Source organism: Hippocampus bargibanti, linkage group LG01, assembly GCF_051943395.1.
Source record: "Hippocampus bargibanti isolate YZ-2025 linkage group LG01, ASM5194339v1, whole genome shotgun sequence".
Lineage (NCBI taxonomy): Eukaryota > Metazoa > Chordata > Actinopteri > Syngnathiformes > Syngnathidae > Hippocampus > Hippocampus bargibanti.
In genome coordinates, this window is record NC_142734.1 from 7,430,393 (window position 1) to 7,552,772 (window position 122,380).

The window sequence follows — 122,380 nt, forward strand, 5'->3', positions numbered from 1 at the left end:
AAAAACTGTTGACGCATTCTGTTGTCATTGGAAAAATCTAACGCTTAGATTTCCGAGCTTTCCGATAATTAGTCATAGTTTCAATTTTTGTTGCACAAAAGCAAAGTGAAAGGAAAAAAAAGAAAGAAATACAGGTAAGTAACAAACTCTCATGCATAGACAGAACATGTTGTACAGTCTCAGTCATTATGATGCGTTTAAAAAGAAAGTCAAGTAAAACATTTCTTTATAATCCAGTATGTCATGTCCAAACAGGGCATTGTAATTAATATTATGTTTGTGGAATATGAATACCCATTTTGCCTTGTGTTCCCACTTGGAAAATGATAGGCATGCACTGATCTGGGACCAGATATGGGTTGGACATCACATCATTTCTCCACTGCGAGACAAATTAAGGTACATCCAATCCAATTTTATGTGGTCTAAAAAAGTAAATCTTGCCCATTAAACATCACAATTCTTGCTCAAATCAACTAGCATTTCATACAGTACAGGTCAATTTGGATTGTGTTTACAACAGACTTCTTAGATTAAGGGTCAGGAACCTATGGCGCATGAGCCATATATGGCTCTTTTGATGATTGGATTGGATTGGATTTGCCTTTATTAGTCTCACAGTGGAGAAATTTACATTTCACAGGAGCAAAGTTATGAAAGGAATGAAAGTAGAAAAACAAAATACAGGAGCTGCTGGAAAGGCAGCCACTCTACAGTTCAGGTTGAATGGACGGAAGGATTCGCCTTTGTCGAGAGAAAACTTTCTGCCGTGATTCTAATTTGCAATGAAACGATGTCATCGATGAAACAGTCGAATGTTAGTGGAACTTTCACAAGCCCCGTGCTAACGTTAGCATAAGTATACTCTGCGAGAGACAGCAGAAAGCAAGTGTGCAAGCTAATGAGCAGTGTGCAGGCTTGGGAGCAGTAACTTCGCGTATGGAGCCGGCAAGTTGACTTTCATTCCAATTGTTTGGCTGGATTTTTACCAATCATGAGGAACGAAAAACCATTCATGTTAATGGTGAGTATTATCATAAAGTTATTTTAAATAATAAATTATGACATGTTATTGAAATCACACATACACATACACATATATATGTGCGTGTGTGTGTGTGTGTGTGTGTGTGTGTGTGTGTATGTGTGTGTGTTTGTGTGTGTGTGTATGTGTGCATGTGTGTGTGAGTGTTCGCGTGCGTATGTGCCTCTCACTGAAAAACATTTCTAAATATTTTGCTTGTATGGCTCTCTTAGTCAAACAGGTTCCCGACCCCTGTCTTTCGATCGTTATCACATAGGTTTAGTCATGCTGATGAGGTGATACCAGGGCGAATGGGGCAATCAGGGCCAGTCATAGAACACAATCAGTCAGGACAAAAAGGGTAATCAGATTAATTTCAGGGAATAGTCCTCTAATCCCCCTCAATTTTAGGGCAGGGACCTATCAATGCAGAGGTCTGGCCCCGCTACTTCTGGACATTCAGGATATGTACAGAGGACTAGAGCTACCATCAAAATTTTAGTTCAATCAACTCGCTCAGTAAAAAGCTCCCAAACACAAGAACATTAAAAAAAAAGCAAAAACTATACTCACCATTTGATGACAATCCTCTGATACATTACATCACAAACAGAACTTTAAAGTCAAAGCAAAAGAAATACAAACGTCCAATATGATCATCACGCATCACAATTGACGATCTGAATTTAACAAGTAAAAATTTAATTTTTACCAGAATATGTGTGTAATGTTACATGGAAAAAAACTCACAATTCCATTCCGCAAGCGCAAACCTGCAAAACTATGGGAAAGGAGAGGATTTGTAAATTTGTAATGGTGCAATAATTAACAAAAACATTCAGATATTTTAACAAGAAAAATAATTTTTAATACTACAAGATATTTAGCTGATATTTAGAAATAGATTTTTAGCTGGCAGGCGCTAGGACAGACAGTGTGGAAACATGATCTCATTGCATTGCTTTGGCTGAGAAAAATAGACCACCTCATCACATTGGAAACAAGCAATGGGGTATTTACTAATGTATGTTTTAACTAATAAATAAAAAATACGACAATTTAATTGAATGGAAGGATGTGCATGTTTTGTGACCCAAATAAATACTATTTCAGTGGCGGGATTTCATCGCTAGGCCTTCAGTAGTGCTACGTCTGAATCAATCCAGACAGAAAAAAGTGTGGTGTGATTTACTACAAGTCCACTAGAGGCTAGCCAGGAAATAACTGACCGACCTTTCTTAATGATGTTCATTTTTTTCTTGAAAAGTCCGTCTTGAAAATAGCGTTAACGGTAAATCTCAAACAAATCCATTTCTTCTCCTTCAGCCATTGTGGGTTGACAAAACCACTTTTAAATCACCATAAAAATGTGTTTGCTTATGCAGATCGCTACCGATACAGTGTGCTAGCTCTGGCCAGTATGCACTGATCACTATTGGCTCGTGATGCTATGATTGGATTAGTAACTAGCCAATCATAATTTGTGAAAACTCTGAGGTTGTCAGCGCCTTCGAGCAGGCCTTCGGTAGCCAACTCGAACTCTGATTGATTAAAGCAACTGTTTCGTTGCCATTGATTTTTATACTCCAGAGTCTGCAAAATTGATTGTGAAGGTGGCAAGGTAGATTTCTGACCCTGATACCAAATGATGGCTAAAATGTGATTGGTTACATGCTTAAATCCGAAAACATTTGCCTGGAAGCAGTGAAATAAGATGCAGGACAATTTGGAATTATTTAAAAATAATTTATGGAGAAAATATAATTAAATAGTCTGTGATAGAGATATTTTTAGGCCAACAGAGAAGGTCATACAAAGGAATAACAATCATCTGTGGAAAATTCCAATATGAGTCATGTTTTGTTTATGTTTTTGGACACTTTGGATACTCTCTCTTGCTCCCTTTGCATTTCCTTGGCCTTCTCCCTCTTTTTCTCCTCCTTCGCCTCCTTGTACCGCCACACAGGAGGCTCCAGGTAACCCTTTTGCCTTTTCTTCTTCTTCTCTTTTGTCGGGGTGGTTTCGGCGGATTTGGTCACTTCAATTTTGGGGACGCAGCCTGTGGGGAAGATGCTGTTCCTGTATGCCATTCTGCGGGGAATGAAGCCTGTCATACTCCCGGCTGGTGTGCTGTCCATGCGCTCCGCCTCCTGGCAGCAGGAAGTCAGGGATACCAAGTGGACGGATGCAGCGCTGGGAAAAGAGGCCGTGAGGGAGCTGTTGCTGTGAGAAACCGTGCATTCCTCCAGCTCCTTGCTGCTGTGCTTTTCAAGCAGCTCGGGAACGGCAAAGCGCCGCTTCCCGATTTCTGGGGGGCTGCTGGGACACAGCGGACGGCAAGCGGTGGCTATGAGGGGGCTGTGGATGCTTGTGGTCATGCGCACCATGTGGTCCATGACCCCGTTGGCTTGGGGGTCCTGAGAGAAGCTGAAGGTGAAGCTGTCCTTTAGGCGCTGCCGCAATTTCTGGCTTGTGGTCTTGGTGGCAGTGTCCTTTTCCACCAGCTGTTTGAGATGCGGCCACTCAGGTGCGTAGCGCTCACAAAACTGGTCAGCCACAGGATGAGCCTGCAGATAGCGGATTCTGTTCATGGTCTCAAATCTTCCCGTCTTCAAGACCCAATCCTTCAAACCATGAGCTTGAACATGGTCCATTGCATTCATTTCGGCACCTGCCCAAGACAATATATATAAATAAATACACACATACATACATGCATGCATACATACACATACATACATACATACATACATACATACATACATACATACATACATACATACATACACACACACACTCACGTGCATACAGACAGACAGACACACAGACAGACAGACATAAATAATGCAGATCAACAAATAAACAAGCAAATAAATAAACAAACTAACAAATAAATAAACAGATAAACAAATAAACGAATAAATCAGAAAATACATAAATAAATACTTAAAGAAAGAACAAGCAAATAAATAAGCAAATGAGTAAATAAATACATAAAAACATAATATATAACATATAAAATACATACATGAATAAACAAGAAAATACATAAATATATATATTTTAAATACATCAAATGTAAGTGCTCACATGTTTACAAATGTCAACACGTGATCAATTCATACATGTTAAGTTTCAGAAATCTAAAAGGACAACCGACACCACTTCTTTGTTTCCTAACTGACATCAGAAAAACGTTTTATGGCATCTAAAATACTCAAAACACGCAGGCTGATATTTTTAGTCAAATGCAAACCATCAATAAAAATGACTTAAAGTGTGCTAAAACTGCAACAAACTGAGCTGTGAATTGTGGATTTTCAGAAAGTCCTGCCCCCAGTTCGTGACGTCACGCCAAGACGTCTTGCCTTGTTCAAGAACCATACAATGGCTTCAGATTCGGAGAAGATGCTTTCTTGTTACTCATCCAGTTATGAATATGATTCAAATTCTTCTGAAAGGAACGCATAAATGTTTGCAATCGATTAAAGCAATTCGATCTGTCAATGACAGCAATGTAGCACCCACAAAATGCAGAAGATGGCGACCAAGCTCCGTAGGAAATGGGCTGATTTGTCTGCTGGGAATTTGTGTCAGCGAATATCAAATAGTTGTCTTGGTGCAACACACAACGATTCACCATTGCGTTATTTATGTGTTTTCCTTCTAATTTTGCCATCAACACGAAGTTTTCAGACCAAACAAAGTACCGCAAAATGCATTGTGTGTCTCTTTCTCGGTCAGGGGCGTTCCCTCTGTGACGTGACGTCAGGAATTGTCACCAACTCAAAAACAAGACTTCCTGAATATTCAGCGCGAGTCTTAAAACGTAAAATAGCTATATGCGGTGGAATCTTTGTAAAATACGCTCAGTAGAAGTCATTTGAAGCCATTTTACAAATTATGGACACAACTTGTCCGGAGATGTCGGTTGTCCTTTAACATGGATGTCAATTGCTGCTTCCCGCCCCAAATCAGCTGGGATAGACTTTAGCACAACAGCGACAGTTAAAAAAACAACAGTGGCGAAAAATAGATGAATCGCTTCACATGCAGTCCAATATCGCGACCGTGTGGTCACTTTTGGCACTCGCCCATTTAATAGATTCAATAAGAGCATTTCGAGCAGGGGCGCTCACATTTTTCAGCATGGGAGCTAGTTTTGAAATAAACAAGTACAAATGATCTACCCATTATATTTATTGAGAAATATATTGAAGATTCTTGCAACTTGCATGTTGATATATAATTGCATACGTTGCACAACACAACTATTTGTGGAACATTTTTTGCCATTACCCGAGTTCACTCTGATAACTGGCAGACGACTCAAACGCACCTTGTAAATGTCACTGTGAAAAAATAGTCCTACTCCCATTCCGTATGAAAGTGATACCTTTTTCTTCTTACTTGGTCCAGCTCCCCAACTCATTTTGATACCCTATATTACGTTTCAGAGGAAAAAACGAGCCAAAAAATTAGGATGTAACTAAATTAGATGCAGCTCGTTTGTTAATTTTTAATTCTCAGGGGCGTTGTTTGAGCACGCAGTGTATCTAAGAATGAGAAGTCATTATATTTGTTATCTGGTGTATCAATCAAGTGAACCGATGACTGATAGGCTGACGTCTCGGTTTCAGCCAAACAACTCAACTTTATTTGGATTGGATTGGATATGCCTTTATTAGTCTCACAGTGGAGAAATTTATATTTCACAGCAGCAAAGTGATGAAAGGAATGAAAGTAGGAAAACGAAATACATGAGCTGCTGGAAAGGCAGCCACTCTCGCGGCGCCGTCTTGAAGTCAAAAGAACAAAAAAAACCTAAACTTTGTAGAGCGTTACCTTGGAGAGAGACCGGTCGATCGCAATCGACGTATTGAGCGGACTGATACGAGCAAATCGTATTTGCGTGTTCGACTAGCGATGCCTGGCTATGGCGCAAACGAGCATGCACTGCAGCGAGTCAGTGGAACAAGAGACTATGAGAGGCACGCATGTCAATTGTCTTCTCCCTCAGACCAAGACGGCAGTCCGAATATAGAACCTCAACTCTACCCAGAAGTTTTTATCATTTACCAAACCCGCTTGCACAAAGCAACACATTGAGCACCCCTGATTTAGACGAATCAGGAAGACATTTTTCCATTGAACACAATCCTGGGCAAAGTAAGTACAAAATGCACCCAATGTCTGACCGGCACTCACAGTGATAGAAACAGTAATAATGCTGTGCTTTTGGATTGGATTTACCTTTATTAGTCTCGCAGTGGAGACATTTACATTTCACAGCAGCAAAGTTATGAAATGAAAAGGAAAGAAAGAAGTAGAAAAACAAAATACAGGACCTGCTGTAAAGGCAGCTACTCTCGCGGCGCCATCTTGAAGTCAAAAGAACAAAATGTAAATGTATGTGCATGTTTATGGATGTAAGGAAGTACTTGTGTCTGCCGAGTAATATTGTGTAATATTTAGCAACTTTTCACATCCCACAAGTGACTGTTTTGCCTCGTAAGCGACAAAAAAGTGGTCCGGACGTGAGCAACATTAAAATATCTTGCACAGTCGATGGAAGAGGACCACAATAATTGGGCCAGATGATATCATGCGCAAATCTACAGTTTTATATACCATACACATTAGCTGTATTATAAGTCATCACTGTATCGTTATACATCACTCTCAATAAATTGCATACCATCTGTATTTGGCAGTTGCATATGTGAATTTGCGGTTGGTGGACACATTGATTCATAAACTGTCAAGATGTCATTTTAATGGCTGCTTGTAACATTGTTTCACCACACCTATTCTAATTACACACAAAATAAGACAGATAAGGTTGAGGTTACCATGTTGGCAAGCGTTTCAGGTTGTTATGTCGTTGCTTTGCAGAATTAATAACCCGTGCCTGGACTAACAGATTAACTGTGTTGTAGACATTTGTACTTGATGTATTCACGTAAGGCCACGTTTGAACTTACCGTGCATGAGCAGAGCCGACACACAGTCCTCTCTGCCCTGCATGCCCGCCTTGATGAGGGCGGTAAAGCCACGAGGATCCCTGACCTCAGTGTCTACACCAGAGTAGTAGTTGAGGATATAGTTGAGAATAGTGGTGAAGCCTACCGGAGCAAGACAACATGGAAATGAATGAAGGCATTATCCGTGCGTGTGCGCGCTGTCTCAATTGTGGTGCAACATACCAGCCTGGGCTGCAATCATGAGAGCAGAGTTGCCATCATTGTCTTGGTGGTTTATGTCTATTAGAGGGCATACATGCAGCGTGGTGACGATGTCCACAAGCCCTTTGCTCACCGCCACCATGAGTCCACTCTGATGGGCAAATATGGAGACAAGCTAAGTATAAACATGATGATTTATGTTGTGTACAGTATGCTTTTTAATTAATTAATTATTTACATTGAAACATATGAAAGACTAACAATTAAGATGATTTCATGACTTGAAGAAATGATAATCGTAATGGCCAATAGACCAAAAATGTGCCATTTAACTCATTCACTGCCATTCACAAATTTATTCGTGCTTGGGTGACGATAAAGCACTGTCCGTGGCCTCCGGCAATGTAATTGGGGGGTATATTGTCATTGGTTACCAAGACAACAAAAATATAATTTATTTGGTCTTGTCTGTAAAAGTGTTTAACATCTGTTTCTATGCGAACTTTTATATGTGTGTTTTTCTTAAAATCGTCTTCAATGCTTTATAATGTTTTGTCATTATCACTTCCGCTTCCGTGTCATGTGTTTCGATGTACCAGTGTAATCACTAGAGACAGAACGAGAGTAAATGCTAGAGAGAGACAGAATGAGAGTAATGCTAGAGAGAGACAGAACGAGAGTAACTGCTGCAGAGAGAAAACGAGTCTAAAGTCTACATCAAAGTTTATCTACTTTCGGTTAATAAGTTGCACACGGTACGTTATTAATTTGCTTATTTACTGTATGTCTTGTCGAACTTGTCATTTTTAAATGTCATTTATAGTTTTCACGGTGTTCCAAGTGTTCCACAATAAACGTTTGTGACATCAGTACGAAGTGTTATCCTTGAACGGGGTAGATACAGGCAATGTTTCCACAATGGGGCAGCATTTCCCTTGTTTCCATCTTAAGCGTTATGTTATGTGCTTTGTTCCAGCTTCAGCTGTTATTGAAGCGGTGTATAAACCATGATGTATGTATTGGATTGTATTTTTGACAGCTGCCCTCATTTCAAGCTCATACAACACTAGACCCATATAATTTAGGAATTAATTCATTTTTTTTCTGATGAAAGAAGAGATTCTAAAGAGTGAGTACATTACCACATACATTTTCTTTGGGACACAATGAGGTCCAATATAAATGCTGTTTGAAATACAGTGGGGCCTCGGTTTACGAACACCTTGCCTAACAAAGTTTTTGGTTTACGAACGTTAAATTCATGAAAATTAAACCTTGGCATAAGCACTACTTTTCGAGATACACAAGGAGCTCCGCCCCACCACGGCTGGCGGATTAATCTTTGGCGGAAGAACACCAAAGCACACGACCGAACAGCGCCCCAGCCGGCCTACCTTTCCCACCCCCTTTCTCTGAATGCACACGTCGATCTTCATAACGGATACTTTTGCTTTTACGGGACCGAAAAAGACCCCATCACAGGCTCGTGTTCAGCCAAAGACACAAAACAAAATTACAGTCGAGGAGAAGAAGGAGATCATTGAGAAACACGTACGAGGTGTGCGTTTGTCTGATTTAGCGGCTTAGCGGATATGCTAAGTCCACCATTGCTACCATCCTTCGCAACAAAGCTTTACACAAAGGCTTTATTTGCTCGATGCTTTCACATGACTAATGACACCGAATGTTACCCTTCGATCCTTGAAAGAATTTGTGTCCCCCATGCATCCTTGAGAGGGACTTTGAAGGATTTGACCCTGATGACTCTGTTGTTTTGGATGACATTGTTTCCATTGGACAGAACATGGGACTCGAAGTGGATGCAGATGACATCGAGGAGCTTGTTGCTGACCATAATGAGGTCCTCAACACAGAGGATTTGATTTGCCTTCAAGAGGACAAGCAGAAGCAAGCCATTCAGGAGTTGTCATCTGAGGGCGAGGAGGAGGAGATGGCTGCAGCATCAGGGAGAGCATCAAGGCAATGTTGGCTAAGTGGAATGATGTGTAGGCTTTTATTAAACAGTTCCATCCAGAAAAGACTGTGGCTATGATAATCATCAACATCATGAATGATAATGTGATGCCTCAGTTTCGTAAGACCTTACAAGTCAGAAAGCAACAGGTGTCAATTAAGAGCCATTAACGACCTTCACAAATGTAAATAAAGTGACTTTATGGTACAGTGCAGTGTATTTCGTTCATTACAATACAATAGCACATTTATTATACATAGAATAAGATATTGTGTCAAGTTTTAAGGATTATTTAGTTGAAAATTATATTTTATGGAGACCTGGGAACGGATTATTCTCATTTTAATGGTTTCCTACGGGAAATTAATTTTTGGGATACACACTTCGCCTTACACACTCTGTCTGGGAACCAATTAAGTTCGTAAGCCAAGGCCCCACTGTACTAAGGTAATTACACGGTATTGATTATGTTGAATGTTATTTTGTTTGTCATCACAGATATCGCTTTTGAGTGCCTGACAATGTTTCTCACCCTGCCATTAATGTCCAACTCCATGGCCTCTTCCTTGGTCACGCCTCTCTCCAGAATCCTTCTCAGGGAGATGGGATCGTTGCGAAGACATGCCTCATAGAGTGTTTTAGAAGACTCTGCATATGTGTCGTCTCTTTCAATGTTCGGAAGCACTGAGTCGTCAGAGAGGGTACTTGCGGAGTCTGAATTATCCAAATTCGTCTCAGACTCCTCACATGGGCCAGTGCCCAAGTGGGGGTCGTCACATGTCGAGGCCATTGAGCCCCGCCACTGCCCAGACCCCTCTGCCGGGATCACAGCTCAGCGTTTTGGCGGGCCATTCTCATCTGGAAGGAAAATATGTTGAGAAGGACACAAATATTAGTTCCGTGTCTGAGTTTTTGAAGATCCGCCGTAAAAATCAGCCAGAGAGCACATCTCCTTTCACAAAGGTGTGTATGTTTCAAAGGAACATTATTGGATGGGATTAGCCTTTACTAGTCTCACATTGGAGAAATGTACATTTCATAGCAGCAAAATTATGTAGGATTAAGTACAAAAACAAAATACAGGAACTGCTGGAAAGTCTGCCACGCTCTCACAGCGTCATCTTGAAGTCAAAAGCACAAAATAACAAAATAATATGACAACACAAAGACATAGTCATTCAATCTTAAGGACTTTCTCTCCGCTCTTTGTTGTATGTAGCAGTTGTAGATGAAAAAGGAGAGGATCGAAGCCTCCTTTTCACCAGTGGATCAGTGGGCTAGTGACTAGCCAATCATGTAACTGGGCAATCATCGTTTGCGAAAACTCTGACGTTTCCAGCGCCTGCAACCAGGCCTTGGGTTGCCAACTCCAGGACCTGCAAAACTGATTGTGAAGGCATCCAGGTAGATTTCTGACCTTGGTAACAAATGACGGCAGAAATGTGATTGGTTAAATGCTTAAACACAAAAAAACACATCTGGAAGCAGCACAACAGGAGAAAAGCAATCAAAGGAAGCTGAAAGACAATTGTTAATTATTTAATAAGAATTTATGGCCAAAATATGATTCACATTAGTCTGTGATTTGGATATTTTTAGGCCAGCAGAGAAGGTCTTACATGCCCTGATGGCCCACCACTGTTCAAAATTGAATCTGATAATGTATTGTGTATGTATTGTAATGTCACGAGAGGCTTGCTCTCAGCGGGACAGGACAAGGAGCGCAATGGGCGACAGGTTTGAATACAAACAAAGGTTTCAGGGGGAATTCACAAGTAACAAAGGCAAGAATAGTGTCTCTTCCAATATTTAAATCATAATAAAGTCTCTTCTGAGGTGAAACTGAAGACAGAGTTCTTTTCCATGAGTTTCTAGGCCTCACCCCTCTTGACGTCCTCCTCATGTAGCCTAGCCACCTTTAGCAAGGTCCGAATCCAGTGTCCTGTGGTATGGTCCCAACTGGCAATGAGTTCCACGCAGCAATCAGTTTCTCCACAGAGCACAGCAACAGAGCTTGTCTCCCCCGAGCTCACACTCAGAGGCTCTCCACCTTAAAAGCCTTGCCTGCCTATCAAGCCGTGATCAGCCACAGGTGTGGTGTTTGAATTGCTGCCTTCCACCTAATGGGGCCAAAACTCTCTCTGGGTGAAGCCATCTTAGGGGGATGTATTTGCCCTCCAGAACCCAGCCTCTCGTGACATCACAGTATTTACATGTATTACATGTATTTCTCGAAATAAGAATCAGCCCATCTCGGGCAAATCATTTTTGAATACAGATTTCTCCACTGCCAGACTAATAAAGGCAAATCCAATCCAATCCAATCCAATTTAATTTTTTTAGTTTATTATAGTGAGCATTTATTCTTAGAGCCGATTAAGTCAAATGGCCCATATAACAAACAACTTTTTTGAACTTGAGGCTGTTTTTCAACATTTGAGTCTCCTCTCAATTCAACGTGGGTAATCGTGAGTCAGATTGTCCATGCTGCTCAGTGACATGTGGCAGGTCTGCTGGTGACGCCTCCTGTCAGGGGTGAGTCAGGGCGATAGATCACGCGCTGATGGTCTCTGATATTTGGGATTTTCATGGGGCCTTAAACCGCTACCTGCCGCCCTCTGACAAGTTTCAGTCATTCATAGTTCTACAAGGACATGTGTCTGTGTAAGCTCTCAGTCGTACAGGAGTGGTCCATCGATGAGAAGGTTTCTTCAGCCGTCATCTGTACAAAAGTGAAGGTTTCGGACGTTTCGCCTCTTGGATAGGAGGCGAAACGTCCGAAACCTTCACTTTTGTACAGATGACGGCTGAAGAAACCTTCTCAACAAGGACATGTGGTTAGGGTGGAGGAGCTGATAATGGAGATGGCTTTGAGTCAAGCATACGTGTACTTAACATTTTGAATATGAAGCGACTGAAAATGTAATTTATCCCCCAAAAATACATCTTACTTCCTCTGTATGTGGATTTGAAAATAATATTTTTGTACGAAAGGAAGCAAAAACCTTTTTACGTGCCCATCAAATGGGCTTCTTGCTGTTTTGATGTAACATTGTTCACTCATATAATTGATCAAGCCTTCATAAGAATAGCAGATGGGCTATGCCGAATCAGTTAGTCTAGTGCAGTAATGACAACTTTTCTGTCATTCAAGCAAAAGTTCTTTATATTTACTTTTTTTAACTTGAAATTGAACTTCCTGCCTAACGGTACATTCTTGCTCACCTCTTCATTGCACAAGCTTTCTTCAACTTACAAGGGTGAGCCTTGCCTTCTTGATTGCAATGCACCAAATCATCTTCCCGAACATCAAATAAAGCATATTTAATTGTGATCAAAAATTCTCACCTTGAAGGAATCCATCCATCGAGAATTCCCTTCTTTTCCCTCTGCGTCGATCGCTGAAAGCATCTTTTTGGTTCCCACCCTTTGAAGAAAAAAACAGCTTAGTTTGAAGTTCCCTAAAGTGTCTGTTACTCTCGTCTGCCCCCTCCTTCGGTGTCTTGTAATGGCCACCGAGGTTCCAGTCCTAAATCAGGCAGCATGCCCTCTGCCTCTCATCCCGATTAGAGAAGATTTAGAGATTAAGCAAACCAAATGGACAGCGGCAACCCTTGTTCCCCTCGCCGCCTGCTGAGGTGGTCTGGTGACCCCGCCCTCAAAGATCTCATCTTTCTCGCCCTTGCTCATTTTTGTCACTTGTCTCCACAACATCTATCAGTCCCTCCGCAGCCACCTCAGCCCATCTGTTGTGTCATCGGAGCAAACCTCTCACAAGTCAGTTCAACTCTGTGACTGAATCGCCCGCGCTTCCTGGCTCGGCAATTTGTGTGGGGAAGCACTCGTTTCTTTTTTTGCTGTTTTCCAATATGCAAATTTAGTTGCTGGGACAAACCAATCCAACCCTGGAATTTCGCTAAGGCAGGGACCTTGGGTGGTAATTGTTCCCTTGACACAGATGACATGCATGGGAACCCACGGACATGCTGTGGGACACGCACACCCACAAACAAGCCGGATCGAGTCAGGAAATGCATCTGCCTTTCCTTTAAATACTTTCCAAGACTTCTTTAAAAAAGGAATTTATTCTCTTTTGGAAGTGAGGCTGTAATATTGTGGAAAAAAAAAATAATACGTAACATTTTAAGCGACGTTCAAAGCTCTCAAGTACACTTTACAGTCACAGACAAGCATAGGTACTATAATAAATAAAATATAATCACAAATAGAATGCAATAAATAAAACACAATTATAAATAGAAACAAGAGAGAGAGCTACAAGGAAAATTCAATTTTAAATAGATGGGGTTTGAGATGGGACTTGAAGGTGGGAAGAGAATCGATGTTTCTCTTTAATTTCAACTAGGAAGGATGATTTGAGAATGTCATGTATCAACTTGCGACCAACAGGTGGCACTGTAGAGTCCCGCCTGCAGCAGCGCCGGTGTTGGTCGTTGTAATCAGTGGCAGTTAAAAGGAGTCCCGGCACGACCATTCCGTGTCAGGTCATTGTTTGTTCCACCCTGTCAGGTTTGTTTTGTCTTATGTTTAACTCATGGTTTTGTTTGCTACTTTGGACCTTTTTGTTCTGATGACTGTTGTTTGAGATTTTGTTCCTGGTGACTTTATTTAATACAATGTGTCAAATACAATCTGATCCTCTCTCCTGCCTGCATTTTTACCACCCATCACCTTGAAAATTGTGACAGAAAAACGCATTTTCTAAGTTATAAGTATGGTTCAGGGAGGAGTGAAATCCTTATCTCAAGGCATCAAAGTTCCTCTTTTTATTTGGCCGTCAACATAGCTGAAGTTGGTTTTGCAAGTTTATAAATAGACAATTGTTGTCACACCCTCAACGGTCTGGTATCTTATGTTGAAAACTGTTGTTTTCTGTGTGGTCCAAGGCTGATGACACCATGCAGCTTAGAGCACTTGTTGAATATGGTGACTTGTAATTCTGTCAGAAAACCACCTTGACATTTTTTTTTCAACTTGTGGTTCCATCATCTGTATATCCCGTGTTTGCTTTGGAGCTGCTGTCTGAATTTGGGCAGCAACGTCCCATGAACAAGTTGATTGAAAGCATCAGGGCCTTGCTCACATGCAGTCAAAGAGTGCTTGTCAAGAAAGTAACCACCACTGTTTCATCTGGCAACCTTGCGACTGCACTACTGAGGTTGTGCAATACTTCCGCTTTGAATGGAGATCAAGTCTGCCTCCCTGAGATCAAACTGAAATGCTGCACTTGTCAGTGATATCATAATTATTTGGTGTGCTTGAATAAAAGTTGAGACTTACAGTACATGGCGTAATATGGTGGAAAGGGGACTCATACCTTGTACTTCTATACAAAGACACAGATGGAAAAACACTGGTAAAATAGAATTATAATTTGGTTTTCTGTATGTAAAAGATGAAAGAGTATCACCTCTGGAATGTAAGGAGAGCTGTTTGAAGTCACACGTTTTACTTTTTAGAATCAATAATAATAATACATTACATTTAAGAGCGCCTTTCAAAACTCTCAAGGACACTTGACTCTCTACAGTCACGGGATATTTTTTCTGCAGGTCGTCACATATAAGCTAAATGTAGAGCAAATTAATGATGAATGTCTCGGGTACATATTTTGTATTCATGTCATTGCAGAGTTACAACCAGTGCGTATGAACAGGTGACATGTTGCATCACCATCCACCACCATTGTCTTTTCAGACCGGACATGACACCTGACCATACAAAGGAAGAACATTACCGGTAGTGTTTTGCTTTTCAGTTGCGCCCTCTGGTGGGGATGAAAATCACAACGTGACAACTAAACACTGTCCCCATTTAAGCAGTTAAGTACAAAAAAACAAACAATGATTGGGTTTTTATTGTTTACCCTATAAAATACCTGCATTCATAAGTTGGAACAATAACTTTAAAACGTATTCAAAAATTATATGATCTCCTTGAAAAAAAAACTTTAGCATCACATTAGAGGAGAACAATAAATACATAATTAAATAAACGAACAAATAAATAAACAATTAAATACATACATAAATAAGTTAAAAAAACACCAAAACAAGTATAACTCAACTCGAGAAATGGGGATTGCACTGGTAGCAAGTAATGTAAGAAGACATTTATACATTTTAGCAGGTTTGGATCTGCTAAAATAAGTATTTTATTTTTATTTTATTTGGTCATGTAAGCCACCTCAAGATATTCACGATTTGCGATTCATGGTAGGAGATGCAGTATCGCTTTTAAACATAGGGGGAAGCCTGACCCACAAACACGCGTACATGTACACTCACGCACATGCGTGCACGCGCACGCGCACACGCACTTCTGCATGCACTGGCACCCTTTATTAATGAACTTTTAAGTAACTCCCACTCGACACGAATCTACCCAGTAGAGGTCAGTGTGAGAGAAGACGTCGATGACGAGAGGCTTGGGAAACAGCACTAAGTTTAGCCTGCTGGATGAGTGATTCTGTATACGGCCATGTGCTCAGCTAATATTAGTTGTTGGCACTTTGTCCAGAGCAGTTACCAGCACTTATAACTCAAACTTTTCCATGTAAAAGATCTGTACATGGAAGAGATGGAGAAACAGGCCCTCACATCCTTCCCGAATTTCCCGAATATTATTATTATTATTATTATTATTATTATTATTATTATTATTATTAGTACAGACGCTCCCCTACCTACAAACATTTGAGTTACGAAGCAACGGTACATATGAACATTTTTGTAGTAACATATGTAGTATTCTCTCCAGTTGTATATGTACATACTGTATCTTTATAGAGTATATATGTTATTAAATGTTTATTTTTCAGTACAAGCCTTAAACATACTTATATAAACCTTAAACATACTTATATAAACCTTATACATACAGTACATACATACATTCCATACAAAATTTAGCACTGAAGCAACTTATGAACAAATTCACCTTACGAACGACCGCTCGAAACGTATCTCGTTCGCAGGTTGGGGAGTGTCTGTATTATTATTATTATTATTATTATTATTATTATTATTATTATTATTATTATTATTATTATTATTATTATTATTATTATTATTATTATTATCAACTCTGTTTTAAAAATAATAGTGGTAGTAATTGGATTGGAATGGATTTGCCTTTATTAGTCTCTCAGTGGAGAAATTTACATTTCACAGCAGCAAAGTGCTAAAAGTAAAATAATAATAATAATAATAATAATTTTATAATAATAATATATACTAATAATAAAATATAATAATAATATAAACAATATATACTAATAATAAAATATAATAATATAATATATTGTACACATAATACAACAATATATAATACATTTTTAATATTATTAATAATAATAATGGTATTATTATTATTATTATTATTGTTAATAATAATAATAATAATAATAATAATAAAATAATAATAATAATAATAATAATAATAATAATAATAATTATTATTATTATTATTATTATTATTATTATCATCAGTATCATCACTGTTATTCTTATTAATTGAGTTGCATCAATAAACAATGAATTGATCACCAACGCTTAGCTTGTGAGCATTTCAAGTTGAGTTGAGTAGCAGATCTTTGTATAATTGATGCTAGCATCATAAATAGATGGGCTTCAGGGGCTGTACGTGGCTGCCTTATTTGGGGCTGCTGCTGCTTCAGGCTTTACACACTTAGTGTCACTAGCTGAAACTTTTTTGCATAGGGACAGAAGAAGTGGAGGTACCTGTACTCTCCGAAGAAAGTCAAGAAGACATGCCACACAAATAGCGAGGAATCCAGCTCATTCACACAAGGAGGGGAATAAATAATGCAAGATGAAGGGAGGATAGTTAGGAGTGGTGATCTTGTGCAGCCAATGAAGAATCAGCCAGGAAGATTTCTGGGAGGGTGATGAGTCTCGGCTTGCCAGTTGGACTATAAGAGAAGGACAGGACAGGATAGTTGATCTGCAAACTTGACAAGAGGCTGTGGTTGGAAAGCACACCAGAATGAAGCCGCTTCAGAAGAATCAGGGACGCACTGACCAGATGTTGGGAGCCATGGCTGACATGCTCACTTTGGTGGCACTGCCCAACCAGCAGTTGGTGAGTTGCAAACTTATTCTGGAGCGTGTGCTTGTCATCTTGACATTTCTGCTGGTACAAACTCTTGTTCCTGCCCGGTTTGTGTTGTTTGGCACATTATTTGTTATTTAGTTTTTTTTGTTCTTTTGACTGCAAGATGGCACTATTATAGAGTGGCTGCCTTTCTAGCAGCTCCTGTATTTAGTTTTTCGACTTCTTCCTTTCCTTTCCTCTTACTATCATCACTTTGCTGCTGTGAAATATAAATTTCTCCACTGTGAGACTAATAAAGGCTAATCCAATCCAATTTTCTATGCTGTTTGCTCCCATCTGGGCCACAAGGAAACCAGAGTCAGCATTGTCCGACTTTGGGTGAAAGGCAAGGTACTGTATACGCACCCTTAACCGGTAGCCAGCCAGTCAAAGGGCATATATTGACAAATAAGCATCCACAATTGCACTCACACCGATATCGACTGTCTAGAACATAGGTGTCAAAGTCTGGCTCTCAAATGGTTGCTGCAACACACCAGATCCAAATGATCAGCTGATAAGTAACCTTTATAGGAGCTTGACAATGATTCTGATCATCTGAATCAGATGTGTTGCATCGGGGAATCATGGAAAACGTGCAGGACACCAGCCCTGGTGGACCGGACTTTGACACGTGTGATCCAGAGGAGAGGTGCCCATGCAGCTCTTGTCCTGTCAGTTTTAAAGTATCCCTCCTTCAACACACCTGATTCAACGCATTGGGCATTATGTTACTACTGACTGTCTGCTGTTGAATTTCCATAAAACCATATGCAGAACCATTACTACACGACACTGAGTTCTGTGCCTGCTAACTTCTCTAGACTGAAACCTTGGCTGGATGACTGTGGCCCCTAACAATTTCCACTGAATTGTCGCTCACGCATAAATGAAGGAAAGAGGGAAAGCCATCCAGGACATTATGGAAAAATACAAGCGCTACTGTTATATGTGTGGTTATGTGACCATAATCACTCTGCACTTTTGGCAAGGTGAACAGGACCCGGTCTGACAAAGGCATCTGTGTGTGCAGCTCGTGGAGGACATTGAGGCGGACCTCCCATCAACCCAAGAGGAAAGGGGGGCAGACCAAGGACGGTGGGAGTCCGAGGGCCAGGACTGGGAGCAGCACAGAGAAGGAACAGGTAGGACCTGAAAGCTCCCCTGACCATGACGGAACCCTCGCAAGTCACAATACATGTTCAAACATTGGCCCTCACTGAACCAGTCACAACTAACAAAACCTTTGTGCTTAGCTGTCAGTCTTTATGTGCCATGTCAAAGCTGTGAAATGCGCGCCTTACTCAATCATGCGAGTGGCACTTTTGAGCTGTAGTCTGCCGAAATCTTGGTCAGGTTTCGGCTGGACAATTGCCCTGTCAAGGGAGATTGAGTTTGGCATTTTGGAATTTTTGATTTGAATTACTAAGTTTATTGTTCAGTGTTTTTCATTATAGCCTAGTTATTTTTTATTTTGTTGTGACTGAAAAAAAATAATTCACTTGGATTTAATTAGTTTTGCGATGTTTACTCTCTCTCCCGGAAAATTGGCGTTGTCGTGTTTATTATGTTTGTTAAAGTCATTATATGTGCCTCGCACGCTGGGTCCGTAATTTCATCTGTGCTGTATGTCATGCATATTAGCATATTTGACAATAAAGCTGACTTTGACTTTGATATTTTCCGATGTATAAGGCACATCCAAAAGCCTTGATTGTCTTCATAAGATGACCCTGTGGCTTTACACAGGTGCACATCTTATATGTGAAGTAATATTGAGCCACAACAGGTCTGCAATACTGTCAGTAGCCATTGACACCATTTCCCCCTTAGAAGAAGTTGTGCATAACCCCAGCCTCTACTGTAGCACCTTATAATGTGGTCTGCCTTATATCTGGACATTTTTTATCTATATTTATATTATATTTGGAATTTTTTTTTTCATTCATAGAAGGTGCGCCTTATAGTCCGGTGCACCTTTTATATGGAAAAACTTTGAAAATACACCATTCATTGAGAGTGCACCTTATACTCTGGTGGGCCTTTTCCACGGCAAAATATGGTAATTGTGATTGTGTGTCAAATATTTTTCACCGCATTTCATGCCCTTGTTTCCATTCCAAATGCTGCCTGATTGAATAAACCCAAATGAGCACAGTCAGGTCAGAAGTTAGACACACACTTGCGTGTCCATACCATCATTCTCGTCTCTCCTCCTAACCCCCCCCCCACCGCTGACGTTAGTTTTGCCTCAGTCCATCAACCAGTTGAAATCCTGCCAAAATATGCGCACTTTGATTTTTTTCCCGTCTCTTACTCCATTGCCTATTTCTACTTCAGCTCATTTTTTTCTCTTCCTTCATCACTAAGCTGAGAGCCAATTAAGGAGAACCGCCATCTTGGACATGCGAACATGAGGGGGAGGTTTTCGGCTTTTGGCTGACATTCTACCTGAAAGCAGGCGCCACTGTCATGTTTCAATCTCTGTTGTCTGTGCGACTTGCACTTTCTGCCCAATTACAACAGCTGCAGATGGAGGCATGCAGCTAAAAGTGAGTTGGGTGTGTTGTACTGTACTTCACTACTTTTGGGTGCGCCTTATATAAAAGAAGGCACTCCATTCTTATATGGTGGGAAAGGTAGGCGATCGAGGGGGCTGGGAGGTGTTGGACTCACATAAGACGCCCGTCACAGTTGGGCCCAATTTTTGCCACCCACCCCAACGAAGAAAATGAACGGAAAAAATTAAGGCGATTGCACCGCAATTGTGTGGCGCGTAGTTCTCTATGCATTTTCAGCAGTTTTCTCCTATGTGTGTAATGTACTTCGAAACTCATTTGTGGACTGACCATAGAGGGTCTTGAAATCACATTCCTGAGTCTGCCGCTTGTATGCGAGTTACTGTCCCCTCAGCCAAGAAACGTTACGTAACCTGGTGGAAACGACAACAGTTAAAGGCACTTTCAATGTGGATGTGGAGGTTGTGGAGGAGACAGCCGACACACGAATAAGCTTGGACCATAGCCTGATTTGTGTGTCATGTACTGGGATTGGGTGTTGTGCAAGTGCGTCTATGCTGTGGTGTGGGACGTGCACAAAGACAAGGTGTGGGTGAGTCAGGGAGAAAGATAAAAGCAGAGAGACGAAATGGTGGCGATAACCACCTCTGGTGGGAGATCATGAATTTTCTTTTTAATATTTCTGCTTTTACTTTTTGTTCTTTTTATGCGTATCTCCATTGCCATCGTTGATGACTGATCATGCTACATGACTGATAAGCCCGTTTAATTCATGGCAAGCGAGTGTTTTCAATCTGTTCCATGACTTCTAAATGGGCAATCAAATAACTTTTTCTTGCGGCAATAATGATCAAGTAACCCTACACCAAGGGTGTCAAAATAATTTTTTTTGCCACGGCCCACATTGTAGTTACGGTTTCCTCTCGGGGGCCCTTATTTGGGGAAGCCAAGAATCTTTCACCCCCTCCACATATTACATACAGAGCGCACAACAAATTGATTGGATTGGAATGGATAGGATGTCCCTTTATTAGTCTCGCAGAGGAGAAATGTACACTTCACAGCAGCGACGTTATGAAAGGAAGAGGAAAGGAAAGAAAGAAGTAGAAAAACAATACAGGAGCTGCTGGAAAGGCAGCCACTCTCGCGGTGCCATCTTGAAGTAAAAAAACAACAACAAAATAAACTAAATAACAAATATGACAACACAAAGACACAAAGAGTCATTCATTCTTCAGCAATTGCTGTACCCTCTTTGTGACATGATGCAGGTCTAGATGAAAGAGGAGAATTTGCAAATCTGAAGTAAAAAATATTCAGTGTTGTTGTGGATTACATGGAAAAATGTGAAATTTTGGTTCAAACTTTAGCAAGCATTATGGACTTTCACAAGTTTGATTTGCTTTCGTGGGCCGAATAAAATGATGTGGCGGGCCAGATTTCACCCCGGGCCTTGACTTTGACACCAGTGCCCTACACCATTCAGTCCGCATAGATATCTGTTATGCAACAGGTACTACTGAGTATCTTGTACTATGTTGTCAGTTTGTGATTTCAATTGACCATTCAATAATATTGAATGTGTCTCATAAAAGGAACTGTGCAATCTCCTGTAATGCAGTGTTTGCGTTGACAAACGTTTAGGATAGACGTTTAGGACAGACTTTTACCTCCAGTGGTTGTCTGGTTGTCTGTGCTTCATCTTGCCTCTTTTGGAAAACGTTTTGTCTGTCTGGTTGAATCATTTTTCTGGTCATTTGATTCACGAGTTTTGGACTTTGGACTCAATGTGTTTCACGCCATCAAAGACGCTACACAGAGAAAATGAGGCAAACACATGAGTTGTGTCATGGAAAACTGTTCAGTTTCACCTTATTGTTCAGAAAATGTATTTGCTACAAACAATGCATTGCTGTTTATCTCTAAGAACAATTAAACTTTCTTCCTGTGGATGGCAGAAGATTTGAAATTCACCTAACCAGGACCTGTTTTTGTGACCGTGTTGGCGTTGTGTCGTGAATTCTTTTTGTTGTGTTTTCGGTTAGTAAAGATTGGAGAATGCTGCACTTGTGTACCATATTGATGTTTTTGTTGTAGTTTGCAGAACACTAGGTGTGTTTCCTCCATTGGCCGATACTGGATTCAGTTGAGTTTTTTCCTCATCTCAATTGGGAAGAAGCCTAACCCCAATTTTTCAGTATCACATTCTTGAGTCATGATTATTTCTCAATTGTGTAGTCTATTCAGCTTTTGGCTTTCTTATGAGTGATCGTAAAGTTATCTCATGGGTGTCAAACTAAGGAATATTGTTCTATTTATTTCTAGGTTTAATTGTTTGTTGCATTGCAAATTGTACAATGCCCTACAACATATTCACTAAAGTGTATCAACTGCTGTGTTTTGTTACATCCATTTTTTTGTGTGGATCTATATTCAATCCCTCCATTGTTAGTTTACTGTACGACAGTGTTTGTTACCTCGCTTAATGGTGCCTAAAAGTGATGATCAGTCATTTTGCCTCAAGGATGTGCTTTGCCTTTTTTGGAAAAATAAGCTTGTCAGCCAGTTGATGCTCAAACACAAATAGAAGTCGAGCGACTTTGCTGCCAAAGCGATCCAGCAAATTACCCTGATTGCAGTCTGTCATCCTGATGCGAAGATGAGGTCACACTCAGTCAGATAATTCAACCATATGAAATGTTTTGTTGTTTCCTTTCGCATAAAGCAATACATTGATTGCATCTTTGAGCACATGCTTTGTAATAGCGTCACGCTCAACCTTGCAGTTATTTTGTGGATGATGTAGCTAGGCCCACTGTATCGCTATTGGCAATTCAACGAGCTGACTTCATTTGCAAAGGTTGATGAGGCACAATCAAGTGCACATCTCTAAAAATGGAAACCGTCAGCTTCATGTTGCTCAATTATTGACAAAATGACATAAACTGTCTGCAGACGGCCAGTCACTGCTCCCCCAATTCTTGGTCGATGGCGTCGAATGCAGCCTTGCATGGTCAGACCTTAACCCGTAGCGGCTGGATAATGCATGGATTGAGGAGTCCGCGATGAGAAGAAAGGAGTGTCAGCGTAAAGCGCTGTCGCGGCCTGGAATTGAAGCGGATTTACGTGTGACAGGAGATGTGAGATAGTCTGTTTTCGTCAATGGATGCTACAGCTTTGTGTTCGTTTTTCAACATTTAGCTTGTACCATATGGGCACATTTCACCACTGATCCACTGGTGAAAAGGACACCTTGATCCTATCCTCTTTCACCGAAAATTACTTCATACCACAAAGAGGGTGCAGAAAGTGCTTAAGATTGAATGACTGTGTCTTTTGTGTTGTGTTGCATTCTTTATTTCGTTTTTTTGTTGCTTTGACTTAAAGAGTAGGTCCTGTATTTTGTTTTTCTACTTCTTCCTTTCCTTTCCTCTTACTTTCATTACCTTGGTCCTGTGAAATGTAAATTTCTCCACAGCGAGACTGATAAAGACTAATACAATACAATCCAAGCTTGTTCGTTGACTGTCATCACACATATTGCACCTTGAAAGCAGATCCGAAGCGGCTTGCTTGTTTCTTTTTTCTGCATGGCTTATCATCTGGGTTTGTTTGTCTGTCATAATGACTTACAGATTCACTAAATTTTAAGATGAATAGTCAAGTCAAATGTGACTCACAGGCGCAGAATGGCAAGATTGTGAAATTTGAGACCCCACTGCTTGTCCCACAAATTTACAAAGAGAACACAAAAGCTGGTTGTGTTGAACTCTTGGCCTTGAACGAACGCAAACGTTGCCCAGAAAAACAGGCACACCTCCAGTAGAGCCAAAGCATTCTTGCATGTCACTTCAAAGGCAACTGCAGTATATTATACCTACAACTGAACATGGCTCAGAACACCGCCTCTGTTCACAATATTGCGTGTCAGTAGGGCTGTTGCTGTTCTGCAAGATCGACTCGTGACGAGGCACTTTTCACTAGGTCTTGCATTTGGAAAGAGAAGAAGCACTGTCGGTGAGAGCAGACGGAGGGGGCAGAAAAGTGAGGCGCAGAGGAAAAAAAACAAAACAGCTGAGTGGGAAAGACGAGATGGAGGCGGTTTGTTGGTGGGGGTCGCTCAGGAAGAGTGAAAATTAGGGGAGTGGGAACCTTATCCTGGAATAGCCAGTGAGGAGGGCTTGCTGACTCCACCCTCCATCCTCATCCCTCCCCTTACTTTGTCTCTCTCTCTCTCTCTCTCTCTCTCTCTCTCTCTCTCTCTCTCTCTCTCTCTCTCTCTCTCTCTCTCTCTCTCTCTCTCTCCCCCTCTTTCTCTCTGGCTTTCTCCTCTGTCTTTCTCCACTGAAGCACTCTGTCATTTGACCAGGCAGTTCACAGAGGATAGTGCACTACATGAAAAAAAGATCAAGCGAGACGACAAGACAATTTGCTCAGTGGAATCTTTGCATGGCTGTTAATATCCGACTTGCCTGCTTTTTTTGCGGCTTCTTTTGTGGACGGTGGACGTGAACTGTCTGTGATGAACTAAGGAGGAGGCTCTAAAGACCTGCCTTTTGTTCCTGGTGGGATTTGAACTTGCCGTGGGTACGAGAGGAGCGTGAAAGGGGGTGGTCAATCACTGAGGAGCGTGAGCGGCGGACCATGCCTACCTCTGCTCATGGTTGAACAGCATGAAACGGGGCCACCAACGCCATCGCCACCACCGAGGCTGCTGTGGCTGCCAACAATTCTTTCGCAAAGTCCTGACTAAGTGTGGTTGCTGTTATGTCCGTGTCAGAGGTCAGTTTCTCTCTCTCTCTCTCTCTCTCTCTCTCTCTCTCTCTCTCTCTCTCTCTCTCTCTCTCTCTCTCTCTCTCTCTCTCTCTCTCTCTCTCTCTCTCTCTCTCTCTCTCTCTCTCTCTCTCTCTCTCTCTCTCTCTCGCGCACACACACCCTTTTCTTGAACTTGGTCTTCTCTCCTCCATCTTTTTATCACTCCTTCCCATCCATCTTCTGATTTAATAAGTGAAGGCTTCACTGCCCCCGATCCTCCCACTAAAGCAACAGGTGTGACACGCACATTCCCCAGAGTGAGTGAAAAATGAGGTCTCCCTCACATAAACCAGGCAGAGAAGCAACAGGAAAGGAGGATGTGCATCACACATTCTTCCATTAAAAACCAAGCGGGACGTGTGTGTTTATGTGAGGCCAAGTTGCAAAGCGTCTTCCTGCTGTTGAGCGCGTCAGGCGGGAATGTGCGGCACGTGGCTGGATCAAACACACAAGGGGGGGAAAACATTCCACTGTACCCAACACACTGACCCATAACTGGGCCGTGTGTCGTAATGAAACTTAGCGGGAATGACAACAGCCAGTCCATGAGGCCACAGGGCGGCTCAAGTCAAAGCAGCGGGTGGCGCAGAGTCAGCGCTCCCATTGGACACCAGAAGTCCGCTTCTTACTTTGCCACCCAACGGAGGACTCGCTTTGTCTCTTTTCAGTGATCGTGTCACAAAGTTAATAAAACAACAATGTCTGGTGGCAACATGTGCGACCGGTGTCTTAGTTGTGTGTTGTTCCATTTTACAAGGCTATAGGAAAGGCATAAACGACCAAGCGCTGAGACCATACACAAATAGGGGTCTCGGTAGGGTGCCTCATAAAATAAGTCATTAATATTGCTGGCTGGCGTTCTTGGACGAATACCATGGATTCCTTGAGTTAAATCTCTTATGTAATAGATACTTTTCCATAGCCTGCAGCTTCCCACTGCACCTTTTGCATGTTAGCAGAGAAAATGCTTTCATGATCCATCATTATATGGACACACATGGGGGAGTAGAACAATGGGTGATGTCAAACTGAAGAGAAGTTGCATGCATTAAAAAAAGTACTATTTGCATGCCTAACCCTCTTAACTCATTCACTGCCATTCACAAATTTATTGCTAATGAAATATGATGTAGAGCGCCATTCCTGAATTTGGGTTTTGTTTTATCTTATTTGGGTGCTGATAAAGCGCTGGCCATGGCCCCTGGCAATGTTTTTCCTTTCCGCAGCATTTCCCGTTTTTCCATGTTAGCGATTTGTTCCAACTTCAGCCTTTGTTAAAGCGCCATATAAACCAATATGTATGTATTGATTGTATTTTGGACAGCCACCCCCCTTTCAAGCTCAGATAACTCCAGACCCATATAATTTAGGAAATTACGATATTTTTTTCTGATGAAAGAAGAGAGCCTAAGGTTTCTTACGCTGCATTGAATGTTTATGTATTCCTAAAACTCAATATTCTGTGGTTCCTGGTATTCGAGTTACAGTACATTGACACAAACCCTGGGACTGGAGTGGACACGTTTTTGGACATCGAGTAGTGAACAAGTTTACAGTTTTACAGTCTGAATTTGAACTTGGGCACTGCCTCCATTAGAAATGTGCAGAAGCCTCTTCACTTTTATTACTATTACTATTTATGCAAGGCTGATGGAGTTCGCCTGCTCATCTAGCGTGTAAAGTACATTTTGATGTACAGTCGCTACCAGTGGTTTCGTCATAGGCAGGCTGTGGAGGTCATATCCAGTTTCTACAGTAAAGTAACAGCTATAATTAGAACAGAACATTACTGTTTTGTCCGAGGACTATTAAAAGCCGTTTAGAAGCTTTCAGTTCAGCAACTTAAGGTAGAGACATGGGTGCAGGATTTCAGTGGCACCATCTCAAATACATTGGCAGGTCGTACATGTCAACCCTTGGCCTTCAGTAGTGCTGCGTCTGAATCAATTCACAGCTGGCGCTGTAAAAACTTGTGTGATTCACTACACGTACTGTACTGTACAAGAGGGTACCGTTAGCCCTGAAATAACTTGTGAAGAAAGAAATGCTGTCTTTACACTGTTCGAGTTTTACCATCAACGTGTGGATTCATGATATGGGGTCAGAAGTCGCTCTTAACAGCACGGAGATGATTGGCGAAGGATGGCGAAGCATCAATAATAAACTATTTGAATTTTTACCACGAACGTGTGGGTTCATGATAACCCCATAAAATTACAATATCATTTGCTATTTTTGCTAGCTTCTGAGCTGTCCAACCTTAATGATGTCCATCTATTTTTGAAAGATCTGTCTTGAAAATGGTTTCAACAGTAAATCTGCAACCAAATCCATTTCTTCTCCTCCTTCAGCCATTGTGGGTTGACCAAACCACTATTAAATCAACACAACATATTTGCTTATGCAGCGCGCTACCGATAAATTGTGCCAGCTCTGGCCAGTATGCACTTATCACCAGCGGATAGTGATACTATGATTGACTAGTGACTTTCAAATCATGTGATTAGCCAATCATAGTCTGTGAAAGCTCTGATGTTTACACCGCTTGCAAACAGGCCTTGAGTTGCCAATTCGAAATTTGATTGGTTAAAACAAGTCTCATCGACAATGATTTTTATGCTCCAGAGCCTGCATACTGATTGTGAAGGCATCCAGGTAGATTTCTGACCTTGGTAACAAATGATGGCTGAAATCAAATCACACATCTGGAAGCAGTACAACAGGGGAAATGTAATGAAAGGAAGCTGAAAGACAATTTGGAAATATTTAATAAGAATTCATGGACAAAATATAATTCACATCAGTCAGTGATTCAAATATTTTTAGGCCAGCAAAGAAGGCTTTGCAGGCCTTGACGGTCCGCCACTGCTGAAATATGTTGTGCGGAGCAGAAACGATTGTACTTGCAATCTAAACGGCAAAGACTAAATAACGGGGCAGTGCGTCACTCAGTGGTATATATGGAGGTAGGATATGATTATCATGTGGGAAACTATGTGGCTGGCTGTCTTTATGCAGCATGTCATGATTCAAGTGAGCCACTGGGAACTGGTGTGAGCCAACTCAACTTTTATCATTTCACAGGACATGGATTTCGTGTTTTACGGCTGCAATTAAAATCTGGAGGAGTTCCAGTAAATTATGCCGATTTTTTTTCGCAGTGATCAATTTTTCGGGCCACTTAAAGATAATTTCCTCGGATTTTATTAGAAATGTGCTTCATATTTATGAGTACTTCATAAAAAATTACATTCACTTTCGTATGCAGCTGCTTTAGCGCCCAAGCTAAAGCACCAACTTAGTATTGGAGTCTTCTTGTGTGAACGTCATGTGCTAGGATATTTTTTGTGGACAGTGAAGCTTGGTCAATTGGGCGCTGCCATGTTGCAAAGGCCAGATGACCCAGTTGCTCTACTTACAAATTACAAATAAGTGCTGGCTCTGTTGAATTGAAAAACCTTTTGACATTATTCAGTTGTTTGAACACGAACAGCTGACTACGGAGGTTCACCTGGCATCTCATGGAAATGCTTTTAATTGTTGTCCGTCAGTCCGTCCGTGTTTATTTATACTTATTTATGTGTGTTTGTTTATTTTTGGACCAATATTGTAAAATTGTAAAAGAAAACCTGCAGTGTTTTTGATGTGCTTGCATAGGAAACAGTTATTCAGCTGTAATTTGTAAGCCTCATTTGATAGTCGGCTCATGTCTTATTTGTTTTTATTATTAACTTTCTTTGCTTGTGGCTTGTTGGTTTTTATTATTGTTAACGTTCTCATTGTTTTACAGATTTTCTTTCTTCCCATCTTCTGATTTATGTTAAATTTGTATACCAGTATAGGCGCAGGATTTTGTTTCAGTTCCCAAGTGAGTTTGGTTAAGTAATGTGCCACAACTTAGTAATAGGGAATCATTGTTGAAGTAGTTGGGGGGCCATTTCTCCTTTTACTGTTTGAAGGCCACCACAGCAAAAACAAATGCTTTTCTTCGCGGCGGTTGCGTTTGTGTTGAAGTCGCTCATCTGCTTTGAGTTTGACCGCGTTGCGCCGGGCAGCATATCCGCTCTCCTACTAACGATTGGGCCTTTGTGTTATATCTGCTGTCAGCCTGCACCATTCTGCCCTTTCTTCTTACAACCCGGCCATAAAACTTTCTCTCCCCTGGGCAGTCATGGAATCTTTTTGTATTGCATTTTTAAACGCTTGCAAATCTACCAAGTTGGTGATGTGCATGCAAATCCATGGATCAGTTGTTACTCCAAGCATCACGGCAGGTCACTGTCACAACTAAGCAGGTAGAGGGTGGGGGTGCAAAATGTGTATATATATATATATATATATTTTTTTAAAATTAATCACTCCCCCTCGGCCATGTTGCTTTCACACGATTGGTTGTTCAATAATCTGTATGCAATCTGTATTTGTATCACAACAAGGTCAGCATTATTTATGTTGTCTTGAACAACAGTAAATCAAACATGTCATCTTATTTTTTCATTCGTCTCGTTTTAGAGGTGGCATAAAGCCCATCAATCCCATTTGTTTCTTTGAACAAAAGAAAAAAAATCAATTGCGAGAAATCCATGTGGACAAAATTACAGAGTCCAGCATGTGTCATTCCCTTCTTAAGTATAATAACATGCACTTGAATGCTGGATGACACACATGCCCCACTATGTGTCACAATATGGAGCCTATCATTCACACAATTGTGTTTTCATCTTTTCACCACTCCGTTGTACGTCCACTTGAATTGCCTCAAATCTCATAACCTCGCATGACACTCTTGGTGAGTGATCTGATTTATGTGCACAATTTCCACTCTTAGTTCAAGTAAGATCACGTTGAAACAGACAGAGAGTGCAAAAAAAAACAAGGAAAGAAAAAAATACTCTGAAAAGTACAATGTAACATGCTCTGCATGCATTGCCTTGGTGAGGAACTGGTGGAAGGATGAATATATTGCATGAAAAAAATCAAAAGCACCATTCTGCATAGCGCAGTCAGAAAGTCAAACAGCTCAGTGTCCTTATTTACATTCCCGACTATTATTTATTTTTGTTGTCTTTCTGGCTTCCGTAATATGTTTGGCGTGCAAAGCATTCTCAATAACAGTCGCCAGCGTGTGATTGGATTGGATTGGATTGGATTTGCCTTTATTAGTCTCACAGTGGAGACATTTACATTTCACAGCAGCAAAGTGATGAAAGGAATGAAAGTAGAAAAACAAAATACATGAGCTGATTGAGTGAGGACATGTGTTGTCACTTGACTTTGTACTTTGAGGACAGGGAAAAGGGTTGCACCATACCAGTCTGTGGATTGGGCAAATCGAATCACATTCAAATGGCAGGGGAGATGCTTTCCAAATTGAATTCATATACAAATCAGTACAAAGTTTCGCTCTTAACATCAGCTCTTCTTTTCTTACTCATCCGTGGTGATGTTATGAGCCTAATACAAATCTCTGCATCCACGATTCTGCTCCCCCCCCTCTAGGCAAATCTCTAGGATGAATCATGGATGAAACCATGAGACGAATGCAAGATGAGATGCTTCACGATTGTTACACCAGCTAAAGTCGGTGACATGAAATAAAAAAGAGGCTATATCCAAATTTAACGCTACAGGTACTGTTTTGAGCCATGGAATCAAACATAACTCTTGCTCGGAATCTCCTTGAATTATCTGCCCTCCCTGTATCCACTAGTGAAGCACTCTTCCATTATTGGTGTGGAGGTCAGCATCTGCCGACATTTAGCATTGTTTTCCCAGCTAGCATCATTGCTACTCATTTGCCTCTGTTCATAATTTTCTTTTTACTTTGCCATCCCCCCGAATGCAAGCGCACACATAGCTTGTGTGTGTTGACTGAAACATGAAATACAATAGCACGAGGATATCACCCCCCGCCCCTCATACACACACACACATACATCAGGGGTGCTCACACTTTTTCAGCATGGGAGCTACTTTTGAAATGACCAAGTCAAAATGATATATATATCATATATATATTGAGGATTCCTGCAACTTATGTTGATATATAACCGCCTATGTTGCACAACTCAGCATAATTATGTTTTTTTTTTTTGCGATGAGTTCACTCTGATGACTGGCTGACTGGCAGACGAGACAAACGCACACTGAAAATGTCATCGTGAAGAAAAAAAAGTGAAAATGATACTTTTTTTTTCTTCTGACTTGGTCCAGTTACTCCACTCATTTTTATATAGTATCTTACATTTAAAAGGGGAAAAACGAGCAAAAAATTAGGACGTATCTAACGTCAAGCTTGTTAACTTTGCAACACTCAAGTGTGTTGTTTGAGCACGCAGTGCACCTATTAATGAGACGTCATATGATTGGTTTTCCGGTGTATCAATCCAGTAAAGGGATGGCTGATAGGCTGATGTTGAGTTTTTATTCAAATACAGTAAAGTCTCGTTATATCGATATTCAAGGGAGTCCGAAAAAATATCGAAATAACCGGGACTATCGATATATCCGACCCTGTTTGCATGTAATTTTCTCCGTGCGTGCATAGAAATAATATCGATATAACCGGGACTATCGATATATTCGATATCGATATAACGAGACTTTACTGTAACTCAACTTTTTCCTGACTATACGAAGTACAGTGTTACATCAGCTCACAAACTTAATTGGTTCCTAGAAAGTGCGTAAGGCCAAACATTTATTTCCCGTAAGAAATCATTAAAAATGAGAATAATCCTTTCCCAGGTCCTCATAAAACATACTTTTCTACTAAATAAGCCTTAAAACTACACAAAATATACCTTATTTTATGTATAATAAATGTGCTCTTTTATTGTAATTAAAGAAATTAACTGGACTGTATAATAACGTAGTTTTATTTACCTTTGTGATGGTAGTTGTCAATGGATGGTAGCAATGGGCTACTACTTAGCGTACTGGTACTGGGACAGCTAAGTCGCACCAACGCACACCTCGTTCGTGTTTTTCGATGATCTCCTTTTTCTGCTCGACCGTAATTTTCTTTTGTGTCCTCTCTAGCTTAACACTAGCCTGTATGTAGTGTTGTCATTTTCGGTCCCATAATAGCAAAAGTACTCCACTCGATAACAAACCACGTCTGCACTCAAAGAAAGGTGGTGATGAAAACTAGTCCGCCAGCCACCGTGGCGCTGTGTGGTTTGGTTCGTCCGCCGAAAACTAGTTTATCTGCCAAGATTATACTCTCGCAAATTTAATGTTCGTAAGGTAAAAGGTTTGTGAGCTAAAGCGTTCATACACTGAGGTATCACTACCTTGGAGATAGACTGGTCTATCGCGATCGACATATTGAGCACCACTAACATACATCAAGGCCAATTCATTATGGAATTCATCCAGAAACGTTTGCTGACTTTATCTACGTGTTCACAGAAGCATTTGCCTTTTTTTTTGAAAATATTTTTTGTTCAAGGCCTTTGCTCCTTTGTTTTCTCAGCATCATTTTTTTTCATTTCTTGGCACTTTAAAATCAAATAAAGCCACTTTGTCAACATCCTCGTGCAGTTTCTCAGCGTCAAAGCCTCAAGACACCATTTTTTAATGATTAATCGATTGCACTTTGACAGAAACCAGTTTTGTTGGCAAAAGCGGGGGAAAATTGTTCAGACAAAACAGCGTGTCTTTTTATGTCTCCGCTGGAGAACCTGTTTTTCCCATCAGCTTATAAGGCAGACTTGAGACATTCTGGAAAAAGCAACCAAAATAGCCGAATTGAAGGTATGCTCCACAGACTGCCGTGGCCCAAACTCATGTGCAGAGATATTTTTAATCTTTGCCTCTGAGCACACCCTGTACCTCGCTATGCAACCATTTTTTTTGGTCGCCTCATGCGTTTAGACAGAGGACAGTTGGAAAGGACGAACGAGGTCACGACCTGGCCATCCAGTCATGAATTTCAGGCTGGATGTTGCATCATTTGTCCGTTTTGAGATTTGACCAGCAAGTGGAGCATCAGGATCTTTGCATTAACTTTTCCGTTTAGCCTCCTCCACCTTTTCTTTTAGACTGTACGGCATACTGCCAGTCAGCCGGTTATTAATGATGTCCTTCCCCCGTTTCACAATGTATTTTTTTTCTTTTCTGCGCAGTTATTTCCACATGTCCCATGCAGCTCTCCTGCAAGCTCCTTTCCTCTTCCTCAAGTCTTTATTTGTAAATGGGAAAAGGAGGCGAATGAGGGAACAAATTATGAAACACAGGAGTGCATTCCATACCTTGTTTAGAAAGAATTCTCCCATGCACAGCCCAAGCCAGCAGAGCAGCCACTTCTTTCAATTCCGACCCCACTTTGGTCCACAGGATCTGTCTGACTTTTATTTTATTTTACTTTGCATCATCCTTTTCAAGTAAACATTTTCACCTTTTTAAACTTTTAATGCATTTTTGCTACAATGTTATAATACGATTTCCAATACATTAAAAGCTGCAGCATCAAATTGAGTGCTGATTTCTCTGCTCCTCTCATGAAACAGCAGACACTGCTTTTGAATGGATTTTTTTCTTGAAGATGTTTTTCTTTTTTCTTCAGGAACTACGTATGTTTGCTCACTATTGTGTAAAGAAGTTTGAGACACAGGAGCAGAATATTTGGGATTATGTGCCATGTCGCAAAGGAACATGAGAGCCACGTAAATGAACATAAATACAAGAAAATAGTATTGAGTTTTGAGAATTAATGTAATATTACAGAAAAAAAATGCAACTGAGTCGATGTCAACCCTGACAGTCTGAAAACAAATTACTTGGACGAATCAGGTCATATCAATGAGGATTTGAAGTCATCGTATGACATCCTCTTCACAAACAAAAGCAAACACGCTTTTCTGTTTCATGTGGAGTGGAGCAGTCAAAGGCTGTGACAGGTGCAGAGGATTTTGAATGTGAAAGAAATCCACCGTGTGTGCTCTCACTATTGTTGTACAAATAACAACAAGCACAGCTGTTTCTGAACAAACGTTGGTGAGAAATTGCTGCTAATTACGACACACAAAAGCGCCATATCCTGCGTTTGTGTGATGTTGGACAGTCTGCGGCTGGATGGATGCATGGTTTGAGGAGCCCGCGATGAGAGGAAAAGAGCGTGAGCGTAGAGCGCTTATGCGTATGTTGAACTGTCGCGGTTTGGAATTGAAGCCGATTTACGTGGGACTGCAGATGTGAAACAGTCTCTTTTCGTCAATGGATGCGGCAGCTTCGTGTTTGCTTTCAACATTTAGCTTGTAGCAGACGTGCTAAACCACGACGTCCCTGATCCACTAGTGAAAAGGATGCTGTGATCTCTCCTCTTTCATCTAGAACTTCTTCATGCAACAAAGAGGGTGTAGAAAGTGCTTAATTCATTCACTGCCAGACGTGCCAGAAATGTGTCCACTCCAGTGCCAGGGTTTTTGTCATTGTATCTTGAATTCCAGGACCCACACAATATTGAGTTTTAGGACTACATAAACATTCAATACAGTGTAAGAAAACTTTCTATCGTCAGAAAAAAAAATAGTTAATTCCTAAATTATATGGGTCGGGAGTTATATGAGCTTGAAATGAGGGTGGCTGTCCAAAATACAATGCAATTCATACATATTGATTTATGTAGTGCTTTAACAGCTGAAGCTGGAACAAACCGCTAACATAGAAAAAATGGAAATACTGCCCCCTTGTGGAAAAGAAAAAAAAAACATTGCAAGAGGCCATGGCCAGCGCTTTATCAGCACCCAAGCATGGAAAAACAAAACCCAATGTCATATTTTAAATTCCCGTATAAATTCGTGAATGAGTTAAGATTGAATGACTGTCTGTGTCTTTTGTGTTGTGTCACATTATTTTTTATTTAGTTTTTTTATTGTTGTAATGACCTCAAGATGACGCTGAAAGAGTGCCTGCCTTTACAGCAGATCCTGTATTTTGTTTTTCTACTTCTTCCTTTCCCTTCCTCTTACTTTCATCACTTTACTGCTGTGACACGTACATTTCTCCACTGCGAGACCAATGAAGGCTAATCAAATCCAATCCAATCCAATGATGTATGGAGGATGATGGAAATCATGTAGAAAATATTGTCTGTCAATGTTAGAATGGAATACAAATAATGTACAACTATCTTTTCTTTTGCCATATACCCTTGTCAAAAAAGATTTTCCGGCGGCTTTCCCTCACTTTCTCCTTTTGGGTTTTGTTGCTATGGCAATGAGCTGGAAGGGAAATGGAGAGCCAAGGGAAGGAATGACAATATTTGTCTGGATAGCCCATCATGTCTGACTAAGAAGCGCACTTGTGGCGCAGTAGGGTCCCATCTGCGGGTTGATGTTCCAAGTGCATATCTCCTCTGATGGCCTTCTCTTCTCTTGCCTATCTCACTTCTACATAATGCGGCATCAAAAATGTGCTCGGAATGCTGACACACCAGAGTGTGTCCTTCCACTTTTTTTGCGGCCACATGTGCAACTCCAAACACACATATCTCAGCATGATTCCGATCTTAGTTTCACTCCACGGTGCTTTCTACTATCTTTGTGACTGCTTTATTTCCTATATATGATAGCTGTCCATGTTAAGCATTTTGTTACAACTTCAGCTGTTCTTAAAAAGCGTTATATAAATCAATATGTATTGTATTCTATCTAAAATTGTCTTGGTGTAACATAATGGTTCTAGCATTATAGTCCATTCGCGGTTCATATTACGTTATAAACAACCATCACCAAATTATTTACTCTTTGCGACATGTTTTTTCAGACTTGATGTTTTTTCCTGCTACCTTCTGCCCACATGCACTTTGATTAACTCATTCACTGCCATTCTCGAATTTATTCGGGAATTGAAAAGCATGACGTGGAGCGCCATTCCCGAATTTGTTTGGATTTAGTTTTTCGTGTCGATGGGGGGTGGGGGGAGAGGGATTTGAAGCTTCGGTCAGACCCCTGGCAATGTTTTTCCCTCCCACGATGGGGCAGCATTTACCTTTTGTACAGCCACCCTCATTTCAAGCTCATATAACTACAGACCCATATAATTTAGGAATTAACTCTTTTTTTCTGATGAAAGAAGAGAGTCTAAAGTTTCTTATGCTGCATTGCAATGTATATGTAGTCCTAAAACTCAATATTCTGTGAGTCTTGCAATTTGAGTGAAAATGACAAAAACTCTAGTACTGGAGTGGACACATTTTTGCACATCATCTGGCAGTGAATGAGTTAAAAGCAAGAGACCGTATTTTTTTCCTCCTCTGCAATGTTGCAGAAATGTCCCCATATGTTCCCTTTTTCGCGTCCTCATGCAAAGCATGACCATTTCCGCTCTCCTTTCCTGCAGTGATGATTTTGCCGTGACTGACAAAACACCACCCAGCATTTTCTTTTGACCGTGGATGAACTTAGTCGAGAGAGCGCTATTCGACAACAAGAAATCACATGCAATCAAAACTTTTCTTTTTTACGTTTTTTTCCGCATCCGGCAGAACTACTCTCGCCAAGCGCACTCAGACGACCGTGTGCGCTGCAGCCACTTTGGCGTGTCCTCTGTCCTCTGTTACTTAAGAGTGACCGTGCGCTCTTGGAAGCATAGAAATGTGTGGACACCAAAAGTGGGTCAGTCGGAGGACAGGAAATCTCTGCTCCCCCGCCTGACTCTGTGCATACACAGACAGACACACTTTCGTATCTACAAAGGATAAGTCTATCCAAAGTTTATTATGACATAAACAGCCATGATTGAGATAAGTAGATTTGAAAAGCACAGACTCTTCTTTTTTGTAGACTGAACCATGAACCCTATAAATGGTATTCACTTTGCCCATGCCAATACGGAACTGTAGTGTCTCTTAAACATGAGCTCTTTAAAAACAATGCGTGTTCAGACCAAAACACTGTCATTGGACTGATAAAAAAATAAAAAAATAAGAATCCACAGTCAGTTTAACTCATCAACTGCCATTCCTGGATTTATTGCCGAATGGTCAGTGGCAGCTCATTCCATTGAATGGAACCAGCAACGGAACAGGCTCGATACACAAGGGCCTCCTTTTCAGATTGAGTCACTTCAAGACCCAATTTTAAAAATCAGCCTATATGTGTTCACCAAAAGCCCCACGAGGATCGGACAATGACAAAAAATGCACATAAACTGGTTTTATAAGAACCATTTCTGTTTTTGACATTCTTCATCTTCAACTTCATCGCAGATTTTATTGACACGGTGACACTCGCGCCTGAAGACGAGTCATTCCGACGATTCATTTCCAAAGAAAACTCGTCTGAAAGTCTAAAGGAAGCGTCCGCTTAATGTGCCAAATTGTGGCTTTGCCTTCATGTGCTGCTCTCAGGGGAGCGATCCAGCCAATACTGCAGTGCAGACACATTTGATGGCGGGGTTAAACGGATTTATAGGTGGGTGGAATATACGGCGCAAGGGAGGAGTGGCCGGGCCAGATGAAGCTGGAGGAATGAGGAAGTGTAGGAGACGGTCCAGTGAAGTCAACTGCCGGGATGCATGAATCACTTGTCTACAGAAATCAAATGTAACACACACGTACACTATATGGACAAAAGTACTTGGTCCTGATGGATACAGGAAACTTTTGGGGAATAGCAGTGGAAAGGACATTTTTTCAACAAAGATCACCAATACTGACCATGAAAGAAGGCCTGCTGTCTCATTTTGTCTTTTCTTCTTTATCCCAAATGCATTTGATATGTCCAAACACACAGGTCATTCCACACTAAATTGAAACTCTTCATACTTGTTTTCAGATTTATGGAAACAGTTTGGGTAGGATCCATCATACACCAGTGGAACTCCATTTAAAAGTACAACAAGTTTGAGAAAGTTGGAATGAGACTAAAGCCCAGATAAGAGAGCATTGAAGATATCTATACTGAAGTAGTGTAATGTGGCACAATCTTCAATATTCTATCCATTATTGCCTCTATTATTTGAAGAATGAGGTTTTAATATTAACCAATCATTGTTGTTTACATTGAACAATAATGAAGCGACATCACTTAAGAAGGTTTGACGTTGAGGAAAATGTTTCTTCAGCCGTCATCTGTCCTTCTTAGTGGGTGTCGGACGTTTCGCTCCTCATCCGACACCTACTAAGAAGTACAGATGACGGCTGAAGAAACATTTTCCTCGATTGACCACTCCTGTACGACTGAGAGCATACACAGACAACGGTTTAACGTTGTAATCATTTATAATTGTATGTCATTTATTGCATTGTTTTTGTGATTATATTGTATTTATTATAGTACCTATGCTTGTCTGTGGCTGTAAAGTGTCCTTCAGAGCTTTGAAAGGCGCTTAAAATGTAATTATTATTATTATTATTATTATTATTATTATTATTATTATTAGTCCACTTTGCAGCTGGATGAATGCATCACTTGAAGAGCCCGCGATAAGAAGGAGCGTCAGCGCAGAGCGCAGATGTGTGTCGCGGCTCGGAATTGAAGCTGATTTATGTGGAACCGGAGATGTGAGACAATCTCTTCGTCAATGGAAGCTACAGCTGTGTGTTTGCTTTCAACATTTAGCTTGTAGTCGACGTGCACATTCCACCATGATGTCCCTGATCCACTGGTGAAGAGACGCTTTGATCCTCTCCTCTTTCATGTGGAACTGCTTTGTCTAACAAAGAGGGTACAGAAAGTGCTTGAGAATGAATGACTCTCTGTGTCTTTGTGTTGTCATGTTATTTGTTATTTAGTTTGTTTTTTGTTCTTTTGACTTCAAGACGGCGCCGCGAGAGTGGCTGCCTTTCCAGCAGCTCATGTATTTTTTTTATAATTTCATTCCTTTCATAACTTTGCTGCTGTGAAATGTAAATTTCTCCACTGCGAGACTAATAAAGGCAAATCCAATCCAATCCAATTATTATTATTATTATTATAGAGTTGTGCAAAATTGCAAAGAGGCACTATACAGTAATATTAACGTTACTGTTTAAAGAGTTAATGGCGAGCGGGAAGAAGCTGTTTAAATGTCTGCTGGATTTGGTGCACATGGATCCGTAGCGCCTGCCTGAGGGGTCAAAAGGTGGTGGGCAGGGTGCAGAGGGTCCAGTAGGATTTTCCACGCTCTAACTCCAGAGTGGGTAGGCCGGTGCCAATGATTTTTTTATGCCGTCCTAACTGTCTGTTGAAAATGGATTATCAATTTGCCCCTCCCAAAATTTTGACAGTTTTCCGACAAACGCATACTTTTATCATCTTAAAGGACAACCAATGCCTCCGGACAAGTTGTGTCCATAATTTGTAAAATCACTTCAAATAACTTCTACTGAGCATATTTTACAAAGATTCCACGGCATATAGCTATATTTTACGTTTTACGACTCACGCTGAATATTCAGGAAGTCTTGTTTTCGAGTTAATGACAATGCCTGACGGGACGTCACATCTGGAACGCCCCTGACCGAGAAAGCGACACACAATGCATTTTGGGTACTCTGTTTGGCCTGAAAACTTTGTGTTTATCTGTGTTGATGGCAAAATTAGAAGGAAAACATAAATAACATAAATAATAAGGAAAACATAAATAACGCTGCCATCGGAATAATACACCAATCGCGTCATTACGCCTCCATGTGCCAGTGTGACTGAAGGTAGTGAAAAATGGTGGAGCGCTCAAACAATTACAAAGCTTGTTTTCCTTAGCGTCCATCACACCAGCGTCTGGGCTTTCCCATCGACATGACGGTGATACTAAGTGCCTCGTTGTCTCCTTTACAGTCTGCGCATTCTCCTTTGCTGAGTGTCCATTTCCTCTAAGTGGTTGAAATGCATTTTCGCAGCGGAGAAGGAAGTTGGCACGGTCAGGCAGGTGAGCCTGCTGTACTGCGGCACCTTCACAGTTGGAATGTGCAGGACCAGTCATTGGGATTGGAATTGTCTCAGCCAGATGCTTATACCTCAAGGAGCATCTGCGACACTGCCTTTGAGACAACAGAGACCTTCAAAGCGGAGTTGCTGTCAACAAGTTATGTTCCATTATCGCCGACGCTTTTAGCCCCATTTGCCCGCTCAGCAAATTACTCAGACCAAGCGATCGATAATCAAGGAAAGTTGGATCAAACAAAGCAGCGTTGATTCCTGCGGTCCGTCCAGTTGCATCCACTCTGTCGAAGCTACTTTGCTCGTGTGATTTGATGTTTGCTTGCCCTCCACTTTTATTTCTGGATTGCGGCAGAGCTTTGTGGGCCTCCGGAGAATATTACGCTGGATATTTTGTCCGTTTTACATGACTGGGCAAGTCATTTGTTGTTGACATTGAGCACAAAAAAGGTTCCCTCACACCAAAATCATCTTATGAATGTTTTGTTTCGGGTTTCTGAAAACGAAGCACATCACAATGCCACGTTTTTGTGGATCCTTACACGGATCCACAAAAACACTTGAGAATGCACAACATCCTTTGTACATGCAATAACATAATCATGTTTAACTTTTTAAAAATCAATCCTCCTGTTTCCTTCAGTTTTCTGTATTTTTATACTTTGCATTATGTACAGTTCTTTTCATGATACATTTTTGCGCATTTGTCCATTTCAGTCTTCTGACATTTTCTTTTGTACATACAATACTTTGTTTTTTTTTAAATCTTTTTGACCACCCCCATCCCTTTCAATTTTGTTACTGCAGATTGCTAATTTCCTAATTCTATGACTATTTAAGGTTTTCTGATTCTGATTCTGTTTTGTCACAATTCCACAATGCAAAATGCTCGTCTATGAAACATCTCAGTTACAAGTAAAAACAATCCACTGGTCGAGCGTTCTTGTTTTGCTTGTGGTGTTCATTCTTGCAGTGACCACAATGAGATGAAGGGTTTCAATTTTTTACACAAAAACCTTGAAGAACGTCTCAAAAACTCCACTCTTGTGTAATAGGAATCATCAAAATATGTTGTGTGAGGAAAATGAGGAACACATTAGGCATCGGCACATAAATAATGACTCAATTCGTTGTTGATTAATTATTTTGCACGATGCAAGTAGCATCTGAAGCAGATTTGAGTGTTTGGAGACACTGGTTCATAAGGCTCACCTTTTAATGCATAAGAAGGACATTATGTCACCCTCAAGTTGATGAGCTACAATAACTCAGTGAAAAAACTCTTCCGGGGGGCATAATTATACGCATTATGATGCTGCCATGCGAACAGATAACAAAGCAAATTCATTTTTCTCTTTGTCGATCAACGACATTTGCTCAAATAGTCATGCCAAGACCCAATATTTTATTGGATTAGCCTTTATTAGTCTCGCTGTGGAGAAATTTACATTTCACAGCAGCAAACTCATGAAAATAATAGGAAAGGAAAGAAAGAAGTAGAAAAACAAAATACAGGACCTTCTGTAAAGGCAGCCACTCTCACAGCACCATCTTGAAGTCAAAACAATAACCAAAAACAAAATAACAAATAATGTGACACAACAGAAAAGACTTCAATTTGAAGCACTTTCTGCACATTCATTGTTGCATGAAGCAGTTCGAGATGAAGGAGCAGAGAATCACAGTGTCTTTTTCACCAGTCGATCAGTAACATCATGGTGAAATGTGCACATCTGCTACAACAAAATGTTGACAGCAAACAAAGCTGTAGCACCCAATGACAAAAAAAGACTGTCTCATATCTCCTGTTTCACAAAAATCTTCTTCAATTCCAAGCCGCGGCAGTTCCACATACGCAACGGCGCTTTGCGCTGACCCTCCTTTCTTCTCTTTGCAGGCTCCTCAAGCCACGCATCATCCAGCCACCGACTGTCCAACAGCATTGACATTTCCGCAAAACAAAGCGGGGCTGTAAAATGTTAAAAAACAAACCATATACGTTCCACATGACACATTTTTTTGCCTCTTGACGGTTACCATCTCACAGTGACAATCTTGCTCTCAAAATGAGACAAATGAGCCCAGTTTAATGTTGCCCCTCTGCTTGATCACTGTCCCAGGCGCTACACTTCTGCTGCATTAACGAAATCACTGTTGGCAAACTTTGTCACAATGAATAGCACTCGGCATTGTGGGCAGTATCAGCAACACACAGCAGGGTGGAGGGAGAATGGGAAGCGCCCACCCCCAACCCCCTAGCCCCCGCCGCCAATGTGGGTGTACAATATAAAATAACCAATGTCGCTATGTTGTTGGTGGAACATGTTGCTTCGAGGGGGAGCTTGTCATTTCCTTTTGTGTTTTCCTTTCCCTGTGACTAAAAAAATATATCCCACGGACCTCATCAGGATGCCTAAATGAAGGTTTCATAACCATGCCGAGATTGTGCTTTGTCAGGTCAACTGGGAAACTACTGTTGCCATGGTGGCAGATGTCGCTGTGTTATTTTGCGTTTTCTTCCTTCGAATGTTTTCTCCGCTCCGTGTCAATGGCTTGTTGAAGAAGAGTCGTCCTCTCGTCGCCTCGTCTACTTTGGGGAAAAGCTCTGTGCGCTGATAGCCGCAACTATTTAGGAACACTATCACTGGTTGTGTCTGTGTACCGTGACCCTTTCACCTCTGGCTGGATGAAGCCATGCAGAGAACTCCGGGAAATGCACACCTTAAGGCCTGGCTCTTGTTGGAGATGGGAGAAAACGGTCCCCTGCGGTGTGGCGAGGTTCGACATAACGTTTCATTTATATAATTTAATTTTAAGCAGATTCTTTACTTACAGACAGTGTAAGTGTTCAAATAGCTGACATGTTTCGGCGACTACTTCCGCCTTCGTCCACATGAAACATGTCAGTTATTTGAACACCTACACTGTCTGTAAGTAAAGAATCTGCTTAAAAGTAGATATCAAGTAGACAGGATGAACTTAGTACAACGGTTTCATTTATATATATTTTTTGGAACCCCCACATATGCCGCATGTTTTGCCACGGTCTTTCCATAACATGAATGCTGTGCCGTTTGTCGTATTTAATTAGAACCATTGACAACATGCAGAGCTTCGAGCCAAACTTCCATTTGCGATCATTCCAAGTTGGTGTCCAAGCTCTGCAGGACACACATTGCTCAGAGTGTAGAAACAATGTGTTTATCTTAAGTTGTGTACGCATTTGGATCATTACATTTGTTTATTTCAGCAAATGTTTAGCAGATACATCTAGTGACTAATCAAAGAGTGGGAAGGTTATTTTAACTTGCAGGGATTAATCCATGTACATTTCTGCTTAGAAGTTATGATTAGCCAGTAGTATGCCGTGCATGTCACTGGTAGGCCTTCAATAGCGCTATGTCTGAATCAATGCACAGCTGCGAGTGTGGTGTGACTTACTACATGTCCACTAGAAGGAATAACTTGTGACTTGAAAAAAATTAAGAAAGACTGTCATTAATGATAACCTCATAAAATTGCAATATTATTAGCTATTTTTGCTAGCTTTGGAGCTGTCCAACCTTTCCAATCTATTCTTGAAAAGTCCGTCTTGAAAAAAGCTTTAACAGTATATCTACAACCAAATCCATTTCTTCTCCTTCTAAGCCATTGTGGGTTGACAAAACCGCTATTAAATCGACACGACAATATATTTGCTCATGCAGCTTACTACAGATGCAGTGTGCTAGCTCTGGCTAGTATGCTCTTATCACTAGCTGCTTGTGATACCATGATTGACTACCCAATCATGGTATCACAAGCAGCTAGTGATAAGAGCATACTAGCAATGTAACTGGCCAATTTTAGTTTGCAAAAAAATTGACGTTTCCAGCGCCTGCAAGCAGGCCTTGGGTTGCCAACTCCAGGAACTGATTGTGAAGGCATCCAGGTAGATTTATGACCTTGGTAACAAATGATGTCTGAAATGTGATTGGTTAAATGCTTAAATACGAAAACACACACCTGTAAGCAGCACCACAGGGGAAAAGTAATGAAAGGAAGCTGAAACACAATTGGAAATATTTTATAAGAATTCATGGATTAAATATATGTAATTCACAATAGTCTGTGATTCAGATATTTTTAGGCCAGCAGAGATGGCCTTACAGGCCTTGACGGCCCACCAATGTTTAACGTGTATATTTTGTGTTTCAACATGGGAGCCTGTGGTTGACATGAACGATGGTTAACATTTTTAGGCCAGCACAGAAGGCCTTGCAGGCCCTGACAGCCCACCATTGGAGAATTCTATCCATCCATTTTTGTGTACCACTTCTCCTGTTCAGGATTGCGGGTGACCTATAGAATGACAATTTTTGGATTAGATTGGATTGGAAATGCCTTTATTAGTCTCACAGTGGAGAAATTTACATTTCACAGCAGCAAAGTGATGAAAGTGATTTCATGCTCATGTTGCCTCTGTGCCTGAGTAAGAAGTGAAGCCCTGGCCGGCGCCTACACTAAAGTTCACAAATCTGCACAAGGGGATATCCTTGCTACTTTCTTTCATTTACATCAACAACTTGGTCCAAAAGTGTACTTGAATTACTGTACTGGGATTTGACTCATGGCCTTTGGAGCAAGGTGTTTTCACTGGTCAACATAGGTTGATGCTTAGAGATCTTTTTTTGCGTTTAGACTGAGACTGATAGTCGCCAAAGGTTTTATCTGCTTTCAAAATCCTTCTAAAAATCTCCTTCAGAAACAGCTGGAGATTGTTTTCAGGGTCAAAATTGAGGTCAGGGCCAATATGATGGATGCATGGCATGGCTGAACACACAGACACGGACGGAGGAGGTGCTTGTATTGAGGAAAATGAGTTTGGAGGAGGATTGGGCAGGATGGACATGGGGGACAAGACAAACAAAAAAGACTTCCTTTCTCCCCCACTGTGTGTCTCCTGGTTTGAACTCTGCAGAACATTTTTCTACCTTTCATCCCATCACGTGATTGGATTTGAGCTGAAAATGGTCTGCTTCCTGTAAACATATGGTCAGCTCGCAGGAGAACAGCTGCGTATTGAGGGGGGGCTATTTTTATATATCCACCCTTTGTTTTTATTTTTCCCTCACTTCCAGTGGTCCAGCCACCTCAGAGCACTCACAAAAAGCTCATACCCAATGCTGTTTTTGCGCCACCATTTATTGATTTACTGTTTCACGCGGAGTGAACATGAAGAGTAAGATTGCATGCCCGCTGGTGTACCGTCGTTTGACTCCCGGAGGCCCGGTGTGATTAACTTGTGCTCTCTTTGCTCTTTTTGCAGACTCATACTCGGCAGCTGGCAGTGAGGGTAGTATCTCTACCTCTGTGGCATCTCTGCCTCCGCTGACTTCAAGCGGCTCGGCTCCCAGTTCCCCCGGTTCCAAGCGTTCTGTGAGCACCCTGAAGAAATGGCTGACAAACCCCGTTCGCAAGCTCAGTGCAGGGGCCACGGCCAAAGGGGAGCATCAGATTCACAAATTGGAGGGAAAGCCTCCTCCTCTTCCGTCCCACAGTCAGAGTCAAGATCTAGGAAGCTCCCTGAGGTCTGATGAGTCGCTTACCATCCTGCCTGTCACACATACGCAGCTGGTGAGCAGTGAAATTAATTTTTTTTTCCTGGTCATGTGTGCAAACATGCAGTGTGCGCCTGCTTTCGCTCAACATAAACACACGCATGCTGTCTTAAAAGCTGTGTGAGGGGGTGCTGGAAGATGTAGTCTTTGGAACTAAATCACAGAAATGCAAATTGAATTGTATTTGATTGCCTTTTAGATTAACAGCAATGGATACATGGCTGTTTTAGATATTGCAGAGCTTATGAATGCAGAATTCTAATATTCAGTGAATGAACATAATGCATCACATACATTCTTCAATGAGGAAATAAAAGATATACAGTGATACCTCAGCTTACGAACGCTTTAGCTCATGAACTTTTCGCCTTACGAACATTAAATTCGTGAGCATATAGTCTTGGCTGATGAATTAGTTTTTGGTGGACAAACCAAACCACACAATGCCACGGTGGCTGGCGGACTAGTTTTTTACACCCACTTTCTTTGAGTGCAGACGTGGTTTGTTATCGAGTGGTTTACTTTTGCTATTATGGGACCGAAAAATACCCCACCACAGGCTAGTGTTAAGCCGACCCGACACTGAATGGTCGTGCCGGGAGTCCTTTTAACTGCCACTGATTAAAACGACCAACACTGGAGGCATAGTCCTACAGTGCCACTCGTTTGCAAACTAAAACGTGAGAATAGACTGTCTTTCTATTCCCAAAAAAACAAAACATTCTTGTAAGTACAAACGCACTTCTGTATTTCTTAATTCTAAAAGTACAGTTCACACTCACGTTTGTTTGTTTTTTCTGTATGTTGACTGGAGTTAAATGAATTTGTTAAAGCAAAGTGGCTATCGAGAAGCTGAACTTTGCTCCCAAACTCTATGGTGAATATAATGTGATTAATTATTCAGTACTTTATTCAGACAGACACAAATCCCTGTCTCACTGTGAAATATGTAGACGCTGACTGCTGCGCTTAGCAAAAGGTCAATTGATGTGATATTTACTGTGCAAACTAGCAAAGGAGCTCAACGGTGTACAAATACATTTCCAACATTGTAGGTGATACATACTGTGTACATCATGGTGATTACAAAAATGTTCTGAAAATGAGCTGGTCTCGGCGCCTGCTAAGAAGTCGTGACACCATTTTTCTGATGTGATTGTTTGTGTGCGGCAGGAGTGGAAAGATGGCCTGGCGAGCCCTGAGGATCTGTCGCCAGCGACACTCCAGTCTCCCGGTTACATTACCGATTCGCTGATTGGCTGCACGTCTTTGCCTAACACGCAGGTCTGTCCCCACGTTGTAACATCTTGTTGTCAAATCAAAGCAGAACTTAAGCAAGTGTCTTGATTGGATTGGATTGGATATGCCTTTATTAGTCTCACAGTGGAGAAATTTACATTTCACAGCAGCAAAGTGATGAAAGGAATGAAAGTAGAAAAACAAAATACATGAGCTGCTGGAAAGGCAGCCACTCTCGCGGTGCCGTCTTGAAGTCAAAAGAACAAAAAAAAACTAAATAACAAATAATATGACAGCATAGAGACAATATGACAAAACAAAGACACAGAGAGACATTCATTCTTCAGGACTTGCTGTACCCTCTTTGTGATGACATGAAGCAGTTCTAGATGAAAGAGGAGAGGATCAAAGCGTCTTTCCACCAGTGGATCAGGGACATCATGGTGGAATATGCGCGTCGACTACAAGCTAAATGTTGAAAGCAAACACACAGACGTCACGATGACATCAGCAACGTGTATTCCAGCAAACAGCTGTAAACATCGTTTGAAAAGTGGACTATTCTGAGCGAGGCCCCTCTTTTCCACACTCTCCATTGCTTTGGACAGTTGACCCCAAGTACAGTGATACCTTGTGTTACGAACCCCTTGGCTTACAAACTTTTTGGTTTTCGAACGTTAAATTTATGAAAATTTTACCTTGGCATACAAACTTTTGCTTGGAATACGAACTTTTTTCGTATACGGAGCTGCCTCAATGAGTGATGTGTCGTTCGCGAACGAGCCCGTTCTTCTCAACAAAATTCAGCCGACTATTTTTGTCCTCTATTCCCCACCCCCAGTCTTCGGTTAAAGCCACATGATTGGTCAAGAAGGCAGCAGTGAGGGGCCGTGGTTTGAACATTAAAGAGACAGGCCGACGACAGTGAGAGTTTCAACTTTGATAGTTCAAAGGCAGAGTGTAGACTGCAAGGTTAAAATATCCCATCAATCAAGCTCCACAAACAACCCGCACAAGCCATCTGTACACTTGATGCAAAAAGCTATCAACCCAGCGAAACAGAACACAATTGATGAGGAACTAGATAAAAATCACAGAGAAAACACCTACAAGGGATCATTCCTCAAGATGGTGAAAGAAGAAGGTTACGTTCTTCATCAAGTGTTTAATGCTGAAACCGGCCACTCCATTCCATCAGGCCTTCAACAACCATCATAAAGGTAAATAAAATGACTTTTTTTATACAGTACAGTTTATTTCTTTAATTATAATATCATAGCACATTTATTATCATAGCACATTTATTATACATAAAATAAGGTATTATACATAAAATAAGGTATATTTTGTGTAGTTTTAGGGCTTAGAAAATTTGAAAGTAGAACATTATGTTTTATGGGGACCTGGGAACGGATTATTCTCATTTTAGTGGTTTCCTATGCGCAATTAATTTTTGGGATACACACTTTTCTCCTTACACACTGTCTGGGAACCAATTACGTTTGTAAGCCAAGGTGTCATTGTACTTAAAATCCTCCACCGTCTTTATGTCTTCTCCCTGAAACCTCTTGTACTTAGGTCCATCTCATTCACACACATTTATTCCGTCTTGCTGCGACTGACCTTCATTCCTCTCCTTTCCAGGGCAAACTTCCTCCTCTCAAGTTTTTCCTCCTTCAGAATTGGTTTCTTTGATGAAGTCTGTAAAATCTTGAACTTCGAACAGCAAATTCAGCATGTCCAGCATGCACTCCTGATCTGTAATATATCCCTCAGAATAGAGGGGGGGAAGAAAAAGAGGCAATTAAATTCTCAATGTATCACAAGAGAGCAAAAAACTTCCAATATTAGAGTGCCTTTGGAAATTATCTACTTCCACACTTTCTAGTCCAGAGACAATGAAGTCTTTTAATTTTTCAGAGCAACGACTTGAAACATAAAACATTAAATTTCATTACTCTTGCCTTGATCTCAGATCCTTTTCAATCCTTTGGGTGTACTTCTTTTTCATAGAATACATTTCCAATGATTGGGAATATTTACACAATATATTTAAAAACAACAAATAAATAAATAAATAAGGCTGCTTTCATGCAACATTAGAGCATTTTTTCGCAAGGCAATCAATCAGCGGAACTGGCGGTCAAGCAAATAAACAATTTCAAGTAATCGGATTACCGGTTTTCAGAAGTAACCCCGCAGTTTTTGATTCCCTGTCCCAGCGGGCCATAGGGAATGTGACTCAAATTCCGACTCCTACAAAAAGTTATGCTTGTTGATCAATGGGAATGAACACAAAATGGCTGAGGTCCTGCAAGATGACTCCACAAAGGATGCATGACAAGAATGCTTTCATATCTCCATCAAATATGGCAGAAGCTCTGTGTTGGACTACAGATGAGTCAATGGTGCTAGTTACAAAAAAAAAAGTAGAAGAAAAAAGATCTGAACCTTGGAGGCAGAAAATATTGTAAATTGTGTCTCAGCGATACATCAAAAGTACCAAATAAGATTATATCGGGAGGGTGAGTTCAGGGCTTTTGTCTGTGTAGCGCCGATCTTTGAAAGGAGAGACAGAACGACCTTGGCAGAGGGAGATTCAATTATGTGCTGGATCTGTCATTAAAGACCTGGACTTTTTGTCTGGCACTTTTCCTTCTCTTCCATGGAGTGTGTATGCAGTATGATTGTACTGTATTTTTTTCCTCTTTTCAGCACGCAATTGTCTGTCTGATCTAATTCCTCCACCACCCCTTACGCATGCACACACACACACACACACACACACACACACACACACACACACACACACACACACACACACACACACACACACACACGCACGCACGCACACGCACACACACACACACACACACACACACACACACACACTCACATACACGCATGCACACGCACACCCACGTACACACACAGGCACGTATTGTTTCTCAGTCAACAGAACATTTTGCTATTGCGCTGAGCAACAAACAGCCAGAAAGAGGAAGTTGGCTCAACCGATGACACATTTTAAATGTTTTTCCGAAAGGAACAGGCTGTACAGTCATCTTGATCCATATTAGAACACATCAACAATAGATTTTTTTTTCATCCAGGAGAAATAAGAGTTGCTGTTATTGTGAGATATTGTCAGATCGTATTTCGCTGGCAGGGGATGTTGATATTAACTCATTCACTGGCAGACGTGCAAAAATATGCCCAGTCCGGTGCCAGGGTTTTGTCATTTTCGCTCAAATTCCGGGACTCACAGGATATGGAGTTTGTAAACATTCAATGCAACCTTACTCTCTTCTTTCATCAGAAAAAAAAATATATGGTTATATATATGGAGTTATATGATCTTGAAATGAGGGAAGCTGTACAACATGCAAATGCTGCCCCTTGGTGGAAGAGAAACGAACATTGCCAGAGGTCTGACCAGCGCTTTATCCCCCGCAAGAAAAACCAAAACCGAATAAATTCGGGAATAGCGCTCCACGTCATATTTTCAATTCCCGAATAACTTCGGGAAATGGATTGGATTGGATATGCCTTTATTAGTCTCACAGTGGAGAAATTTACATTTCACAGCAACAAAGTGATGAAAGGAATGTAAGTAGACAAACAAAATACATGAGCTGCTGGAAAGGCAGCCACTCTCGCGGCGCCGTCTTGAAGTCAAAATAACAAAAAAAAAAAACTAAATAACAAATAATATGACAGCATAAAGACAATATGACAAAACAAAGACACAGAGAGACATTCATTCTTCAGGACTTGCTGTACCCTCTTTGTGATGACATGAAGCAGTTCTAGATGAAAGAGGAGAGGATCAAAGCATCTTTCCACCAGTGGATCAGGGACATCATGGTGGAATGTGCACGTCGACTACAAGCTAAATGTTGAAAGCAAACACGCAGCTGTAGCATCCATTGACGAAAAGATCTCACATCTCCTGTTCCAAATAAATCTGCTTCAATTCCAAGCCGCAACAGTTCCACATACGCATCGGCACTCTGTGCTGACGCTCCCTTCTTATATAAATGCAGTGAATTAGTTAGAGTAGACCAGATATATTTTCCCGGACTGTGACATTGTGAGAAAACATACAAACAAACAGTTCTTTTGCAGCATCGTCATCCAAACCCGATTTTTGGTGCTACCACCAACCACCACGAAGAGAGATATATATAAAGTGAGAATGACTTCATCGTGTCTAAACCACAGGCCTGATAAATACTTTAAAAACACAGAGTGACCAAAGACCACTTACGGTATGAGCACGGCCAGCCAGCAATAAAAGTGACGATTACAGTCTATAATAGTACAACTGTGAGAGAAAATCTTGGTAAACGTTAAACTTTTAGATACAGTTGGAAAACGAAATGTAAAGGTTTGTCTAAGAGACTAGTACAGATTTAGCGTTTCTGGCTGAATAACAAAACACATGCACCGACGGGGGTGGACTGCGATTATTGTTCCTGTGGGCTTCGCCTCAGCACATCTGGATGTGATCAGGGATCCTGGACGACCTGTCAGCCGTGCTGAAGTTTCCTTCGTGGGGCAAGGCCAGCCGGGGGGGAGTCGCAGTCTCCTTGGAGCCTCTTTGTCTCCTGCTGTGCGGCTCTCTTTCTTTGCTCTCTCTTACGCATACACGCACACGTTAGACGCACTCTTCTTTGTATCTCTCAGGGATTAGTCGTATGTTTGTCGTGGGAGGGCTATGTGCAAGTTTGTATGTTAGCGTCAGTAGCGGGCCGTGCATCTTACTCATAGGCCTTCAGTAATGCTACGTCTGAATCAGTCCACAGCTGCGTGTGTGGTGTTATTCACTACACGTCCACCAGAGGATGTCGTTGGTCACGAAATAACTTGTAACTTGAAGAAACTGAAGAAATACTGTCATTAAACTGTTCGAATTTTAACGATGAACGTGTGGATTCATGATAACCTCATAAAATTGCAATATCATTTGCTATTTGTGCTAGCTTCGAGGTGTTTAACCTTTCTTAATGATGTCCATCTATTCTTGAAATGTCCGTCTTGAAAATGGCTTTAACAGTATATGTATCTTCAAACAAATCCATTTCTTCTCCTCCTTCGGCCATTGTGGGTTGACGAAACCGCTATTAAATCAACACAAAAATGCATTTTCTTATGCAGCTCGTTACTGAAACAGTGTGTTAGCTCTGGCCAGTATGCACTTCACCAGCGGCTCTTGATACTATGATTGGCTCGTGACTAGCCAATCATAATTTGCGAAAACTCTGACCTTTGAGCAGGCCTTGTGTTTTATGCTCCAGGGCCTGCAGAACAGATTGTGAAGGCATCCAGGTAGATTTCTGTCCCTGGTAACAAATGATGGTTGAAAATTGATTAGTTAAATGCTTAAATACGAAAACACACATCTGGAAGCAGCACAACAGGGGGAAATCAATAAAGGGAAGCTGAAAGACAATTTGGAATTATTTTATCAGAATTCATGGACAAAAGATAATTCACATTAGTATGTGATTCAGATATTTTTAGGTCAGCAGAGAAGGCCTTGTAGGCCCTGACGGCCCACCAGTGGTTAGCGTGTATATTTTGTGTTAGAACATGGGAGGCTCTGCTTGAAATAAAGGTTCACATGGATTTGGGCAAACGAAGACAGTTAGCTGTAGATTTAGGTTTATTATGTGATCGGAACATAAACAAGCTCTTGTCTTCAAAAATGGAGGAGTCATATTGTAATAGGATTATTTCTTTCACTGAGAAATATGTGTTATTAAGTTAACGCCAATTGGCATTCTGTACTCATTGACTCTGTATTCTGCACCAGGAACTTGTCAACTCTGGGTAAAGAGCCCCAAGGAGGCCCCAATATGCCGCCGAGCGACCTTGATTCTGTTCCTCTGTGATTCTGTGCCTCATCCAAGTGTTGTTCCAAATACTGCCTCACAAATCCAAACATATACTCCTCATGATGCATGGCATAAGAACTGGAATTGTCAGATGGTAAACAGGGAAATAGCATTTATGAGGTGATAAATCAGCACCGTCCCGCTGTGCTGTGATTGTTTGGCTCATCCTCTGAAGTCAAAACTCAATCAAATCCCCTCACGGCTTCATTTATCAGCTGACTTTTCTCGCTTATCGCCTCATCTTCTTCCTTCTATCTCGACGCAACAGCTGATGACTGATCTCTAACTGTGACGATGTGGCTCAGATGTGTCGCCGCTGCCTCTCGTCACCTTAGCAACCGGCGTCATTATCGTGCAGCGCCTTCTCTTTATCTCCGCTCCTGCACATTATTTGACACATGATGCCACAATAATGGTGTGCCACCTTTGATTTACAGTTCTTCTGATTGTCTTCCTGTGGCTGTGTTCTCAGGACACCCTGGACACTCAGTCTACCTCTGTTGTACCAGATGACAGCGGCTCCATCCTGATGGACGACACCTCCAGTCAGTGGTCTTCAGCAGCTGACACAGAAGACGAACGGAGGAGCGCCCTTGAGAAAAGCTTGTAGGTCCTCTATTTGACTTTGTCTCATGACTCAGTCGGCGTGACATGTTGGAGGTAACTCACGTTATGACGGGTGCCACAGGTTTTGGGTCATCGCGTTTCAGTTAGGTTAAGTGTATAAAGCGAACAACTTTTTCCTCTCGCCAAATGATGACCTACATTTTCTATGATGCTCATGTTGTCATATGTGCTAATTAACTGTTTCATGTATGTATGTATTTAGGTGTTTATTTATGTATTTATTTATTCACGCATCCACTTACGGTTATTTATGTATTTGCTATTTTTTATTTATTTATTTATTCCCCTATATTTCTTTATTTGTTTTTTATTTGTGTATTTGTTTATTTATATATTTATATATTTATATATATTCATCCATTTATCTGTTTCTATTTATTTTGTTATTAATTAATTAATTTATTTCTTTACCTACACACTCTATCCATTTATTTATTCACCCATATTTCTTTATTTGTTTATTTATTTGTGTATGTGTTTATTTACTGTATGTATGTATATATGTATTCATCCATTTTATTTATTTATTTATTTATTTATTTATATATTCATATATTCATATATTTACATATTTATATATTCATATATATCTATCATTTTTTATCGTTTATATTTATTTAGTTATGTATTTAGTTATTAATTAATTTATTTATTTACCTATCCACCTATTTTATTTATTTATTTATTTATTCACGCACCCATATTTATTTGTTTATTTATTGGTGTTTTTGTTTATTTACTGTATATATGTGTATGTATGTATTTATGTATGTATGTATGTATGTATGTATGTATGTATGTATGTGTGTGTGTGTGTATTTATTTTTTATTTATTTATTTATTTATTTATTTACATATTCATATATATTTATCCATTTTTATCTGTTTATATTCATGTAGTTATGTATTTAGTTATTAATTTATTTATTTACCTATCCACCTATTTTATTTATTTATTTATTTATTTATTTATTTATTTATATATTTATATATTCATATATTCATATATTTACATATTTATATATTCATATATATCTATCATTTTTTATCGTTTATATTTATTTAGTTATGTATTTAGTTATTAATTAATTTATTTATTTACCTATCCACCTATTTTATTTATTTATTTATTTATTCACGCACCCATATTTATTTGTTTATTTATTGGTGTTTTTGTTTATTTACTGTATATATGTGTATGTATGTATTTATGTATGTATGTATGTATGTATGTATGTATGTATGTATGTATGTATGTATGTATGTGTGTGTGTGTGTGTGTATTTATTTTTTATTTATTTATTTATTTATTTATTTATTTATTTACATATTCATATATATTTATCCATTTTTATCTGTTTATATTCATGTAGTTATGTATTTAGTTATTAATTTATTTATTTACCTATCCACCTATTTTATTTATTTATTTGTTTATTTATTTATTTATTTATTTATTTATTTATTTATTCAACCATATTTATTTATTTATTCAACCATATTTATTTATTTGTTTATTTATTGGTGTATTTATTGATTGATTTATTTATGTATTTATTGGTTTATTTATTTATAACAACATGTCTTCTTTCATCCTCTTCTTTCTTTCTTTTCAATTCATGGAGTGGGCCAGAATCTGATATGCGTCCATCTGCAGCAACCTCTACAGATACAGGATTTACAATAGATCTAAAAAAAAGAACATTCTGCTTTCCAGGGCAAACATTCTGTTGCTTAAGTTGTATTTGTATTTCACAACAACCTCTTTGGACCAATTTGAGGTTCTTCCAATGAACTCTGACTCACAGTCTTATGTTTGACCGTTTTTCTCTTTCAGGTATGTACTGAGGGAACTTATTGAGACGGAGAAGCATTATGTAGCAGACTTGGGGCTCATCGTGGAGGTAAAGATGAAAGAACTGCAAGTCCTGATCATCACAATTTAGGCATATTTCCCCAGCCGGCGCTGTCTCTGATTTGAAACACATTTGAGGCATTATGAGCTTGGGAAGTATCAAGGCGATGCCTCGTCTGGGTGCCTGAGATAGCTTCAAATACTTTGGTTCATACACAGGTTGCCGTCTTCGGAAAAAAATGGGGGGAAAAAAAAATACAATAATGTTGTGTTACTTTTTTTCCCCACTTGTGTTCGCATACATGAGAATTTACCATACCAAGATGGACTCTTTGCTTTTGGAGTGACAAATGATTCAGTTTAATTTTTGTATACACACCTTGGGTGTCCCATTGGCGATAGTACACGATCAGCACAGGAACAAAGGTGCTGGTTTTTGCACCTAAGCTTTTTCTGCAAGATCGATAACGAGAAAATGATGAAGTTAACTACAGATGCACCCCTACTTACGAACATTCGAGTTACGAACAACGGTACATACAAACAATTTTGGGGGTTTGTCAAAAAAGTTCAGAGATACTATAAATTAGATTTTGTATTGCGCGCCTTCTTCCGAGTAGTGTTTCTTTCTGCCGCTAATAAAGACGTGAGGCGTTATGAGAACTCTCTGTCTCTCTCTAACATATGTAGTGTTCTCTCCAGTGGTACATGTACATATCTATATAGAGCATATATTACAATAAATGTTTATTTTTCAGTACAAACCAATAAAGGTTGCTTATACAAGCCTTAAACATACTTATATAAGCCTTAAACATACATTCCATACAAAATATAACACTGAAGCAAATTACGAACAAATTCATCTTACGAACGACCATTCAGAACGTATCTCCTTTGTAAGTTGAGGAACATCTGTACCTGAAGGCCATTAATTAAGAAGCACTGTCATGAGAAGCGACCTGGTCACCTAATGTACACTTCCCCCGCATAGTTATCGTGAAAAGTATCACCAATGAGGCCATTTGTGAGCATCTGTGCGTACTTCTGTCATTTTCTTGCAGGGTTACATGGCCACAATGACCTCGAAAGGTATACCGGAGGACTTGAGGGGAAAAGACAAGATTGTTTTTGGGAACATTCACCAAATATTTGACTGGCATAAAGAGTAAGCCCACAATTTGGTTTGCGACCGCTTGCTGAATTGATTAAGCAAATGACGAGTGTACATGTTTCCTTTCTAGCTACTTCCTGGGAGAGCTTGAGAAGTGTGTGGCAGAGCCAGACCGCCTGGGTCAGCTTTTCATTAAACATGTAAGTACTGCTGCAGTCTCCACACACACACACACACACACGCCCATATGCTGACACACTGCAGGTTTATAAACCTAAGTATGCATTCATGTAGGCTGTTATATTAAAGTGGTCCCTTTGAGTGTGAGACGTCATCATATCAAAGGAGCCGTCAGCGCAACTCAGTAGTCTAGATTTCAGACAGCCAGCATCTGTGGATTAACTCTGCTTGCGTGCTTGACTTTATGAGCTTTATGAGATTTTTTAGTGAAATGCAGTTAAGAGAAGGAGATAATCCACCAAAGGCCATCTTGAATTTTGCAGATTACGATTTTGAAGTGTTGCTTTGCTCAGCAAAGTTTAGCACTCTTACTTTAATTTTTGTTTTTGTTCCATTGGCTTTGATTTGAGAGGACTCTCATGCTTCATGAATAATGGAGTGACTCTGAGTCCTCCCTCTGTGTGAGCTAATGCCATCCTTCCCTCTGTCTATCCATCCATCCAAAGAGCCCGATCGCCTTGCAGCTTGACTTGGCTTTGGGCTTTCTTCAACTCCATTTCCATAAGTTTGATGAGACATTCAACAAAGATGTCCGCCTCCATTAACTAAATTATTTCCTCATTCACTGCCATTCCCGAATTTATACAGGAATTGAAACTATGATGTAGAACGCCATTCCCGAATTTGTTTGGGTCTATTTTTCTCTTGCTTGGGTGCCGATAAACCACTGGCCAGACCAATGGCAAAGTTGTTCCCTTCCACAGGGGGCAGTATTTCCCTTGTTTCCATGTAAGCGCTTTTTTCTAGCTGTAGCTGTTATTAAAGCTTTATATAACCCAATATGTATGTATTGCATTGTATTTTGGGCATCCTCCTTTCAACTCCAGTCCCATATGATTTAGGAATTAACTATTTTTTTCTGATGAAAGAAGAGAGTCTAAGGTTTCTTACACTGCATTGAGTGTTTATGTAGTCCTAACAATCAATATTCTGTGTGTCCTGGAATTCGAGTGACAATGACAAAAAACCTGGCACTGGAGTGGACACATTTTTGCATGTCTGGCAGTGAATGAGTAAAAAAAATGGAACCGCGATATCAGATGCCATGTAAAAGGGCCCCAAAAATCTGCAACCAAAATATATTCCTTGAATGTTGCCATCAGTGCAAAATGTATTTTGTGTTATTGAATCGAAAGGTTTGGCCTGAAATTGAGTCACAGGGTTAACCCTAGGTTCTAAAATTAGATTTTGCTTGTATTGGCTAAGTGGTAACATATGTCGACCGACGAATTCAGCTGTCTGATGTTTGATTATGTCGCTTCTTTGTAACACTTGAAACGAGCCGGTCAAGTTCAGTAGGTGAGAAAATTGGCTTGCGGTGGGGTAAAGAAACCTCTAACGAAATCTGAGCCTGGTATCACAATGTCAACATAAGTAGAGCGGGAACTAATCAAAAGCAGAGGAATCCAGACTGCTTTCAGCACGAGCGACGGCGCCAAAATGCAGGAAGTACGCCTGCGCAAACCCTCAGAGTATCAAATTCCCAAATGTAATAACAATCTAGGCCACGCAGTGTTGCAAAATGCCCATGTTCAGGTGGAACAGCTTAATGGTTCCTCAGTAACAAAGCGTGTTGCTCGGTACGGCCCAGTGCTGTCATTGATGGGATCGAAAAAAGGCTCCGATTACACACACGCTAACTTGTGTAAATTATACATAACCTACCCGCTCCATTAGAACGCTCAGGGCAGTTCCACCTCCAACAGCCAATTAGTCACAAAAACACGACTGCAAAATTTGCTTCATTTCTCCGAAAGAAATAGTCACAAAGAGTCCTTTTAGCGTTTTCAGCACTTTTCAGTCGTTGCACTGCAGTTGAGTAACTTTGAATGCAGCATGGGGGACCATCTTCGTTCCATTTTTAGACACATTTGGAATCCACTTTGAGCCAACAATCCATTTGCTTGCCCTGCAGGAGAGGCGTCTGCATATGTACGTGGTGTACTGTCAAAACAAACCCAGGTCAGAGCACATTGTCTCCGAATACATCGAAACCTACTTTGAGGTGAGGATCTCATGCTTCTGAAATGGCCTAATCAACATAATTTCACCACAGATTTGTTTGAAATTAGATTTTTTTTATTACTTTGGGGAACAGGGAGAATGAATATTGCTTTGTCACGATGATAAAACCTCAAGTGAACTTTTCAGGCACTTGTCAATGTTCTAAATTGCTATGCTGATGTAAAAATACATGATTAGTGAAAAGAGAATAGCATATTATATTAAAAGGTCAATTTTACTCGTTTCCATTTTTGTGTTGACTAAACCACTGCATATCCTTTCCTTTTCCTTTCTTCAAAACAGTTTTAAAATATCCCAATGGGATAGAAAATGTGTTGTCTCTCTTTCAAGTACCGCATGTTGATAACATCTCACAAATAGTTGTTGCTGATGTCACCTATTATCACCATCTACGGTATGTTCTTTCGCTAAGATTTTAACCTCATTGTCGTCAAATGAGTGTTTGCTAGCTTTTAGGTACATATGTACTCAAAAAAAGACTTTATCAACATCGCAGGGATAATGCTAGTGGGCCTCTATCAGCAGTACATATGCACCTAAAAGCTAGCAACCACTCGTTTGACGACAATGAGGTTAAAATCTTAAAGAACCGGAAATATGGTACTTCAAATACAAATCACAAGATTGTAACCGCAGCTGATGATTTGTAATACTTTGTCATGATAAGTGTTCAACTATCACTGAAAGCTGAAAGAGTGAGGAAAATGTTTTATTTGTAGCATCTGGATCAGAACCTATTCACGTTCAACGCTCCATTCTTTGTGTACATTGCAACGATGCTTCCATGTTACACAAGAACAACATTGAACTAAATCTGAACACAATAACAACGACCACTGACTTCTTTTTCCGTGTTGCTTTCAAGGCCAGTCACTATTGTCGTGTTCAACTTTTTTTTTATTATTTGCTTCAAGGAATTACGTCATCAGCTGGGTCACAGACTGCAGCTCAATGATCTGCTCATAAAACCGGTGCAGAGAATCATGAAGTACCAGCTGCTGCTCAAGGTGAACATCATTTCTTTTTGATGTCAGAGATGGCTGCTTTTCCAGCTCTTGTCTTGTACTTATGGCCTCTTAATAGACTGTCGTGGGTGTGCACATCTGAACCCCATGGCCATTTAATGAACTACCTTTTAGTGATGATTGGTAGTGTTTCGGTCAAAGCTTGCAATTCTAAAATAAATGAAAGGTTTATTGAGCACCCGTGAAAGCTGGAGCCGATCTGCTGAACTGTCTATTCCGTGTTGATTTGAGCAGGACTTCCTCAAGTATTACACCAAAGCTGGGATGGACACCGATGAATTAGAGGTGGGAGTTTTGTGGATACCATATTTAGATGGTGTTTTATTTTTGCTTTCAGTTCACTTATTTATCTTTTCTTTCTTTTCCTTTGGGTCATGGGGGATATTTCATTTAGAAAGCAGTTGAAGTGATGTGCTTTGTGCCAAAACGTTGCAATGACATGATGAATGTGGGCCGACTTCAAGGCTTTGAGGTAAGTTCCAAAGACTGGGATGGCAAGTTAACTTGCCCTAACTATAGCTCACCCACTTCCTCTTTTTGTTGTGGTCCACGTAAAAAGGGGAAGATCACAGCCCAGGGGAAGCTGCTTCAGCAGGACACCTTCACCGTGACTGAACAGGACAGCGGCTTCCTGTCCCGAGCCAAAGAAAGAAGGGTCTTCCTGTTTGAGCAGCTGGTCATCTTCAGTGAGCCGATTGACAGGAAGAAGGGCTTTTCACTCCCTGGGTACATCTTTAAAAGTAGTATCAAGGTGAGCGCCTGTGTATGAAACAGCTCTTCATACATAAAGTAGAGTAGATTAAATCAGATCACACGTCGCTTTCTTCACACAATTGTCTTGAAGGGCTTCAAAAGCACACAAAAATCAAAAATGATATCTGCTGGTCTAAATGTTCCATATGGGCAAACTCAGAAAACCAATTGATATACATTTGTGAGACAAATCAGTTACATTGTCATTAGACGTTTGTTATGTCCAAGCATCAACACAAGAATGAAAGATCCGCAGGTTGCCAATCCCTGACCTAGGCCTCTCTCGGTGAAGGCTGGGCAGGGAAGTGGTTGCAAAGCAGACCAAAATTCATATGTAAGTGGCTGAGGCTGGGTTTGAGACTACATCTGTATTATACTGTACAATACATAGAGTATAGGGATATAGCACTTTAACAACAGCTGAACCTGTAGCAAAGCGCTTAACATGGACAGCTATCATATCCAGGAAATAAAGCAGTCACAAATGTAGTAGAACGCACCAGGGAGTAAAACCAAGATCAAGTCGGAATAATGTTGAGTCGAATGCAAAACAGTACAAGTGAGTTTTGAGACGGGTTTTAAAGATCGTCAGCGATGGGGCTTGCCGAATGTTCAGCGGCAGGTCATTTCAGAGAGTGGGGCCAGCAACGGAAAAGGCTTGATCCCCTCTGAGCCTCCATTTAGTTTTTGGCACATCTAATAATGTCTGGTTAGCAGACCCGAGGCGTTGAGAAGGTGTATTGGAGTAGATAAGCTCGGAGAAGTTAGGAGGAGCAAGGCCATTTAAAATTTGAAAACAAACAATTAGATCTTGAAAATAATAAAATGTATAGTGAGCCAGTGAAGGGATGTTAGAGTATGAGTTATATGCTCCCTCTTTGGAGTACCAGTCAAGAGACACGCAGTAGTATTCTGGACCAGCTGGAGACGCTTCATGGAGGACTGTCTGACTCCAAAGTAAAACGCATGACAGTAACCGAGCCGAGATGTAACAAAGGCATGAATTACTGCTTCAAGGTGCTAATGAGGAAGGAGAGGTTTTATTTTAGCCAGCTGACTAAGATGAAAGAAGCTGAAGTTAATAATAATAATAATAATAATAATAATAATAATAATAATAATAATAATAATAATAATAATAATAATAATCCATTTAATCAAAATCAGAATCATCTTTATTGCCAAGTATGTAGAACACACAAGTAATTTGTTTCCGGTCGAACACGCTGCACTAGTATCATCATCAAAGAAATTGCAAAGAGGCACTATACAGTTCAATTTGGGCTACTGTTCAAAGAGTTAATGGCTTGGGGGAAGCGGCTTTCAAAACTCTCAAAGTCATTTTACAGTCACAGGATACGTTTTTCTGTGGGTGAGCGGCAGCTTCACGCGCCAGCGTTCACTCAATCCGGAAGTAACTCAAATAGATTAAAAGCTAGATAGCCAGTGAATAGATAGCTAATAGCTCGCGAATAGATAGCTAATGCCTAGCGAATATAGCTAATACATAGTGAATACATAGCTAATACCTAGCGAATAGATAGCTAATACCTAGCGAATAGATAGCTAATACCTAGTGAATAGCTAGCGAATAGATAGCTAATACCTAGTGAATAGATAGATAATACCTTGCAAATAGATAATAATAATACAGTTTATTTCTAAGGCCACCGGAATCTCTCCAATTTGTCGGTCAAGTTTAAAGTCAGTGTCCAGTTTAAGACCCAAGTTTGAGACTTTTGACTTCAGATAAGGAGGTGGTTTGACCACTCATGAGAGTGTAGAAACAAGTCTAAAATCGAGAGTTCATTTTTCAGATGCTCACTGGTATGGGATCTCAGAATACTTGAGCCTGAAGAGAGAAAACTCTCGAAAGTGCGAATTTCGTTTTAGCACGCAGACTAACAAACTCAGGATGGAGTTCTCACATGGCGTTTGTTACAGGTGAGCTGCTTGGGAGTGGAGCCCGCTGTGGAAGGTGAGGATGCCCGTTTTGTGTTGACATCGCGTAATCCCGATGGGAGCGTGCTACGCTTCCAGTTGCTGGCCTCCTCTCCGGAGGTCTGCAGAGCCTGGGTCAACGATGTGATTCAGATCTTGGAGACACAACGCAACTTCCTTAACGGTGAGACACAATTGCCTGCCACCGGTACTTATGGTCAGAGGTGACCTGTGCTCTAATAGGTCCCTGTGGGGTACAATGCTCGTCGGCCTATATCTGCAGTACATCGGCACCTAAAAGCAAGCAACCACTCATTTGATGACAGTGAGGTTAAAATCTTCGCTAAAGAAAATAGATGGTTTGAAAGAGGAGTAAAAGAAGCAATTTTTGTAAAACAGCAAACCCCTTCACTAAATCGCCATGGTTCTTTCAGGTTTAATTTAGACTGTGCTTACAACAGACTTCTTAAACTGATACCACGTAGTCTAAGTCATGCTAATGAGGTAAACCAGAGCCAGGGATAGAACATCAAGAAGTAATCAGATTGGCTAATGAAGTGAATCCAGATTCAGGGATAGACCTATAAAGGTAATTAGAGTGGAGAACTAATCAGATTGGCAAATGAGGTGAAATCAGAGCCAGGGATAGAACAATTGAAGTTATCAGATTCGCTTCAGGGAGTGCTCCACTGCTCCCCCAACTTTAGAGCAGGGACCTATCAGAGCAGGGGTCCGGCACAGAGACCTATCAAAGCAGGCGATGGGCACAGGGACCTATCAGAGTAGAGGTCTGGCAAGGCCAACTCTGTCCATTAGGGATATATGGCCAGGGTTACCGGCACAACTTAAGGTCTTCGGACGAGGAGCGTAATGTCCGACATCTTCAAAAAAGTACAGATGACGGCTGAAGAAACCATTTCCTCAAAGGGTCATTGCAGTGTTTAATTGAATTGTTACTGTTTGTTCCAGCCTTACAGTCTCCGATTGAATACCAGCGGCGAGAAAGAAAGTCCAATAGTTTGGGTCGCTGCATGAGACCCCCCATGTCTACTGCCAGTGCCCTGAGACCCCACTCCTCAGCTTCCATTGACCGACACAGGCTGCCCTCCCTTCATTCCCATAATATGTCCTTGCCTTCTCTTCATCTGCCCAGTCAGGGTCTGGCTCAAGGACCAAGTGAGACCTGCTTCCTGCAAGATGTAGGTCGCCTCACTACATTCTTGAGCATGCCATGGCGTTGTTTGTCTTCACTAAATGGCCTTTTCAACATAAGATTTTGCATTTGCAGCCTGTTCTGGTACAGCCGTGCCTTGCTGACTCCATTTCCCCATCACACGTTAAGCTGAACTTGTCTGATTCGCCCAGCTGTTCCGCCGTTTCAAATGGGATCTGCCCAGCATCCGCACAAACTACACAGGTTTGCGCTTCGTTTTTTTTTTTAATTGAAAAATATTGAAGAGCTTCTGGAAGGGATGAGTGGCACTTTGCCTCAAGGGCAGTTGAACCTTCTTGGATAAGTGGGACAAATATACAGGCACAAAGAGAAATGGTAATTTTTGCTGAACCAATATAATGCTTCACAGATAATTCCAAAACTCTACAGGTGTTCATGCGTGCTGATTTTTTTTTGGTGCAAGCACTTGACATGATAAAATTTTGTAAATTCAACAACTTTGACGGTGTTGCTTTGAAAACAACCAGATTGAGATTGAACCAAAAAAACTTCACCCCGAGAGTGCAAACTGCTACAGACAAGTGTCAAATAAGCCCCTGTGCTCCACAATTGACATAGCTAAACTATTTCGGCCCACATTAAAGGACAACCGACATCTCCGGACAAGTTGTGTCCATAATTTGTAAAAATTGCTTCAAATGACTTCTACTGAGTGTATATCAAAGATTCCACCGCATATATCTATATTTTACGTTTTAAGACTCTGAATATTCCAGAAGTCTTGTTTTTGAGTTGGTGACGAGTCCTCACCCTACGTCACTGAAGGAACGCCCCTGACCGAAAAAAGGACACATTGTGGCAGTCCTTCCATCGCGTCAATGCATTTTGCTGTACTTTGGTCCGAAAACGTTGTGTAGGACCAAAAAGAGGCAGAAGAGGGCAACAAAGCTCCATGTAAGGAATTAATCAGCCTGTAGTCACAGGTTAAGTTTTTCTGTAGTTGAGCAGCGGCAGCCACATGAGCCAACGTTCACTCAACCCGGAAATAACTCAAATAGATAGAAAGCTAGCTGTGTTAAGTTAATTCTGTCTCCTTATTGTCTGTTACAAATTAGCTAGATCGCTATTTAGCTAATAGCCAGCTAGCTAGATAGCTATATAGCTAATAGCTAGCTAGCTAGATGTTACTCCAGAACCAAATAAGCTAGAAATGAACCCTTTTCTGGTGAAAGTAGATAGTATAATATTTCTAACACTGTATTGAATGTTTATGTAGTCCTAAAAGTCAATACTCTGTGGGTACTGGAGTTTGAGTGAAAATGACAAAAACCCTGGCACTGGAGTGGCAGTGAATCGTCTGGCAGTGAATGAGTTAAAATGGCAGCTAGTTGTTCACAAAATGGTCACCTGCCTCCTGGCTCCTGAGCAAGGCACCTTTCCCACCTCGCAGTCTCGGTAGTGATGAATCCTTGCATGCTCACATGTGTAAATGGGTTCCATATGACAGACAATTAAAGCAGAGCGTGACATGAATTTCTCATCTGAGATTATAATCAGTATAATGTGGGATGGGTGTGTTTATGCATAACGACAAAATAAACACATTAAAGACTCCTAATTATGTTTTTTTAACTACAAAGAAAGGACCCTTGTTGGTTGAAAAGAAAACTAGCATGAACAAAAAATGTCTGAATTGACTCCATTTGCTTTGGTCATGTGGTTGCATTGAATAATGTATGGATCCAGGTACAAACGTGGATTTTAACTCATTCACTGCCATCTCCCGAATTTATTTGGGAATTGAAAATATGACGTGGAGCGTCATTCCCGAATTTGTTCAGGTTTTGGTTTTTCTTGCGGGGGTTGCCGAGAAAGCGCTGGTTTTCCTATGGCAATGTTTCTTGCCTTCCACGAGGGGTCAACATTTGTACAGCTGCCCCCACTTGCACTTCATATTACTCCAGACCCACATAACCTAGGAATTAACTATTTGTTTGTGATGAAAGAAGAGAGTCTAAGATTTCTAACGCTGTATTTAATGTTTATGTAGTCCTAAAACTCGATATTCTGTGGGTCCTGGAATTTGAGTGAAAATGACAAAAAATCTGGCACTGGAGTCAACACATTTTTGCACGTCTGGCAACGAATGAGTTAATATACAGTAGACTATACATCTACCTAAAAAACAACATTCAGTATCTGGATCCAGATTATATTTTGTGCAACCATCTGAAGAAGTCAAATGGAGTTAATTCAACACAGCATTTTTATCAGTTTTCTACAATTTACATTTGCTGCACTGTGTCATGATCTGGTTGGCGACCAACGGGTGGCGCTGTCGGCCCCGCCTGCACCTGCACAGGTGCTGGTCGTTTCCAATCAGTCACACTCAAAAGGACACCTGGCACGACCATTCGGTGTCGGGTAATTGTCAAATGTCATTGTTTGCTGCATGCGTTGTATGCTGTGCATGTTTTTGATTAACCTTGGCGGACTTTTACACTTGGTTTTCTTTTGATACTTTTTTTCTGTTCAGATGATTTTAATGTTTTAAATTTTGTTCCTGCTGACCTTTATTTTAATACAATTTGCAAACCTGCTCCCTCCTGCCTGCTTTTTGGGATCCGCACCCGCCATCACCACCTTGCAAAACGTGACACACTGAGGATTCATGGTTGTACTGCACTTTGGAAGTGATAGTACAAGATTTGTGGAAGCCCTTTTTCAAACCACAGAGCCATTCTCCATATTATGAAAACTTATGAAATTATTATAAAAAGAGCTACCTCGGCAGAAAGAAAGACTCAACAGAGCTAAAATGTGGATACACCGAGGGGAAAGTGGGCATGGGAGAGCAATGCACACAAACATAATGGAAATCTTGATAGCCAAAAATGCTAAAGTCTAGAGACTAAAAAAGTGAGTGGCACAAAAACAACATCTTTCAGGACTCGAGCAAGAGAATTCTAGAGCAGCTGGTGTGTCTGTTGAGAATTTTTGCAGCAGCCAGACCACATCCTGAATATACATTTTTAATCATGTTACACACATAAAATAGGGAAATATTTTTCTGCCAATAACAGGTACCTCTGACGCTTTCCTGTGTGGCTCTGTCGTAACAAGGCAGTCGTTGTCCACCGCGTTCTCATTTGACTCAAGACCAAATGGCTTCGTACATAACAAACAGGAAGCAGGCCGAGCCAGACCAGGAAGTGGGTTAGCGATGCCTATCAAAAGTAGATAATTGTTTCCCATATGTGGCCTTGGCTGCACTTCAGACTGAGGCTGCAAAGACCACGTTGCTTTTGTTCACATGTTGACATAAATACGAGCGTTTCGATGAGCAGCACTTGAATAAGTGGTATTGAAAAGCTTACTGTTTTTATGTTCATTACTGCCCGCAGAGAGCAGGCGATGACTGTCGCAGAGGTCAACCGACGGATTATGGAAGCCAGGCTCCATTTTCGGGTCCCTCGGCTGGACGACGGCCAAGCAACTTGGCCCAGCTGGCTGAAGATGACCTTTAAACTCTTAGAGACTCTTTGTTACGTGAGCCTGAGGGGAGTCTGAGTGTGAAGATGACAGAACACATGTCTTTCTCCGGAACTGACACATCATGAAGGAAACTTTGAAGGAATTTGAAGCAGCACCTGTAAATGACGCTTTGCTTTTTAAAGATCCAAAGCTTTGATGACTTGTAGCAGCTTTGTGTGAACGCAAAACAGCCTGCAGAATGTTGCCGAGCACTCTAAGGAAGGTCAACCAGTGTTGTGACAATGACTACTTTTGACTTATTTGAGGGATTGTTTGATGTTCATTCCTAATTGGGGAGGTCACTGGATTGTCCCTTTCAGTCCGTATGAACCAACACTGATTTTTAATTTTATTTTTTTACTCAAGTTTACTCCATTTAATTTCATTAAGCTGGTCACATAAATAAAGTTATCTGTATCCTGATACATTTTTAAGTAATCCAGATGATTTTATTTTGGGCAGCCACTTGAAAGAAACAAAATTCAGTGAATGTAATGGCCTTTTTTTTACTTTTGCCCCTGAGCAAGAGTGTAAAAGGACGTGCATGGGCTCTTCCTGTACTGCTTAAAGGACAACCGACATCTCCGGACAAGTTGTGTCCATAATTTGTAAAATGGCTTCAAATGACTTCTACTGAGCATATTTTAATAAGATTACACCGCATATAGCTATATTTTACGTTTTAAGACGCGCACTGAATATTCAGGAAGTCTTGTTTTTGAGTGAGTGACGAGTCCGTACATGACGTCACTAAAGGATCGCCCTTGACCGTAAAAACGACGCATTGTAGCGGTCCTTCCATCACATCAATGTATTTTGCTGGACTTGTTTGGTCTGGGGACCTCGTGTTGCATCCAAAAGCCGCCAGAAGGCCAGAAGAGGGCGTCCAAGCGCCATATAAGGAATTTGTCAGCCTGTGGAAACGGAGGCGGCCACAGGAGGATATATAAATAGGGCCGATACGACCAGTCAGACTTTAGTTCGCTGACGAAGCCTCTTGGATAGGAGGCGAAACGTCCGGCACCTTCAAAAAGTACAGATGACGGCTGAAGAAACCTTCTCATCAGTGGCCACAGGAGGTCGCCATTTTGTGCATCTTTTTTTGGGTGAGAGATTTTCCCCCAATGTTGCCTCAAAATGGCCCAAATTAATTCTTTAATCGATTGCAAACATGTATGCTTTCCTATTCAGACCTATTTGAATCATATTCATAACTGGATGTGTAACAAGAAAGCATATTCTCCGAATCTGAAGCCATTGTTTTGATTCACAAGCAATGCAAGACGTCTTGGCGTGCCGTCACGAACTGGGGGCGGGACTTTCTGAAAATGCCCAATTCGCAGCTCAATTTTTTTGCAGATTTTGGACACTTTAAGTCATTTTTATTGGTGTTTTGCATTTGACTAAAAATATCATACTGCGTGTTTTGGGTATTTTGGATGCTATAAAACGTTTTTCTGGTGTCAGTTAAAAACAAAAAAGTGACGTCGGTTGTCCTTTAATAATACGACACATTCAGTTTTACACCCGGCACTTGCTCTACAGGAAACACATTTATTGTGAACATTACACAAAATTCAATTGGGAAAATGACTTTGCTCTATGCTGTATGCTTACAGCTCTCAACGGGTGCATGCGCCTATTTCGCTCTTGCAGTATTTTTAAGTACATGCAAAATGAAAAAAAAAAATTGACAAGAAGGCTAACTATGGAGCATCTATCAACACGTAGCTTCCATTGCGCTTTTGCAGGACCGAAAGTAACCGCTGGAGGGCGCCAGGCGTCGGATGTTCCTGCAGAAGCAAGGTTGTGTGCCGATTTGTTCACAAAATTCTCTGGTGTATCTTTTATATTTTACTGTACAGTGTTTTGTTGTTGTTTTTTAATAATTATTTTAAACTTCGTTCTAATGCTGAAAAATGACTTTTTACTTCAGAGGACACATACATGACTGTGATGTCCAATAATTAAAAACCTGTCACCTGTGATTAATTCTCGTGTTTTACCGACTTTTGGCTAATATTAACCAGTCATGAGAATCTTAGATTATACAGAAATTTAATTTGTATTTCAATATTTTTTCTCACAATCTCTCCTTGCATATGTTCAGTCTTACTTGGTTATAACAGTTAAGATTTCATAGATCACAACGTTGGTGGCGAAAATGAATGGAATTAAAACCACAATGCATTTAATACTTCCACAGTGGGGAAATTTGCCAAAAAAACGTGTTCCCTGACCGGGAATCGAACCCGGGCCGCGGCGGTGAGAGCGCCGAATCCTAACCACTAGACCACCAGGGACATTGACAGTCATTGAAATTCATTGAAAGTCATTGAAAATCTTTTTTCTGACTGGAATCTTTATCTGTCTCTCTATCTCACTATCTATCTATCTATCTATCTATCTATCTATCTATCTATCTATCTATCTATCTATCTATCTATCTATCTATCTATCTATCTATCTATCTATCTATCTATCTATCTATCTGATAAAAAACCTGACACAGGAGTGGACACATTTTTGCACATCGTCTGGCAGTGAATGAATACATACATATTAGTTTATGTAGCGCTTTTAGAAAAATACAGCCGAAGAACAAGGGTGGTCTCTTAATTATTTTCACGGCTGCATATTGAATGTATTTTTTGCGCATGATTTTCTTCCATCATCTGATTCACCACACATACACTTACCGTTTTGCGGCACCTGCTATGAGAACATTTTCAGTCTCCAAGATGAACCACAATGCATGTTTGCATACCACGCTGTAGACCCCCCCCCTTTTCTCAGAATGAAGGAAAAGCTATTGACGTCCCCCCTTGAAGATGCTTCAAACGGACGCAACAACAAAGAGAAGGAACTACTGGACAAGCAGACATCTGGTTGGCCTCACTCTGAATAAAGGCCCTTTCGTGGCCATAAAGCAGAGCCTATCGTAACCCGCCTGTGATCGACGGCTACGGCTTTTCGGGTAGGGGTGCGGAAGGGGGGTTGGGTATTAACTTTCACAAGGGTTCAAAATCAAAGGGAGTTTCTGTCACTCGCGAGGGGGTCTCAGCAACAGGAGTCCCATTCACAGGGGATTGCTTGCCAGTGCACTCCGTGGCATCTGTTGACTCAATCTTTTTCTGAGAGAGAAAAAAAACAGTCATTAAAAGGTCACATGACTGTGAACTTGATTGCAGAAGGCGCGACAAACAGTCCATCAATGGGATGAGTATTTACTCTGAGGTGTGAGGGTCTTTGAACAGCCCACCATGTTGGTCTTCCTTCACACCGAGCGGCTTTGTCATGCGACCAGGGATGAAATCATCATTTACATGTACATGAAATGTTAGCCCGACAAGAAATTCAGTGAATTAAGAAAAACGGGAAAAAGTTCAAACCCATTTTCATAATTTGTAATTAGGTTTGAAAGAGTAACATTAAGGAAACGTGCATTGTTTCAACATCAAGATTGTTTATTAAAATCCACATGCAGCCATAGATCCTATAACAGTTAAGTATTTATACATCATTTACAGGGAATTTGGAATGCTGCAGATACAACGTCTGAATTACAAAAGTAAAGGTTGTGTTTTCGAATTTGAAAGTGAGGCAAACAAATTAAGGCAAGAATTAAAACCTGCAATACGTCCAATCGACATCTTGGAATTCTTATATTAATAAAGCCAAAATGAATTCTCATCCTGGGTTTTTTTGTGTGATGTACCTTGAATTGCATAATTGAGGGCATGGTCATTGTGCTCATTTGAATATAGAACAAAGATTGACAAAAGCCATTTGTTTTTTTTCCATGTTCACATACAATCAAACATTTAACCAACATCTTGTGTCATTTATGTATTTATTTTTTTGCTTGTCGGTTTATAACAGTGAGCTTGCCGATGTGCCCACTGCACTGAAAAAAAGTTTTTGCGGAATTTTATTTTATTTTCAATTTTATTGTGATTGTACAGAAAAGGATTAGGGCCACTGAAAAAGAAGGTTGGCAAGATTCTGATTTAAATCTCAGAATGATGACTTTAAAGTGAGAATTCTGACTTTATTTTAAAAATATTGACTTTAATTTTAGAATTCTCACTTTAAAGGATTCTGATATAAAATCAAACTTCTACTACGGAAGAGGATTAGGGCCATTGAAGAAAAAAAAACAAGGTTGGCAAGATTCTGACTTTAATCTTAGAATTCTGACTTTAAAGTGAGATTTCTGTCTTTATTCTCAGAATTCTGACTTTAATCTCAGAATTAATAAATGTATTTAATCGCAGACTTTTAAGTCAGAATTCTGAATGAAAGTCAGAATTCTGGGATTAAAGTCAGAATTCTGAGAATAATATCACAATTCTCACTTTAAAGTCATAATTCTGAGATTAAAGTCAGAATTCTGAAATTAAAGTGAAAATCTTGCCAACCGTATTTTTTTTCTTCAATGGGCCTAATCCTTTTCTGTAAAATCCTGATTTAAAGTCAGAATTCTGAGAATAAAGTCAGGATTCACATTTTAAAGTCACAATTCTACGGAAGAGGATTAGGGCCATTCCGTATGATTGACATTTGGTTGCTTTCAATAAAATCATCTGGATCCAAGACAGATCTATTAAAAAAAAATCTGTATTCAGATGATTTCATTTCATGCAGCCAATTGACAAAATAAAATTGAGTAAAGTCATCACAGCCTTAAATTTCCAGTGTGTGCAAAGCTATTGCATTAAATGAGAATCACACAGTTTGCATTTGGAATGAGTGAAAGTCCGAATGGCAGGCGTTACTCTCTCTTGATGTTGGCGAGCAGAGATTCCGAACCCTGCGCCGGCTGCCCGGGCCTTCCCTTCCTGCTCTGGTGCGTCTTGACGTGTTTGGAGAGATGGTCGCTCCTCATGAACCTCTTGCCGCACTGCTGGCAGCCGAAACGTTTCTCGCCGGTGTGGGTGCGCAAATGCCTCTGCAGCTCGTCGGAGCGCGTGAAGCTTTTGCCGCAGAAGAGCCAGTTACAGATAAACGGCCGTTCGCCGGCGTGCCAGCGCAGGTGAGCCTTCAGGTGCGACGTCTTTTTGTACACTTTGCCGCACTCGGGAATGTGGCAGATGTGAAGTCTCTTCTTTCCAAACTCCAATCCGCCGCTGCCGCCGCCGGCTTGGCAGTTGGGGCACTTGCAGCGGCGGCAGCGGCGCGTGGAGCTGAGTAGACCCTTCGGGGTCCCCTGGAGGAGAGCGGCGATCTGCGGCTGGTGGCCTAACACGAGCTGTCCGCTCAGGGCAAAGTGATGGTTGGAGGGTGCGGCGTTGGTTTGGGGAAGGCTCCACCACTGTTGCCCTTCCTCGCTGCGGCCTCCCGGCAGCTGATGTCTGGCCGAGGAGTTCTGGAGAAAGCTGGGGAAGTTTTGTCCCATGCCGCCATGTTGCGGGTAGTAGGAGCCGTTGGCCTGCGGCTGCGACGGCAACACTTTGACGGGAGACAGTTCGAACGAGTATGATGAGGCGGGCTCGGCCGGAGGGGTGAGAGGAAGCTCGTGGTGAGGATGATGATGATGGTGGTGGTGGTGATGGTGATGATGGTGGCCCAGGCCGGGCTGCACGTGGGCAGGAAACTGCACCTTGGGTACGGTGAAGGTCATTTGGTGCGTGCTGAGGGCTGTCCCGGGCGTCATTTCGTTGCTCCATAGCTGGAACATGCCAGAAGCGGAGCTGACGCTGCCCTCGTAGGGGAACTGGGCGCCCTCGGAGCTGCCGCAGCTACCCGCCTGCCAGGCTTGGCTGCAGGTGGTGGCCAGGAGGGACAAGGCGTTGGGAGGGCCCTCGGGAGATGAGCTAGGCGTGCGGTCCTGTTTGTCATTCAAAACACAAATGTACACAAAATAAATTACCCGGTAAATACAAAATGCATCACGTTAATCATGATAGGCTGGCTTTGATGAAACTGCAGTATAGTAGTTGACCCAAAAAAGTATCAATGAGTAACTGAACGAATAAGTAACATAAAACAATTATGTGGAATTAGCTGATACTTATAAGTGCCTTGCACGCTGGGTCCGAGAGGATAGTAATTTCATCTGTGCTGTATGTCATGCATATTAGCATATGTGACAATAAAGCTGACTTTGACTCACTTTGACAAAAAGGAAAGACTTTTCAAAGTGGTTCATAAAGATTTTATATCCATTTTCAGCCAAACAAATCATACGTGAGTTATTTACAACAACACATGGATGTCCCTTTTCATCAATATTTATTTTTTTCACCCATTTACGGTGAGCGTGTTCATCTGAACACAGATAAATTCATTTTTTAAGAAGCTAAATAAAAAAAAAGTATCAAATAGGTTCAAACGCAGTATATAATGAATAACATAATTCTATACAATTAGCAATCATTAATGTGGCAAGAAACTACATTAATGCATGTTAATGTCTGTATTCATATATGAACACGCTCGGTTCTTTTGTGGAAAGTCTACTTACCATAACTACAAATGATAAAATATTTAGTTCTTTCAACTCAAGCAACCCAAGTTAGTGCAATAGTGTTAAAGTTAAATTCAACACAATCACATGACTCTGATCTGCGAATCTAATAATTAATTTTCTTATTTTCATTTCATTTTAAGCACCTTTCAAAAATTCACGGCTGTGTGCTGCAGGAAATGAAGTCAGTAAGTTCATCGTGAAGTTAGACAGATACAAGTTAATGGAAATATGATTGCATTTTGAAAGCACAAAGATTGAGTCGGTGGTGTACATTTATATTTAGTTTTATTAGTGTCCTCCATACTTATTTGTCATGTCTTGTTTGTGGTGATACTCGTGCAGCCTGTTCTACCTGAGACAAATTCCTTGCGTGTTCTACATATTTGGCCAATAAAGATAATTCTTTTTCTGATTATATGAACAGACTTGCAAAAATACGCAAAACAGGAAGTCAATTGAAATTCAGCGAAACGCGTCTTCCCTAAAAAAAGTGCTTAGATCCTAACTTGGATTTGGAATCAGGTATGTCAATCAAAGCCACTTTGCGAAAACAAAATGTCGGTGCAAACAAACCTGTAAAAAGGTGTGCAAAAAGTTGTCCGTCCTTTGTATGGTGAGCGCAGCCATGTGTCCTTGCGTCGCTTCTTCTTCTTATTCTCCACCCAAGTGCAACGCAAACGTCCACGCGTGAGTGGGGAAGTCGAGCAAAGTGACTCACTCACTCGCCTCCAGCCAGATCACCCCAGGCACAATCCCGCCGCATTCAAAACAAAAATCCGCGTCGGTCTATCGGAAGGTGGTCGCGGTGGTCCAGAAGATGCGGACTGGAAATCCCAGCGATCAAAATTCGTGAGCAGTCTGATGTGCTGCTCGTCTTTATACAGCCAAAATAATCGGCTCGACGGGGTCTCCGGGAAGATGCGGGAGAGGAGGTTGCAAATCGTCAGATGAAGGGGTGGGCCACTCTTAATTTCAACCAAAAGATGACCCCGGCAATTGACTCCTCCTCTCCTCCCTTCGATTGATGTAAGCATAGTGGAAGGGTGGGGGTGGAAGCGGTCGACTGTCCTTTATCAGTGTTTTTCAAACTTTTTTTGAGCCAGGGCACGTTTGTTACATTGCAAAAGGTTTGTAGCGCACAACTAACCTAAAATGTTGTTAAATTTCACTCTGAACAGTATAATTAATTACAATATAATTTTCCAATTTATTCACAGTCAGTGTGAAATCTGGGCCTGTTTTGATGAACACAAGGGCCTTCATCCGGGTTAGAATCTTGTACAGAGCACAATTCGGAGTTTGCAATTGCCCTTTTTAAAAACTTCTCCATGACTGTCACCTCGACCTCTCACGTGCATCATTAAAGGACAACCGACAACATGTTTTTTGTTTCCTAACTAACATCAGAAAAAACGTTTTAAAGCATCTAAAATACCCAAAATACACAGGCTGATATTTTTAGTCAAATGTAAAACACCAATAAAAATGACTTAAAGTTGCGCAAAACTGCCACTACTGATCTCAAAACTGGAATGATTCAGAAAGTCCCGCCCCCACTTCGTGACGTCTCGTCTGGATACTCTTTGTAAAATGCGGTCAGTAGAAGAAATTTGAAGTGATTTTACAAATTATGGACGCAACTTGTCCGGAGGTGTTGGTTGCCCTTTAAATTTTTTGGAGGAACGGGGCAATCAGCTACGTGTTGCCACACGAGTATTACTCTCCCGGTCTTTCCTGCAAGAACGCCGGACAACGACATATTTGCAGACAATGTTTAATAAATGTTTTATGAAATGTTAAATGTTTAATACATGTTTTATACAATTTTAACTGTTAAAAAGTGACTTTGGATAATTTCTCACGACACACCTGATGATCTCTCAAGGCACACTAATGGCGTGCTGTGGCACAGTGGTTGAAAATCAATGCTCTTGTCTATATCATTGTAAACCTTTTCCAACTATATACATAAATTTATTATTATTATTATTATTGTTCGTTATTATTGGAAGTGTTGGACAAGAAGCTTCCAAAATGTAAAATAGTCAATTCAGAAGTGTTTGAGCATACCTGAAGCCAGTATGCACACTTTCAGAACCAGAATCAGAATCACGAAGCCTTTAATAGTCCCACAATGGGGACATTTGCTATCTACAGCTGCAAAATTGAATGGGGTGGGGGGATAAAACAAAGTATCACAAAAGAACATGTCAGGAAACTGAAACGTACAACTGCACAAAAAAGTTTCCTAAAAAGAACTGTACATAGTGCAAAGTATATAAATATATAAAAGTATACAAAAGCAAATTTGGTATATGTAACTGTAATAAAAAGCACATATGAAAAATGTAACTGTTAAAATGAAGTTTATGTATGTATGTATGTATGTATGTATGTATGTATGTATGTATGTATGTATGTATGTATGTATGTATGTATGTGGGTGGGGGTGGAGATGGGGTAAATAATACTTGAATAAGTAAATAATAAATAACTGTTTTGCATCAATCTCATAAAAATGAACTATAAATCATCACAATAAACTGTTCTCGGAGATGAAATGAAACCATGTTGTAGAACAACTATTTCTGAAGTATACTGAAAAATTTGGTTTCATGCACAGTACACAAAAAGTAGAAACGTGGGGTTTGAATTCAATTAAACAGATTGCATTCGTCTTTAATCCCGTGATTTGTATGCGTGTGCGTGTGTTGCACTCGAGAGAGCCTCATCGGGATTTTGGGGAGACTGAGATGATCATTTTGGCATTTGGGTGCCTGCTTGAATGGATCTCAAAATTCAGTTCAGAGTACCCAGTTCGACACGGACACAACGCACACTTTTCCTGAAATAATGAACACATATCAAAATACACATACTTTATTACTGTATGTGTATTAATTAACTCATTCACTGCCAGATGTGCAAAAATGTGTACACTCCAGTGCCAGGGTTTTTGTCATTTTCACTCAAATTCCAGGACCTATGGATTATTGAGTTTTAGGACTTCATAAACGTTCACAAGAGTCTTAGAAACCTTAGACTCTCTTCTTTCATTTGAAAATAGAGTTAATTCCAAAGTTATATGGGTCTGGAGTTATCTGAGCATGAAATTGGGGCAGCTGTACAAATGGTAAACGCTGCCCCTTTGTGAAAAGGAAAAAAACATCACCAGATGTCTGACCAGTGTTTTATTGGTACTCCCTCCCCTCACAAGAAAAACCAAAATCCGAAAAAAAATTCGGGAATGGCGGTCCATGTCATATTTTCAATACCCAAATAAATTTGGGAATGGCAGTGAATGAGTTAAATGTCATTGGCTAGGCAGACAAAAAAAACACCAAACATGCATTTTTTTGTGAGAAGCATTGCGCTGGTTATCTTTAAATCAGTCTTTATAATAATTCAAATATGTGGCCTCGTATCATAAAATTTTTTTAAAAAAAATATCACAAATTATCAATGGTTCTGTTATAATTGACGTTTAAAACTTGATCGGCTCCTAAGAAACATAACAGCGAGACAAGTAATAAATGCTGATTTGAAAATTCTAGAGGGAATCTTTTTAAAGGACAACCGACGTTACTCTTTTGTTTCCTGAAATCAGAAAAACGTTTTATAGCCTTTAAAATACCCAAAACACGCAGTATGATATTTTTATTCAAATGCAAAACACCAATAAAAATGACTTAAAGTGCCCAAAATCTGCAAAAAATTGAGCTGCGAATTGAGCATTTTCAGAAAGTCCCGCCCCCAGTTAGTGACGTCACGCCAAGACGTCTTGCATTGTTGGAGAATCAAAACAATGGATTCAGATTCGGAGAATATGCTTTCTTGTTACACATCCAGTTATGAATATGATTCAAATAGTTCTGAAGAGGAAAGCATACATGTTTGCAATCGATTAAAGAATTTATTTGTGCCATTTTGAGCCAACATTGGGGGGAAATGTCTCACCCAAAAAGAGGCAGAAGAAAATGGCGACCTCTTGTAGACATGACAGTGTATTGCGTTTCCACAGGCTGATAAATTCCTTATATGGAGCTTGGACGCCCTCTTCTGGCACAACACGAGGTTTTCAGAGCAAACAAGCATTGACGTGATGGACTGCTACAAGGTGTCCTTTTTTTCGGTCAGGGGTGTTCCTTCAGTGACGTCACGTATGGACTCGTCACAAACTCAAAAACAAGACTTCCGGAATATTCAGCACAAGTCTTAAAACGTAAAATATAGCTATATGCTGTGGAATCTTTGTAAAATACGCTCAGTACAAGTCATTTGAAGCCATTTTACAAATTATGGACACAACTTGTCCGGAGACGTCGGTTGTCCTTTAAAGGTCAATGAAAATGCATTATTTTTTATCGGAAATGCCTTACTTTCCTCTGTTAGAACCAAAACGAGCAATAGTGACGTGAACTTTGTTTCTTATATGACTTTTTTACACTTCAAACAGTGCTTGTTGGAGCAAGCTCAAATCGCACATGAGAGTTAAGTAACTTTTAGCATCTCTACACCGAGGACCAAAAATGTGCTTCGTCTGTTAAATAGAAACATCTAACAGACATAACGGCAAAAACTATTTTTATCCAAAGAACTATTGCTTCAGCTCCACTCTGGGATTTTGAATAACAAGAGATTTATTTTGAAAACAACAGCGCATGACGCACATTTGGAAAGAGCAAAATGGGTTTCCAGTCACAAATGAACCCTTTTGATACAATAATCTGAAATGTAGGTTTTTGGAAGAAATTTGATGCTGAATCATTTCATCGGCTTCCAAAGAAGGCATATCAATCAAGAAATGCAGGAATATTTTTTTTTCACACAGAATATTCAATGGTGGTCCAAATCCACTATTAGTGGGAATAATGCAAACAAATGAAGTGTATTGTTTAGTCATCATCATTTCAAGTAATTGAGTTTTATTGATAAAAAAATCATAGATGAAAAGTTTAGACATCAGAATAAAAAAACAGGAAACAATTTTTTATGGATATTTAGTAACAAACAAACGATATAAAACCGAGCATCTTGTGTTGACAGCCGAAAAAAATGCCACATGTCGCTATATATCGGAAGAATGGGGTGCCAACTTGCACCGACAGCAAATTTGGGAAGAAACATACTCTACTTTAGTTTCTTCGAGTAAAAATAGATGGTGGTACTCATTTGTACAGTCAGAATCGAAAGTTAAATGTCAACACGATCCGCAACTGACTCAATCTTTTTGCTTTGAAAATGAACACAGAATTCTTTTACCTGATATGACAGATTGGGGAACATTAGCTCATCGAGACCATTTGCTTTTGATTGGATAAGCCTTTATTAGTCTTGCAATGGAGACATTTACATTTCACAACAGCAAAGTTTTGAAAGCAATAGGAAAGAAAACGAAGAAGTAGAAAAACAAATACAGCAGCTGCTGTAAAGGCAGCCACTCTCACGGATAAGTGTAAAAAAAAAGAAGTAAGAAGTAAGAAGTAAAGAAAACAAAAACAAAATAACAAATAATGTGACACATACACAAAAGCCACAGTCATTCAATCTTAAGCACTTTCTGCACCATCTTTGTTGCATAAAGCAGTTCAAGATTAAACAGGAGAGGATTAAAAGCGTTCTTTTCACCAGTGGATCAGAAACGTCATGGTGGAATGTGGACGTCCGATACAAGCTAAATGTTGAAAGCAAACACAAAGCTGTAGCATCCATTGACAAAAAGAGATTGTCTCCCATCTCCTGTCCCACGTAAATCCGCTTCAATTCCAAGTCGCGACAGTTCCACATACGCATCGGCACTCTGCGCTGATGCTCCTTTTTTCTCATTGCGGGCTCCTCAAGCCATGCATTCATACAATTGCAGACTGTCCGACAGTGAAAATGCTGCCCATTACAGGCTCAAAATAAAGCACAAGCGCCCCAAAGCTGTCCAGAGCTTTCTAGGCACAAAATGAAAGACACCATGTTAAACTTTTACGTGGAATAGAAGAATGTGTCCTGAGACACACGCACACACACACGCGCGAGCGCTTCCCCTCACCAGCTAATTGATATAACTCAATCAAAGAGCATTCTCACCAGTAGGTGACACATCAAATAGGCCGCCCTGTGTGACATTCTCACATTGGAGAGTTCAAGTGGAGGCCGCTTCAGATGTGCTCCATTAAATGCAGATTGAGTCTTAATCTCATTCTTTAAATCTGCTCACCATTACAATGTGAAGAGTTTCAACCCAGGCTGGGAACTCGCTTCTCATGTAAATTGGGAGCTCGCCACTTATCTCCTGCTCCTTGTTCCGCCGACTGCAATCCCTAAATAAACACACCTCAAGGAGAAGGCGGCTAAAGTTGTATTACAATAACATTAAAATAGGGGATAACACATTTTTGTGATTTTGTAGATCTCATTTAGCACATCTGGTGTTAGAAGAATTAAGATTAATATTATGCAGGGATGCATCAATGTAGTAGTAAAAAAAAAATACTTCCATTAACTAATTTACTACCAGACATCCAAAAATGTGTCCACTCCAGTGCCAGGGTTTTTGTCATTGACACTTGAATTCCAGAATATTGAATTTTAGGACTACATAAACATTCAAAGCAGTGTAAAAAACGTAGACTCGCTTCTTTCATCAGAAAAAAAGAGTTAATTCCTAAATTATATGGGTCTGGAGTTATATGAGCTTGAAATGAGGGTGGCTGTCCAAACTACAATAAAATACATACATATTGGTTTATATGGCGCTTTAACAACAACTGAAGCTGGAACGAAGCACCAATATGGAAAAAAAGGACATGCTACCCCCTTGTGGAAGGGAAAAACATTGCCAGTGGCCATGGCCAGCGCTTTATCGGCACCCAAACCAAAAAAAAAACAGAATACATTTGGGAATGGTGCTGTACGTCATACTTTCAATTCCCGAATAAATTTGTGAACGGCAGTGAACGAGTTAAATGACGAAATTTGGGACTTTTCCTTTTTTTTAAAGATAAAAAAAAACTTTATTCGTCTCAGAATGGAGTAATTCCCAACTCACTTTCTGGAATGTTTTTGGTGCAGAACAATGGATGTCCTTGAGTGTTTCATCTAATGAGATCTTTGGACTTGATAAGAGAGAATCTAAAGTCACAAATTTTCTTCTTTGTCTACAATATGTTACATATTATGCAAATTAAAATCACACCTATTTTAAATCACATTCTCTGTCTAGTTTTATCTCTTGTTCTTATTTATCATTTTATCTGCGGTTTTATTTATGTCCCTGTTTTGTGATTGTAAAGTGTCCTTGGGCGCTTTGAAAGGCGCTTATAAATAAAATGGTATTATTAGTATTATTATTAGTATTATTATTCATATTATTATTAGTAGTATTATTATTAGTAGTAGTATTATTAATAGTAGTATTATTATTATCAGTAGTATTACTATTATTCGTAGTATTATTAGTAGTATTATTATTAGTAGTAGTATTAGCTGTATTATTATTATTATTAGTAGTAGTATTATTAGTTGTATTCTTCTTATTCTTCTTATTCTTATTCTTAGTAGTAGTAGTAGTAGTAGTAGTAGTAGTAGTAGTAGTAGTAGTATTATTTGTAGTAGTAGTGGTAGTGGTAGTAGTATTTCTTTTAATGCATGCATCACAATTCAATTCACATATTTGTCTCGGTGTGTCTGCGGTTTGAATCATGCCAAGCAAATTTTGCCACAGGATAAATATTCCTGCGATGGCAAAGTGTGTAGTGTTGTGATATGATCGAAGCTTTTTTTCTTAACTGGAGTAAAAGTGATGGGCCTAATTCTGGAAGATGAAAGAGCACAAAGCGTGGACGAGGAAGGATGACATGTGGCAGAGGTACAGTATGCTCCGTCTCGGTTTTTTTACGGGGCAGAAGTTGTTAATTACCCCGACTCTTATTTCCTGTCCGCTCTCATCAACCCCCTCCTCCTTCCCAAATATCCCCCGCCACCCGCCGTCGAAACCCTCCACCCGCACCCCCAGCGCGCTGCCTCCCAGATGAGTGGCTTTGAAGTGCAAAGTACTCTCTCCTCACTTTGAACTGTGAAAACAATGCTCATGTGGCTCTGCTTACCTTCCCCATGTTAGCTCATTTAAATAGACCTGGATACGACTTGCGCCGTTTTCAAGGGAAAATTCATTTCTCGAGAAAGAGCTCCCTGTGTTCATTAAACAGCTGCTACGATGGCTGCTAATCAGGCCCGCGCCGTCACGCGTTTGGTGTCTGCTCACACTGGCTTCAGGGCGGTCACTGCACGCACAACTGTCAACAGGAAGACATCATGATATTCAGGGAAACATTGCATTCAGATCAAGTTATCAGTGGCGGGCTGAGCATGTCACTCCTAGGCCTTCAGTAGTTCTACGTCTGAATCAATCCGCAGTTGCCACTGTAAAACATTGTGGTGTAATTTACTACACATCCTGTACTGTACTGTCGGGTACTGCTAGCCAGGAAATAACTTTCATTAAACTGTTGTGGATTCATGACATGGGGTCAGAAGTCGCTCTTTCACACTAGAGAGAAGATGACTGGCGAACGATAAATAATAACCCCATAAAATTGCATTATTTGCTATTTTTGCCAGTCCCACCTTAATTAATGATGTTCAATTTTTCTTGAAAAGTCCGTCTTGAAAATGGCTTTAACGGTAAATCTGCAACCAAATCCATTTCTTCTCCTCCTTCAGCCATTGTGGGTTGACAAAACTGTGATTAAATCAGCACAATGTATTTGCTAATGCAGCTCGTTACCGAAAAAGTGTGCTAGCTCTGGCCAGTATGCCTTATCACTAGCGGCTAGGGATACTATGATTGGCTGGTGAGTAGCCAATAATAATTTGCGAAAAAACGGATGTTGCCAGCGCCTTCGTGCAGGCCTTGGGTTGCCAACTCGAAATTTGATTGGTTAAAGCAACAGCTTCATCGCCATTGATTTTTATGCTCCAAGGCCTGCAGTACTGATTATGAACGTATCCAGGTGGATTTCTGATCCCTGGTAACAAATGATGGCTGAAATGTGATCTGCTGAATGCTTAAAACCGAAACCACACATCTGGAAGCAGCGCAACAGGGGAAAAGTAATGAAAGGGAGCTGAAAGATAATTTGGAATTATGTAATAAGAATTCAAGGACAAAATATAATTAACATTAGTTTGTGATTAAGATATTTTTAGGCCAGCAGAGAAGGCTTTACAGGCCTTGATGGTCCACCACTGCTTTTTACATATGGTACCTGAGCCTTCAGGAGGGACTTAACTGATTTAATCTAAACACTATCAACCAACAATCATTTTCTAATCCGCTTATTGTCACAAATGGCGTCCTGGAGCATAGCCAAGTCATCATCGGGCAGTAGGCCGGGGACCCCTTGAACTGTTTGCCGGCCAATCGCAAGGCAGACAGAGACAATAACTGTAGAGACTGTTTAGTCAACCTGTCATGCATGTTTTGGGAAGGCGGGAGGAAACGACAGGAGAAAACCTGCACAGGGAGATCATGCAAACCCGACACAGGGAGGTCGGAGCGGCCATTGAACCAATGGCCAATGATCAACTTTTCAAAAACAATATGGATCGACTTGATGAAATAAAGTTGTTAAATAAAGAGGTCAAAATAGCATTCAGATTCTTGCCATCTTTTACATTTCATTGTGTTGTGTCAAAGCTGTGTGAAACCACTGATGTGATGATAGTGATCTCAAACACAACACACAGTCTTTGTTGTCACTAGCAAGCAAGTGAGACCGATATGACAGAGCCACAACTTTGAGGAGATTGGTTACAAATCAAACGTTTAAGACAGCGGACAGCCGTTGTTTGTTTGTTTGTTTGTTTTTGAACCAGCAAAATTGTCAATCAGATACTTCACAGGAAGTTTTATAGTCTTGATCGTCAAGTTTTTGGTTCAGGATAAAGTCGTCAAACTCGAAAGAAAGCATTGAATATCCGAGTGGTGAGTCAAGCTGTTTTTTTTTTATCATGCCTGGAGGCAGTTTGAAGTTTTAAAAGCCTCATCACTAAATTGTCCCAGCTGTCTTGACCATCTGCACAAGAAAAGGATGAGATGCACACAGGAGAGTGTCCTTTGTGCTGGTGGCCACGTCAAAGAGGCCATTTTTACAGCACGCCGCTGACTCAAGGGCCTTCAAGTGACAAATGTGTCCTAATGGATAAGACAGACAGCTTGGTGCTTCGCAAAGCCCAGCGCTTTGCCCTCAACCGTTCGGCTCCAGGACAGGACAAGCTGGGCCCGAGTTATTAGAATGGCACTCCGTTTCAGGGCAATCGGGAACAAAATCAACAGCTGGACTTTGTGGTGCAGACCTCACTAAGGAGTTTGTCTGCTGCTTGGAGTTGTGAGTGTGTGTGTGTTTCCCATTGAGACATGCTGGCCAGACATTGATCTTGAATGAGCTTTTAGGGGGTGCAAAGCAGTCAAATACAATCTGAATAATCTGATATGCTACAGTTGCACCTTGAGGTACATGTGGCCTGACTCATCAGTCTTTGGAAGTTCAAGCCTTCATTTGACGAAGGAGCTTTACAAAATCTTTCCACCAAAATACGTTTAAAAAATGGCTACTATCAAGAGTGGCATTCTTTGGATGGCAAAGATACAGATCCATGTCCTGGAAAACCTATTTCCATGCCACACATCTCGTTATGGTTTTATACTCTCTTTGACTCATTAACCAAGGTCCCCATGCTCCTAATTATTTTCCATGTTGTGGTGGAATACTCTGCCAAATGTTGATGTCTAAGAATCGGAAATATATATTTTTTTGCTTCTAATCCCATATATTACAAATGGTCCAACACTGACAAGAACAATCCATTTACCATCCAAAAAAACCCTTAAACCATCAAAGAATAATTGATTAATTACAGTATATTTGGATCATCCCCCAAGACTCCATTTTTCAATCATAATGAATTCTGTATTTGAAGGCTATCTGGGTTGAGGATTAGGATAAAATGTTGTATCTGGACTCATCACACCAAATTTACACTGTTGCCTTGCCAAATAAAACAAACACATTACTTGCTACCACCAATGTGTTAATTAATCCTAATAGCTGGACAATAGATGGACAAAGTGACGCATAAATAAAATTCAACAACACCGACTGGCCATAACCGGAGTTCTCTAATACAGTGAATCTCCACCTATGCATGGTTTGCTAATCATGAACTGGCCAAATATTGAGTAGTTCGAGCACTCCAATATTTTTGTGCTCCCTTTAATTCTTAAACATGCCACAAGAAGGTGGTAAATCCCCTGATAAGGAAGTTGTAAATGATATCTTGAAAGTATGTTGAGGGTTACCTCTCAAGTGTTCTAAGATCTGGGAGCTTTGCTGAAGTGGATTTGCTCACTTGGCTATCGTGCCGTCCAGGCAGCATGACACCCAAAGCTATTCAGGTATACTCATGAACAGTGGTGGGCCGGGGATTTTATCGCTAGGCCTTCATCAGTACAGTGATACCTCGGTTTACGAACCCCTTGGCTTATGAACTTTTCGGTTTACGAACGTTACATTTATGATAATTTTACCTTGGCATACAAACTATTTTTCGGGATACACACGGAGCTGCCACAATGAGTGAGGTGTCGTTTACGAACGAGCCCGTTCTCCTAACAAGAAAATGATGGGACTGTTTTGTCCTCTATTCTCCGCCCCCAGTCTTCGGTTAAAGCCACGTGATTCGTCAAGAATGCAGCAGTGTGGGGGGGTTAAACATTAAAGAGACAGGCAGACAACAGAGAGTGAGAAAACACATACACACACACACGAAAGAAATGCAAGACACCAATAAAAATGACTTAAAGTCTGCTAAAACTGCAACAAATTGAGCTGCGAATTGTGGATTTTCAGAAAGTCCTGCCCCCAGTTCGCGACGTCACGCCAAGATGTCTTGCCTTGCTCGAGAATCAAAACAATGGCTTCAGATTCAGAGAAGATGCTTTCTTATTACTCATCCAGTTATGAATATGATTCAAATAGTTCTGAAGAGGAAAGCATAAATGTTTGCAATTGATTAAAGGAGTCCTCCCATATCAATTCGAGCTGTCAATGACAGCAATGTAGCACCCAGAAAATGCAGAAGATGGCGCCTAAGCACTGTTGGAAATGGGCTGATTTGTCCGCTTTGTCAGCGAATATCAAATATCTTCTTTCAAATATCACTTCATGGAAGGCATTCCAAAGTTTCCACCCTAACACAGGCACAAAACTACGACGAGTCAAGCCTTTCTTGTCCATTAACAAGGGAGTAAATGCCCGCTGTAAAATCTCCTGTCAGGCAGATAGGTCCCATCTCCACTTGTCAAAGGAAACTTTTATCAATACCAAGTGCACTTGAAGTTTGTTTGCATTTTGTTTTCCAGCACTCTTAACAACTTCAGAAGTCAGATCACAGGAGTATGTGATCAAAGCGCTTCATGGTTAGTTCTAGAAACACAGGAGTGCTATGCCACGCTTTGATACTCAACATCAATATTTCAATTCAACAATCGCTTGACATGCACCCATACTCCCAGAGACGGAAGACGAAAGGGAAGTGAGTGAACACGGCAAAAAGAAATGCATTGAAGATAAGGCCGCCTTCTTTACCTTTTCGTAAATGAAACCGCTACGGATAGTGTTCCCAAAGTACATTTTCCTTTGTGTAAGCCGCTGTCCTAACAATCGGAAGAGGGTGTTTGCGCGCAAGGAATATGGTGTCGTAAAAACGCAAAGGACTCTCTGAAGCAAATCCCAGATTTCCCGACAAAACCAACATGGCTGACTGTTGAAAGAGTGCGCAGAGCATATGTTTCATGTTTTATCAAAGGCGAGTAGCGCAGGGGCTCGACTGCGATAAAGACGAAGAACACAGTCCATCTGGCGCATGTCACTTTCATGCTGCTTCATAATCATTTCATCACCCCGACAGGATACGACGCACGCGTCTGAAGGCTGTAGCGCCGTTTGATGTGAACGACGGTGAGGACTCTTGTAGTCCGTCAACACGTGACACAGGTGTCTCCTGATGAACGGGCGAGGGGAAAAATATATTTTTTTCTCATCTGGTGAAATACACAAATGTTACTTTTTGTATGTGTGGGAAAAATTCAGATGTGTATCAAGCACTCACAACACTCGAGAAAAAAAATGGCTGAATAGACAATTTACTCTATAGTCCAAATATTAAGCATCATGAGGGGGCATAAAGTGATTAAGATTAAATGAAAGGCTCAGTCTTTTGTGTTGTGTCACGTTATTTGTTATGTAGTTTTTTTTGTTGTTGTTTTGACTTCAAGATGGCGCCACAAGAGTGGCTGCCTTTACAGCAGCTCCTGTATTTTTTTCTGCTTCTTCTTTCCTTTCCTGTTCATTTCATAACTTTGCTGCTGTGGAATGTAAATTTCTCCACAGTAAGACTAATAAAGGCTAATGTAGTCTAATGTGATCTAATCGAATATAATACAATATAATTCAACCCAGTCTAATTTAATCTAACTAATTTAAATTAAACTAAATTAAATTACATTTAATTGAATTACATTGCATTACATTATAGTGCATTATATTTAATTTATTTTAATTTAAGTTAAATTATCTTACTTTAATTGTATTGTATTGTAAGAAAGGAAAGGAAAAGAAGAAGTGATGTCTGTTAGTACCAGTTATTGATTATATCGGCCTTGATCGGTAAAATCAAAGGTCAAATCTATCATCTACAACTGTAAACGCTAAATCACTAAAATACCTACATTACCGGTACTTAGAAAACAAGCACAATTAGCAATACTGAAAAACAATTACTTTTAGTCAATGCTTCCTAGTTTACCGTTCGAGAAGGCATCCAATCAAAATAAAACTCACGGCAAGTCGATTGAACATGATTGTCCTTTTCTGTCAATCTCTGAAGTTCAGGAATTGTGCAAAGTCAGATCTGGGCAATGTCAAGTGCAGATCAGGCAGTCAGTGGGATTGCAGATGAGCAAGGAAATATTTGGTGTGTAACAGACTTGGTAGTGATCTCCTCCCATCTCCTTAGGGGATGGAAGAAAGAGCAGAGCTGGAAGGAGATTTTGTTATGGAAATACTGTACATTCAGTTTTGGCAATTTGATGACACATCAAGTTTTAAAAAATGATCTTGTCAGTCGGGGTCCAGTCTTGACTGACAATTGGGTGAATGGTACAATATCGTACACCACTTGAGTGGAGCTTGTCTTGCTACTTCTTTTCCAAGCGCTCTAAATCCATGCAAATCCATTTTCCCCAGTGTGGCATTCAACATTGATGACAACTAATTTATCGAGAAATAGCGGAATTGTTTATTCATAGCGTTTGCTCTGCAGATTCCCTTAAAAGATGAATTCCCAACAATTGCTTGTCGTTGGAATGCCACAATGGAATGAATAATTTAAAAAAAATCAAACAAAAGCAAACGCAGAGACAATGAGGGGGGCAACAACAGCGGGATTATCAATCAAAAGATGTCTCTGAACACAGTTTAGACAAAGATAAACAAAGGTAAATAATGAGTTGTAACGCTTGACGCTATCATTTACAGCCATCAAGTTCATGTGGGTATTGCAACAGCCGAGGAGAGAATGCCAATTGATCTATCTCATAGCTTTGTTGTCTGGCGTTGGGGGCACCTGTCGTTGGGATCCAGTCTGCTCTCACATCCAGCGATGAAAGCTCCGCCAATGACTTCATTTATTGGTTAATATGAGGATTAAGATCACATTCCATTTGACCTCGGAGAAAAAAAAACAATTATTGGATTGGACTAGCCTTTATTAGCAGTGGAGAAATGTACATTTCACAGAAGCAAGGTTATGAAAGTAAGAGGAAAGGAAAGGAAGAAGTAGAAAAACAAATAGAGGAGCTACAAGGCGGCCACCCTTGCTGCGCCATCTTGAAGTTAAAACAACAAAAAAATAGCACTATGCAAAAAGAGTCGTGAGACAAAAATGAAAGGAAACATGGGTGGATGCGAAAGTATTACAAAGGAAAACATGTTCATTGTTTGAGGAATAAATTGAAAGAGGCATTATTTTGGAACAAGGAGCATCTTTGAAGTACAAATGCAATTATAATATGCTGCTCTGGATTTCTGTACATGTACTGAGAATTTAATACAGCATCTTACTTAACTCATTTACTTTACTTTACTCATTTTCCAAACTGCTGTATCCTCACAAGAGTCACGGGGAATGCCAGTGCCTATACCAGCGGTCTTCGAGCAGTAGGCAAGGGGAACTCTGAACCAGTTTCCAGCCGATCACAGGACACACAGAAACGAACAATCATTCACACGCACACTTCAGATTAATTTGGCGTGTGCAATTAGCCGTGTATGTTTTCGGAATGCAGGAGGAAACCGGAGGACCCATAGAAAATCCACGCAGGTCCTGTGAGAACATGCAAGCTCCACACAGGGAGGCCAAAGCGGAAATCGAACTCACGACCTCTGCACTGTGAAGCCGGCGTGCAAACCACTCTCCTACCGGTCTGCTTTTATATAGATTCAGTCACAACATGAAAATTAACAGTTAATTTAGACAGTTAAAACCTAGGAGATTTCTGTAAATTTCCTTTTATTTATTTATATAGCATTAAATATTCAAACCACATGTAAATTAACAGTTAATGTTGGGCATTGTGTAATGTAACAGTAAAAAAGTGAATTTTCTGTCAGGCAGAGGAGATGAGGCACCACATTCCTATCGCCGCCGTTTGATTAAAAAATATATTCTGTTTGCTTATTAACCGCCAGTGATGAGAACAATTTCCTTTATGAGCCCCATTCTTCTTTTCCTTTCGGCTTTTGAGCCCCATTGCTGTAGATGTGTGCAATTTCTTGTGGAATGTAAAACACAACAGTAATTTTATTTACTTCCTGTTGGAAGAGAACTTCCACTTTGGTATCCCCAGATTTCAAAGTAAAAAAATGCTCTGCCTTGGTATATTTATATGGTGTTGTAGAAATTAGTTGTGGATAAACCAATGCAACCAACACTGATCCAGATAATACTTCTCATTATTGTGCTAACGCAAAGGAAAACGCAATTGGAGCCTGTAAAGATATTTAAAGCAACAATTGACATTACTACAATGTTTGACAAGACATACAGGAAATAAGCAAATTAATAACGTACCGTGTGCACCTTGTAAACTGCAAGTAGACAAACTTTAATGCCGTAGACTCGTTCCATATCTCTGGCGACTTGTCTCGCAATTTCGCTCTTTCTGTCTCCCTAAAGCTATTTCTCTCGCACATCAAAACACGTGACACGGTACCGGAAGTGACCATGACAAAATATTCCAAATAAAGTATTGACGACGATTTTAAGAACAACAAAAATACGAAGATTCGCATAGAAACATTGAACAACTTTACAAAACAACAAGCGCAAATAAATTATATTTTTGTTGTCATGGCAACCACTGACTCACTATTGGCGGCAGTTAACAGAGACCAAACCTGAAACGTTAATATTACATGTGACGCCCCAAATGGCCATATGGGTTGGGGGGCTAAATTCGTCATGCTAACAGGATCTCATGGCAGGACTCCAGGTGAAATTAGGCGTGCAAAGTATGCGCCGAGGTACACGGGCTGAGCAGGCGGAGGAGCGCCACCCAGCCCGTGCGGGACTCCATTTATTTGTAAACGCCGGCCTGCGATGCCACTCCGTCTTAAGCCCCTTCGTTAGATCAGGCTGCGTAATGTGAGGCGAAGTGTCATCCTGTCAGTGCTGTACCATGGATCAGCCTGCTCTTTAGCTCCGTGTGTGCGTGCGTGTGTGCGTGTGTGCGTGTGTGTGTGTGTGTGTGTGTGTGTGTGTGTGTGTGTGTGTGTGTGTGTGTGTGTGTGTGTGTGTGTGTGTGTGTGTGTGTGTGTGTGTGTGCAGCCAGGCAGCCAGTGAGCGCCACACAGAGGGGGGAGCAAATGACACACAGGCTCTTTCATCTCTTCTGCACGCCGCACATTTGCACCTCACTAAGTTGAATTGATGACTTCTGATTTACATTTGGAGGAAAGAAAAAATATATATCATTGAGATTGTCATTTTCCTCTTCAACAGGCAAAAGGAATTCTTAATGCACATACCTGATGTTCTGAGAGCTAGAATCGATGTATTCCTACACATCTCCCACAGATATACTGTACTGTACATCATAATATACAACTCTTGTTCTGCAATCCGGTCAAGATGGAAGCTAAACTTCTACAAGGCAAACTTGTGGAGAGTTCACATGAGAAAGCGTGTCAGCACGGAGCACCCGGGCCCGGTGCGCTTTCCTTGCAGCGGGCCTCTCCTCAACGTCATTCAGACAAACAGAGAGTGACAGTCTGAGCTTTTCGGTATCACAGTTGGGTTTCTTTCTGGGACTCTGCGCTCGCCTCGCAGCTGAACAGAAGGCCGTGCTTTTCAAAACAAACCAACAAACAGGCAACCTGAAGAGTGTGATGAAAGAGTCAACAAACATGACACCTCCCAAGAAGGTGAGCAAGTTGACATGTCGGAATTAAAAAATGCAAATCATTCTGGTATCTGACTTGGATTTACCTTTATTAGTCTCGCAGTGGAGAAATTTACATTTTACGGCAGCAGAGTTATGAAAGAGAAAGATGAAAGGAATGAAAGAAGTAGAAAAACAAAATACACAAGCTGCTGGAAAGGCAGCCACTCTCGCGGCGCCATGGCGTCCCAAATGCAACCCTTGTATCAACGGTAAACTGTCAAGGCCCGCAAGGCCTTCTCTGCTGGCCTAAAAGTATCCGAATAACAGACCAATGTGAATTATTTTTTCCATGAATTCTTATTAAATAATTCCAAATTGTCTTTTAGCTTCCTTTTATTACTTTTCCCCTGATGCTCTGCTTCCAGATGTGTGTTTTTGTATTTCAGCATTTAACTAACCAATCACATATCAGACATCTTTTGTTACCAGTATCAGAAATCTACCTGGATGCCTTCACAATCAGTTCTGCAGGCCTTGGACCATCAAATGTGTGGATCAAATTGTTGCTCTAACCAATCAGTTTGAGTTAGCAATCCAAAGCCTGCTCGAAGGCACTGGAAACGTCAAAGTTTTTGTAAATTATGATTGGCTAGTCACATGGTCGTATAGTCACTAGCCAATCATAATATCACTAGCCATAGTGATAACAGCATACGAGCCAGAGCGTTTTTGTCAACCCACATTGGCTGAAGGAGGAGAAGAAATTGATTTGCTTGCAGATATACTATTGAAGCCATTTTCAAGACGGACTTTTCAAGAATAGATGGACATCATTAAGAAAGGTTGGACAGTTCCGAAGCTAGCAAAAATAGCAAATAATAATGCCATTTTATAAGGTTATCATGAATCCACACGTTCATAGTAAAAATGTGAAAAGTTTAATGACATTATTTCTTAAGTTTCTTCATGTCACAAGTTATTCACTGGCCAATGGCACCCTCTACTGGACGTGTAGTATATCACATCACACTTGCAGCTGAGGAGTGAATCAGACATAGCACTAGTGAAGGCCTAGAAGTGACATACACGGCCCGCCACCGCCTCGGATTGCCCTGAACGAGGCTCATCATCAAGAAAAATGATTCAATGAGTCAATCCATTGATGTTGCCGAACTAATTGTAAAGCTGGGGATTGAGAAGCAGATGTTGTATTTCAAAGCAGTCATGCGCAAAGGAGACAGGTTATGATTTATGCTAAGATGTGTGGCTTCAAAGCGCCCAACGAGCCTTCTAAACAAATTGAACAAGTCAAGCGCTATTCACCTAGGACCGGGAGGGGGCCCGGCGCATGCACATCAGAGGCGCAAGGCTGCTGCTTGTAATATCCCTCACTTGAAGGAAGAGTGGGGTGTGTGTGTGTGTGTGTGTGTGTGTGTGTGTGTGTGTGTGTGTGTGTGTGCGTGTGCGTGTGTGTGTGTGTGTGTGTGTGTGTGTGTGTGTGTGTGTGTTTATGTGTGTGTGTGTGTGTATGTTGTCCCACTGGGGGGAGGCAGCACATGGAGGCTACCACAGAGAGGAATTATGTACGAATGCAGCTGCAACACCTGCGCAGATGCTAACCTCCTCCACCAATCCACCCGCTGCTACCTTCCCAGAGCATCATCCACACACGAAGGAGGTGGTAGAGGGGGGAGGGTGGCACCTTGGGACCTGACATCCTTTCTTTTGGATGGCAAGACGATTTGGGAGGAGATGGAAGAGTTGGTAGGTTTGTTGCCTGTGTCAACATACTGATGCAATTTTCAGAAACACATGAAGTCGGCTACTTGTTGGTGTAGACTGAATGATAGGGGCGTGATGTGGTGGTGGTGGTGGGGGGGGGTGATCTTTCAAATATTAGTCTTTGACATCACACAGGGCGTGTCAAGAAATGTCAAAAACAAATAACCTCCAGTGCATCCTATTATTATCACTCTTGTTTAGCGACGCAATCATGAGCAAATCGAAAGTTACATTTACTCACAACGGCTCACATTAGGCACACCTGCTACAACTAAAGGCATCCAACGCAAGGAATAAAATCTTCAATAATGCCCGAACAAGAGGTATGTAATATGGAACAAAACAACAAAAACATTTCCACATTTGATGGTCTGTCGAAACAGTGACACAAAAATGTCAGAAAGCATTGTCATTCACTGCCATACGATGTTCATTCAATGTAACGTTAGAAACCTTAGACTTTCTTATTCGTCAGAAAAAAAGATTAAATGCCTATGTCACAGGTGTCCAAGTCAAGGCCGCGGGCCAAATCCGGCCCGCCACATCATTTTTTTCGGCCCGCGAAAGCAAATCAAACTTGTTACATTCCATGATGATTGCTAAAATCTGAGCCAAAATTTCATATTTTTGGATGTCAACCACAATAAAAGTCATTATTCTTGACTTCAGATTTGAAAACGAGTTATTCATTAATTTGCTGTGTGCTCTATATGTAATATTTGAAGGGATTTAAACATTCTAATGGGTTCCCCAAATTCATAACGGCCCTCGAGAGGAAACCATAACTACAATGTGGCCCGCGGCAAAAAATGACTTTGACACCCCTGGCCTATGTCATATTGATCTGGAGTTAGATGAGCTTGAAATGGGGGCGGTTATAGAAAATACAATACAATAGGATGAAGAGGAGGGCTGAGGCTCCAAATATTAGGTCAGCAAAGTCTGAATGACTATTAATTTATATAGCGCTTTAACAACAGTTGAAACTAAAAAAAAAAAGCGATAACATGGAAAAAAAGTCAAATGCTGCCCCGTCTGGGGAAGGGAAAAACATTGCCAGAGGTCTGATCAGCGCTTTATCGGCAAACCCCACAAGAAAAATCAAAATCCGATCATATTCAGGAATGGTGCTCCAAGTCATACATTTCAATTCCCGAATAAATTCGAGAATGGCAGCAAATGAGTTCAATATGGGATTTGACATCTGTTGTTGCCGCCGTCTCGATATCTCCAACACTAACGGCTGCAACCAGCTTGATAATATTTTTTTCGTCGTTGGATCCCATTGAAAAGTGTTAGATTCCTTAACCCTTAAAGGGCAACCGACGTCACTTTTTTGTTTTTTAACTGACATCAGAAAAACGTTTTATAGCATTTAAAATACCCAAAACACGCAGTATGATATATTTATTCAAATGCAAAATACCAATAAAAATGACTTAAAGTGTCCAAAATCTGCAAAAAAATTGAGCTGCGAATTGGGCATTTTCAGAAAGTCCCGCAATCGATTAAAGAAGTCCTTCCGTCTCATTTTGAGGCGTCTGGACTCCAATGTAGCACCCAGAAAATGCACAAGATGACGCAGAAGCTCTGTTGGAAATGGGCCAATTTGTCCGCTGGGAATTTGTGTCAACAAGTATCAAACAGTTGTCTTGGTGCAACACACAACGATTCACCATTGCATTATTTATGTTTTTTCTTCTAATTTCGCCATCAAGACGGATCAACACAAAGTTTTCAGACCAAACAAAGTACCCAAAATGCATTGTGTGTCGCTTTCTCGGTCAGGGGCGTGCCAGGCGTGACGTCACGTCAAGCATCGTCATCAACTCGAAAACAAGACTTCCTGAATATTCGAGTCTTGAAACGTAAAATAAAGCTATATGCGGTGGAATCTTTGTAAAATACGTTCAGTAGAAGTCATTTGAAGTGATTTTACAAATTATGGACATAACTTGTCCGGAAGCGTCGGTTGTCCTTTAAGGGCAGCGGTTACTAAGGTGAACAGATGATTAAGTAATCAAGTTACAGGTTATCCTTATTGGAGAATAACAACACTTTCTTGCGTGTGATGTATGGAAGTAAGCAAACGATTGACGACATCTGTAGAAGATTCTGAATTTCACTTGACAGAAGCTGTTGCCACCATGTTTATGGATTTCTCTCACAAGTCTTTTCCCCCCTGTCTTGTTTTCTCCTATTTGATGGAGCCCAAATTGGGATGGGAGAAAGGAATCGCTAAATTTTTAATCAACTTCATCACATCTGCACTTGTGCTTTGAGAGAGCACTGAGCTTTCCTTTTAACCTATTCCAGCACATTTGCACACCAAGGTAAATCTTGATGCTGGCACTCTTACAGAAAGGAAGGGAAAAATCAAAAATGGAAATGATCTCTCACTTGAGTGTGTGTGTGTTTGCAGATCAAAGAATAAGAAATATTCAACTTTTTGCCACACTTCAAAAGAAAAAGAAGAATAAGTATAAAAAGAAAGATCAAGATGGATACAGTAGTTTGTATTAATAATATTATAATATTAATATATAATATTCTTCTGTTGTTTTCAATAAATGACCACCTACTAAATTTCCCCAATGCTGATAGTTATAATTGCACACACTGCACACTTGCCTTATAATTTTGAGTTTGGGGGTTTGAATCCTCGCTTACTTACTTACTGTGCGGAGTTTACAAGTTACCCATTTTTTTTGTGTATTTTCCGCTTGCTGAGTCCAGTGGCAACCACATTGCAAGATTAGATAGACACATAAAATGAAGGAAAGAAAACAAACAATACATTTATGATCATATCAAAAGGAATGAGATGTTCCGGTCATCATCGGAAGATCTTCCTTGCCATCAGGTATTCTGAGATTTCGTTGTATGTACATACTGTATTCATTTTAAGACACACAAATTTTAACACTCTAAATAACGTTTCATTTCTACATTCCCCGGTAAATTTTATGCAAGGCTAATGCAATCCCTGTCAACCGGCCGTATTTTGTCGTATTCTGTATGATATTTGCACAGTTTTAGATGTGTCCGGCATACAAGAAAATTTGTACGGGAAACGCAAAAATTGTTCAGTATAATTTTGAGATATTTTTGATTCCGTTTTCGTTGTTAAATATTAGCAGAAATGCTAATGATATCAAATATCAGCTGCTCGTAAAAAGCGAAGTCGACCACCGAGAAAACAAGTCCGTCCGAAAAGTCTCGAGTAGAAACAAAAGTTCAGGGAAGACATGTTCCCGTCAAGGGGAATTTTATTTTGAAATCAGTTAAATTAAACATTTTACCGTTTTTATTTCCGCCGTATTATCATTCATAACATTATACATCGTAAGAACACAAATTTAAATTCTTTTTTTTTGTTGCTGTGGACACATTCAATTTGGCTTTTCAGAATCAGAATCAGAATCAGAATCAGAATCAGAATCAGAATCATCTTTATTGCCAAGTATGTAGAACACACAAGGAATTTTTTTGCTGCCACAATTCTCTACAACAGTGAACATACTTGATTATTGTCAGAAACATGTTGTAATTTGTTAAAAATATTAATGTTTACATGTGAAATGTTGTTAATCAAATTGCGCAATGAAATATTACATGTGTATGTTTTTGTTCTCAGTAAGTAAGGAAAAATTGAGTCGTTAGGAAGGTTACTGTGTCTCGCAGGTTGACAGGTAGTGACATATAGACTACAGGTACGTACTCCAATGCGACAAACTAAATTACTCCCTATTAAAGTCTGTCTGTCAATCGATCGATCATCTGTCTGTCTGTCTGTCTGTGCTTCTCACTGTCTGTCCGTCTGTCTGTCTGTTGCATTTTCAGCTAATTTCTCGTCGCCCTGAACATGACACAAAGCAGTTTTGAGGCCTTCTCTTACACTTGTTTTACTGCTCCCTTCCCCAAGAGGGCACTGCCTCCATGTTGTATTTTACGAGCAGCATGATCTGAATACTGTATACCAGTGTTTTTCAACCTTTTTTGAACTAGGGCACATTTTTTTACATTGGATTTTTTTTTGCAGCACACTACTAACCATCTTGCAGGAACGAGGCAAACAGTGACGTGTTGCCACACGGAAGGATATTAAATTACCCTCCCAGTCTTTTCAGCACGGACACCGGAAAAATTACATAATATTGGGAGAAAATGATTAATAAATGTTTGTAAAATTTTAAATTTTAAAAAGGGGCATTGGATAGTTTCTCTCGGCACACCTGACGATCTCTCACGGCACACTAGAATCACTGCTGTATACAAAGTACACTTTGTTCGAGCCACGGGAGATTTTCAATTTAACAACTGCTTTTGTGGCTTAGGTTTGAATTGTCTGCAGATCATTAACAAGTTCCTGCTATATACTTTGTTGCTGTCCCAACACCGTTCTCTTACCATTTTCAGCCCTCCAGGCAAAATCTCACATGGATCTCCAGAATGAGGGCAATTGATGGTCGTTTTCATAAATAAGAACACCAAAAGGTGTGACAATGAAAATGTTTCTTCAGCCGTCATCTGTACTTCTTTGAAGGTGTCGGACGATTCGCTTCTTATCTTGGAGGCTTCGTCAGCCTTTTTTTTAGTTAGCTGACGAAGCCTCTTCGATCGATGGACCACTTCTGTACAACTGAGAGTTTACACAGAGAAAAGGTGGGACCTTCCAACAAAGGCTTTTTCTCATGGTTTTGTCAGCCATTTTTGCCTTCTGTAGATCTTCCAATGGGTGTATAAATGTATACCCTTCAACATACACTTTTTCATTTGCACTGTAGACAAGTTTCAGTTTTAACACACCCCAATACAATGTGTGTGTGTGTGTGTGTGTGTGTGTGTGTGTGTGTGTGTGCGTGTGTGGGCGCACGCTTGTGTGCATTGGGGGGGGGGGGTCTTCAGGCTTTGTCTGCCTGTTCATTGGGGCCATCAGATAACAGGCAGGACAATGGCGCTCCATTCTGAGGACTCTCTAAAATGAGCAGGAAGCAGTGACGAGCGCCTATTCCGAGGTTTCTGGGGGACTCCCAGGGGTCCGCTCAGCCCTGACGGAGCACGCCAACATTGAATGGTTGCAGACACTGAGAGGAAATGAGAAGCTATTGGCCACCCAGTTGGAGCCATGGGCGCTCTTTGATGCGACCCTTAAGAAGTATGGACCACTTGCAAAAGAAAGGTCGTCAGAGGAGCACAAGAAGACGCACCTTGCAGAAAAAAAATGCATCAGCAATCAGAATCAGAATCATCTTTCTTGGCCAAGTAGGTAGAACACACAAGGAATTTGTCTCTGGTATAACATGTTGCACTAGCATCATCATAAAAAAGACATGACAGATAAGTATGTAGGACACTAATAAAGGCTAATCTAATCTAATCTAATCTAATCTAATCTAATCTAATCTAATCTAATCTAATGTACTTTAATCTAATCTAATCTAATCTAATCCCTTAGTGTAATTGGTACCTGTCAGGAATAACTGTGAGACCACGTGCAAAGTATCAAGGTGACAGTGGTTCAAGTGAGTACAGAGCTGGAGCTACAATGATTATAACGATATTCTGTCCAGCAGGGTTGTGCAAAATTGCAAAGAGGCACTATACAGTTACCTTTGGGTTATTGTTTATAGAGCATCCAATAACAAAAAAATAATAGTCAAGTAGTTTCAATGCACATCAAACGCCTGTTGAACTTCTGTGATCAGTTTATAGACCTGACAGAAACGTTGTGTGGCGAGGCTGATAAATGACAGCAAAATAACAAAGCCAGAATGTTTTTTTTTTTCTTTTTTTAATTTAGAGGCAAAACTCTTGAAGCCCAACAAGGTAGAGTAAACAGCTCAACAGCATGAGGGGAGTGACTGATGGATAAATAGAATCATTGAGCGGAAAGGGATGGGAGAGGTAAGGAGACAGGGACACAAGCAGCACTCAGCCTCAGAGACAAGGTCATTTCCAACATGCCAGAGGGGGACCGGGACACGCATCCCATAAAGCAGATAAAGAACAATTCCAGGAACAACAGCACTGGAGCCTCTCCTTGGACGAGAAGAATAGAAAGACCAGCATACACTCGGCATGAGGGGGAGACGGTGAACTTCAATGCGACAAGAAAATCTGAATCACAAAAACATTCGCCAAATATAACACAATACAGTGAGACCTCAATTTACAAACACCTTATCTTACAAACTTTTCGCCTTACAAAGGTCAAATTTATGAAAATTAAACCTTATAATAAGCACTATTTTCATAATACACACCCACCACGGCTGGCAGAGTGATCTTCGGCGGAAGCACATGACCGAACAGCACCAGATGTTAAGTTACCAACAGTCCTTATGAAAGGTGACTCTCCTTCCATAAGCCATCAACGACCATCAAAAAGGTAAATAAAACTTTATTTTACAGCACAGTTGTGCATGTAATGCGCCTCTCTTTCCAAACAGCAATTCCCTTTGACCTTCGACCTCCAACGCCATTCCATCAAGCCATCAATGACCATCACAAATGTAAATAAAGTGACTTTATGATACAATGCAGCGTATTTCTTTCATTACAACACAATAGCACATTTAATATACATAGAATAATGTATGTTGTGTGTAGTTTTAAGGCTTATTTAGTTGAAAAGTATATTTCATGGAAACCCGGGAACAGATTATTCCAATTTTAATGGTTTCCTATGGGAATTTTTTTTCGATAAACCCTTTTCGCCTTACACACTCTGTCTGGGAACCAATTAAGTTACGTACTTTCCATCAAAGTGGTTACACTACAAAACAGGTAATTGTTTGCCATAGAGCCTCAACATCAGTCCCCTGGCAAATGTCAATCACTTTTTGGATGTGCAGTTAATAGCTAAAACGGAGCAATTACAATTGGAGATGCTACACAGTGGAATATACTTACAATACCTCTGGTGACAGTCTGCCACTGATCGGAACGAGCAACACCTGTGCAGGTGCAGGTGGGGCCGACAGCGCCACCCGTTGGTCGCCAACCAGATCGTGACAATGATAGATTCATATTACCTTCAACCTGTTGCTATTACACAAGTCTTTTATTGTAGGTACCGCATATTCTGTTGTATAAAGCGCATCGGAGTATAAGGTGCACACCCAATCAATTGTGTACTTTTTCCATATATTAGGCGTACCGGAGTATAAGGCGCACCTTCAATAAATAAAAAAGGTTTTCCAAGTATAATAAAAATATAAATATATAAAAGTTTAGAAATATAAGGCACATCACATTATAAGGCACTGCAGTAGAGGCTGGGGTGACACACTACTTCTCCAACAGGAGGAAATGGAGTCGGTGGATGCTGATAGTAGTTGCGAAGCCTGTTGCGGCTTAACATTACTTCACATATAAGGCGCACCTGCATATAAGTCGCAGGCTCATCTTTTGAAGAAAATTCAGGCTTTTAGGTGTGCCTTAAACACCGGATAACTGGATTGGATTGGATTGGATATGCCTTTATTAGTCTCACAGTGGAATAATATGGACTCTTATCATCACACTCATAGAAAAAAGTCTGACCAGGATATTTTTTAATCATGAAATAGGTTGAGCAGATAATGCCAGAAACTTTACAATGGAAGCCCATGTTGTAGGGTTGCTGATGATGTATGGTGCACTTGTTTTCAGGCAGATTTTCATTTTGGATTAAAAAAATAAAAAAAAAAAAACATTAAAAAAACACAAGACTGCAGCCTCCAGTACATTTCAAAATGCTTTCAGTTCTGTGCAACTGCACACTTGAGTCCGGTTGCTGTTGTTTTAATGTAATCTTTAGAATGCTTTCTCCAGTATGAATGTGCAAAAAGGGTTTCTTCTTGTTTGCGGTGAACATTCCGTATCCCATTCCTATTCAGTGCATTGTTCCTTGTACCACTGATTAACATCTTGTTTAAACAGCTCACAGACAAACTGCATCGTTTCTACTGTATGTTCATAAATCCTCCAGTGCTGATCAACACAATGGCCTACATTCCTGAAATTGAAAGGAAGTCCCTTTATATCAGTGCATCTCTCCACTTCAGGCGATGTCAACATGCTAGCAACATGATGTGCAAAAAATAAATAAATCCACACATGCATGTCTTTTTAGAAGTTCTTAAAGTGTATCGCCTCTTTTCGCGCATCACTGGATGTCCTATCAACATGGGTCCTGCAGTGTCTTTTGCAACCCTTAATTTTTCATCACATAAGATTTGGTTTAAATCCTCAACAGTCATTAAAAGTGCACATCAGAGCAAAATGTTTCGAGTGGCCCCCTGCATTGTCACACTATGTGGGACGATTAGCAAATTCCCTTGTGACTGAGCTGATGAGGTGACTCACTATCCAAATAGGAAGCGGCTGAATGTTCATACCAATGGTGGCTGAATGATGTCATGCAACAGAGGTCTCCCACCGTACCTCCTCAGAGGTTCTTCAAATTTGGCTTATAGTGAACAAACCAGAGAACCCAGGTACGATGGCCGTCCTCCAAGTTGAGGCTAACTGGAGACTGATGCTAGGTTGTGAACAGTTATGATGCTAAATCAGTGGCGAGCCGTGGACTTCATTGCTAGGCCTTCAGTAGTGCTATGTCTGAATCAATCCAGACTGAAAAAAAGTGTGGCGTGATTTACTACAAGTCCACTAGAGGTTACTATTAGCCAGGAAATAACTGACCGACAATTCATAATGGTGTCCATTTTTTCATGAAAAGTCTGTCTTGAAAATGGCTTTAACAGTAAATCTCCAACCAAATCCATTTCTTCTCCTCATTCAGCTATTGTGGGTTGACAAAACTGCTATTATATCAACACAATATGCAGTTCGTGACTGATACACTGTGCTAGCTCTGGCCAGTATGCTCTTGTCACTAGTGCCTTGTGATCAGAGCAGTGACTAGCAGAGCTAGTGACGAGCCAATAATGTAGGGAAAACTCTGACGTTGACATTGTAGCCCTCAAGAGGGCATTGGTGCCCCTTTTGGGTTGCCAAATCGAAATCAGATTGGTTAAAGCAACAGTTTGATCGACACGTTCGATGTGACGGCGCCCGTAGAACTGATTGTGAATGCGTCCTGGTAGATTTCTGACACTGGTAACAAATGATGGCTAAAATTAGGTTGGTTAAACGCAAGAATACGAAAACACACGTCTGGAAGCAGCGCAACAGGGGAAAAGTAATGAAAGGAAGCTGGAAGAGAAGTTTGAATTATTTAATAAGAATTCAAGGACAAAATAGAATTGATCAGTCAGTGATTCATATATTTTTAGGTCAGCAGAGAAGGCTTTACAGGCCTTGACGGTGTGTGCTATATACACAACACTGCAATGATCAAATTAACAACCGCCTTTAATGATTCAATTTGTAACCACAAAGCAACTGAAAAAAAGAATACCAGTCGTACTGTAATGCATATTGTACATACAGTATATGCATTAACCTTTAAAATGTACAGTGTTGTGTTGTGACTTGAATGCACAGTTTCAAATGGGACATACTGTACCAGAACAACCATCCAGCAAGCGAAGCTATCACAACTGCAGTGCCACACAATGTACTTGTTCTGCCACCGGTTTTCTTCAGTGGCTGCCGTCAGAGTTTGAATCGTCTGAATAGAGTTGCAAGTATTGCATATTAAACAGCCAATAGAAAAATGCACAGAAGTCCAAGGTTTTTTTGTGTTGGTTTTTAATGTTGGTGAGTACCGTATACGTACAATGTACGGTATATGGACAGTATACTGTATATGGTGTGTATATATAGCCTTTTTCTTCTCTTTGTGGCAATCCGTCCTTCCTTAACAATTGCGTGGTTTAGTTAAGGTCCCACACTGAGTTTCTCCACCGATGACCGGGCAGCTCTGTCAAGAGATCAGCCATTTTAACTCATTCACTGGCAGACGATGTACCAAAATGTGTCCACTCCAGTGCCAGTGTTTGTGTCTTTTTAACTCAAATTACATTTTCCACAGAATATTGAGTTTAAGGACTATATAATATTCAATGCAGCGTAAAACACCTGAGATTGGATTGGATTTGCCTTTATTAGTCTCACAGTGGAGAAATTTACATTTCACAGAAATGAAATGATTTTTTTTTCTGATGAAAGAAGAGATTCTCTTCTTTCATCAGAAAAAAAGTTAATTCCTAAATTATATGGGTCTTCAATTATCTGAGCTTGAAATCAGGATGACTGAACAAAAGGCAAACGCTGCCCCCTCTTGGGAAGGAACAACATTGCAAGTGGTTTGACCAGCGCTTTAACGGCACCCGTCCTGCAAGAAAAATCAAAACCCGAACAAATTCAGAAAAACGCTCCACATCATGCTTTTCAATTCTCAAATAAATTCGGGAATGGCAGTGAATGAGTTAAGCAGTTGGTTGAAGCATTAGCATTTGCCCAGAGAATTATCAGTGTTAGTTTTTCATCACCAGCGCACACTCAAATCCTATCTAATCTCTGTCGTTCGATAATAGGTTAAAAGTGCAGCTACAGCCAAATGGAGACTCTTTTATGCCACACACCAACCCTGTTGCTATGCATCCGATTTGTTTATCCAGAGTTTCACTACAGTCGACCTTGCCTGACAAAGAGCAGCAGTCCAAATCAGGGCACACAAGCTCTGATCACAGTCAAGGTGTGGTTTGATCCGTGAACCAGCCTGACATGTGTGATTGAGTTTCACTGCTCTGTCTTAGGTACCAGACTCTTCCTCTGAGCCTGCACATGTTTAAACACCCGCCAATTAGCGACATCCATCCTTCTCGGAAATGAACTCCTTGCTAATAGACTTGGTTTGGGGTTACACCTCAGCGACGCCGACAATACCACTTTGATGTCTTAGCACATACATTGCACAAGTCATCTGCAAGCTTGTGTTGACAGTTTAGGTTTTTTTTAATGCGGGGCGGGAGGTGATACAGATATATCTTCGGACTTGATGCCTTCCTGGACCATATTTCTGCACTGCTTATATGCACACCTGTCTATAGTGCTTACACTTAGTTCAGTTGCAGGAGCATATCAGAGCTGACTGTCGTAAAGAAGGCTGGTTGCCACTTCATTGCAGAGCACATAGAGACCAAGAAGCATTTTCACTCATATTTACACCTTTTGGCCAATTTAGAGCACATGTATTAAACATTAAAGTCCAGAGGGCAGATCAAAGCTCCCACATCACTTCAAATCACACCATGTTGGATTGGATTGGATTGGATTGGATATGCTTTTATTAGTCTCACAGTGGAGAAATTTACATTTCACAGCAGCAAAGTGATGAAAGGAATGAAAGTAGAAAAACAAAATACATGTGCTGTTGGAAAGGCAGCCACTCTCGGGGCGCCGTATTGAAGTCAAAAGAACAAAAAAAAAAAAAAAAAAACTAAATAACAAATAATATGACAGCATAGAGACAATATGACAAAACAAAGACACAGAGAGACATTCATTCTTCAGGACTTGCTGTACCCTCTTTGTGATGACATGAAGCAGTTCTAGATGAAAGAGTTACACATAAGTAAGAGTAGTAAGAGTGTTACCCATTAAAGTAAATCACCACTGTTTACTTCGTATTTTGTGCCTCAGTGTTTGATAATTTTCATTGAGGCAGAAAATGCGGACAATTTCATTGTTCAATGTCATATGCCACCAAAATCCAATTTCTCTCAAACATCCATGCACCCCCCCAATATATCTCCAGCAGAGAATACCAGGTCACGTCAGGGTTTGTTCAAGGTCACCAATGTTCTCCCAATGTTCTGCAGATGTGTGTTTGTGTTTTTCATGTAGCTTGGGAATTAAGGATCTGACGAACATCTGGAGAATGTTGATGAGAATGCAAAATACATTACCTGCAAAACAAACCCTGGAAAACATTGGCAAACATTCACAACCTCGGTGAGGTCAAATGCTTGTGACATTTTCAGATTCTTGATGCACAAGGACACTGTTTTTGGCCAATTAATATTTGTTTACGAACGTTTTTGCAACCTTGAACTTACCCTAACAAAACTAAACAAACAAACAAACAAACAAAAACAAACAAACAAACAACAACAACAAAACATTGGCTAGTGATATATATCCAGTGGCGGGCCGTGCATGTTACACCTAGGCCTTCAGTAGTGCTACGTCTGAATCACTCCACAGCTGTGAGTGTGGTCTGATTTGCTACATGTCCACTAGAGGATGTCGTTGGCCAGGAAATAACTCGTGACTTGCAGAAACTTAAGAAATACACTCATTAATCTCTTCGGGTTTTAACTATGAACGTCTGGATTCATGATAACCTCATAACATTGGAATATTATTTGCTATGTTTGCTAGCTTTTGAGCTGCCCAACCTTTCTTAATGATGTCCATCTATTCTAGGAAAGTCCGTCTTAAAATTGGTTTGAAAAGTATATCTGTAACCAAATCCATTTCTCCTGTTTCAGCCATTGTGGGTTGACCAAACCGCTACGAAATCAACACAAAAATACTCACTACAGATACAGTGTGCTAGCTCTGGCCAGTTTACACTTATCATGAGCGGCTAGTGATATTATGATTGGCTAATGGCTAGCCAATCATAATTTGAGAAATCTCTGACGTTGCCAGCGCCTTCAAGAAGGCCTACTGTTGCCAACTCAAACTCTGATTGGTTAAAGCAACTTTTTGATCGATAGATTTGATCGACAGGGCTCGCAGAACTGATTGTGAAGGCATCCAGGCAGATTTCTGATCCTGGTAACAAATGATGGCTGAAATGTGATTGGCTAAATGTTTAAATACGAAACACACCTGGAAGCAGCACAACAAGGGACAAGCAATGAAAGGAAGCTGAGAGACAATTTTGAATTATTTAATAAGAAATAACGGACAAAATATAATTCACATTAGTCTTTGATTAGGATATTTTAGGATAGCAGAGAAGGCCTTGCTGGGTCTTATGGCCCACCACTGTACTGTATATACCTCACAAAATGACACTGTGGTTTAGGTTTGATACATATGTGCCAATTCAATGCAAATAGTTGATCATGACATCATTTTACTTGACTTCTGATTTCAAATACATTTTTTTTTGTTTTTAATATGGCAGAGTATTAAAGAAACAACTGCAGGGAGAGTTGTGTACAGCTAATAATCTAATGAGGTGATTCAACATTTCCCTGATTTTCGGTTACCCTCACTTGTATGTTTGGGGAATGATTGGATAAAGGCAGAGTAGCTGGATAAAACCCATAAAAGCTTGAAGCGTACACGAAACCTACAAAAGAAGGAACTACTTTTGCATCACGTCGACTCGAGGATTTTGAATTTTGGGCAATAGGACCCAGAGGACTTGACCGCCTGACATCCCGACGACAACCTGCAGCGGCTCACCTTTTCTTTTTTTTTTCTCGTGTCTCCAGCTTCCACTTAAGGAATAAGTCAAGAGTGAAACAAGAAAAAAAAAGTCGAGCTGGCAGGAAATGGTCGAGGCAACCGGGGCAGACTTTGCTATAAAAGTCATGAAACAATCCACGCGTGTCCGCACTCATTAGAAGGGACTTGAGCGGTCATCTGATCACCTCGTCGACCCCCGCCCACCCAATCGGGCACCATGAGCGCCTCCGTGGCCGTGTACAGGAGCATCTTTACCGAGGACCGCTTCAAACAGGCCTACGGCTCCGAGGAGGACAAGACGAGTGCAAGTGTGCGGCTTTGGGCCAAGCTGGCCGGCCGCTGCAGGTGTTCACGGCGGGCCTGCCTCCAGCTACTCCGCCATAGAGTTCCCATTTTGAACTGGCTGCCCAGGTACCGATTCAAGAAATGCTTCTTAGGAGACACCATCGCCGGACTCACAGTTGGCGTTCTTCACATCCCGCAAGGTCAGTCATCAACCTTTCTTTAAAAAAAATATTGTCAGGTTCATAATCTAACTAGAAGACAAAAACATCAGAAATTACCCACAAAAAATGATAACATATAAAATAAAACGTGCTAGTCAAAATCAGAGGACTTAAATTAGTATATACTGTCGAATTATATTAGCACTAACTCTACACTTAAATCAAAACAAATATTTGACATTGTTTTGCACTTGCTTGTATAAAAACAGTCACTATTAATTGTTATTATTTAATATTATTGAAATATTGTCACGATTTGCTAGGTGGAGGACCCCAAAAAAGCAAGCAGGAGGGAGGAGCAGGGTGTAGTGTACTTTTTGATTGTAAAGTGTCCTTTGGGTGCTTTGAAAGGCAATTGTAAATTAAAAGTATTATTATTATTATTATTGTTAATATCAATATTATTATTAATGTAGCCACAAGGGGGCACAGGCCAGTGTCTTATTGTGCCGGTCCCAAGCCCGGATAAATACAGAGGGTTGTGTCAGGAAGGGCATCCGACGTAAAAAAAAAAAAAAATGCCAAAACAAATATGCGAATCAAACCTCTAAATCCCTTACCGGATCGGTCGAGGCCCGGGTTAACAACGGCCGCCATTGGTATTGTTGACCTTCAGGCATTATTATTATTATTAATATTATTATTGTTTGACAAATTTTATTAAATAATGTCGACAGGAACAAAATCTCAAACAACAAAGTCATCAGAACAAAAAAGGTCAAAAGTAGCAAGAAATACCATGGGTAAAAGCCAACAAGACGAAAATAACCCGACAATGACCCGACACTGAATGGTCATGGCGGGAGTCCTTTTATTTCATTCACTGTCATTCACAAATATATTCAGGAATTGAAAATATGACGTAAATATGTAACTTGTTTGGGAGCCGATAAAGCGCTGGCCATGGCCTCTGGTAATGTTTTCCCTTCCACAAGGGGGCAGCATTTTCCTTTTTTCCATGCTACCACTTTGTTACAGCTTCAGCTGTTGTTAATGTGCTGTATGAACCAATATGTATGTATTGCGTAGATTTTTCAAGCTCATTTCAAACTCATAATTCCACAATTATATAATTTAGGAATTAACTCATTTTTTCTGATGAAAGAATAGAGTAGAGGATTCCTATGCTGCATTTAATGTTTATATAGTCCTAAAACTCAATAATGGAATTTGAGTGACAATGACAAAAACCCTGGCACTGGCGTGGACACATTTTTGGATATGTCTGGTAGTGAATGAGTTAACTGCCACTGATGAAAACCACCAACACCTGTGCAGCTGTAGGCGGAGCCCTCCATTGCCACCCGTTAGTCACAAACCAAAACGCGACAAATATTCTTTGTCTTTATCAGAGGTGTGTTATATTGACTCTCAATTTTGTCTTTTATTTTTTGGGGGGGTCTTTGTATGACCGTTGTGATGATTTACTGTCATGACTTGGCGTTTTGATTATCCTCCCCAACTCAGGAATGGCTTTCGCACTACTCACATCTGTAGCACCGATATTTGGTCTGTACACGTCCTTCTTCCCTGTGGTCGTCTACATGATTTTTGGCACCGGTCGCCATGTATCCACAGGTAGAGTACATCTTCATTGCAATTATTTCTTGTTAGCCACGTTGTGTCACTGTCATGAGGCTCAATGACTTGTCGCAGGTACATTTGCTGTGGTGAGTCTCATGACTGGTTCTGTGGTGGAGCAACTGGTCCCCACACCTCCAGAGTTGAACACCAGTTCACCTGAAGGAGTTGACTTTGAGCTCCAGAAGATCAGCGTGGCCTCAGCTGTAGCACTTCTCTCGGGAATTATCATGGTAAGGTTCTGTGAGGTGGCCTGGGGACCACTAACAGATGACAGAGGCCACTCCATTTTGGCACACCCGTGGATCATGACCCCAATGAATGATTTTGTCTTCCAGCTCTGTATGTTTGGTCTACAGTTGGGCTTCCTCTCCACCTACCTGTCAGAGCCAATTGTGAAAGCATTCACCAGTGCCGCTGCCTTTCATGTCACCAGCTCACAGCTTCAAAGCATGCTGGGGCTTCGCCTCACTCGCCACACAGGGATTTTCTCTCTCTTCAAGGTGAGCAGAGAGCTCTTTACAGTGACACATTGATAAGCAGGAAGGAAGGAAGCAACGCACCTGATTCAAATCATCAAGACAGTTTTGATTCTGCTTCAGAGCTGGCTGATGATATGATCATCTGAATCAGGTGTGTTGCAGCCGGGTCAGATTGAAAACTGGCAGGACCGTGGCCTTCAAGGCCTTCAGCTGGACATAACTGGTCGAGAGCCATCTTATGCCTCTTTTAGAGCTCTTTCTTGCTCTACTTTAACTCATTCACTGCCATTCCTGAAATTATTCTGGAATTGGAAGGCATGACGTGCAGCACCATTCACAAATTTGTTCAAGTTTTGGTTTTTCTTGCGAGGAGGTGCCGATAAAGCGCTGGTCAGACCTCTAGCAATGTTTTCCCTTTCACGAGGGGGCAGCATTTGCCTTTTCTAGAGTCTCCCCATTTCAAGCTCAGATAATTCCAGATCCATATAACTTAGGAATTCCCTCTTTTTTTCTGATGAAGAAAGAGAGTCTAAGGCAGGGGTGTCAAAGTCATTTTTTTGCCGCGGGCCACATTGTAGTTGTGGTTTTATTTGTATCTATGCTTGTTTGTGACTGTAAAGTGTCCTTGAGAGCTTTGAAAGGCGCTTGAAATAAAATTTAGGATTATTTCCTCTCGAGGGCCGTTATGAATTTGGGGAAGCGATTAGAATGTTTAATCCCCTCCAGATATTACATAAAGAGCGCACAACAAATTAATGAATAACTAGTTTTCAAATCTGAATTCAAGAATAATGACTGTTATTGTGGTTTACATCCAAAAATACGAATTGTTAGTTAGGAATTTAGCAAGCATCATGGAATTTCACGAGTTTGATTTGCTCTTGCGGGCCAAAAAAAAATGATGTGGCGGGCTGGATTTGGCCCCAGGCCTTGACTTTGACACCTGTGTACTATGGTTTCTTATGCTGCATTGAATGTTTATGTGGCCTTAAAACTGATTTTTCTGTGGGTCCTGCAATTTGAGTGAAAATGACAAAAAAAAACCCTGGCAATGGAGTGTACCAATTTTTGCACATGGTCTGGCAGTGAATGAGTTAACACACCTGATGCAAACAAAACATAATAACGATCCTGCTCATTTAAATAAATTGTGTTGGAAGAGGGTGACATTTAAAAAAGGCAACATACCGGTCATGCCCTCTCCCCCCACACTGCAGTCAAGTCTGCTTTGAATTTACAATTTGTGTTGTGCAAGAGCTGCAGTGTAATTGGGAATATGTGACTTTATGGCTGAATAGCTTTCACGTCACATGCTAGGAAACATATTTGTTTGCATAGATGTTATGTCATATTGGTTTGTTGTTAGGGGTTAATCAGTTAGTGCAGTAGCTGATACTACAGATGAGTATAATGTGAAGACTGTCATCTATATAACATGGGTCCATGGCTGTCTACATCAGGGATGGGCCGCCTTTGAGTGGCCATTTAATTAATCCCCAAAAATATTATTTGTTGGGGAGTGCTGATTCATTTATTCATCTTTAACTCATGCACTGCCAGACATGTGCAAAAATGTGTCCACTGCAGTGCCAGGATTTTTGCAATTTTCACTCAAATTGCAGGACCCACAGAATATTGAGTTTTAGGACTACATAAACATTCAATGCAGTGTTACAAACCCTACACTCTCTTCTTTCATCAGAAAAAGAGTTCATTCGTAAGTTATATGGGTCTGAAGTTATCTGAGCTTGAAGTGAGGGCAGCTGTACAAAAGGCAAATGCTGCTCCTTCGTGGGAGGGAAAAACATTGCCACAGGTCTGACCGGAGCTTGATCCGCACCCCTCTGCAAGAAAAACCAGAACCCGATCAAATCCGGGAATGGTGCTCCACGTCATGCTTTTCAATTACCGAATAAATTCAGGAATAGCAGTGAATGAGTTAAATGCACCCTTTATGAATGCCACAAAATTTACACAAATAATTGTTCAGTATATGTTTTGAAAAGGGGAAAGTAGGGACAGGGATAGGGAAAAATCTTCCAAAATATAAAAACAAAACATAAAATATACAAATATGCAAATCGATTTGTGTGTTTAGACTTTAGCGTCTGTAATGGAGAACCTTCCTCAGAGTAACATCGCGGAGCTCTTAATCTCCTTGGTGTGTTTGGCGGTGCTGGTCCCAGTAAAAGAGATCAACACGCGCTACCGCCAGCGCCTGCGTACACCCATCCCAGTGGAGATTCTCACGGTAAGTTGGAGTCTTGTTCTTCTGCCACATATCAAAAACATGAGTGGGAGTTTACTAATAATAATACATTTAATTTCTAAGCGCCTTTCAAAACTCTCAAGGACACTTTACAGTCACAGGATTTTTTTGTGTTTAATAGAACACTTGAAAAATATCCCTAGGTGTGATTGTTGATGCAAAAAGTTGTTTGTCTATGAGTGCCCTACGATGGACGGGCCACCAGGTCAGGATGTACCCCACCTTCTGTATGAAGACAAGTAATAATAATAAATTTCATTTATAAGTCCCTTTCAAAACTCTCAAGGTCATTTAACAATCACTGGATAACTTTTTCTGTGCGTGAGCAGACGCAGACACACACGTCAGCTTTCACTCAACCCGGGAGTAACTCAAATAGGTAGAAAGCTAGCTGGAGAGCTAATAAATAGCTTCTAGATAGATAGCTAGATAGCTATATAACTGCTAGATAGCCAGCAGGTCAGCTAGATAGCTAACAAATAGCAAATAGATAGCTAGCTAGCTAGATAAATAGACAGCTGGAAAGCTAGATAAATAAAAAGCAAGAGTGGGATTGTCTCCAGAATGTGTGTGACCTGAGAATAAACAGTTCAGATAAAGCATGGATGGATGAACGCACATATAAAGCAATCATGAGTACAAACTGTAGCTGCCTTAATCAAACTAGCTACAATATTGTTTCCTCATGCCGATTGTAACACAGCCTCATCATTATTTTAGTTTCCAGGTTCTGTAATAGTCACATAAGTACAGTATATTGTTTGATTTATCTGGATTTTACCTGGAGCCACGGCAAGCACTTATTTGGGCTAATTTGCTTAAAAACGGAAGAAAACACTTGTATGGGGCATTTGTTTAGGTGTCCTCAGTACATTACATTACTATCAACACCAATGAAGGAAGTTGGTTTTAAACGACTCTTCTTTGTGGACATCCCTGCGTCAATCTGATTCATAGAAATGTTTTTATTTTTATTTTTTCGAGGTTGGTCCAAAAGTGTTTTAGCTCGGTAAAATACACCAGCCCAAACTAAACTGAAGAGTTCTATTGATGTTAGTTTTTAAAGGTGACCTCACAGCAGAATCTGAGTACCTTATTTTCCGGTGTATAAGGCGCACCGGCGTATCAGCAGCACTCCCAATGAATGGTGTATTTTCAAACTTTTTCCATATATAAGGTGCACCGCACAATAAAGGCGCACCTTCAATAAATGAAAAAGGTTTTCCAAACATATAGATATATAAAAAAACACCAAATACAGTAAAGTCTCGTTATATCGATAGTACTGCTTATTACGATACTATTTCTATGAACGCAAGGAGAAAATTTACATGCCGCAGGATCGAATATATCGATAGTCTGGTTATATCGATATTTTTTCCGACTCCCGAGAATATCGGTATAACGTGACTTTAATGTATAAGGCACACTACATCATGAGCCGCTCAATAGAGGCTGGGGTAAAGCACGGCTCCTTTTACAGTAGGAAATGGAGTCGTTAGCTGCTGACAGGAGTTGAGAGACCTGCTGTTGTACTTCACATATAAAGCGAACCTGCGTAAGAGGCGCAGGATCATCTTTTGGAGAAAATTAAGGCTTTTGGGTGCGCCTTATACACTGGAAAATACAGTAGTAAGAAAGTTGTCATTGTATGCAACCCAAAATACAGATGCATTTTCCTGCAGGATTCAGCTGAAATTTGTTGACATTTTAGTTTATCATAAATAAATTAACAGGCTGGGAATTAACAATTTCTGTGTGTGTGGGTGTGTACATTTGTTTTATGCTTGCATAGGTGATTATTGCCACGGGTGTGGCCTACGCTTTCTCTCTTAACTCCATTTATGACATTGAGACCGTTGGCCACATTCCAGCTGGGTAATTCTTCAGTCGTCCAAATGACTAACAGCAACCCAACAAATATGTGTCGTTTTACTTTTGTTCCTCCACCCTTCAGATTCCCAAAGCCTCAAATGCCTGCCCTCCACACCTTTCCCGACATTGCCGGAGACACAGTTGCCATCACATTTGTTAGCTACGCTGTATCCGTCTCCCTGGCAATGATCTATGCTGATAAGCACGGCTATTCCATCCATCCCAACCAGGTAAATTTGGCGTGGAGAAAACTTGCTCAAGCCATTATTACCAGTCGGATAACTTGTGCTTGCAGGAGCTGCTCGCTCACGGTATCTCCAACACAGTGTCTTCCTTTTTCACGTGTTTCCCAAGTTCAGCCACTCTGGCCACCACAAACATCCTGGAAAGTGCTGGGGCATACACTCAGGTAGGTTCTAAGATGAAGAAAAATCACATCACAGTGGAGTAACTTTATGGTAACTGTGGCGGGCCGTGGATTTCATCGCTGGGCCTTCAATAGTGCTACGCCTGAATCACTCCAGACTGAAGAAAGTGTGGTGTGATTTACTATAAATCCACTAGAGCAGGGGTGTACAAAGTCGGTCCTCGAGGGCCGCTGTCCTGCCTGTTTTCCAGCTCTCCCAGGAGCAACACACCTGATTCAAATGATCAGCTCATCAGCCAGCTCTGAAGCAGCATCAAAATGGTCCTGATGATTTGAATCAGGTGCGTTGCTCCTGGGAGAGCTAGAAAACAGGCAGGACAGCGGCCCTTGAGGAACGACTTTGGACACCCTAAAGAGTTTGATGGTTCTCTTTATTTGTAAGTAGGTTCGTTGTCAGATCTCCCAGGCAGGTGACGCTCAGCGCTTGATCGTGGCGTGGAGTCGAGCAAGTCGAGCCGTGATGTCCGTCCGACGCCCGGCGTAAGGCCGGGCGTAAGGCCGGGCGTGAGTCCGAGATGATTCTGCCCCGTGGTTCGCCCCATCTCTCTGTCCCGCGACAGCTCCTTTTATACAATTTGCAAGCGTGTGCTATGCGTCAGGGTGATACGCACATCAAGGAGACCAAGGAATTGAAAGACATGAAAGTGTTGAACAGCGCACTTCAAAATCATACACGCGTGTGACGCAACAACCCCTGCACTCGAGGGTACCATTAGCCAGGAAATACAGTAACTGAACAACCTTTCTTTATGATGTCCATTTTTTTCTTGAAAAGTACGACTTGAAAATGGCTTGAACAGTAAATCTCCAACCAAATCCATTTGTTCTCCTCCTCAGCCATTGTGAGTTGACAAAACTGCTATTAAATCAAATACTTTCTACTTTCATTTTTTTCATAACTTTGCTGCTATGAAATGTAAATGTCTCCACTGTGAGACTAATAAAGGCAAATCCAATCCAATCCAATACATAATATTTGCGTATGCAGCTTGCTACTGATATAGTGTGCTAGCTCTGGCCAGTATGCTCTTGCGGTAAGTGATACGATGATTGGTGACTAGCCAATCATAGTTTGCAAAAACTCTGACGTTATCCAGGCCTGCGAGAAGGCCCTGCGCGTATTCACCTCGAAATCTGATTGGTTAAAGCAACAGACATTAGTTTAAGCAACAGAGTCATCGATATTTCCTTGTGTTTCCTTCTGTGGAACTGATTGTGAAGGCATCCAGGTAGATTTCTAACCCTGGTAACAAATGATGGCTGAAATGTGATTAGTTAAATGCTTAAACACAAAACACATCTCGAAGCAGCGTAACAGGGGAAAAGTAATGAGAGGAAGTTGAAAGACAATTTGGAATTATTTAATAAAAAATTATAGACAAAATATAATTCACATCAATCCGTGATTCAGATATTGTTAGGCCAGCAGAGAAGGCTTTGCAGGCGTTGACAGCCCGCCACTGCCACATTATATTATAATGTGATATAAACATTCATGTAAAATTTCTCAAGCAAGTATTTTTTGGATGTGTCAGCAGTGCTATTATTAATTTTAAAATAAAGTTAAAATATGGATGGTGCAAACACATAAATAACATTGCTGATATAGATACGGTTCCAGCCAACCCAAGAACACTGACAGTAGTGTGGCGTTTGCCATAAGTAGTTAATGTAGTAATAATAATAATAAGAATAAGAATTTATTTATCTGTATTTATTTCAAAACGCAAAACAGTCACAGAATAATAATATTTTTTGTCTGCGGGTGAGCAGCGGAAGACATTCACGCCAGTGTTAGAATGGTTTCTCCATCTTCTATGGAGATGCAACCCATCTATTAACCACATACCTCACTACAATTAGTACTTGTTAAACTTAATTTTATTCCATATTTATCAAGGCGGTTCATAGAATGTCCATATTTCAAAGAATAAGACCCAAAAAAATCTTATGTAATTGTGTAATAATTGTAGCCCACCATTTTGGTGATTTTAGGACTCAGAGTGAACTAATTGTGTGTTTTATTTCTGCAGTTCTCTGGTCTGTTCACCAGTCTTGTGGTACTAATTGTTCTGCTGCTTATCGGACCCCTCTTCCACTTCCTACCTAAGGTGAATTTATGGTCAATGTCAAAGGTGAAGGAGCAGAGACAAACCTTGGCTCACACTGCTCTGTTTGTTTGTCTACAGGCAGTGCTGGCATGCATCAACGTGACCAGCCTCAGGCAAATGTTCCTGCAGTTCCAGGACTTGCCGGAACTGTGGAGAATCAGCAAAATTGACTTTGTAAGGCTGTATCAGGGTGAAGGATTCCAAGTTATTGGATTTTTTCTGGAATGTAGTCCCGCGGCATGAGCAGACTCCCGTGAGCAGGGATTGAAGATGTTTAATTAGTTCCCATGTGACCATTCGATCAGCAACTGAAGCACAGATAATTGGTCTCTCTCAATTTCATATTGAAGCGGTGCTCATCTGTCTGTTTTGGAAACAGGAACATCTGCCTTTAACTTCTGATCACCTGGTTGTCTACTCATGCCAAATTTGTCAAGGGCTCACTCGGAAATAAATGTTGTATTGATGCAGATGGTTTGGGTGGTGACGTGGCTGTCTGTTGTGGTTCTCAACGTGGATCTCGGCTTAGCCATTGGGGTGCTGTTCTCAATGATGACTGTCATCTGCCGCACGCAAAGGTACATGATTTTAGTTTTTTCTGTTTTTTTTTTCAAAACATCCAAAAGAATTGACGTTTTTTGTCTTTGTTGATAAATTCATAGTGACTTATAATTTTTTGGGGCGGCCCGGGAGTCTAGTGGTTACCATGGCCGCTTCACAGTGCGTCCCGCTCCGGCCTCCCTGTGTGGAGTTTGCATGTTCTCCCTAGGCCTGCATGGGTTTTCTTCGGGTCCTCCGGTTTCATCCCACATTCCAAAACATGCATGGCAGGCAGATTGAACACTCCAAATTGTCCCTAGGTGTGAGTGTGAGAGCTACTGTTGTTTGTCTTTGTGTGCCTGCGATTGGCTGACAACCAATTCAGAGTGTCCCCCGCCTCGTGCCCGAAGACACTTGGGATAGGCTCCAGCATATTTTCTGGTGTATAAGGAACACCCAAAAGCCTCAGTTTTCTTCTAAAGATGACCCTGCGTCTTATATCAGAAGTAATATTGAGCCACAACCGGTCTCGCAACTACTGTCGGCACCCACCAACTCCATTTCCCTCTGTAGAAGTAGTGCATAACCGCACCCTCTACTGTCGCGCCTTATGTGGTGTGCCTTATATTTGGAAAATGTTTGTATATTTTTATATTATATTTGGAAAACGTTTTTCATTCATTGAAGGTGCGCCTTATCGTCCAGCGTGTCTTATATATGGAACAAGTTGGAAAATACACCATTCATTGGGTGTGCGCCTTATATACTGGTACACCTTATACACCGGAAAATACGTTACATTTAGTTGTACTAATAATGTAATGATGTTGGACCAAATTCTGTGTCTCATTAGTAAATGAAAAGGCTTACGTAATGTCTGTCAGGAAATGTTGTTTGCATCCTCTGAACCTTGGTTCATTCATCAGGGCTGGCTGCTCTGTGCTTGGCCGGGCCAGCAACACAGAAATATACAGACCTCTGGAGAATCATAGTAAGGTGAGAGCATGCTAAAATAACTGACATTAATCTTAAAGGCTCTGGAAAGTGAAAATAGATATCTCATTTTGTAACAAGAAAAAAATGGTGTTTGGATTGGTTTGAATGAGATTGGATTAGCCTTAATTAGTCTCGCAGTGTAGACATTTACATTTCATAGCAGGAAAATTATGAAAGGAAGAGGAAAGGAAACAAATAAGTAGAAGAACAAAATACAGGAGCTACTGTAAAGGCAGCCACTATCGAAGCGCCATCTTGAAGTCAAAAGAACAAAAAATAATAATAATAATAATAATAATAATAATAATATGACAACACAAATACACAGTCATTCATTCTCAAGCACTTTCTGAACCCTCTTTGTCGTATGAAGCAGTTCTAGATGAAAGGGGAGAGGATCAAAGCGTCTTTTTCACCAGAGGATCAGGGACGTCATGGTGGAATGTGCACGTCTGCTACAAGCTAAATGTTGAAAGCAAACATGACGCTCGAGCATCTATTGACGAAAAGTGATTGTCTCTCATCTTCTGTCCCACATAAATCCGCTTCAATTCCAAGCAGCGACAGTTCCACATACGCATCGGCGCTCTGCGCTGACGCTCCTTTCTTCTCATTGCGGGTTCCTCAAGCCATGCATCCATCCAACCGCAGATTGTCCGACAGAACCAACCTTTCTGCTGAACAAAGCGGGGCTGTGAAAATGCTGCCCATTTTCATTGCACCAGATGATGTATGTAAACAAAGGTGCTCAAGTTCTAATGGCGTGGTGGATGCCTAATAAATCTCATTTCGATACCCGTTTTGTCAGGAGATGCAATATTAGCCACACACGAAACAATGAGTAAAACAGTCTCCATCTTTCAACACGTTTCCAGCAAAGAACTTCATTCATGCTTCATGCAATCTCAGACTTCACTTTCCAGGGACTAGAATCTGACATTCAGACAGATGATATGCATTCCCACGCAAATTTCCCCATTGTGGGACGAATAAAGGTCTTCTGATTCTGATTCTAGTCTACCACCTCAATTCAATGTAAAGGTCGCATGTCTGTTTCATCTTTCAGTGCTATGAAGTCCCAGGGATGAAGATCCTGACCTACAATGGGCCAATTTACTACGGAAATCGCAGCTTCTTTCGGGAGGAGATGAGTCGGTTGTTGGGATTAACGCCTGAGAAGATCCGCAGCCGAGAGAAGGCCAGAAAAGCTCTGGAGAGGCGTGAAAGAAAGACCAATGTGAACACAGTGGTACGTCCAATACTTGCAATCATCCGCTACAGTAAAAAAAAAAAAATCAGACCCATAAAATCACAAGTGATCATTGAAAAACACCTCATGCTCCACTTATTTGATATACAGACGCTCCCCAGCTTACGAACGAGATACATTTCGAGCGGTCGTTCGTAAGGTGAATTTGTTCGTAAGTTGCTTCAGTGCTATATTTTGTATGGAATGTATGTTGAAGTCAAACACAGAACGCGGAAGTATAAAACACAGACGCTCTAACAGTTGTAAAATAATTGACACCTACTGTAGTACGACGACATACTGTATATCCTTGGGTCTTCTGTAAGCCATTACTGAAGCTGCTGGCACATAATTACCGAATTACGTGCCAGCAGCCATGACTTTTTGTTATGCATCGCGTTCTCCTGGAGCTTCAACTGGGAAGGATTTCCTTCCCGCCCACATACTCTACGCAGCCAATCGTAAGCGACCTCTGCGGATCGGGACCTGAACTCGTTGGCAACACTTCAGCATAGCCGGGCGCTGATTGGTCAGCCTTGGTGTCCGTCGAGGAAACATCCTTTAATGTACAGTATGCAGCCAATCGCAACCAAGTTCGGGAAAAGGCGCGCAATACAAAATCTTACTTACAGTATCTCTGTCCGAACATTTTTCGACATACTGTACCCGCAAAAATGTTCGTATGTACGGTAACGTCGTAACTTGAATGTTTGTACGTTGGGGAGCGTCTGTCAACTAAATCCACAATGACTGTGGAAAAATGACCAGAAAGAAAGAGAAGTCGGAAATTCTGAGGTGTTACTTATTTTTCACACTCTTGCGGCCACACTCGCCACGGCTACACCGCCGCTGCCTCCCCTCAAAAAGCAATCTTCAAAGCAATAACATTCAGTGCTAGTTAGTTAGTGAGACTGTGGATCCTGACAGCCCCTGCGAAAACAGGGCCACACGTGCCAATGTCTGTTTTGACCAATAAGACAAGATTATTTTGAAACTGCAAACTCCCCAAGGAAATGATGAAATGGTCTAATACACAATCGTTTTCGACATTTCTGGCTTTTGTCATTCTTCAGGAAAGAGGCATTGCAAATGCGTCTTTTTCTTCAGAAAATGAGTTCTTCAAACCTGGTAAGGAGTGGCATTCACGACAAAGTATGCATGCCGCGGACACGGGGAAATCAGAACCATGTAAATATGCAATTACCGAGTTGAGTCTTTCTCTGAAGTACTCTTCTTGAAAACACAATCTACATACACACAATTGTATAGCATGTGTGTCAAATTCTGCACGTTGAAATGGCACACTTGTGGACAGTGATAGATTTGATTTGAAATCACTGTTATTTTCAAGATCTGATTACAAGATTTAGATGGTTGTCTATTCTTTTTGTTTTATGTCAAAGGACTCATTTATGTTTAGCTGTATACGTTTTTTTTTTTATTTTGCGGTCTCCAGGACCCACAGAGCACGAGGTCCAGGCAGTACTGATCGACTGCAGTCACGTGATCTTTGTTGATGTTGCCGGAGCGAAGCTCTTTACTCAGGTTAGCGTGGAAAGGGATCGAAAGCGTCTCCTGGCTCCGCCTTCACCCAACAAATGATTTTGATTGATTTGCAGATGTGCATTGAATGCCAGAAAGTTGGACTTCATGTGTTTTTGTCCAGCTGTAACGGTGAGGCCATTGCCGTCATGCCTATTGGGTTTTCTCTAATCTTACATCACGGAAAATAATAATTCTGGTCTCTGACTTGTTCCCCCAGAAAGTGTTTTAAAGATCCTCACATCAAGCGGCCTCATGAACCACATGAACCCTCAGCATATTTTTGTCACAGTACATGATGCTGTGATGTACATTCAGGAGCAGAAGGTATGATAACAAGCTGCAACAGCCACATGTTAGCTTTAACTCATTCACTGCCAGACGTGCAAAACTCAGAAACAGAATCATCCTTATTGCCAAGTATGTAGAACACACAAGGAATTTGTCTCCAGTAGAACACGCTGCACTAGTATCACCATAAGAAAAATTGAGGTACTATACAGTCCTATTTGGGTTATTGTCTCCAGTCCAGTGCCAGGGTTTTTGTCATTGTCACTCAAATTCCAGGACCCACAGAATATTGACTTTTAGGACTACATAAACATTCAATGCAGCGTAAGAAACCTTAGACTCTTTTCTTGATCAGAAAAAAGAGTTAATTCCTAAATTATATGGGTCTGGAGTTATATGAGCTTGAAATGAAGGTGGCTATCAAATACAATTCAGTACATACATATTAGTTGATATAGAGCTTTAACATCAGCTGAAGCTGGAAGAAAGTGCTAACACGGAAAAAGGAAACGCTGCCCCCTAGTGGAAGGAAAAATATTGCTGAATACTATGGTTAGCGCTTTATCGACACCCAAACAAGAAAAAAACAAAACCCAAACGAATTCGGGAATGGCACTCAACATATTTTTTATTCCCGAATAAATTTGTGAATGGCAGTGAATGAGGTTTTGAAATGCTCAAATTATTGCTGTTTGTCGTAGGAAAAACATCCAGAAAACACCACGACTGTTTGGGTTTGAAAGTGCCGCACGGAGATGAAGACTCCTGTTCCAGAGAGAACAATCGGACTTTCCGGCCCCGTCACTGGGTGCATGTTACATGTAGGTGTTTCTAAGAAGCAGTAGCCTGTTGTAGCATTGTTGATGCTATGGCCAATCCTACCGATTTTATAACAGCAAAGTATCATCACACCATTTAGGCTGTTTTTTTATGATAATATAATTTTTCTTTGCAATCCTGAGAAAAAAGTATACTGAAAAGTGCACTGAATTGGTTAAATGCTTTGTATATTTATATATTTTATACTATATGTGCTTAAATATGAGCATGTGTACAGGAGATCCCATGCAATACTGTTTGGTATTTGCCTGTGACTGTTTTCCAGTGTCTGTTTTCAAAGCAAATCTATCGCTATTCGAGGATATGAGATGATGTTTTATTAAAAGGAAGTGAAGGCCTTTCTTCACCAATATGAAGCGTTCGTGCATATGTACTTGTAAACATGTTATGAAAGAGTAGGAATGTGAAGCATGTCAGGCTCTTTCGCTATAAAGCCAGAGAAAATGAAAAACATTGTGAGACGCAGTTTCCACCACAATAAATAAGTTGTGCCAGTGGAGAAAACATTTTTATTAAAGCCACTTATTGAAAGGGCTATGCAAGGCTTCCCTCTGGTGGTCATAATATGTGTGTCCTCGCACAGCCTCTAACCTTGACCTAATAACCAAATTACATCAAACCAGGAGGTGGAAAAAAAAACAGACAAAAATCTAATTATGTTCCCGCTTGATGTTAGATAGCCAAGTTATTTTTTTTCAGCGCATATTTTAAAGAGGCATCTATTCGGTGTACCCTGTGGATTTTCCCCTTTTAAGCTCAAGGAGTGTTTCACTAATTGGCAGGAAGTTGAACGCTCCTGTTAGAGGATAGTACACAAGGTTCTGGCCAAGTCTTTACAAGCCAGATTCTATCGGCAGACCTACTAACATGCATGCCACCGGCAGCTCTACATTTGAAAGTAGTGCAGCTAACACAGAAAGTTTCTAGTATGTTTCTATTAGAAACATACTCAGGTTTTCTTTGCTTGACATCAAATGCTTATTTTGGGCAAGTAAAGTTGAATTAAATACCAGTAAAATCAAATCCACACTTGAGCAAAAATAATACACTCTGCCTTATTTAACTTATTCACTGCCAGACGTGTAAAAATGTGTCCACGCCAGTGCCACAGTTTTTGTCATTGTCATTCAAATTCTAGGACCCGCAGAATATTGAGTTTTAGGACTACGTAAACATTCACTGCATTGTAAGAAACTTAGACTCTTCTTTCATCAGAAAAAAAACCTAATTTATATGGGTCTGGAGTTATATGAGCTTGAAATGAGGGTGGCTGTCCAAAATACAATGCAATACATACATATTGGTTTGTATAGTGCTTTAACATGTGAATCAAACCTCTGAAAATGGAGGTCAATGATTCCCTCTGGCGACTCCGGAAAGGGAAAAGCCGAAAGGAAAAGAAGATAGTGCTTTAACAAGAGCTGAAGCTGGAACAAAGCGCTAACATGGGAAAAAGGTGAAATACTGCCCCCTGGTGGAAGGGAAAAACATTGCCAGACATCTGGCCAGCGCTTTAATATCACCCCAGCAAGAAAAACCAAAATCCGAACAAATTCGGGAATGAATTCCACAGTTTCCACCGCTCTACGTCATATTTTCAATTCGGGAATGGCAGTGAATGAGACTAAGTACTTCCACAAACAGCTGCAAAACAAAGCGCTGAATCCAACATCATCAAAACTGACAGACTGAATGAGTTAAAATACAAATAAAATAAGTAAATGTTTTTACGTGTCAAATCAAGTACGCCACACGTGGATGGAGATTTTATCCTGTGGCTGTCTTGTGTCCCTGAGAGTTTTTAAAGGCGCTTACAAATGAAATGTATTATTATTAGTTATAATTATCATGAACATTCTATTTTTGTTTTTGGTTGCTTTGTCTAGCATTAAGGGTCAGCGAATGGATAAAAATGACGGCAGCAAAATGCACCGCCTGAAGAAAAATCTGTAGTGATTTATGTTGTGATGATCATTGCCACATGCACACCCGCTA

General features: G+C 40.7%; 4 protein-coding genes, 1 long non-coding RNA gene and 1 other non-coding gene across 11 annotated transcripts; 2 read left to right on the forward strand and 4 right to left on the reverse strand.

Moving 5' to 3' along the window:
- Positions 1-1,782: 1,782 nt before the first annotated feature.
- Positions 1,783-12,887, reverse strand: ankrd33aa (ankyrin repeat domain 33Aa). Its single transcript, XM_088993134.1, has 5 exons — positions 12,533-12,887; positions 9,717-10,042; positions 7,231-7,360; positions 7,009-7,149; positions 1,783-3,695 (listed from the first exon to the last, which is right to left on the reverse strand). Exons 2-5 carry the CDS (start codon positions 9,972-9,974, stop codon positions 2,878-2,880), a joined length of 1,347 nt encoding a protein of 448 aa, XP_088849260.1. The 5' UTR covers positions 9,975-10,042; positions 12,533-12,887; the 3' UTR covers positions 1,783-2,877.
- A 4,266-nt stretch (positions 12,888-17,153) lies between these two features.
- Positions 17,154-67,970, forward strand: arhgef25a (Rho guanine nucleotide exchange factor 25a). 3 transcript variants are annotated; one of them, XM_088993146.1, is made up of 17 exons: positions 17,154-17,308; positions 18,354-18,465; positions 44,830-45,137; positions 46,295-46,405; positions 52,733-52,866; positions 54,725-54,791; positions 55,807-55,910; positions 55,987-56,056; positions 58,012-58,101; positions 59,036-59,128; positions 59,381-59,431; positions 59,541-59,618; positions 59,706-59,897; positions 61,844-62,024; positions 62,810-63,039; positions 63,129-63,257; positions 66,419-67,970. In XM_088993146.1, the coding sequence occupies exons 1-17, from the start codon at positions 17,213-17,215 to the stop codon at positions 66,539-66,541; spliced, it is 2,169 nt and encodes a 722-aa protein (XP_088849272.1). In that variant the 5' UTR covers positions 17,154-17,212; the 3' UTR covers positions 66,542-67,970. The 3 variants fall into 3 exon arrangements, with proteins under 3 accessions (XP_088849272.1, XP_088849280.1, XP_088849289.1); XM_088993154.1 differs by lacking the exons at positions 17,154-17,308; positions 18,354-18,465 and adding an exon at positions 24,175-24,621; XM_088993163.1 differs by lacking the exons at positions 17,154-17,308; positions 18,354-18,465 and adding an exon at positions 44,656-44,742.
- Positions 54,475-57,943, reverse strand: LOC148902926 (uncharacterized). The gene is made up of 3 exons (XR_016114584.1): positions 57,762-57,943; positions 55,122-55,195; positions 54,475-54,576 (listed from the first exon to the last, which is right to left on the reverse strand). It is a non-coding gene; the product is annotated as an uncharacterized LOC148902926 (long non-coding RNA).
- Positions 67,971-68,779: 809 nt separating the features above from the next.
- On the reverse strand, positions 68,780-68,851 carry trnae-cuc (transfer RNA glutamic acid (anticodon CUC)). Its single transcript has one exon. It is a non-coding gene; the product is annotated as a tRNA-Glu (tRNA).
- Positions 68,852-69,950: 1,099 nt separating this feature from the next.
- Positions 69,951-73,955, reverse strand: sp5l (Sp5 transcription factor-like). The gene is made up of 2 exons (XM_088990249.1): positions 73,594-73,955; positions 69,951-72,378 (listed from the first exon to the last, which is right to left on the reverse strand). The coding sequence occupies exons 1-2, from the start codon at positions 73,645-73,647 to the stop codon at positions 71,323-71,325; spliced, it is 1,110 nt and encodes a 369-aa protein (XP_088846375.1). The 5' UTR covers positions 73,648-73,955; the 3' UTR covers positions 69,951-71,322.
- Positions 73,956-105,637: 31,682 nt separating this feature from the next.
- Positions 105,638-121,062, forward strand: slc26a10 (solute carrier family 26 member 10). Of its 4 annotated transcripts, none has more exons than XM_088990548.1 (18): positions 105,638-106,161; positions 107,650-107,760; positions 107,839-107,996; positions 108,123-108,266; positions 110,344-110,496; positions 112,310-112,392; positions 112,472-112,619; positions 112,664-112,798; positions 114,850-114,927; positions 115,006-115,101; positions 115,399-115,505; positions 116,394-116,463; positions 117,530-117,712; positions 118,786-118,840; positions 119,169-119,257; positions 119,332-119,386; positions 119,475-119,581; positions 120,247-121,062. In XM_088990548.1, the coding sequence occupies exons 1-18, from the start codon at positions 105,894-105,896 to the stop codon at positions 120,283-120,285; spliced, it is 2,079 nt and encodes a 692-aa protein (XP_088846674.1). In that variant the 5' UTR covers positions 105,638-105,893; the 3' UTR covers positions 120,286-121,062. The 4 variants fall into 4 exon arrangements, 3 of the variants coding, with proteins under 3 accessions (XP_088846674.1, XP_088846520.1, XP_088846601.1); XM_088990394.1 differs by having other exon boundaries at positions 108,102-108,266; positions 120,247-121,060; XM_088990475.1 differs by having other exon boundaries at positions 108,102-108,266; positions 112,685-112,798; positions 120,247-121,059.
- The last annotated feature ends 1,318 nt before the right edge of the window (positions 121,063-122,380 follow it).

What these genes read in the sequence shown, in the direction of transcription:
- sp5l (XM_088990249.1), bottom strand. Translation starts at nt 73,647, where the DNA reads ATGGCTGCGCTCACCATACAAAGGACGGACAACTTTTTGCACACCTTT. An exon ending in TTTTGCACACCTTTTTACAG is followed by an intron (nt 72,379 to 73,593) that starts GTTTGTTTGCAC and finishes AATGACAAACAG; the next exon opens with GACCGCACGCCTAGCTCATC.
- slc26a10 (XM_088990394.1), top strand. Translation starts at nt 105,894, where the DNA reads ATGAGCGCCTCCGTGGCCGTGTACAGGAGCATCTTTACCGAGGACCGC. An exon ending in GGATTTTCTCTCTCTTCAAG is followed by an intron (nt 108,267 to 110,343) that starts GTGAGCAGAGAG and finishes TTGTGTGTTTAG; the next exon opens with ACTTTAGCGTCTGTAATGGA. An exon ending in TCTTCCACTTCCTACCTAAG is followed by an intron (nt 114,928 to 115,005) that starts GTGAATTTATGG and finishes GTTTGTCTACAG; the next exon opens with GCAGTGCTGGCATGCATCAA.
- ankrd33aa (XM_088993134.1), bottom strand. Translation starts at nt 9,974, where the DNA reads ATGGCCTCGACATGTGACGACCCCCACTTGGGCACTGGCCCATGTGAG. An exon ending in CATGATTGCAGCCCAGGCTG is followed by an intron (nt 7,150 to 7,230) that starts GTATGTTGCACC and finishes TTGCTCCGGTAG; the next exon opens with GCTTCACCACTATTCTCAAC. An exon ending in GTCGGCTCTGCTCATGCACG is followed by an intron (nt 3,696 to 7,008) that starts GTAAGTTCAAAC and finishes TGTCTTGGGCAG; the next exon opens with GTGCCGAAATGAATGCAATG.
- arhgef25a (XM_088993146.1), top strand. Translation starts at nt 17,213, where the DNA reads ATGAAGCCGCTTCAGAAGAATCAGGGACGCACTGACCAGATGTTGGGA. An exon ending in CGTCTTTGCCTAACACGCAG is followed by an intron (nt 46,406 to 52,732) that starts GTCTGTCCCCAC and finishes CTGTGTTCTCAG; the next exon opens with GACACCCTGGACACTCAGTC. An exon ending in ATATTTGACTGGCATAAAGA is followed by an intron (nt 55,911 to 55,986) that starts GTAAGCCCACAA and finishes TTTCCTTTCTAG; the next exon opens with CTACTTCCTGGGAGAGCTTG.